This window comes from Paramormyrops kingsleyae, chromosome 7 (genome assembly GCF_048594095.1).
Source record: "Paramormyrops kingsleyae isolate MSU_618 chromosome 7, PKINGS_0.4, whole genome shotgun sequence".
In the NCBI taxonomy this organism is placed as follows: domain Eukaryota; kingdom Metazoa; phylum Chordata; class Actinopteri; order Osteoglossiformes; family Mormyridae; genus Paramormyrops; species Paramormyrops kingsleyae.
This window is the reverse complement of record NC_132803.1, coordinates 12,280,860-12,405,586: the sequence shown is the minus strand read 5'-3', so window position 1 is coordinate 12,405,586 and position 124,727 is coordinate 12,280,860. Positions and strand designations below refer to the sequence as shown.

At 46.7% G+C, this 124,727-nt stretch overlaps 5 protein-coding genes and 1 long non-coding RNA gene across 16 annotated transcripts; 2 read left to right on the top strand and 4 right to left on the bottom strand.

The window, feature by feature from the left end:
* Window positions 1-62,312: 62,312 nt before the first annotated feature.
* Window positions 62,313-79,548, bottom strand: smad2 (SMAD family member 2). 4 transcript variants are annotated; one of them, XM_023808384.2, is made up of 11 exons: window positions 79,021-79,545; window positions 76,896-77,357; window positions 67,165-67,254; window positions 66,516-66,709; window positions 66,290-66,424; window positions 65,971-66,045; window positions 65,594-65,647; window positions 65,119-65,331; window positions 64,369-64,506; window positions 64,128-64,272; window positions 62,313-64,051 (listed from the first exon to the last, which is right to left on the bottom strand). In XM_023808384.2, the coding sequence occupies exons 2-11, from the start codon at window positions 77,144-77,146 to the stop codon at window positions 63,928-63,930; spliced, it is 1,419 nt and encodes a 472-aa protein (XP_023664152.1). In that variant the 5' UTR covers window positions 77,147-77,357; window positions 79,021-79,545; the 3' UTR covers window positions 62,313-63,927. The 4 variants fall into 4 exon arrangements, with proteins under 4 accessions (XP_023664152.1, XP_072570402.1, XP_023664154.1 ...); XM_072714301.1 differs by lacking the exon at window positions 67,165-67,254 and adding an exon at window positions 77,797-77,958 and having other exon boundaries at window positions 64,128-64,506; window positions 79,021-79,548; XM_023808386.2 differs by lacking the exon at window positions 67,165-67,254 and having other exon boundaries at window positions 79,021-79,547.
* Window positions 69,427-76,889, bottom strand: LOC140592095 (uncharacterized). The gene is made up of 2 exons (XR_011992356.1): window positions 70,282-76,889; window positions 69,427-69,709 (listed from the first exon to the last, which is right to left on the bottom strand). It is a non-coding gene; the product is annotated as an uncharacterized lncRNA (long non-coding RNA).
* Window positions 79,549-82,206: 2,658 nt separating the features above from the next.
* On the top strand, window positions 82,207-88,961 carry LOC111842195 (coiled-coil domain-containing protein 17). 4 transcript variants are annotated; one of them, XM_023808569.2, is made up of 14 exons: window positions 82,207-82,442; window positions 82,815-82,932; window positions 83,925-84,092; window positions 84,350-84,479; window positions 84,583-84,736; window positions 84,855-84,983; window positions 85,148-85,296; window positions 85,373-85,600; window positions 85,687-85,823; window positions 85,992-86,077; window positions 86,217-86,432; window positions 86,521-86,743; window positions 86,959-87,069; window positions 88,216-88,961. In XM_023808569.2, the coding sequence occupies exons 2-14, from the start codon at window positions 82,831-82,833 to the stop codon at window positions 88,351-88,353; spliced, it is 1,971 nt and encodes a 656-aa protein (XP_023664337.1). In that variant the 5' UTR covers window positions 82,207-82,442; window positions 82,815-82,830; the 3' UTR covers window positions 88,354-88,961. The 4 variants fall into 4 exon arrangements, with proteins under 4 accessions (XP_023664337.1, XP_023664340.1, XP_023664339.1 ...); XM_023808572.2 differs by lacking the exon at window positions 82,815-82,932; XM_023808571.2 differs by lacking the exon at window positions 82,207-82,442 and having other exon boundaries at window positions 82,483-82,932; window positions 85,373-85,498.
* Window positions 88,962-91,295: 2,334 nt separating this feature from the next.
* LOC111842182 (uncharacterized) lies at window positions 91,296-113,479 on the top strand. Of its 5 annotated transcripts, none has more exons than XM_072714295.1 (35): window positions 91,296-91,429; window positions 91,596-91,715; window positions 92,349-92,573; window positions 92,668-92,886; window positions 93,118-93,429; window positions 93,526-93,738; window positions 93,824-94,069; window positions 94,141-94,404; window positions 94,517-94,732; window positions 95,840-96,034; window positions 96,105-96,371; window positions 96,484-96,699; window positions 103,958-104,152; window positions 104,223-104,489; window positions 104,602-104,817; window positions 104,917-105,114; window positions 105,185-105,394; window positions 105,469-105,636; window positions 105,774-105,989; window positions 106,128-106,357; window positions 106,502-106,631; window positions 106,807-106,997; window positions 107,133-107,316; window positions 107,861-108,070; window positions 108,226-108,409; window positions 108,772-108,973; window positions 109,090-109,254; window positions 109,421-109,621; window positions 109,896-110,448; window positions 110,536-110,658; window positions 110,848-110,955; window positions 111,338-111,562; window positions 112,367-112,703; window positions 113,103-113,229; window positions 113,403-113,479. In XM_072714295.1, exons 1-35 carry the CDS (start codon window positions 91,372-91,374, stop codon window positions 113,421-113,423), a joined length of 7,212 nt encoding a protein of 2,403 aa, XP_072570396.1. In that variant the 5' UTR covers window positions 91,296-91,371; the 3' UTR covers window positions 113,424-113,479. The 5 variants fall into 5 exon arrangements, with proteins under 5 accessions (XP_072570396.1, XP_072570395.1, XP_072570397.1 ...); XM_072714294.1 differs by having other exon boundaries at window positions 94,138-94,404; XM_072714296.1 differs by lacking the exons at window positions 95,840-96,034; window positions 96,105-96,371; window positions 96,484-96,699 and having other exon boundaries at window positions 94,138-94,404.
* A 6,776-nt stretch (window positions 113,480-120,255) lies between these two features.
* LOC111842110 (claudin-23-like) lies at window positions 120,256-121,775 on the bottom strand. Its single transcript, XM_023808407.2, has one exon. The coding sequence runs from the start codon at window positions 121,525-121,527 to the stop codon at window positions 120,967-120,969; it is 561 nt and encodes a 186-aa protein (XP_023664175.2). The 5' UTR covers window positions 121,528-121,775; the 3' UTR covers window positions 120,256-120,966.
* Window positions 121,776-122,008: 233 nt separating this feature from the next.
* Window positions 122,009-123,703, bottom strand: LOC140592094 (claudin-23-like). The gene has a single exon (XM_072714299.1). The coding sequence runs from the start codon at window positions 123,599-123,601 to the stop codon at window positions 122,831-122,833; it is 771 nt and encodes a 256-aa protein (XP_072570400.1). The 5' UTR covers window positions 123,602-123,703; the 3' UTR covers window positions 122,009-122,830.
* Window positions 123,704-124,727: the final 1,024 nt, after the last annotated feature.

Genomic DNA, 124,727 nt, shown 5'->3' with positions numbered 1-124,727 from the left:
CCCCTAACTTCCAGCTCCTTAATTAACAAGCTGGTGCAGGGCCAGTTGCTGTGTATCTCTATCCCTGGGCTGCACGCAGACTCTCTTCGCTCAGGTGGTGCAGCTCCTTGCCTCAGAGGAGGCATCTCCAAAGCTTTCTGAGTGGTTTCTCCATCCTCCTCTCTCACCACCAGCCGGTAAACAGCCGTTAATGCGGCTCTTAGAATAATAGGACAGGAAACTCTGGGTAAAACAAGTCCTTTCATAATTGATGAGCATTTTTAATCCATCACTTAATCACTCTTGTTTGCACGTAGAGGGGCCGGTGGAGATCTGCTCCACAGCACCCCCTCCATGACTCATTTGGTGGTTCTGACCCGGTTACGGTATTTGGCTTAAGCTTGTACATTTCCTCTTACCCATTGCTCTGAAACTTTATGGATCTAACATGAGGGCATGAGCAGACTTCCAAGGTCCAACAGAAGGGCCTCTACTGGGATTCAGAAACCCGCAATCTCCGCCATCCTCTCCCTGGATGCTGAGCTTGCCACTGACAGCCTATCACCTCCCTCCGTACACCATGGTCAGACCAAGAGGGTATGACAGCATGGCCACGTATGAGGGGTCGCTGGGAACATCACTTCATTTTCACCAGGTTCAGGCATCATTTTCGCTCACAGATAACACTTGTTCTGTTCATGTCGTAATGCTTGCCATGTTAATTACAAGACAGAATAAAATATTAAGCAAGAAAGTGAAGAAAAATGATTACAAATGGAGAACAGGTCAGAATTAATGAGGAAAGTGATTTAAACATTTATGATTAAGAAGAGCTGATCTGCAGTGGATGCAAAGCGAAAAAGGACACGGGCTGTTAGAGAGACATGAATTAATGAAATGGGATGCATTAAAGGAGGCGATTGGTGGACTGCAGGGAAGTTAAAGGGGATGTGTTAAAGCGACTGATTGGTAGACTGCAGAGAAGTTAAAGGAGATGAATTAAAGCGAGCAATTGGTGGACTGCAGAGAGGTTAAGGGGGTGCATTAGTATATAAAGAAAAAGCCATTGGCCTATTGAAACAGAAGTGCTACAGAGATACAGTAATGGAAGTATTGTTGATTCTGAAAATATATGCAGGACTGTTTTACTGTTGGACTGACTTCTGGAGAAAAATCAGGATGGTGAGGGAATAAGAGGTTGAGTTCAGTTCTGTGCTGGTCCAACTCAAGTTCTCTGCAAGGGCAGCCGAGGACTGTCTGATCAAGGAGTTTGATGATAACTGGGTTAACAGTTGAACCTCTGCAACCGAAGGCATCTGGCACACAAACAAAAACAAGAGTGGTGTGAGTGGCACAGAGGAGAGCCTTCTGCAGCCTGAGACACTCTCCTTTTACTGAAACGGCTTAATGATGTCAACACGACCTCCCACGGCCCCTCGTCACTCTCCGCTCTGTGTGCTTGACGTCATGTGAAGGATTGGTCCTCCAGGAGGGGCGAAAATGGCCTGCTGGCCCTGTTGGGGGTTCAAAGGTCAGGTCTCATGGAGCTGGCCTGGTATCAAACGGCTGGGCACCGCACAGGGCAAGCAGAAAGAGCTTTCCAAGATGAATCCCAAACCAGTAAAACCAGTTGAAAAAAAACTTAACTCCATCTGTCACCAAAGTGTAGATCACAGGGATGTGTAACAGTTGCACATGATTCTGAAGGACCTCGACCCCAACAGGCACTTTGTGTAGCGTAGCTGCAGGGGAGGGGGGGGGGGGGCTATAATGTCTCCTCAGGAAGGTCCATTACAGATACATCCTTTGTTTCTCAGACATTAATCTCCAAAATGAGCACTGAAATTCAAAGCTGCTGCTGTTAATGTCATAGAGCAGTGGAGCCCAGGGGAGGTCCCCTTTGGACAGAGATAGCGGGATCGGCCCCCCTACCCCCCCACCGCATCCCTCTCTCTGGGCCAGATAGAAATCCGGGTTTCAGTGTCACAATACGAGTCATCTGCTGCTGCCCAGACGAGCATTAATTGTGTAATCTGATGATCCGCCCCTGTAATCCCCATGAAACATACAGCAGGAATATGGGAAGTTACAGACAAAAGAGCTAAATAACAAACAGGGAAAAACAAACAAGGGTGGCACAGAGTGTTTTCGGACAGCACCCCCCGGATCTCTCCCCTACCTGTGAACTTCCTGTGATGTCATGTGTATGAGATTGTTTTCAGGTTGCATTTCATTTCATGACTCACTTGTGGCTTTAGAAATCATTTCAATTAGCATAATGGCATAATACTAAATAATATCAAAGGAGTATAACTCCATCAAATGAAAGGTTTCCTGTAGATTTCTAATGTGCCAGATGGAATGAGGGATGAAATCACTCCATCTGACTTCCCTCCTGGACCTACTAGTCTGTGGATTGTTCCAGAAATCCTGGAGCTGAGTGCTGAGGGACTCTGGACAGGCTTTTCCAAGGGCGATTCATAGAAGGCCGGAAATCACTCGAGCCGGCGATATTAATGATGCCACCAACTACGTTTAATCCTCACGGCAGTTATTTAAAAACAAGCATGTTGTTATTGGAGATCATGCTAGAATGTGCGGCCTTTAATCTGTGATTAATGTAACCTGACTGTGTTTTCCAGTGCTGCACGAGTCACAGAAAAACAACAACAGGCAGGCAAAAGCAATTGTTTACAAAACGTAATCCCTGGTGCCGAAAGCAGACAGCAACAGAACTAAAACAGGTCTCGCTTTTAAAGCAAACAAAGATGCCCTCTGATGATGCCAGCTGGGATTTGGACCCTCTGCAGGAAAAGCCGCCCTTCACGGGGAAACAGACTAACCACAAACAAACAAGTGCCCCCCCTCATCATAACTGCCCTTCGAATGAGCTGATACCTTTCCAGCAATATTCTCGCCAACAACAAAGAATAAATATGGTTCAAAGAAAAGAGAACAACTGTGCTGTGGTTGTTTTAATTACAAAATAATGTTCGAAACGAACAGTGTAGTATATTTATTTAGAGGGAAATCAGTCGGAAGTATAATATTGCTTATGTTTGTCTCCTGTCTGTGTTGTCTGCTAAATGGTGTTTGAAAACGTATATCTTTGTAAAGCAACTCTGTAAGGTGAATGAAACCATTCAGAGTTATTTCAGAGTAGATATATCAATTAACAAGCAAAGGAGCCCGAACTGTTATGATTGTGAAAGCGTGGCATGTTTCACATCTGCTGGAAATAAGCACATATTTATCGTACTAGGGGAAATTAATTGAATGCAGGCAGCGGTGATCCAGGGGCTGGCAAAATGAACCTGAGTGTGCTTTAAGGACACGCAACTACAGTACAGTGCAGGATTGTGTATTTAAATAAAGAATGCTAGTCTATCGACAGCAACATCTAATAGTCACACACTTATATTGGGTTACGCACAACGTCATCAATCACGGAATAAAACGTGACAAGAGCACTGGCAGTTCCTGCCCTCCCCACTAGGGGCAGTGTCCTGACTGGGCTCCCAATTCGCGCCAGCCTTAATCACTGGGGTGCGTTAGCATGTAGTTGTGAGATAGCAGGGTGAAACATGGTGGGAAGTGAGAAAACAAGGAGCCTGTGAGTTTGTTTTCCAGAATCTGGGGGGGATGAGGGGGGGCTACACAAGGACCCACAAGATGCCCTGCCGCCTCTGTGCTGCTATCGGACACCTGCCCTGTGTGGGGCAGCAGGTGTAGAAAGTGAGACGACAATGGAAAGGGCAGCCCCAGGCTACCGGAAATGTGATTCGGCTGGGTGTGAGGGACCGTTCTGAAGGTGTGGCCAGATAAGCTTTCAGGCAGTCAGGATAACGATATGTATGCAGGTCATGTGACTGCACAGCTCTATAGGGACATAAGTACTACAGGTCACAGCACTGCACACCTCTATACAGACACAGGTACTACAGGTCACAACACTGCATACCCCAATGTATATTCAGGTACCACAGGTCATGTGACTACAAATCTCTATAGAGACACAGGTAGTATAGGTCACATGACTGCATACCTTTATAGAGACATAAGTACTACAGGTCACTTTACTGCACACCTCTACGTATATACAGGTACCACAGGTCATGTGGCTACAAACCACTGTAGAGACAAAGCTATTGCAGGTCCCATGACTGCATACCTTTATAGAGACATAAGTACTACAGGCCATAGCACTGCATACCTCTATACAGACACAGGTGCTACAGGTCACGTGACTGCATGTCTCTATAGACACAAGTATTGCAGTGCCTCGGCTGCTGCAGAATGGAAGCATGCAGCTTTGTTTCCTCCCCAAATTGCAGGACGTGACAAACTGCAGCTGTGAAGCAGACAGATGTTTTCCCAAAACACAGCCGCTCCAAATCCCTGCTCTGCAACTTGGATTATGGGGCTGAATGGCGTCACGTGAAAAATACACGAACAGAAACACATATGTGTGGCATCGACAGGGCCCAGATGTCACAGCGCAACTGGCCGGGGAGTGAAGCTTCAGGAATACAGGAATACAGCACACGTGTTAAACACGTCACTTCACTATCATTAAATTAAGGTAGATACAGATTGTACGGCATTGATCTGGCCATTAGTGTTACTTACTGCTTCCTGGAAAACCTTAAATGCACGAACAGGGCTTATTTTACATAGTCAGACTCTGGGATTGGACAGGGCAGTGCACCTCCGACCACACAAGCTCTCCATGCAGCTAAGATTCAAACCGTAGCTTAGAACTGAAAACAGAACAGAACTTTAGTTGAATAAGAATCTTAGATAATTTAGAACATTGGATAGCTTAGAAACTGGGCCAGTTCAGAATTGATGTGGAGCCCTAGGCAAACTCCCCCCCCCCCCCCCCCCCCATTTGGAGCCTTAGGCAAGCAAGCATCCCCCCAACCCCCCTCCCCAGACCAAGAAGATGGCCCCATAAGTGGCCGTCTACGTCATCTAATGGGTTGACTGGCACTATCACAGGTGATAGACGTACCACAACCTTGGCTTGTGCAAAATCTTGGACAGTTCAGAACCTTGGATGTTTCATGCTTTTCTATCGGTTTTAGATCCCAGGACAGAAGCAGAGATATTTCAGGACCTTGGACAGGGTATTCAGGCAGCCCATGTGCAGGCTGCTCATGTGATTAATGCTCCTTTCACATTTGATGATGACCGTTCTGCTTTAACACCTGCTTGGCTTGCTGGGATCTGAATGTCTTCAGCTACAGTCACCCTGTCTTTGCATTCATGTGTAATTGAACTTATTATACTTAAAATACTGCGATATCACACTTGGCTTTGTTTACCCCTATGGCAGAAATGTATTCCGTGGAGTGGTGTGTTTGTGGCAAACTCGAGCTGAACAGCTCACCGTTGTTGAAATGTGGCGTGTTTTTGGAGACATGGAGGGTCTTCAAAGCTCCCAATGAATGGTGACGTGCTCCCCATGAGTCGCGGGGGGGGGGGGTCAGGAGTAGCCTGGGGAGCTGTGTGAGGCTCCCAGGGCCGTAGCTGAAACACGGTCATGTTAATTATTTATACACTCCTTCAGTGTGGGAGGCTGCGGACATGGCGGAGTTTCCTCCGTCCCACAGCACCTGCTGATCTCATGCTGAACAGTTTGTTTTAAATATGGCCTCCGAATCGCCCCCTGGAATCGTGTCCCTCCCTCTTGCATGTGTGCTTTTCAGCGGTTCTATGTCCGAGCACTCAGGGGAGAGGAAGCCAAAATGAGCCTGGACACTGACGGTGGGCAGCACCGGAACCTCGTGGGTGACGAGTCACTCTACACTGCTCCTCCAGCTCCAGCACAGTCCCCCACACCTCCTTTACATCCTCACAGCTCTCGGGGGAGGTGGGAAATGATTAAGGAAAACAATTTCAAATACCTTTCTAGTCATTCCCCATGGCTTTGCAGAGAAATGGGCAGGATCAGATGTGGACAGATGGATGTGCACGGTGGGGGTGGGGGGGGGGGGGTGACCTGGAGAATCACAGTGAGGCTGTGTCCGCAGAGTGAGGTTCTGGCTGTCCCCCCCCCCTTTCACAGCACACTGTGAACTACGAGGGACCGTGTCAAACACTCTCCTCCGGCAGAGACCCCCTCCCCCCCCCAACCTGTTCCCCGAAAGCCGTTGCCCTATTTTGCTCCGCCGAGCCCCAGGACCGGAACCCAACACAGTTTAAAAAGCTACCAGGCGGCGCTGAAGCCAGACCCGGCCTTTCCTCTGCTCCACGGCAATCTCAGCTCCTGCCCCCACCTTCCTGGACCCACACGTGACCCATCGCACAGAGCTGGTGGTTCTGGAGCCGCCCCGCATTCATCCCCACAGCCATATCATCACTGGGTGGGGGGGAGGGCATTCCTGCGTGTGGCCTTGTTATTCTGGTGCCTGTCAGCGAGCAGAAGCAAATGCGCTATCACTGCTCTTTTGTCTTTTGGCATTGTTAAAACTAAATGAAACAAGGTAATTAGCTTGTTACAATTAAAGTGACTCGACTGGATAAATTGTAATCACCCGAAATGAAGTTAGGCTTCCCTGCAGGATCGGCCAGCCAGCTGAGCAGTCTCATTTGCATAATTAAAATATACAAATGATAATGGATTTTGTACTCAATATCCAGCGGCTGTAAATTCGGAGAAATATGAAATTACAATAACAACGTACTCGCCTTGAGCTGCAGGGAGAAAGGGCCCTCTTGCTGTGTGTTTTCTCCTCTTTACAACAGGAGGGGTGTGTGAATCGCAAGGCCATCAGAAATTAAGAAAAAAAAATAGATGAAAAAACATTAAAAAGCAATATTAGTTAAGAATTCCACCAATGGAATCTGCTGGAGACGGATTGGGGGTCGGGGTGTGGGGGGGGGTGGACCAATTACATTTGCAAATAGGAGCTACTGGTTGTTCTGGCTTTGCCCTACCTCAAGGGAAGCCTTTTGCCTGATTACACGAAATTGGGATTGAATTAAACATCTAAAGGGTTGTCCTAAGACAAGCCGAAATGAAATTAGACTCGCCTCTTTAGCTGCAAGCGCTAGGAAGCAGGAGCCAAGAAAAAAGAAAAACAGAAGGAATTTTGCAATTAGGTGAGGGACAATGTCACGAAATTAGGCCTCAAAGGTTTTTTTTTTTTTTTTTTTTGCATTTGTCATTAAAGTTTGGTGGAGCTGTGAAGCTGAGAGCGGCTAAATTCTCCAGATGTCATGACGTTTACTGGCCACCAGCAAAGCAAGAAGCACGGAGGTGAACAGCTCAGACAGCGAGACTTTTCAGTGTACAATAGACACACAGCCAATGGGCTTCCAACAAACTCACTCTAACGGTAACTGCCAGCTAGAAGCAATAATGTCGCCCCCTGCAGGCAGGGAAGGTGAAGTGGTGCTCGGAGCTTTATCTCAGCAGTCTGCTCGCTTTCATAACCAAGAATGCTACACCTGGTAGTTTGAGGCTATGCTACAAGGGGTAACAAATACAGAATTGACACCCAGCACTGGGACGTGGTTGGGGTTTAAGTAGGACATCTCCTTCGACACAGGTGGAGGTGGAGATCTGCTGGAGCTCCGAGGTGGACTCCTGGGAATGAGAAATGACACTCCTTCGTGAAACGGAGCAATAACAGGGATTTAGCTGTAAGTAAATAATTAGCAGTAATCAAAGTTAATAGAACCCAAAGGGAGATCTTCTCACTGTATTGCAATAATCTCATTTAGGAGCCTGCAGATTTAGTGGATAATTGGGTATAAGTAAAATCTAATTCCCCAGCCCTCCTAGGTGGTGTTATTCTCTCTACTAGTAAACAGAAGCTAAATATCTCTGATGTCATGGAGACTGGCACACGGCCTCTGGAACTGCTCTCCCAGAACCCGCCTGCTATCCGTGCCTCTTTATGCCTTGATGTCAATTTTCTGGATGCAAACTCAGATTATCTGGAGCAATCGGACTAGACATCCACTGTCTGAGACATTCTGCAGTACAGGCATGATGTCCTCTGAGAAGCGGCATCACGGGACCACCACCCCAATCCAGAAGATCTGGCCCTCTCCTTCCCGCTCCTTGCAGGGCAGCCAGTGACGACCCAGTTCCATGAGGCCATTCGCCTGTTTATCTCCCTCTGCCACCATGTCAGTGGCCCCATGTCATCATGTGACAATCATTCTGTGTACACACACACTTATAGGCCATCACTTTACTACAAAAATGTCTCTTTAACCCAGAATTTTAATAAGGAAGATAAATGATTTTCACAGTGTGACACTGGCAAGGAGCCAAACCCAACTTCCTATTACCGCTCTCTCTCTCTCTCTCTCCTTTCCAGACTCTCCATTTTATTCTACCCCAAATTAAACCCTAAATGATGGCATCATTTATACTTGTACCACACACACACATGTGAACTATATCGTCTGCTGAATATTTCATTGTAAAATGTCTTCCGACAGAAAACACTCATTTATCCTTCGGAATAATTTCCTCGTGTGACCTGATAAGCTTGACGGCTTGTGCCGCGGCCCCAGAAACCAGCCCCCCCCCCCCACCCAGGAGCAGCATTGCTGGCTGGCTTAGTGAGGCGTGTGACCCGAAAATGTGTTTAATCTTAAGATATTACACAAGGTTACATGTACTTACCATCACAGAATATTAAAATAGATCATAACGATGATTTGAAAATCTTTGGAGAATGTGGTCAGACAGATGGAAGAAGACCTCTCCGGGGTGAATTTAATCGAGACGAGTTTAGTAAAGTGTAGAAAACACAGACACCCTAGGCTTGGGCCAAGCGAGGCCATTACATAAATGAGAAGTTATAAGATGCTTACATTTTATTTACAGAAAGGCCAGAGTAAGATTAAATCTTATCACGGGTACCCCCACCCAACCAAGCTTCCGGATCCCTCTATTATTTAAACGCAGGGACGATGGTGGGGAGGGGGGGCGGGGCTGCACACTCACGGAGACGCTTCGCCGTTCGGCGGGCGACGGAAGGGACGCCGACAATCTGTCATCGCTGGCTCCCTCTAACGAAGCGACTCATTTAAATAACTTACAGGTCTAATTAGACGGAAAATTAAATTGTCATCATTTAAGTGGGTGACAGGAAAGGAAGTGACAGGAGCAGGAGTAAAGTCCATCCCCCAGGGGATCGCAGGCTGTGCGGCATGGGGGGGGGGGGGTGGCCGCCAACGCGGGCTCGGTGGCGCACCTGCTCGTAAAGCGATGAAATACGCAGAGCTGCCCTCTCACAAAGCGCTTTACTGCTGGGCCCCCCAGGAGCTATAAACCGCTAGAAAAGGTATCGACAAAGTGACCCAAAGCACAGAAATTTACATCTGCTTCAAAGCCCCCCCCTCCAATGCCGTCCTGTCCATGCCGTGACACGTCGCGGCCGTAAACTTGATAGATGCACTGAAATGAGGGAAGCCACAGGTGAACTCTGACCTCCAGGGCAGCAAATGGCTCAGGCGTCTGTGCAGGAAGCCCCCCCCCCAGGGTCCACGCAGAGTATATGGACTGGGAGCACTCATGAGTCGGGGGGGGGGGGTTGAACAGCGAGAGTGCCACAGGGCATTATGGGTCACGGACCTCAATACTGTTACATCTCATATCTCTTAAATCAAATTATTTATGCTGAAATATTTCCCTATGCTGTCTTTCTCCTCATCTTGCCCATCCCTTATCTGTCTGTGATATTCTGAATACTGTTCCACACTCATTTTGTAAGGCAATATCGCTATTTAATGTGTTGTGCTGCATGATCTACACTGGCGAAGTCTCAGAATTTCCTCTCTGTGAAAATGCTCTAATTTACCTCGTCCTAATGGCTCTCATGTGGAAGACACACGTGACCGTTATTTCATATTCATATTTCATATTCCTTCCACTCATTCCTGCTTAATTTGTCTCTGGTTTAACACATGCAGAAGCGATATGGAACATAAAGAACATTTTTATCAAAGCAGTCAGATACATGATTTGCAGAGATTTCTTTTCTTCGCAAAAATGACAATGTTTGGCTCGGCTCTTGCTAGTCAGTCTTAGCACTGCAGTGGTCACTGTAAATTCCCACCTCAACCAAACTGGCCAGTCTTGCTTCAGGCCCAAACCCAGACCGCCCTCCCCCCCCAAAAATAAAAAATAGACAGATGGACTGAGGCGCAAATGAATAGCATTCTCACGCAAGGGAGAAGAGAGCACCGTGCGGAAAAAGAGGGGAAGGAGTGGAGAGGGGAAGAGATGAAGAGAGGGGGGGAAAAAGAATCAATGACGGCCCTGTAGGTTCTGCTCTGCTCTTGGCCAGACACTTTGTTTAGACAAAGTGTCCGCAACGAGCAAATTGAAAATCCATTTGTTGCGCAAACACCTTTCACTTAGAAGAGATGGCATCAAGAGTGGGGAGCGGCATGACAGGGACGCTAATGACGTTCCTCCCTCGATCCGTCTTGGGGAAAAGGTCAACGGAAGACGGCAACACCGTCTCAGGTGATCGAGAGCGAGCGAGGGGCCCTGCAGAGGGAGGTGTGGAGGGGGTGGGGGGCAGCGGCAGCGGTGATCTACTGTGACAGGCGCGGACGATGTGACATCATATGAATGCCATAATTGAGCCGTAGTGAATTGAGCGGCTGGCTTGGATGTGTCAATAAACAAGTTCAAGGTGACACAGCGGATCAATACGGCCCGACAAGAGCCATCCGACAAATTTACCGCTGTGTAATTGGGTGCAAAATGACTCAACTCAACCTTCACGCCGCAGAAAATCAAAGTGGCTGTGTTGCCGCCGGCAACAGTTTGTACATGTCACACATGCCTTAAGGTGGCACGGGCAGACATAATGGATTTCGCTCTCTCTCTCTCCGGGTGCGTGTGTCTCTGTGTGTGCGTGTGCGCGCTCGCCCTGGCTCGCAGCGTCTGCAGATGGAGGGAAAAGAGTTCCGTCTTTTTCCGGAAGATGGAGGATAAGGATGGACTCTGACTGCCTTCTCCCCGTGCGAGGGACTGTCCAGTCACATCTGCCTTTATTTCTCACTTCTCGCCATATGCATATTTAAAAACCTTAAACACGGTCGCCTCCGTATTGCCCAGGAAAGAAAATACTGCCTCTTCCAGCGTCAACTGGGAAAAAAAAAACACCAGTTAGTTTGGAATGATAGAATAACGGTTAAACATCATGCTTACATCAACATCTCATTAGCCAGGGCGGGCACTGGAGTTCCGAGTGAGAGCGCCTCCGATTAAGCTGTGGAGATGTGTGTAATTGATTTCAAGACGAGCAATCATTAACCTCAAATGTCATCACCCTCGTTGTACAGTGGCAGCCTATTGATCAGCTAATGGGAGGTTGATGTTCAAACTGAGGCATGTTTGCGACTCAGGCCACCGCCATTTATACTGTATTCTCTGGTCTCCTGGATGCCTGGCAAACAGGGGGGTTGGGAGGGATTGAGGTGGGGGAGGGCCACACCAAAGGTAAGTTTGTGTAGCATGGTTCTTCAGAATAATGGGGGGGGGGGCACTAGGAGCTATTGATTCACATCACATTACCTGCTTTAATTAACTAATCACTTCATTAGCTCAGACAGCGATTTGAGCGAATCCCATTAATGGAATTCCTCGTGAAAAGGAGCCGGAATTAGTCAAGTTGCACCTGGTTTTATCCGCTTAAGCGTTCTGGGATTCACACTGTGGTGTTTTGTTGTTTTATTTATCCAAACAAAACTGCACCTTGGCTGTTCGGAGAGCCGCAGGTTCGGGTGAATGCCCTTCATGTTAACTGCCTTCCCCGAGGCCACAGCACGCGGCCTCTATCTCACAGCGAAACACAGAACTCTTTGGTCACTAGTCTGGTCCATTAACCACTGCGCCACCTGCTGCCTTCTGTGAACACGCTCAATCATCCGACCCTCGCAGGTGTGTGGAGGACAGCCAGTGGTCCAGAGGCTCTGTTCATTCGGCCCTTATCCTCATGTGTAATGTGAAGAGACGCTGCCCCGTTCGTCGGTGGCAAGATCACAGGAGGTCCACTGGTGACGGTTCAGCGGTGTTTCCGCGGAGCACATCTGGACGGCAGAAAACATCTCCTCAGCATGGTGCCTGTGTAGGTTTGAGCCAAGCCGCGGGACACCGGCTAACTGATGTTCCTGCCCAGCCGCCCGTATCCACGGCAGGGCTCTTGACAACGACAGAGTGATGTGCACCGATGTCTCGCGAACGTGCTGTTGTCCCAACCACTCCAGCATCGTGTCTCTCTAAGGCCCCAGACCGCCCTGAGCTAAGCTGTACAATCAAAACTCCCAGGACGTGATGGGAAGTCATCACAGCTCGGAGATTACCTGGCTGCCTCCAGGTCTCAGTCTGACTGTCATGCCCAAAGTGAAACGTCTTTCGGAGTGCTTAAAGCAGCCCGCTCCTTCCCAGCTCAGGTAATCTCATCAGCCCCGGAATGAGTGCCGTAGCTGAGCCCACAAAATCTCACGAGTGCTCGTGCGATGGCTTTCACAGCAGGCTAGATCTGGGTCACCAGCGTTTCCTTCAAGCTGAGATGGACAGAGAGTGGCTCAGGCGGCCTCTATCCACACCATCCTCCATATTTCCGACGTGAGGAGATGTGACTCAATTCTTCTTTTTTTTTGTGATAGACGCCCCACCTCTCGTGTGAGTCTCGTGTCACTCCTGGTGAGAGCTGAGTCCCCCCACCCCCCCGCTGTGTAAACGGGTGGCACGGATCCTTGGAAACAGGATGCCGGAGCCGACGCTCTCAGCGTCCAAAGCCTGCCCATCCCAGCGACTTCTGCAAGCTGCACGGCGTCCTGAGGATGAAGGAAGTTCACTTCTGTCCCACCGTGCCCAGAGAGACCCGAAAATAGCAGAGACACTACGCACAAGTCAGAGCTGACACTTATAAACAGCACACAGGGGCTTTAAAACAGGGACAGCCTGTCAACAGTAACTGTGCATCTTGCTATTAAAAAAAACTGGTGCACTGTGTCATACACTTAAAATAACCCCAATTTGCTGAAGAGGACCAGGGGGCAGCTTTTAAACCTGCATAGGCGTACGGCGTCAGTGCCATTTTAAATGGCACCAGACAGACTCTACACACCTAAGGTCCAGCGTAGCAGGGAAACGCAGTGCGATGTTCTGGTTGTTGTTCGTCGGGCCAGTGGTGACAGACTGGGTGGGTGTAGGGAGGGGGGGGGGGGGTCATCTGGGGCAGGGGAGCACTGGGGGCAAACACTGGAGATGTATAACAGCTAGGAAGCACATGGGCCATCTCCTGGCCCGCAGCCAAGTGCAGCCCCGGCTCCGAGAGAAGCGCTGGGGTGTGAAATATGAAAGAGACGAGTTGTCATTCAATTTGTCCATTCTACCTCACAGGTGTACTTCAGGTAGGCGGCCCCTCGGCGGGTGAAAAATGAGCGCCGCCGATCGGGGTGACGTTGATGAACCTCACCGCCGCCGCCCTATCATTCTTTTCCGTCTGGCTTCCCCGGCTGAGCGCGGACGTCCCCTTCCCAGCCCCCTCTTACACACACCCCATGAAATTTCTTGAAGGAATGAAAGAAACCAAGGTCCAGCCTGGACCGCTTAGGGTCCAGCGGCTCTCTGGGCCGCCAGGGCCGGAGCCCAAACGTCTCGCACCCGCCGCTGTGCCAAAAATTCATTCTCTCTTCAACAGCCTGTCTGTCGACTGCCAAGATGTCTTCCTAGGCCATAAAACTACAGCAACATAAGTTACTTACACATCTCGGTCCAGCTCAAAAGACCATTATGATCCTGTCCAGGCTGGATTTACTGGGACCTTTTAAGACCCAGCCATCTAATCTCCCTCTACCGCACCAAGGCCCTGAAGGAGGCGATTAAGACACCGTGATCTCCAGAAGGATGCTTGGGTGGCATTTAACCCTCGAAGACAGCAGGACCGCAGCAGACAAGTCAGTGAAAGTCTCCGTATCGACTCACGGAAGACCACGGAGCTTCCCTGGAGAAATGGAGTCAGGGGTCAGGCAGGAGAGACACGATCTCAGAGTGCTGCTAGGTCACCTTGCGAGAGCGTCAGCCTGGCCTGCTTCCTTAAGAGGAGGAAAGGGTTTCGATCCCAGCTCTGCACACGGAGCAGCCAGCCAGCTCCCCGGCTCAGAGGGCCTCAGATGGACCTCTGTCTTCTCGCCCTGGATCACACGGGTCCTGCTCCGCCTCTGACGCGCACCATAGTCCTGCAGGTAAATAAAATGAACCTTGCAGACAAACAGAGATATTGAAGCTTTTATGAAACTGCAGAATGGCAGACGTAGCACAGGAAAACATGCGCCCCCGGTCCCCCCTGGCCAGCCTTCCCCGTTTGCAATACGGCAGGAAACATCCGCCATAATTACTGCTCACTCCTGGGCTAAGAGATCGGGTCTCCCATTAATCCCAGAGCGTTTCTCAAACAGCCAAGTGCATTACGCAAATGAAAAATACAAAAGGGTGGGGGGGGGGGGTGCAAGAGGCCTAGATATTATTTAAGTGTTCTTGTAAGCCATCTAAGATATTAATGTAGCAAAGCTACTTATGAATATTTAAGAACATAAAAGGGAGACAGACACAAGGCCACACTGACCGCAATCCTGTTGGGGGGGGCATCCTTAACGGATTTTATGCCCGGTAAAACAATCGGCATGTTTATGGCACGGGGGGAGAATGGAGGAGAATGGTCTCCCGGCTGCCTTTTAAAAGCCGGTCCTAACTGCTGCGTCTCTGTGTAAATAAGGCCAACCGCGATATCCGGCACGCGCAGCATTAACAGCCCATAGAACGGCAGCCCTGAGCAGCAAAACCACAAGGAAAAACAAGCAAAAAAAATGTATCAACCCCCCCCCCCCCCCCAGAAGAAAAAAAGAAATGTTCTTGTGCTGATTTGTGTTGACGACAGCCTCTCTGAGTCTTATTTTTACTGCTGGGTGGCACGTGAGAAATTAGCATATCTCCTATCAGGATTCATTAGAAGTCGGCAGTGTGCAGATGATTCCAGAACAAGGCCTAGGGTGTTACGTGGCCTGTTGGTGCGCGGCAAGGCGTTAACAAAGGAGCCGCGGAGACAGAATGGCATGAGTTTGAAGTTTGGATTAGATTTTATCATGATCAAATTTCCATCAGAGCAAAAATATTTGGTCATAAAATCCTACAAACAAACGGGTATCAGGGCCGCATCAGTGAAAATGATACTTACTGTCGCTCCAGTGTCGCCTCTCTGCCGTCAGGCCTCAAAATTATATCATTTATTATGGTTTTATGAGGACAGAATGGGATATATACCAAAATGCTGTTAAAACCCTAGAAATATTACAGAAACTCGGATGTTACTGTCCGCTGTTCTCTAGTGTGACTGCATGGGGCTTGGACAAAGTTCATAGCTGCTATTAAGGTTCAGGATAAGTTTAGGGTTGGGGATAGGTTAGCAGTTACTGTGGGTTTGAGGGTAGTGTTAGGGGGAATGCTAGTATAAGTAGGTTTTAGGGTTTAGGGCATCAGGGTTAGGGATAGTTAGGGATGTAATTAGAGTAAGAGATTATGGTTTGGGCTGTTAATTGGGCTTGAGTTAGCGTTATGCATGTTACTAGCGTGAGAGCTAAGGTTAAAATTAGGGTTAGGGCTGGAGTTAATAATATTGCAGCTAGGATTAGGGATGTTATTAGGGTTAGAAATAAGTTTAAGGCTTTGGTTACTGTTACAGCCCCAGCTAGAGTAGTTGTACATTTGTATTTATTTATTTATTAGATGCTTTTATCCAAAGCGGCTTATAATTGAGAAAGCACGGTCAGCCAGAGTAATTGGGGTCAAGGGCCTCATTGAGGAGCCTGACAGGGACATTACTGTGCCGACCATGGGATGAGAACTGGGGCATCCCAATCAACAAAGTCCGACTGAAAAGAGCCACACGCCGATATGGCTGGCATTAGCGTAAGAGTGACATTTAGGGTCAGGCCTGTTATTAGCCTTAAATCTAGGGCTATGGTTAGGGTTCGGATTGCTACAGGGTTCATGATAGAGTTATCATTAGTGTCGTTATGAATGTGGCCATATACTTCAGACGAAATCAATGTTGTTTTAGCAGTATGACATCATACGAGAGCAGGGTCCCCGAGGCGAACTTTTTCATTTGTTCTGATCCCACCCACTCCCTGCGATTGGCTGAAATAAACGTGACGCAGTGGGGTTGGTCCGCAGGACTAATTAGCGGTTACCAGCATGCTTTGCTTCGAACCGCACTTCAAATAGTGTAAATTATTATGGGTTTTTACGCAATTATCTTGTAAACAGTAAATCTCATAACCGTGTAAAGTTTGCAGTGGAATGTGTGTGTTTCTTTAGCATGTAACGGTAGGTTGTGTAGGTAGTTGGCCATCATCTCCTTTTTTAAAATGACTCACGCACTGAACACAATATGTTTATTGGCCCTCAGTATGTGGGTTTGCTGCATCAGAAACACTCTGTGCCCTCTGGGGTTGTGGTGTAATATAGAACAAACAAGGTGGCAGCATCGGCTTAAGTACGCAGACAGATTATTCTCACCAACACGTTTGATTTTGTCTGGATTTCATTTGAAGTATATGGCCACCTTTAGGGTTGGAGCTAAGGTTAGGGCTCAGATCAATTTAAGGGTTTGGACTTAGATTAAGCCAGGAGTAGAGGTAGGGTCACTAATATGGCTCAGACTAGGGCTGGGGTTAAGGTTGTTATTAGGTTCAGAGTTAGGGTTAGGCTTTGAGTAGCTATCTGGGCCTAGGGTAGGCGTAGGATTATGTAGTTATGGTCACAAGAAGTGACATGCTGACACAGTGGTCATCCATTACGAATAGGGATGTAACGATACACTGAACTCACGATTCGATACGATATGAGCGATTCTGAGTTCACAATACGATTTTCTCACGATTTTTTAGCAGAATGAGCTGTACACAAATTTATTCAAAAATATTCCGTTATTTATCTTTCTAAACGGTGTAAAACGAGTCCTCTTCTAAACAGTGCAACTGAAATTGAATAAAATACTGTTTTAAAAAAAATCCTAATTAAAACAAGTAAATAATCTTCGCTCAGCTCATTGTGGTGCCGGTGGACATGCGGAAGCATGTTCATTGTGCTATTTGTGTATGTTATCAGTCTTTTACAATGTTTGCATGCAGTCTTTGTCTTGTCTGTGCTTTTCTTGCCGTTTTCGTGTGTGATTACCGGAAAGGTAAAATGCTGCCACACCGGCGATATAAGATTGGGTGGTGCGTCCATCCATCCATTCTATGAATCCCAATTGGGGTCAGGGGGGGGTTTGGAGCCTATCATGGGAACAATGGGTGCAGATGGGAACCAACCCCGCAGTGGCCAACACACCACAGGGCGCAAACACTCACACAACTACAAGGCCAATGTAGACTCACCAATCAACCTATCCTGCACGTTTTTGGACCGTGGGGTCGGCGAAAACTGGGAGAGCGGGCAAACTCCACACAGAAAGGACCCGGGACCAAACCCAGGGGCCTCTTGCTGCCTATTGCTGTGAGGCAGTAGCTCTAACCAACAGAATGCCCGACAGCATGTCCTCAGTTTCAAATTCGCTCGTCATCTCGCGTTCAGTCAAAAACTGACGTCCAACGTCGACGTGAATACGCAGTGACATTGGACGTCGAACTGACGTCGTGAAATAAAATGTAATATTACACCAGTTTTTCAGTTAAAGTACTGTGAAGTACTAAAGTAGCGATTCATTTTCCACATCAGCCGGTTTAAATCGTCATGCATTTACATCGATTTGCGATTCATTGTTACATGCCTAATTACGAATCACGCCTTTCTTCCCCTGCAGCTGCCTGTCCTCCCCCTAGGTCACATCCATACTCCACCTAGGTCATATCCATACTCCATTTAAGGCACATCCATACTCCACCTAGGTCACATCCATACTCCATCTAGGGTACATCCATACTCCCCCTAGGTCATATCCATACTCCATTTAAGGCACATCCATAGTCCACCTAGGTCACATCCATACTCCATCTAGGGTACATCCATACTCCCCCTAGGTCACATCCATACTCCACCTAGGTCACATTCATACTCCATCTAGGGTACATCCATACTCCCCCTAGGTCACATCCATACTCCCCCTAGGTCATATCCATACTCCATTTAGGCCATTTAGGGTTGCTCCATTCCTGGGTGTCAGGAGCCCATGGTGAGCAGATGATCACTCTTGTCATAATCAACATATCATTATGTTAATATCATTGATATATGAAAGTTTTACCTGCTGCTGGTCACTTGTAACATTTTCTGGTCTGAAACAGTAATTAAAAATAAACAGTTAAACATTTTAAAAATAGCCACAATCATTCTGAAGCTCCAAACTAGCGAATAACTCCAATCGACAAGGCAGTTTAATTATATGATCGAAGATAGAAGCAGAAACTAAAAAGCAGAAATGTAAAAGTAAAATAAATCACCTTTTGGTGCAGTTTGCAGAGGGGTGGGTGGTGCTGAAGTGAAAAAAAGGACATTTTTAAGATCCTTGTATAGAATTTTCACTTTTCAGGCAAATATTGCCAAGCTTGGATTTGTTTTATTATTACTTACAAACTTAAATCATAAAGACTTAAGACCCCTCCCCAACAACCCCCCATGGTAATTAACCCTTTAGCAAAATTGCACCCCCCAACCCTGGGGCACCCCATCTCCCCCCCTAATGGCTTGATGAATTTTTAAGCACAGACGAGAAAGATAATGCAGCGGTAATCCATTAGTAAGGTCACCCCCTCTCTGTGGCTCCGCACAGGCAGGGCAGAAGATGCTGAGAGAGGCAGAGACACACCGGAACCGGCTATGGTACAGAAGCCACTCTGCCAGCAGGAAGGCTGACACGGCCCACAGCCAATGGGCTGCCCTCTGGGGGGATGTGGGAGGGTCCTGGGTGTCGGGTTACTTCTCAACGCCATAAAAGGATATGGGCGGTGACAATGTCAAAGGCAGGGCAGTACGTGGCAGAAGTCAGAGCATTACAGCTATTTAATGTTACTTAAGGGACCAATTCTAATTGGTAGATTCGCATGTGCCTCTAAGAATTTATGCTTTGTGTTACACAAAACCAGCACTTAATTTCAATTGCAAGAACACAACTAATGCAATCTTCACCTGAAGACGTACACATGCATTTCTAAATTCCAGGAGTGACATTTTAAATCAATTTAAGCTTAAATGAGGTACCTGAAGTACATCAAAAGTGACGGGCTTTGTTCATTTGGTATCTGCCATTCTTGAAGCATTCAGAAGTTTGAGAACCAATTTTAATTAAACTGAAATTATACGAATGGTTTAGCCACGTGATTCAACCTGTCAGAATTTAAGACGGCGCCCTAATTGAGGACAGCTCCAGACAGTGTGTAATCCAGTTAGCTGCTCGATATTATTTTGTTTCATTCTTTTTTACCATCTTAGAGGAATAATTTGCTTACTTATCTAGGCCAGCACTAATGCAAATGCCTAACCCAGTAATCTCCACATGGGGACATCAATTAAAACAGCCGTGGTCTGCTTGGTAGAGCTGGGGAGGAGCAGCTGAGCAGCGATGGGCGGGTCTTCAATGGGAGACCACTCCCACTTCTCCCATGTCAGTGGTCTGCTTGGTATAGCTGGGGAGGAGCAGCTGAGCAGCGATGGGCGGGTCTTCAATGGGAGACCACTCCCACTTCTCCCCATGTCAGTGGGCTGCTTCTGCAAACAGACATCAAAGAGGGAAAATCAACTGTGGAACTTTGGAAGAGGGCAATTCACACAAGAATCGGGCTCACTCCAAAAAACATTTAAGGATGCCTCCCTACAGACATGAATACTTTAATAGCAGTAATATCTTCCATCAATTTTCTGTAACTGCTTGTCCTTTTCAGGATTGGTGGTGGTGAGGGGGGTGGGGACCAGGCCTATCCTGGAGGCTATGGGTCCCAGGATGGGGCACCAACCCATTTGCAAGGTACACTCACACAAGTGCACCTACAGACAATTTGGTAACTCCAATCAGCCTCAGCATGTTTGTGGACCGCAGTACCTGGAGGAAACCCCACGATGACACGGGGAGAACATGCAAACTCCACACACGTGGCAGAGACTCGAACCCCTGTCCCAGAGGTGTGAGGCAACAGTGCTAACCACTGCACCACCATGCCGCCCCCTAGTGGTAACAGGAATTACAAAAAAACTTATTATTAAAACTATAAAGAGCATAAACAGCATATTTGAGAAGTTTTTCTTCATAGATTGGTCAAGATAGCAGGGGGTAATAAAAGAGAGGGGACCGGGGAGCCTTTGCGAGTCGCGACACTGGCCAGCCGGAGCTACATCCGCGCCCGCAGCTCCCACCGGGGGCTGGCTCTTCGTCTTCCCTCCGTGCATTGGACACGCTCCCCAAGCAGGGCGCTCAAAATGACGGCCGGCAGCTACGGCAGCATCTGTAAACTCTGTCTCCACATATAACCCAAAGCAGGGGCTGATGTATGTCTGTTTTGCCCCGCCTCTAGGGTGAGGGGCAGTGGGACGGGTGGGGGTGGGGGGGGGTCCGCATGCTTATTCACACAACACACCCTAAGGGTGGGTGAGATTCAGTACTGAGACAGAGCACTCGCAGACTCCATCTCACGCCTCTTAAGGAACACGTCCTCACCTGCACACCTCGGGGTCAGTCCAGATCTCAACAGCTTCTCGTACATCAACAAGGAGGATACAGCATGTAGACCAGTCAACACATGGCACAGGCCAGGGTGCTTCTTCCGGTAAAAACATGGTACTTACTGTCTTACCCTCATAAATCTGCAGTGCACTAAACAGAGGTGCTGAATGACCCGGGCTGACCTGCAGGCTGTGGGAGACCACACAGTTTCTCAGCACTCCTGGAGAAACACAAACCGCCTCAACGGGCCGGCCGATCAGACCAAAAGCTAGAACTTTACACAACAAAGTGTTTTCCTTTTAAATAAGCCACATGATTAAAATGATCTAACTTCCTCTATTACCTTATTGCAGATTCGATCTTTATAGGTTATTGCAAGCCAGAATAAAACTGCTGCGAAAATTCATATTAAACAGAGAATAGGTTTGATTTGTTGAGTGACTTTGCTAAATGATGGAAACATGAGGCTATGGCCAGTTCTTGTGTTTATGCACCATTTCTGGAGTGACTCGTTATGTGATGTGAATTAGCCAAATGCCTCTTAACCCTTTCAGGCTCAAATTAAGTTTTAGTAACAGGACAGGACAACCAAGTCCTGTGGTACTTCTGAGTAAAAAAAACTCATAAAATATGTATGTGGGGTAATAAGGTAGTTAGTTTGTAACTGTTGCAAATCAGCAACGCCTGCCTTGAGAGGGTTAAATACTCAGACAGATACTCAAAACAGAATAAACAGCTTAATGCTGCTAATTGACCATGTGCCTAATAAAGGAAGGTGCTGCACTGAGCACACGACAGGGTTATTATTTCACGTGCATTTTTAGGATAAAATATGCTTTAGGCCCCTGTCAGAATGAACTTGCCAGGATCAACGGTAGATCTTCATCCGTTTGATTTTATTCGAAACGCAAATAAATTTTGCATGTAGATTGGCAAAAAAAAATCCATGACTATATTTACGATCGTCATCTTACATATTAAAAGCTGATTAAACCTTGTTCATACTGAATAATCCATACGAATAATCCATACTGAATAATCCATACTCCCCATGACTGTACCTATAACTGTATCGACATCCCGGGGCTTCTGTATGAAATGTTCTGAATGGGAACAAGCAGGCTGTTCTTTTATTAGTATTAATAATACCCTCCAAGGCAATGAACCGCTAATTAAAATGGATATGGTTTATCAGCGTACAGACTCTGGAACGGCTGGTAGGAAAAGCAGGGCTGAGCTGTTCTACAGCCCGGAACTTATTCCAGTTACTGGGACATTTAAATGACAATGAAAGAAAAAAGAAAAAATAAGCACATGTAGTCAATTTTGTACAAATTTTCCACTATTATGTTTTTAAATATGTAAATGTGATAAATATCAAAATGTGACATTTTGTTCTTATTTGGAACCTTAGTTAACTGACAGTTATCACTTTAAAAAGGTGAAGAATATTTCTAGTCTGTCAGAGGTCCTCAACCTCATGGTCATGTCACAGGTGTCGATCTCACTTTCTGGTGCTTCACCCTGCCTGGTGAAGCCCTGCTTCACCCGGCTAATTCTCACCCTTGTCCCCAATACACCTTTTCAACAAACTCCTCTCCACTTTAAAATGTGCCGGTATGTTTTTTAACACTCCCACCTTTTCACACCCAAACCCACCGTCTTAGTTACTTGGGCAATCGGGACATAATTGGGTGGGATGCTCTGAACACGCTCCCGCCCATCAGTGGGACGTCCTGCTCCCAGCCGAGGGGACTCAAGGGATCATCCATCTCAGCACCCCAATCGATCGCCCGCAATTACAAACAAATCGAAATGTGATTTATCTCCCCGGGAATCATTTCAATATCAAGAGATGTGGGCTTACTGGAGGCCCTATCAATAACCCCGCCCCCCGCCCCCCACGTACATACACACACCCCCACCTCGTACAAGTCCATTCCCTACAGAGGCAATCACTCTAAGAAATGTCAATACAACCAGCGATGCACAAAAAAGACCAAGTGATTGAGATATTTTGATTTTTTCATTCCTCTTTTTCTTTTTTTCGCAGTTAATTAAGTCAGCAAGAAGCTGTCAAGGATCATTTTCAAAGCGCAAAACCGCGTGCTTGACATTTGATGATGTCGTGCTCCGTGCTGATTGAAATTGATTTTGGAGGCTGGTAACAGGGCTGGCTGACAGCTTGCTACCCATAAACCCAAGGACAAGGGCCCTGTCGGTACGGCAACTCATATCCCTCCGAGTGATGGCCAGCGTCATGCGAGAGGGCGGCCGGGGGCGTCTGCGGGGTCACAAAACTGGGACGCACTCACAATAAATCACCTGAAACGCAAGGCGGTGGCTCCTCCGGATGCCGTGGGTGCGAGTGAGGCCGGCGGTTTGCTGTGCGGTTAGTGCAATTACAATTTCAAGGTGGGGGGGGGGGGTATTAATTTGGAAGGGAGACAATAATGAAATGCCACTCAGATGAAGGAACGGGATGCCTAAGGCCATATCAATCGCGGAACAATAACTGGCAAGCGGGTAGAGTCTGCCAGCATAGCCCACAGTGGCCTGTCTGCGGCAGCCTCTCCCCTCCGTACCCCTGCTAGCTCTCTGTCAGATACACCCCTCCTTCCCAGCCTTAACTGGGTGGTACGTAACCCACTGATGCCCCTAGTGGAGGGGGCTGGGAAAACATCAGGCTGAGAGTAAGGCTGGGGGTGGGGGGTGGGGGAACAGGGCTGTCTTTGTTTGCCTTTTAATGGCCAATGTATCTAACACACATTTGATGGCATTTTATCTGGGACACGCGTGTTTGCTAATTTCGATCTGTGGCATCGTCCTTTTTTGTAACGTTCAAACCCTCTCTAGCTAATGTGATTCCGCTGCTTGGGGCTAAAGAAAACGATAATTTAAATAGTAAATTGGAGAACGGCTTCATTATTTTTATTTTTATTTTTAATCACTAATCATGTATGCTGTACACTATGATGCTGACTGTGACCTTGTTCCAGATAAAAATGAACATTAACCTTCCTCACTAAACTATAATCAAAATTACTGGTCAAAATCGCTATTTCTTGGGCGAAAACAAACACCCCGATTACGGATTTCTGAAGTCACTGAACTCAGGAGTGTAGATTTATCCTTACCGATATTGTGGGATTACCGTGTGTGTTTTGGGGGGGGTGGGGGCTTTGGCGCTGATGTCCCTACCAATGCTGAAACCAAACCGAAGCTCTTGCCAGAAATATTTATTGCAAAAGCCGTCATTTGACGGGAAAAAAATAAAATTTCACTAATAAATTTATTTCACTAAATTTATTCACTAATAAACTGGTCATGTTAATACATCATTTATTTAACGTTAATTATACTGTTATTCTGCCTTACAAACCAGACTGTCATTTCAATGCTTTAAGGACTTTTTAATTGCATAGAGCTCTTTACAGAAACTATTAAGTCAAGAAGGTCATTTCTATTCAGTCTGTCAGCATAACGAACTGATGACTGTGTGCTTGTTATCAGTGGAATATCTGTCGGCCACCTGAGTAGGGAAACACACCAGATTAATAAGTGCCATTAAAATGTTGATAAACAAAAACAGCAATAAGTACATGTTTATAATATATGTCTTTTAGGGAGGGGTTTGAGTGTAATGGACGGAACGTTTTGCCGTCTGTGGCATAGAGCACTATCTAAGTAAGACACAGCACCGGGCATCGATCAGACCGCTCCTCACTCGGACGGGGAGGTGGGGGGGCAACACTCTCACAACATCAGGCCTATTAACCCCCAGCCCCACGTCCTTCTCAACATCACCGCTGCAGTAATTAGGGAGTCGATCCAAAGAGCGTGTATCACTTACCCGGCGCTGTCAGTCAGCGGCACCTCTGACAGATTCGTTAGGCCTGTGCCCCGGAGCATGGCGTGCAACTGCCTCATCAACCACTTCTAAAAGGGCCTCACAAATTGGGGGGGGGGGGGGGGGTTGACTTGAGAAGCTACTCCCAGTGACAATTAGCTTTAGATCAGTGGCTGGAAAAGCCGACCGCCCCGCATGAAGGGATAGGTCAGCCATGCTGGATTGTCAAGCTGACCGCCCCGCATGAAGGGATAGGGTTAGGGTTAGGATTAGGGTTAGGGATAGGTTAGGGTTAGGGTTAGGTCAGCCATGCTGGATTGTCAAGCTGACCGGCCCCTAACTTACTTTAGTTCCACTCTCCCTGGTGAGTTTAAGATTCAACAGCGGCAGGTTTTGCCTCTAACTAGTGATAAATAACTCTCCTGACTAGGACTGGACCTGTGTACCAATCCCATCCCCCCCAAAAAAAGATGAGTGCTCTCTCTCTTCCCAACTCGAAGTCAGACAGACAGATAAACCATCAAAGCTCTCCCTTAATTAGAGCTGCGCCTGCCCATTATTTTTCTCTGAATCATCCCAATCTCTACCTCACAAACATCACAACTGAACACAGCCCTGTTACCACATCAGCCTGTGCCTGCGTCCTGGGGATGGGATCACCGTGGAAACACTGTTGTGGCCCATCTACCTGATCACGTCATCAAGAGGGCCCAGAGAAAGCAGTAACAAAAATTAATCAAATTACGCAGAGCTATACAAAATACGAATGAGGGAGGGTGAGGAAGGAATTTGGGTTGGGGTGGGTCAACAGGCTGGAAATTAAACCTGGAATCGAACATCTTGATGCTTCTGAGCCATTGGGCCGGTGCAGAAACACCCAGATAGAAAGGTGCTGGGTATCCAGAAAGCCCCTCTTGATGCGGTTATAATTATTCTCCGCCTTTTAGTTGATTAACTTGTAATTGTCCCTGTGAATGTTAACAGTCCCATTCTGATCATTACAGTTATTGCCTGCCATAATTACCGGTAATGTTCTCTTCAAGACATGGCCGTGATAATTGCCTGCAGGAAAGCCTCCGTTTTGAAGGTGCGATGGCACGGTGCAACACAAAGGGACGATAGCGAGTCGTCGGGCTGGAGGAGGGCAGATGGTAAGCAATGCTCACGCGGAGAATCAGCGGTGTCTCACAGCAAGTCCTTAACGAGTCCGTAAGAGTCTGGTGTCTATGACAGACTGACGTTAAGGGCACGGTGCGGTCACACACCTTCGGCCTGGATGTAAACGCTTACGCCCTTATAAGAGGAGAGTCAAAACTGGACGCCAGAACTCCTCAGAATCGCCGACACTCACATTTTTAGCATCAGACAGCTACTGACACTCAGATACAACACGGATGGGAAAAGAGTGCAACCAGAAATGACTAACTTTCACCGTAATGAGCTCATTTTATTGATAAATAATCCAGGAAATCACACTTACATGGCAACATATGTTAGGTAATTTTTAAAATGCAGTATAATCTGACATGTCAACTGACTAATTTCTGCACTTCCACACTTGCCAAACTCCCATATCCAAAAGAATGGATTTTTATTTTTTCCTCATCTTTTGTTATTGGATGTGTGTACACATTTCTTTCTTTAAATTGTGGGTTAATTAATTAATGAGGGGAATTACAATAATACACTATTAGTACTGAACATGTGTGCAGTTTTATTAGTACTGGTATTAATATTTCATATTATCAAATCACAGAGGGATTTTTAGGGAGAGGCCACAGAAGGCCAGGCAGCGTACAGTATTAAGGCACATTTAGCTAGAAAAGCATTTTGTAGATGATTGCCCTGACAAATCCTTGCAGTAGATTTTCCTTTTCGGGTGACAATTAATGAATATTCAAGTATTAAGGGATGGTAATACAGTGGTGGAGCGGTTTAGGGCGAGCGGATCCGCGTTCCCGGTCCGCCAGCCGAGTCAGAGCTCTTCCCTGATTACACGCACAGAGACGGCAACGTAATTCCAAAGCCGGCTTAGGGCTCACCCTCCGGCTCAAGTTACTTTGGAGGAAACTAAAAGGGGCCGTTTTAAAGTTCACCGCGATTTTCTCCTTCATCCCGGGATAATGCCACTTGGAAAAGGCCGACCAAAGATTTTATTTTCAGTCCCCTGTCCCTTTTTCCAGCCCATTAGAGATATTGCAAGGTCTGAGGCCCCAGATGCTAAATCACTTAATCAAAGGCAATGGCTTGAAAATCTTGTTTCAGTTCCTTATATTTGATTCATTCCTCCAGATAAGAAAAAGTAAAAAAAGCACATTACAGCCCCCTCCCCCCCCCCCCCCCCAACACGCCATGCATTATCAGTTAAGCAGCTGAAAAAGGCTATCACCAGCTTTATCCGGCGGGGGTGTGCGATTGCTACATCCACCGATCATGTTAGCCCCCACCGACTGCCCCCCCCCAATTCCCCCCAGCACCGTCACAGCATAAATAAATTGCCCCCCCCCCCCTTTTAACTTGAAACCTGCCCTGCGTTGCAATTTTAAACTGTCAAATGGGGGAAAAACCATAATCCCAACTTAAAAGAGGAGCTTGCGTCTGTCTGGTGGAGGGCATCGCACACTCCCATGATGCACCTCTGCAGACTGCCTACAGAACCAATGGCACGGCCACTGCGCCGCTCTGCTGGCTGTGAGACGCATCTGCAGGCATGACGATGGCGATGGTGCGTTGGCACGGTGACCCCAGCAGAAGCCGCTGGGCTGCCATGGAAACAGCTCTGACCCAGGCCTGGCACTTCTTGCCACATTGTACAGATTCTTCAAGCTCCAAAACGCTCAATGACAGAAAGAGCGTATTATTTTATTTACGTTAATTATAGTTTTGTTAAAGCCTTTTTAGTAACCTTAACACTTAGCTGTCACAGCCCTGACAAGCTGTTTGCCAGTCGGCCAAAAGACTAATGTGTTTCTTTAGGGAAATTCAGCCAATGCCTTAATAGGCTCCTACAACATTAACCCTTTCTCGGTTTTCAACAATTACATATTGATTGACGCTGGTGAAAAGACCATTATCAATATCATTAGACATAGAAGTAATTTGGCCATGAAAAGGCCGGTATTGATTGACGCCGACAGCCCGTTAATGTCGGGAGTTTAATACACAGCACGTAAAGACCCTAGCTCTGCTAAAATGTAATATATCTGTTCCACACACACACACACAGATACACACACACACAGATACACACACACACTCAGAATAAGAAGTTCATAGGCATACCAAGAAAACTCACACAGCAGGAAGCCGGGAGTTTTTTGGGAGGGGGGCGTAACCAATCGCGGGCGGGATGTGGGACACACCCAGGCGTATGTCTCTCCGCAGCTGTCGCCACGGCGATGAGGGCGTCCATCCACCACAAGTGTGAGGGAAGCCTGCATCCTTGGAACCTAATTAGCGTGACACGCCGTCGCGTTCTGTGCGGCGATGATTTGTAGTTTAGGGCTACGCGCTCAGGGGGGGGTCTCCATGCCATCTGGGTGGCCAGATCTTCCTCTGCACCCCACTGCCGTACACAGCCCCTCCTCTTCCTCCCACATGCGAGGAAGCTTGCTAAAATGAAAGTGGTACTGATCCGGAATCCATCCTTCACGTCTGATCACCCAGCAGGGGTCCTGGGCCCTCAGTCAGAGGAGGGACCCCCCCCCCCCGAGCCTGCTTGCTCCACGGCACAGGCATGGTGTTATTCACACGCCGCTGTGTCACACCCGAGATGGACGGATCAAACAGAGACACCCTGTTCAGAACTGAAAACAATTAGAATTATTTTCTATGATGAAGGTGCAGAGTCAGAACATCCATAATGAAATTTCTGGGAGAAACAAATTCCTCATAGATCCCGATTCACCATAACTTTCAAAAAAATTTTCATTTTGAGGCCGTGGTGGGGGTGGGGGTGAGGTTCACCATCGCCTGAGAAGCCTGAAATCCCTCGAGCACCTGCCATATGCAAAGGCATTAGGAAGATGGCTAAATGGGGAACAGCTGCACGTATTTGACCTGTAAATTTGGGGACATTACAGATAATCACAGCCGTAAACAGCCATAAACAGTCTAAATCCTCCCTCCTGCTCCGTGACTGCAAAAATGGTTGCTAAGGAAAGCATCTGAGGATCAGAATAATAATATTCATTATCTTAATTATGTATTAATTAAGTATTTCAGACTGATGTGGAGCCACATTTCTATATAGTATATATTCTTTAGTTTAAGGATGCAGCATTTCAATTAAATATTTCCCATTTAACTGGAGCCTGGCCTTCAACTTTCTCCTCAAGAACGTTGCTCCTCTGCCCACCATCAAGGTCTGATGGAGCTTCATGCTGTTTGCATTTATTCTCCTGTAGTAGCTCTCAGTAACCAAACCTTTCTTGTGTATCGAGAACCCGCAGCTCTAAATCTCCTCATGCTCTCAATGTCCATGTAAAAGTCCCCCCCCCCCCCACTGAGAAGGAGCTGATCAGGCCAGTGGTCAAAATGGTGAGGAGAAATACAGCTGGCAGGTTTATATTCAGGACTTCCTGCCAATTCGCCTGACATGTACAAAGGAGGCTGGTATCAAAAGGATTCAAGAGGTCAGGGGGGGGGCTTCGCTGCTAGGGACCCTGAGCGGACCCCCTTCGGGTTTTGTGAGAGCGTGGGCCGGGAGGTACGGCGCATCCCGAGAAAGCCTGCAGCTTCTGAATAATCATCTCAAACGGGGCAGCCATCGCTATGGAAAGTTGCCGAGTAAAATGCCGCCATCCCCCCCCCCACCCCGACAGGAGACCCCACCCAGGATCACAGGATTAGGGCTGTGTGAATGGACCTCCCCCACAATGCCCAGGCAGGACCCATCTGTCCCGACCCGCACCTCCACTCGACAGCACCGACTCTCTTTGTCTGCGGCTTCATCTCCAAGTGGGTCTTTATTTCACCCCCCTGTGCTCTTAATGCAGAGCAGGGTGCTGGGGGTGGGGGGGGGGCACCATAACACTCACTGGAGAGCATGCTGGCGGGAGGGGACACCATACATTACAGCCGCCGGAGAGTGCGGCGAACCTGCCCCATTTTGGACCAGGGCTTTGATTTTTTTAGGAAGGACGCGGGGGGGGGGGGGTCAGCCCCTCCAGATGAAGGGCCATGCGGGTTAGCATTAGCATATGAATGCTTTTTATCTGGAGGCCCCTGCCAATCTCTGCCTGGGTGCCAAGGCCTGTGGGGCGTCGACCTCTGACCATGATTGGGGAGGGGGGGGGGGGTTGCAGCACTCAACCCACCCCCCTATCTGATACTTCCACACTTTCACAGATGTTTGACAATATTTTTTATGATGACATTAACCCTGAAATTCAACACCACCCACAGCCACATCAAAACTGAGTTACTGTACATTTGATCTCTAAAACTGATCGATAACGGCGGCCCCCCGCACCCCTCCTGCCGAATGTCACCCTCAGCACCCCTGATTAATTTAATTACGGGCTTTAAGATCAGAGGATTGTCCGGCTATGAAAGGGATGGCTGGATGGAGATTCAGGGTTGGGGAGTTGGGGCCGTACAGTGGCACCAAAGACGCTCACGGGGAAATCACGAGGGGGGTGGGTTCAGACCCCCTCCTCACCCAACATGTCCTCCCTTCAGATCACAGCACGATATCAAAGCCTAACGAGGAATGACAATCAGCGCATTCATGGCGCAGGGAAATAAATCAGGCCAGAGTCTCCCCCCCAAATGGCTCCATTCAGCCGGGGGCGGCACACCTTTCCGGCGCGCAGATGAAGGCCGGCGGCTTCAGGCAAATGGCATTTTTGATTGCGGTGACGGCATTGTGTTTGGCCACGCTGGGGCCACGAGCCACGCGCTTCGCATACGTAAGCCGGTGCGTCTCGGCCCCAGCACACGATCGCAGGAGAGCCGGGGGGGGGGGCACAATGGGCCACAGCAGGCCTGGGGTGGGGGGCCGCGTGCATGAGAATTGGATTCATCGGGACGGCTCCCGCAAATTAATTCCCCCGCTTGGGGCAGATTGCTTTACAGCGGTGTCACGTCACCCTGAATGGCGCGTCGCGGTGATGGAAACGAGGGCTGACAGGCACCCAGAATCCCCGGTGTCGGCACTGTGCGGCACCCACCGCAGAATGATGGGGGTCACCGTAAATGTTATTATGCTGAGCCGTGGCCGCCGCATACAGGAAATCCGCCGCGTTCCCCAGTGAGTCGGCATTTGGCCCATTCTCCGACACCACCACCACGGTGAACACAGATACAAGTCCTAACAGCCCAGCCCAGTGACACAGAAATACAACTAACTGGTCCTAACTGGTTTTACTGGGGGAAGTAAAGAAAAAGCTGCCGATAATCTTATGGGGGATGCTATTGGCAGGAACTGCTGCAGTGCATTGTGGGACAGTCCACACCACCAGGGATCTCTGGAACGCCCCCACAACTTCCACTCCCTGGGTGTTTAAGTCAACATAAGAAAGTAAAGTGAAGTTTACGAGGTCTTTCTGTTCCCAGATCAGTGGTAACGCTGACAAGACTGGCTGTGCCAGGCTGCACCATAGATCACGGTGAAAAATGAAGTTGATGCTTTTTAATCCTCTCAGCGAAAGAATGATATTATTTACAACTCTTAGCATATGGGAGTTTGTCAGGAGATCATGCATTTTTCTCGCCGCTTACAACAACACAGCAGCAGAAACTTTCTTTAGTTAAAGGAAATTAGTCACCTGCTCCTTCATCTGGAAAGGTGATCATTCGCCATTTTCAGGGGTGTCATCACAAGGACGTTAAAATCCAACAGAGTCAGGTCCTGATCTCGGAAAGCGCATCGCTTCGGTTCACAGAGACTCGGGCCACATGGGTCCCGCAGCTTCCTTAAAACAGGAAAGCAGGAGACTTTATCTGGCTGCCGAATATCCCCCATCCCACAAACCCCTTCTTCATAACACGCCACAGCATCACAGCTGGGTATCGCATTGCCACCAGCCGAGATCTTCCGAGATGGGGCTGCAGGAGTCTGTAAATCGGTGTGACACGTCGTGGTCGGTGGGGTTAAAGGTTGCCGCCGACGCGTGGAGCTGCGTTAATGGATGCACCGTCTTCTTAAGGGAGCCTTTGAAATAAGTATCCATTCATCTTACCGCAAATGGTGAATTACTGCAAGCGGGCGGTTTGCCTGTAAAGCGAGCCGGCCGCGAGTACCAGCAGCCACAGTGTGCGGGCCATTAGGGGAGAGGTGGGGAGGCCCGGGGCAGGACCACCGGTGAGGAGCAGGGCCGCGAACGCAGATGACAGAGCCAGACAGAGGCAAAGCCACCAGCATGTTTGTGCGCAAAGCAGCCAAACGAGGGGGACACAGAACTCCTGGGGGAAAAACACACACAGATTCAGTAACGTGTTTTTATTCGGCATAACATCTGTGGTTTCCGATTGGATGGCACAGAGGTCGTAACCCCTCAGTAACGGTGCGGCGCTACAGTTACTTATTTTTCCCCGGCCGCGCTTGTGCTGCCCTGGTAATTGTACTCAAAAGCATATTTGAGGGACTCGAGTTGCAAAGTACCATTTCCCTCATGGTGACGGAGCTGCAAGAATGAATGAGGTAGAGATGTAATGGAAATCTCCATCTGACAAGCGTGCGATCTTCCCCGCGCTAAAATAAATTCCAATTTGTTCACCGCAAATGTTAACGCCGAGATGAAGTCTTCCCTGGCATTACCCTGGAGAGACAGATACCTTGGTATGCTAATTCCGCAGGGCTGCACAGGAAATCTGCGCTCAGACGAGCGCTTGATTCGGGAGCTTAAATCAAGAATCACTTTGGAGGCCAAGAATCGAGGCCAGTTTGCGGCCTGCCAAAGCTAAGAGCGGCACCAGCTCACCACAAGCTCCTCCTTAGGCAGACGCCACAACGTCCCCATGGAGCACGTCGATTGATTTGCTAGCTGAGAGGGACCGAAACAAACAACAGCACAAAAAGACACCGCCGAGAGGAAAACAAGCAGCCCAGCGCTGTGTCACCTTGCTGACCCTAACAGAGTCCTTGGAAGCTGGTATTTAGTAACGCAGCATCGACATGAAGAAGGAGCCGCGGCTTTGATGTGCCTGGTGTCCCTGTGGACATCTTCGGAATGCTGCTTGAAATTTTACAAAGAAAGTAAGAAATATCATATAGTTATGAAATCCACTTAACCTGAAGGCATAGAAGTGTACCTTTCAAATATTTGAAATGGACACCCATTAGCCTTGTACCGTTTACCTTGCTGCTTCCTATGTGATAGCCCACTTCCTGTGTGTGCGTGTCACTTCCTGTTTGCAAGCAATGGAAATATTGTCTGATGGTCTCAGTCTGCTGTTAGAGTGGAGGGTGGGTATGAACAGTATCCCACAAGGTCCCCAAAATACTGGCTATTATATAATGCTCTTGGTGATCCCTGTTTTTGATATTGTCACGGAGGTCCCCAACGGCCCCTTTTGCTTACAGCCAGTGAAAGCGGCTTTTTGTGACTAAAAGCTGCATCACTGAGACGTGTGTCTTGTTCACACAGACGAGGTCACCATGCTGGCCACACTCGCACTTGGTTTCTGTGTGATTTCTGGATGCTATCAGTATCATAAAGATGGACACAAAGCACGCCGATCGATGGAGTGTTTTCCACAGCGGTGCAACATATAACTTGCAGTCCATGAACTGCTGGCCCCGCAGAACCAGTGCTGATCCACAACCACTCAATAAAAACATACATCCCACAATGCCCTGCTTTCCCAAGTGGATTCGCATATCGTAAAGGTTACAGTATCAGGCTATTAAGAGACCCTGGGTATCTATGTTAACTAATAAACCCACAATTCTAAAATAAGGATAAAGAAGAATAAAATTGTGATTCATGACTTCTTCCATCCCCCTTGACGTGACCCTCATTCCCGCAAAGCCGTAGCCTGGTGCTCTCCGCAGAGGGTGTGTTATGGGTTACCCCGCATACCCCCTCTGCAACCCCCCCGCACCCCCTCTGCAACTGCCCCAGCACCCCCTCTTCCCATCCTGTCACGTCTTTCATGCCTCCCCACTGGGTGACAGGCAGCAATATGACACTTTCCCCACATATCGAGTGACCGCGAGCTCGTCGGGCTGCAGAACTGGAGACGTGTGCCATGTGACCTCGCCGGACCATGTGACCTCGGCCGGCCGGCCGACCTCAGGCCGCTTGGCGACCCGGCTCCCGGGATCACTTAAGGTACAGCCATGCTCACGTGTCACCAAAGCCGTGGCGCTGCGCTGCACTGGGTTAAGTGTTTGTCTGGCGAGCGGCACTCCGCTCCATTATCCCGGCGGTGGGTCACCCCTCCCCCCCCTCCCCTCAGTTCGTTTCTCAGCACATTGAATCAGCCTGGCTCACCACGGGGGGCTCATAGACCCCATGGGGGGTGGGTAGGAAGTGCAGAAGGTACAAAAGGGGACCACGACGTCCAGGCAATGTTTTGGCGGACCCCTTACCCGGAACCTTCATTCTGGTTCTGAACACCGAGCCCCCTCCATGTGAGCAGACAGCTCCTGTACCCTAACCCCAACCCCAACCCTCACCCCTAACCCTAACCCTAACCCTCCCCGGCGAGCAGCCCATTGGTACGGCTGATGGACACACTGAGACCACCTGTAACACCCTCTCCCAACAAACCAGCACTCCTTGATTGGAGCGCACTGCCGCCAGTATTGCTCTGACCCACTCTGGGGGGGCTGGAATAATGCCTGTCAATTCACTCACCCAGTTAAAGCAGCTCCCCCCCACCCCTCCCTTGCTGGACTAAATCAGGAAAAGAAAAAGACAGGTACTGGGCACGAGGGGGAGGGAGGGGGGGGCGGATTCCCATTCAGATGATGATTAAAATTCATAGGCTCCCAGCGACCCCCCCGAAGCGGAGGCAATTTTGGGCCAGTCATAGGCGGCTTTCTACAAAATTAATTTGACAGGTTTGCATTAAGTCAGCTGATCAATATCCACTCAGGGCTGAGCGGAGAAAAATAACTGACCGCCGTCGCACGAGATGAGAAAAAATGAATCTTGGACACTTTGTTTTGTAGCGTGCCGCTGCCCCCCCTCCCCCTGAGCTCGCACCTACATCACAAGCCCTGACCTCACGCCATTGATCGGCCACAGTTAACATGACAAAAGGCTGGAAGTTATACCAGGCTGTAGCTACTGGGGGGGCCATCAACCTCCACCCCACACTAAATGTTTGATGGAGTGACTTGGATTTCTTGGCCTATGTGCAAGGAAGGTGGGGTGGCGGGGTGGGTGGGTGGGCTTATTTGCTGTCCCCTCTTGGAAATGACAAATGAGACCAGTAGTTTTGACAGGTGTTCTGGCTCTACAGCAGGGAAGGCAGGGGTATTGCTCAGTGTTACACTGGTTGTTTGCATGGGCTGAAGTGCACTAGGACCCAGAGCAGCAGAGTGTGCCTGGGGGTCACATGGGCATCACATGGGCGTCATGTGGATGTCGCATGGGTGTCACATGCATTAATGTCAGTACAATTTCATGCTCCCCGGTCGCCCAGAGGAGGATGGGGTCCCCTTCTGAGTCTAGGTTCAACTCAAGGTTTCTTCCATCTAGAGGGAGTTTTTCCTTGCCACTGTTGCCTCAGGCTTGCTTGGTGGGGGTTAGGGTCAGTTATATGTGCTTTGTGACGATGACTTTTGTTAAAAGTACTATATAAATAAAATCGGATTGAATTGAATTATGTGGATATCACACTGGTGCCACAATGGTGTCACTTGGGCATCACATGGTGCTCTCCCCAGTGCCCCCCTTAAAGTCCCACAAAGTTCTCAGGGTCTCCCTGAAGGATGCAGCTGGAGATTCATCCTGGCCATCAGCTCTGGCCCATACATAAAGCTGGCGCCATGGTAACCAGAGGTCAGCAGAGGAATTCTGGGAGATTACCGTAACAGGCATGTGACGTCCTCTAGGCAGGCAGGGTCGGCACCTTCCCCGCCTGGAAGACATGCCTCCCCATTCCCACGTGCGACCCCACGTCTGCCCGTTCCTGTCACAAGTCTCGGACTCTACTGCTTGCAGACGTGTCACAACTTCACAAGGTCCCATTTTTCACTGAGCGAGACGCCAAAATGAGGACAGAGAAAAAATACGGCACCTTCATGGCCCAAAAGAGGTAAAAAAGTAGGGCGACGACGATGTAGAACCGGGCGTCAGGACTTTCACGCCTCGACTCTCTACCGACGAGATTTTCTAAAAGCTTCCCTTTGATTTTCCCCCTGATCCTCCACGTCTTCTGGACTGGGGTTCACAGCAAATCATCTGGACATGGGGGCCTTTTTTAGCTCCACACCCATCGCTGGCCACCCCCTGGTTTCATTCCTATTAAAGGGGGGGGGGGGGGGGTCTTAAAGAAGTGTGCATGAGAAACAAGGTCCCCGAGGCCCAGCCGAGCCTGTTCTCCAAGCAGATGTAGATTGAAACAGACATCAATAAATAATTATGGGACTAGAGACTTTTAAGTAGGAATCTACGCTGTGTGAAACACTGTTTAATCAAGTAACTTCTGACACTGCATCCATCAGGGCCAAACTGCTAACACCTGCAGAAACTTACCTGCCGCCTTCGGTTCGTCTCGGGGGTGAGAAGGGCTTGCGACTGCCTCATCCAGTCACGGGGCTCTGCCGCACCGGGGGCAAAAGTCACGAAGGACAAATAGCCTGATTCACTCCCACTTTTGGTCCTCAAGAGCAGCCAAACGTGAGTCATTGCTCAAGCTAAGCCCCTAATTACCTTCTTCAAAGTTATCTGTATGTACAACACCCTGCTTGCAATCTCAGATGTTAATTAGGCACTAATTAGGATGCATTACAAACATACAGGAGTGAAGCCCTCAAGGGGCACGAGTCTGTTGGGGGGGGGCAGACACACAAGCTGAGCACTGCCCAACCTATTTATGGTGTCAGCTACGAGGCCGTCTGCGTCCCAGCTCGCTAGTACGGACAGAGAGGAAGGGCCAGTATGGCGTGAATGCCGCCTACTTTCTCCCCCCTAAATCCTGCATGCTCCCCCCCCCCCCCCACACACACACCTCCCCCTCCGCCACTCTCAGGACAAGCGTAATACTAAATTAGAATGGGTTTGTGTTTCCTTATGAAGTGAATTCTCATTCCCGTCAGATATTCAGCAAAAGACGGACGCTGTAATGTGCCGTCTCCAATCGAGAGCTAAATACAATCAGTTACACTCCGTGACAAGCCCACTTACAGCAGTGAGGGGCATCTCTGGGGGGCCGGCGGCTGGCCCTGCCTTCACAGGCGCGTAAAACATTCTAGATCCGCAGCTTATTTTGGACCGAATTGCGGAATGTGCTCTGTGCCCAGCGGCATTGATTTTCACATCTATCTCGCGCGTGTTTCCACGCAAGTGGCCCGATTACATCGAGAGGGAGCAAACTGGATCGAATGGGGGGACCGTCCCCAGATCAGGGCCACTCCACTCCTCCGTGTAAACCGATAAACTCTCCAAATAACACGTCATTTTGCCAACAATAGAGAGTAAATAAAAGCCATCTTCAGTCTCTGTTAAATCAAAGCTTGTTCAGGATTTCAGGAGATTTGCAAATTACCTCGGGGATCCTTCCCTGTAACAAATGTTTTCACCCAGAGCTGGGGGCCGCCATATGCTCCACAGGCTTCCGCCGATTCAGTGACGATCCATCTCGACTTGGTAATCCTCCATCTATCGAGGAGGGCCGAGATGACAAATCAGGGGGGAAGGGGAAAACACGACGGTTAAGACTATCTCACCTCTGCGAGGAAGTGATTTTTAATCAGCATGAACTTGTAATAAAGGTGTTATACAAATAGACGCGGTCGGGACAAATTGCACCGCGCATCCACACAGGGCCTAATATATTTGCAATTGTTCATGGGGAATTACGGCGTGAGGAGTACAGTACAGTCCCCTGATTTGCACTGGGATGATTCATCTCAGCCACGGGCTCGACTACAGCATCAGTTAATTCACTGTCTGTCTCCTGTAACACATTCTAACCCATATAAATGGAAATGCGGGAATCTGCGGAAAAAAGGCCAGTTTCGGGGGAAGGTCTGACACGTTCCAGAAGGCGGCGCTGGGGGTAATTAGGAGAAAGTAATTCATGCTCTCATCCTCCTCATATAAATCGGTTTAACCCACATGAAAGAAAAAACTTGCTCATTGCAAAAGAAAAGGGGGGAGGGGGCTGACAATGGTTATGATTGGGAAAATGAGGCCACTGAGAAGCCTGCTGACCGGGGGACAGGTTAGGCGTGAGACCTGCGAGACACTGGGCCATCACAAAATAAACTAGAGATTTTTAACATGACAGAAACGCTAAATTAGCACATCGCAATATACAATATCCAGCCTCACACACTGGCTGAATGTGACACTGTTGTATGTTTTCTTTTGCCATACATGCAGATTTTGGTTTTCAAAGGTACGCCATGCCGATTAGATAATTACCCGGAGCGTTAGCTGTAAGCAGAGGCTGGGCTGCGACTCTTCTCGTTAACTACACTAATGAGATAGCTCTCTCACTCAGCCTCACTTAGGGCTGGATCAGCGTATCGACAGCTTTCGCATTAAAAGCAGTTTAAATGCACTGCTGTCGTGGGGCCCTGATATCCAGGGGTCTCGCCTGCCGGATAGCAACTGGGGTCACCACACCCGTCCGCCTCCGGTGACCCCTGCCCTGAACTGTCACAGCGTACGGTGACAGCCCCGGTGGAAGAAATCGATGGTCAGTGCTAGGTCACTTCCTTTGTCAAGAGAAAAAGGACACAGGATTGTAATTCGTATTAAAGCGTGAGTAATTAGCCTGTCAATCCGGACAAACTGAGGAGGACGGATGGCACTCGTCCCGCAGAATGAAAGGGGCCGGCGAAAACAGAGGAGTCACACGCTAGTCACGCTTAAAATGCAGAATTAAGCATCGATGGTGTGTGATGGCGTGGAGTCCGTTTAAATCAAACTGGTTTGACGGGAAATATCTTCTTTTGCAAGACTGGAACAGCGTCGGTCATGTGACACCAGAGGGTCGAAAATCACGTCGGGCGAATCTGTGAGGCCTTAAGGTGAAGCGGCAGCCAGACTGGGCATGCTCAGTCGGGGCCATGCAGCAGGCCAGCTCCTGCAGGTGCCTCTGTCTTCTCCCTTATAACTGAATGAACCCCCAGGGGTGACTCCCCCCGCCCCGACACACTCTCAGAGCCCCCTCCCCGTGAAGACCCAGAGTAAGTTGTTTGTGCTGTTTTGGTAAATGGGGAGTTAAGCAGATAGATCCAAGCGTAAAATCTGAAAGTGCCCCCGGGGGGAGCCTGGGGGGGGGTGCCGTTTGAAATCAACTACATATCAATTGAGCAGCATAGAGCGGATCCTATGATAAATTCTATTTCTGAGATGCCTATAAATTACATTTTTTCTATTCTCCTCTCCACCCCCTTCCTGCGCCCCCCCCGTTCCCTAGAGGCCTTTTATCCACGGCGAACCATGATTACGTTGCGTGAACGTCTGCCTGAATATTTTCTCAGCCCGGGTGACAACATTAGCATTGCACGTATATCCCACTGCCCGAATGCAGCCGCCGCCACCCAAACCCCCACCCCCCCCCAACACACACACACACTATTTGCCCCCCCAGATGCAACGTGTGCCTTGTAATTCTACAGTTCATTATCTCGTTGTTTTCTGTAAGTACAAGCTTAGATTGAATTACTGGGGGCTCTGTGATCTATTTGGAATTCTCCTACCCTGCCGCCTCCGTAATGAATGGGCAATTTACTCTATCTTCACCAAGGCTTCTTCAGCGCATCAGGCATTTAATTACTCTGAGACTGTTTGCTGCGATTTTATTACACTGCTGACATGAGCTGGTTCAGGCCCGCTGAGCAGGATGGGTTCTGGGGTGGTGGGGGTCCGTTACCGGGCCTGCCTGAGTCGCACCCGTCCCCACCGCAGTTAATCACCCCGCCCTCGTTTGCGAGTTCCAGTCCAATCGGAGCAAACGTCGCTGCGTTTCTCTCCTTATGTGGCTGTGATGCCTCGTTTTTAATAGTCTCTGCTCTTTTCTGGATCCCTTACACTGCAGCAGAATGATCCTGATTCAATTAAATCGGCCTGGATTGATGAATCTCCACCAGCTGCCCATGATGTGATATTAAAGGTCCACGACTATTATTTTAACGGCCTCGACGCCTATAGCTTTATTGCCAAGCGAAAACAATATTCTTATTTAACGGCATATTAACTTGAATGTTTTCTAACATTACAGTCTATTAGCAGGGAAGCCCCCCCCCCATGCTAATCCCGCTGGCGGAGCCGGCCCACGAGGCCTCTTATTGTAATTTGCTGCCACGTTGTCAGAAAATTGAGTGTAATGACTCCCTGTTTATCGTGTGGGAGGTGGCGGGTGACTCGGGATGGGGGGGTGATCCGTCTTGCGGCTGTCAGAGACAGCTATGTCCACAGAACGTGGCCTAAGCCGCCCTGAGTGGAAATGGACCGGTCTGCTGCTTACAGCATCTGCATGACATAAAGACATTAACCTGATGGGATATTTATGTGTGCTGCTTCTGCTCTGCACACTGCACGCATTCTTTGCTGCTTCTGCTCTGCACACTACACGCATTCTTTGCTGCTTCTGCTCTGCACACTGCATGCATTCTTTGCTGCTTCTGCTCTGCACACTGCACGCATTCTTTTCTTATTATAAAACATCCCAGCTTTTAGCCTAGTAAAACTCCAGGGCAAAGGCAGGTTACCAAACTACCAGAATGGGTTTGCATGGTGCTTCACCAGACTAGCACATCAAAGAGGGCACAGGGCTTCCCCTCATAGTGCCCTGGGTGATACCGGCTGTCGCTCTGCCCCCCCCCCCCGCCACGTTTGCAGGGCCAGACGAAGCAAACAGTGTGCCTGTCTGGCAGCCAGGAGTGTCTCATTCTCACAAACAATCAACCCCCCCCCCCCCCCAGGGGCTGTCCCTACCTGAGGCTTCCTCATCACGTGGGGGGGGGACACTCCAAGGACTACCAGAGTACCAACCATAAACGCAGACACCTGGATCATATGTGGGTATGAGTGAGGCCAGTCATCCTGGGATTCTCTGCCCGTCGCCCGCAGTGACACACACAGACCTGGCACAGGCATCGCACAGAATGAGGGACTGCCCACCCGGCCTTACCAAGATAACCCCCACCCACCCTGACATCCACCCCCAAAGCCCTGCAGCTCCTCAGCAAAAGAGATGGAAAGACAATCAAATTTCATGTGATTTTTCATCCGTTTGGCCCTGCAGTCTAATGGGAAACAGCGGGTCGGCCTGCCGACGGGGGGGTGGAGGATGGCTCCGGGCCGAGCAGCCCGACTCACCCCCAGACTCGGCCCTCGGTGTTTCCTGTACGTGTAAGACAACATCTGTACGTAATAATGAGAAAATCTGTCAGTGAACAATAATCCCGTGCCGCCAAACCGCCCTCAGCTACCTGCCCTCACGCGCTTTAACACGACGAGCTCGACGAATGAACATCACCACTGCCGGCACAGGGGTCTGCCTCAACAAACGGGCAGACGGGACGCCTGCCCAATGCCATTTTTACACAGGCACAGAGATGGACGGCCCAGAAAACTACACTCGTATTTTAAATCACACTGCAATCTCACTGTCTCGGCATCACTGTCCGGACTCTGCTCAGGACACTAACAGAACAACATGGCGCCACTTGCTTTTTTAACAGAGAGAACTTTGAAATGGACCATCCTGTTCCTCCGTGCCCTGAAAGAAGCAGCGACGTCAACACCCAGAGGGGAAACTGCGACACATTCTAAAAGCATCCTGGGAAAATGGACAGCATGGCACCCAAACGGCCAGAGTTCCTCCCTGAAGGACGGTGTTTAATAGCAGCTGCCACCCCCAACGTTCAGAGCCGTGAAAGCCATGCTGCCAATTAACCTGGACCCCCCCCCCCCTCACGAGCTCCAGCAAGGCGCCGTCGCTGTTAGGTTAATTGCTTCATGTCAGGGTGACCCAGTGTCAGTAGTGACGTGTCTCACCGTGAAAGTGATCAGCATCCCCACTCAGAAGCCTACAGGTGCTCCCCTTTACCACATGACCAACCACATCCAATCAAAGTGCTTGCTGCGTGGCCTGTATATACATAGTGCATATATTATACGCACACAGATTTTTATATATGTATATATATATAAATATATATACACACACACACACACACTCACACACACAGTATGGATAAAAGTATTGGGACACACCTCTTAATTATTGAATTCAGGTGTTTCATTCAGACTCATTGCCACAGTTGTATGCAATTAAGAACGTAGCCATGTGGTCAAGTTCAAAAGCATTTGTGAAAGAATGGGTTGATCTGAAGAGCTCAGAGAATTCAAGCGTGGTACTGCCATAGGATGCCACCTTTGTAATGAGTCAGTTTGTGAAATTTCCTCCCTGCTAGATATTCCATAGTGAACTATATGTGGTATTATTGCAAAGTGAAAGCGTTTAGGAATAATAGAAGCTCAGCCACTCAGCTAGTCTGATCACACGCTTGGGATTAAACAGCGTTTCGATCCGCCTGTTTAGTATGTGCGATTATATGTACATGTGGAATATGCCATTAATCACCATTAATCGCCATTAATAAGGTGTGTGATCAAAAAAAATGATAAACATCCCTTCTTGTAATACTATGCCCTCTTTTTTCTTACTGCCATCTGTTCATCGAGTCTTTTTGAAAACACTGACATTCAGCTTGTACTTGCTTTAATTTTAAGTGAACATGTACATCCCAAGTTTAAGTCCATTCAAGTTTAAAGTTTAAACCATTCAACAAGTATTAAAATATAGGCAATTCTCTTGAGAATTAGCAAAAAACGGTGCTTTTTGCATAGCAATTAACATTACCTTAACTTTTTAAGTGTATAAAATTGTCATTTGTTGCTCTGATTATTTTTTAAGCATTTTCCCCAAATACATTGTGCCACAAAAGTAACATAAAAATATTAAAATATTTCGGTATCACTTTACACTAAAGCTCCCCTTTGCCACTTGTTAGTAACTCGTTAATAAAAAGATAACAGTGTTATAACGTGTTTAAATTTGTCTATTAGTAATTTACAAAGTGTTACAACCTAATTAATAACCAGAATATAAACCATTTACAAATCCTTTATATGGGTAGCCTTATTGTAAAGTGGCACTAATATTTCAACTGTATTGTGTGTAACACACCATAAACAATCAATTAGTATAAGATATATTTTTGCTCATTTTTTGTTAGTTTTGTCATTTTTTCTCAGTGACTCTTGCCCTGTATTTGATTAAACATTTTTGTTTATTACAGAAATAAATGGTAACATCACAAAACAGATTAACCTCAAAATTGACAGTTTAGACAATGAAATTCAAAACTAATTCTTCAAACTAATTTTAAAAATGAGAGAAAATTATTATGTTATGGTAATGAGTTTGTGACAATGACCCATGTACTCTGCTTTGTGTTAATTCTACATTAATTCAACGTATAAATATTTATGAGTATAAGTTTTTGTATTAGGTAAGTTTAATTACGTTTAATCACAGAAAACTGTGTTTAGTAAATTTTTTGTTTCCCAGCCTTAATATATAGAGACATAACCCCAATCAGTCAAATAACCACATGATCCTTCTTCCAGCAGAAAAGCATATCATCATACTGCAGTCAAGCTTGGGGGGGGGGGGGGGGGGGCGGGGCATCACACCCTGCCCTGCACCACACAGCCCCTCCCCAGCTCCGCCCCACCCCTCCTGACTCCTCCCCAGCTCCGCCCTATCCCTCATGACTCCTCCCCAGCTCCGCCCTATCCCTCCTGACTCCTCCCCACCTCTGCCCACCCCTCATGGCTCCTCCCCACCTCTGCCCAACCCTCATGACTCCTCCCCAGCTCCGCCCTATCCCTCATGACTCCTCCCGACCTCTGCCCACCCCTCATGACTCCTCCCCAGCTCCGCCCCACCCCTCATGGCTCCTCCCCACCTCTGCCCAACCCTCATGACTCCTCCCCACCTCTGCCCACCCATCCTGACTCCTCCCCAGCTCTGCCCACCCCTCATGGCTCCTCCGCACCTCTGCCCAACCCACATGACTCCTCCTCAGCTCCGCCCTATCCCTCATGACTCCTCCCCACCTCTGCCCACCCCTCATGACTCCTCCCCACCTCTGCCCACCCATCCTGACTCCTCCCCAGCTCTGCCCACCCCTCATGGCTCCTCCCCACCTCTGCCCAACCCTCATGACTCCTCCTCAGCTCCGCCCTATCCCTCATGACTCCTCCCCACCTCTGCCCTATCCCTCATGACTCCTCCCCACCTCTGCCCACCCATCCTGACTCCTCCCCAGCTCCGCCCCACCCCGCCCCACAGACCCTAAGGTATGGCCAGTTCCCTTTCGGCTCTCTGCTCTGGCCTGACCCACTTAACAGACCTCTGCTCGCTCACTGAAACCCTTTGTCATTTGGCGCAGCAGCTAATGGTAAATTTATGGAAGCACGAGGCGGTACTCGGATAACAGAGGCACTGTAATTACACTCCAGACATGCAGCCCTCTTTGCGTCTCTCCTTCCCGTCCTCTGTCCAGCTCCGCGTTGCCTCAGCTTGAGGGGTAAAGGCTGACCTGGGGACCCTGGGAAAGGAGGGAGGGAGCCCCCCGTCGCCCTGAGAGCGGAAAGAGAGAGGGGCAGTGCTGCGTGTAACTCGAACGCGGAGCTGGCCTCACTTTGAGATGAATAAATAAATAAAGAGATTGGGGGGGCAGAGTGTCTATCAGGTTACAGGGCAGCTCGAAGGAGGTGCGTCAGCAGGTTGGCTCAGCCCTCACTGAGCCTGACGGGTCAGAGTCCTGCCTCCCAGTCATGCCTACGCAGGCACACGCAGATGTGACTACAGGTCCAAAGGCCTGCGCAGGTGTATGCGTATGTGACTACAGGCCCGGAGGCCTGCGCAGGTGTATGCAGACATGACTACAGGCCCAAAGGCCTGAGCAGGTGTATGCAGACATGACTACAGGCCCAAAGGCCTGCGCAGGTGTATGCAGACATGACTATAGGCCCAAAGGCCTGCGCAGGTGTATGCAGACATGACTACAGGCCCAAAGGCCAGCGCAGGTGTATGCAGACATGACTATAGGCCCAAAGGCCTGCGCAGGTGTATGCAGACATGACTACAGGCCCAAAGGCCAGCGCAGGTGTATGCAGACATGACTACAGGCCCAAAGGCCTGCGCAGGTGTATGCAGACATGACTACAGGCCCAAAGGCCAGCGCAGGTGTATGCAGACATGACTATAGGCCCAAAGGCCTGCGCAGGTGTATGCAGACATGACTACAGGCCCAAAGGCCAGCGCAGGTGTATGCAGACATGACTACAGGCCCAAAGGCCTGCGCAGGTGTATGCAGACATGACTACAGGCCCAAAGGCCAGCGCAGGTGTATGCAGACATGACTACAGGCCCAAAGGCCTGCGCAGGTGTATGCAGACATGACTATAGCCCAAAGGCCTGCGCAGGTGTATGCAGACATGACTACACGCCAAGAGGCAGGCACTGGTGTATGCAGACATGACTATGCCCAGAGGCCTGTGCAGGTGTATGCAAACACAACAGGCCCTGAGCACGCACAGGCACACACAAACAGGACTACAGGCCCAGAGGCCTGCACAGGCACACACAAACAGGACTACAGGCCCAGAGGCCTGCACAGGCACACACAAACAGGACTACAGGCCCAGAGGCCTGCACAGGCACACACAAACAGGACTACAGGCCCAGAGGCCTGCACAGGCACACACAAACAGGACTACAGGCACAGAGGCCTGCACAGGCACACACAAACAGGACTACAGGCCCAGAGGCCTGCACAGGCACACACAAACAGGACTACAGGCCCAGAGGCCTGCACAGGCACACACAAACAGGACTACAGGCCCAGAGGCCTGCACAGGCACACACAAACAGGACTACAGGCCCAGAGGCCTGCACAGGCACACACAAACAGGACTACAGGCCCAGAGGCCTGCACAGGCACACACAAACAGGACTACAGGCCGCTTCACTGCTGAATGATGGTGCACATTAACATATGACAAACAGGAAACCAGTGTGTGAGACAGGAAAGGCAGCATTTATCCTTAGGGCAGGTCGCTGTGAGGACCAGCTATCCAACAGGGTCGAAAGCCAGGTCCTTCCTCCATCCTCACAGAAAATGGAATGACGGCGACGGCAAAATCAATATCATTCGTCTCTCCCCCCCCCCATCTGTAGACGCACTCCCCCCTCATTGGGCCAAGAGTCACGGCCGTCCACATTTTCACGGATTCAAGGGGCAGAAATGGCTTTTTTTTGGCCCTGCCGTGCCTGTGAGGATATTCATGAAGAATGGCACGTCCTTGACTCGGCAGGCGGGCCTTCCCTCTAAAACCGCCAGCACGTATAATTACTATCTTCACACAATAAAGTCGAGATCAGGCCCCAGTGCCTACCAGAGGGCTGCCATTAAAACACCTCGCCTTGTTTCTGTTGTAGGACATTATCATCGCCTTTAAACATTTCCAAAGGGAGATAAAATAACGTATTTCATTTAGAGACAGAATCACTGCTGATAAACGCTGAGGGAATTTAATTTTATCGCGGGCGCTGACTGGGAATAAGGTCCCATCCTGTCTGGCGTCTTCCTCCACAGTCTTCAGATTTCAGGCCCTCAAACTTACCAGGCTTTGGTGCATTAACAAACTCTGGCCTTTCAAGAGAAGCGTGAACAAGTGAGACCTCGCGATTGAAACCCACGTAGACTGTAGAAAAACAGTTGGATAAATGCCTGAACCAGCCCCCCACCGCCCGGCGCCCCATCACAGAAGGCAGAAAAACAATTACTAAGACACCAGTCCTTGGACACAGCTAATAAAATAAAAAAAAACAGTAATGTCAAAAAGTGAGGAAAAAGTTGAATTAAAATTAAATAAAGACGGAAAAAAAACAGATCCTTAACCTGAATATACAGTTTTGTTAAATGATTTAAATAGATCAAAATCCCCAGTGAAATATGCAAAAATATAACAGAATAGTTAAGGCTAATGGGTGGGTTTAATTCACTTTTTCATTAAAAGACGTGGCCTATTGCTAAGTCCCAGTTTACAGCGGCAGACGGCCGCTCAAGGCCAGTTTGACAGAAGTGGGGGCTTTTCTGTTCGGCACCGGCCTGGTCTGTCCTGCCTCGATGCCGGCTACTGAAACAAGGAAAGCTGCAGTGACAATGACGGGGTGGTGGCGAGGACTCAGACCGACAACAGAGGCGGCGAGGACTCAGACCGACAACAGAGGCGGCTGGCAGCAAATTCACTCGATCCAACATGGCACTCATGTTTCACAAGGTGGGGAATTATGTCAGGAAGAGAGAGAAGACCCCCCCCTCCCCATCCCAGATATAAATTCCTTAACGGATCGTATGGAAGCCTGAAATACATCCGTGTGAATGTGAACCCACCGTCCCTGTCACAGGCAGGAAGTGGCCCTGTCCGCAGAGAGCATCCACTCCAGTCACAAACAGAAGTTCATTAGAGCCACTAAATGGGTTGAGGGAAGCAGGGCAGGTGACTCTCTGGCTTACAGATCACACAAGCTGACGGAGTGTCTGTAAACATGCAGAGCCGCCCTGCCCTGTTATTAAACATATGTAAACTGGGCTATTACCAGCTGCGGGTGGGGGCGGCTGGTCACAAGCAGAGTAATTAATTTCTACACGATTCGCTGCCTGCATGGCTCACCCATCTCACTCAGCCAATCAGAGACCAAGCCCATCACACACCCCTGACAAAGTAACACGAGACAATTGGTGGGGGGTGGGGGGGGGGCTGTACCAGCTCCCTGCCTGACAGACAAGGAGAATTGGCTCTATAAATTGGGACCAGTAAAGAGCAATGTCTCTTTCATTAAAAAGCGGTGAATCTCTATTGCTTTTCATTAGGTCCTGCCTAGCCAGACAAGATGTTTAATCTACGGAGCGCGGCCCGCTAGCCAGGCCTGGACAGCCTGGGACGACAGCAGCGTCCCACGCAAAAAGAGAATCTTATTTATTAAGGAGAGGTGACAGGTGCTGAATAACTTGTTTTGGCTTTGTTCCTCTGCCCAGAGAATCACCTCGTTTGGTTATGAAGGGGGCCAATTTGGGCAAAAGCCATTTTCATAAAGCGGACCTGACAGGGTGTTTTGGGGCGCTGGCGAGCTGTCCTTTGAAATTAGCCCCACCAAGCAATGGGGTGGGGGGGGGGGGTTCCCTACACATTAGCCAAGCTAAAACATAATGTCTCTACAGCGAACAAGAAAAAAAAAAACATTCAAAATCCTGTGCTGGGAAAAATGCACTCAGCCCCACTTTCTCATCAGGGTTTCAATTAAAATCTGATTCCGCGTGGAGCTGAGACTCACGGTTACCAGGAAGTGTCGTTAGTGGCGGAGTCGTAAAAAAATGAGGCGACGCGTGCTGCTCAGAAGAGGCGTAAACTGATCCAACGATGAACAGTAGGGCAGGCGTGCCAGTTCGTGTGGTGGAATGGGCAGGCAGCTACAAACATCACATAGGAGCATGCGTGTGCGTGTGCGTGTGTGTGTGAGAAGTTTGCATTTACAGGATGGTGAGAAATAAAACGATATGAGCGGGGGGGCTGGGTGGGACAGAAAAACACGTGAGAAACAATTTTGCAGCGCAAATCCCATCTTGCATGGTCTTCAGCTAGTTAGAGAAATTGACTGTATTCCCCAGACTGGGGCCACTACAAAGTCTCCATCCATTTTCCAGCGCGATCAATATTTATGAACCTCGGGGGAGTTTGCGGTATAAAACACATAAACAGAGACGTTCCACGGCGTCCAGCGCTGCTCTGGGCCGCTACGCAGCTGGCCGTCCCTAACTGGCCGGCGGCAAACACGGGGCGTAGCCGGCAAGGCCCGTCTCGGCTTACATAACCCAAATGGCTCACTGCAGACTTTAAATCCAGCGGCGAGTAAACAGCAGCAGACTGATAAAAAGGGGAAGCCGGCTGCCTGGCCGAGCATCTCCGCGCCAGCCGGCGCTAATGGCCCATGATGTCAGATTGCCCCACCCACTCGCAGGGCCCTTAGGACCCCTGCGAACGCCTATGAAAACTCCCAGCCTCCCTCCCCGCAGCAGTGATTATAACACCATTAGGTAAAAAAGCGAAGCCAGTGACTACATTGGAACGAAGCCCTCGGTGCCAGATTCACCTTCTCAAGCAATTATTATGCGTTTCTAAGCCTCGTCGCTCATTTGTTTGTTCGCCATTTTATGCAGGCCCAGATGTGCAGTCGGGAGTGTTTAAACATTAAGCGAACAGAAATAACGGTGGACCAACATCTGTTTGACACGCACGGTCTGCAAAGGACCCAGAAGAAGAAACCCATTTACTGCCTGCGCACATTTCACAAATCAACTTCAGGACGTGAGGCCGTAATTACATATTCATAAATCGTAAAGACGTTTCAGCTTCAACGGGGGCTCAGGCTGCTTCCATTCTGTGGCCTCGGAAAAAAAAACAAAAAAAACATTTTTTACAGAGATTTTAACATAAGCGAATTACCAGTGGAAAAGCGAAGGTGGGGCATTTAGCAGAGTCAGTGGTAGGTCAACCAATTTCAGAGGGAAAACAGACAGGAGGAAATCTGCAGTAAAGTTTGCATATTTTAGCTTCGCAGGCCTGGCAGCGGAGTCCCACGCATGACAGGTCCCACAGCCGAGGACGACACAGTCTCCGGCGTTAGCCACCAGCGGCTAATTAATCTCCGAATGAAACTTTCCATACTCAATGCTTTAAAAAGTGTTGTGGATCTTTTTCCCCCTTCCTTAGTTTTTTGGTTTTTAGAGTGCACCTATCAACCATGCAGGTGTGAGCGTGGCGTGTAATTAACATGTCATAATCAAAATGACTAAGTCTGACACATTGTAATCACTGCATGGAGATTAGCCGGTAGCCATGGGCTATCTGTGCGGCCTGTCTTAATATCATTTGCATAATGAAAGCCAGCCGATCGTAATAGCTTTTCTTTCCCTTATTATCATAATTTCACCCTGGGCAGCGAGCACTGTGCCGACATCTCCCCATTACCTTCGAGAAACTCCCAGACAAAGTCATGCTCGGCCCGGTCCTCCGCTCAGCCGTTACTCTCACGACTCCCGCCATGGAACAGACGAGTCGTTCGCGGCAAGATGGGGGGAGGGATGTCACCTTGTCTCTATTCAAATGTTAATGGCCTCGCTCTCATTTGCTATCAATATATGCACAACATGGTGATAATTCTAAATGTTTATGTCTGAAGGCATCATTATAGTATAGTCCTAAGGCTGCTGGAAACACAAGTAAATCCCTGGTAGAGCAGAATCGGTGGACTCTCAAACAAAAAGATCATTCTGATTTCCTCTCACAAACAAGCTGCTTTACCATGTAAACCCTATTTGTCCTTATTATGTGGCAGTGCAATAACCGCTATCTCCCAGAATGCACCTCTGCGCCAATGTGGGCTGTTTCCCAGCAGCACAGTCCACTCTCCCCACCCTGCGTCCATCACAACTTAAAGGCTGAAGGTATTACCTTTGTCAGAAGTCTTTTGCTAATCTGTGCCCTCAGACACTGCATGTCTGTCAACCATTTTACAACTCAGAGATCATACCACAATCAGACACATACACACAAAAACAACATATAAAGAGAACCACAAATACACACATCTCACTTGCTTCTGAAAATAAAAACCTTTCATTCCCTTAAAAAAACCTTTTAACAGACACAAATATCCAAGGATTATTGACAAGCGTTTAAGATGTTGGTTATAAAGAGTTTTAATGAGTCTCTCCATTTAAGCAGCAAAGTGCTTCTGGATGGAAATTACATGTAAAGATCATAAAAGCTTAATACAACATTGTAATTATCTTCCCATTTAATTTCAGGGAGAGGTTCAAGAGTGTTGATACTTGGTTATATATAGTCAGCACAATGTCCTGTCTTTCAGATAATCAGTCTCCGCAGATCAAAAGGGGGGGGGGGTGTCTTTCTGTACAAAGTAACAGACATAAAAAGAAAAATTGAAAAAACACTTTAAGAATTCATTTCACGCAGCTTTGAGCAAGAGAATATAGATCACATACGCTGGTCAAATGAGAGAAAAATAATCAGTAACAATCTTCACTTAATGCTCCATCTCAGTACCTGTACTCGTCTGCTATACAATGAAAGCAGAAACTGCTCCCAAACACACAAACGAAGCAGACAGATGCCCACTGACCAGGAGACAGTGGATCCTTAATCAAAGGGAGTTTCTTCTTGCAGTGCGGGGACAGCTCCCGTCTGGGCCCAAGGTCCTCTTCAGTCTCCATCCTTGGGCTCGGATGGCTCTCAGTCCACAATAGCAATTTAATGTCAACCTTGCGAGGAGGTGGGGGCGCACGTACCCTAGGCGGGACGGGAGGTCCTGATACTTCCTTTCTTCGGCCCGAAAACAACCCCACGCATGTGGTCACAATAAAATTCCCGTATGGGTGCAACTCGACCCAGACAGGAATGGACTGAGCTGCCAACCTTGACAGGGATCAGAGTCCAAGCCAAGAGCCAGTGACCCATCGGGACAGAATGGTGACGGGATTGTCACCACGGCGAAGAGCATGGCAGAGAATAGCCATCATTCTAAAGTTGACAAAGAGCCTCATCTGTGTAAGTCAACAGACAAATAGCTTTCTCTGAAAGGCATCATTTCAGGATGAGCTGTAAAAATCTCTAGGTTAAAGGCCTCTGCTGCTTACCAGCACATTTATAAATGTGAGATTTGAAGGGGTGATGTTCGCAGAAATGTGACAGCGCTAAGATTTGAACCACAGACACAAGTGGTCTGCAAGACTCCCGTCAATGAAATGAGGAAGATCCGAACGTCGGCAGCACTGAACACAAGGCTGCTTGTCATTCGCTCTTCTCTCGACGAGGCCTTTCCCTTAAAAATAAAAATTATTAATAAATGGGACAGTCTCCTCGACATGTCCGCTCCTTTCCTGTTCTCAAATTCTGCAGCCCGTTCGAGATTTGAGAGCAGGACCTGCACCATCGTCTTACCCAGGGTCCGTAATGCCAGTCCGAACCAGGATCTTAAACATTTGCAGAGCCGAGCATCGGCTGTATACAAAAAGAAAGGCTATAGGTTATATTTACTACTTTTAGTCTCTGTTTTATTCTTTACGCAGAAACACGCTTTGTTAAGCTTCCTGAGACATATGGGTCTAGCAGCAGCTTTACCCCACCCTGGAAGATAAAGGCGTTCCTGTTTAAACCCCCCCCCCCCCCCATTGGTTGCCCTCCGGGGGTTCCGCGTGGGCCCCCGCATTGTGTGGCCTCCCGATGCTATCCCAAAGAAAGACCTTTAAAGGCGGAACCCTCAAGTGCAGACCAGACAAATGTTTAGTTAAGGAATAATACAGGAGACGTAAAGAGGAAGGCTACAGCAGACAGAGGGCAAAAGGAGAGCGAGGGACGAATTCAAAATCTAATTAAAAATTAAATAGGTTGCTTTCACAGAGTCCCACCTCACACCTGGGCCTGTCTTAAGAAGGGAACCTGAAGGGGAGCAAGTCAGGGCGGGGTCCGGCCCAGTTAAGCGGCAGGGAGACGGGCCTTCGGTGACAGCTTGGGCCTGGAAGCATGAGAACTTTGGAGATGCAAAAGATCTCTTTGTTGGTGGGTTGGGTGATGGCAAACGTCAGGTAGCACCGAAGAATAGAGACAAAAACAAAAAAAGACGAGAAATGTCCGCTTCTCTTCAAGTCCCTCAAGTCCCAAGTCCATGTGCGTACAGTGAGCTAAAAAGCTAGACGCCCCGTACACGTGTGTGTGGAAATCCGCATGAGAATTCTAAGGGTTCGGCATCTCGATGGGCGGAAAAGCGTTCGGCTGGCCTGCTTGGAGGCCTGACGGAAGCTGGGAACACAGACCAAGGACACAGACGGGAAGTTGAGAACCCAAAGAGCCGCACCCGGCCTTCTGCCGAAAAGAGGAGGGAACGGCATCTACGGCCGTTACACCGGGATCAGGATCCGGCGGGGGGGGGGGGGGGGGGGGCAGAGAGTCCTGCAGCTAATGTAACTCACCACAAGCTCCCCGTTTCCCACATCTATAAAACCTTAACACTGAGCAACCCCCCCCCCCCCCCACAAACAGGGAGGGTGGGTATCGACAGAGACATGCATTTGCTAAAACGATGATGAATATTTCATGGGGACATGGATTCAGTGCTCCTGACGGATGTAAATAAGTGAAGAGCCATGATATTTACCCCACTATAAAACTTTGATGAGTGCCTAGGCTATTTAAAAAGGCTAAACATGACATGGTGTTTACACTGGGGTCAGACAGTGAGGTCGGCCTGGGGAGATGCTTCAGCCCTAAAAGGGGGATAACATTACACGGGCAAAAAACCCCTGAAGGATGTCCCTGCAGATGCAAACTAACCCTGGGGCTCCCTTTTCAGTCCTCGTGCCCACGGGGCCCAAACCTCAGCGACGTGGAGCCTGAGGGCAGGAACCGGCAGGCATGGCGGGCTCTCTGCCACACAGTGGGCGTGACCCGCACTCAGCGCCGCACCTCTGGTCCGGATGGTGACGGCCACAGCCGTTGTTAACTGTGCTTTAAAAAATGCATCGCGGCACACTCATTAGGCGAGTTATTCCCACAGAGAGAGCCGAGCCGGGCCTGTTTACACACTCCCAGCATCTCCATCTGCGGACGGCGTGGCGTCCTGAAGTGCTCCGTCATGCTGGATGATTTGAGCCACACCCCTGGCTCTCTCTGCCCGGGCCATGCAGGAGATCCAGCACTGGCTTCGCTCTGGCCGGGCAAAGCGATTCCTCAGCCCCGCACTCCCAGTCCACGGCCACGGCCCATCTGATGGGACAGGTGCTCTCATGTGGAGGACCACTAAGGTGGGAGCTATGGGCGGAGCTGACAGGAGGGTCCCGGATGGGACAGACTCCTGGGGAGACATATACGGAGAGGGGCATAACTGGTGATGCACCAAACACCCCAGGAAAACACAGGAAGCGGTGTGACTGCTCCAGCAGAAGGCATTGGCAGGGATACAGTAGCATTACATCTTGATCAACAGATGACTGATAGTATCACTGCTGCCCATCTTTCACGAGCCCTTGTTTGATGACAGAGCAAGCCTCACCTCGCACATCTATTAGCCGACGTCACCCCCTCCCCTTGGCCCCCCTGAGGCAGGTGCATCAATAACGCTCGCGTCCGCCTGGGAGGACGACACCGCCAGAGGGCCCAGGCCACGCGCCTCACACCATTACAGGCCGCCCATCCTTCATCACCGACCCCCACCCCTGCCAACAGCAGGATGTGGTGTCCAGGCCGGTGCCCACAGCCCCCCCAAATTAACCCATTATAACCTGGCTTTTAAAGAACATCACCGTGTTTCAGACCTACTCTATGCTGGAGAGCTGGCTGACCCCATCCCCCCCCCTTCTGACTAAAACAAAGTAACTTGCATACAGCTGACCACAGCCAAACACACCCCACATGGGGCGGCACATGTAAACAGGCTTGTGGTACATTTAAGATGTGTGGGGGGGGGGGGGATCCACGGAGGATCCTCACTCCCCCCACTGCCACACCGTCCAAATTAAGGCTACCTTCCTGTTGCTTGAGGCCTGCCATCCTGGGGCTGCTGTCTCCTTTCACCTGGACACTTTCTGAGCCTTACTGGAACACATGACAGTCCCTCAGTCTCCCTGCACGGGCCAGTCAGGGAGCCCCTAACAGTGACCACACCCTGGCAATCAGTGCCTTCTGTTTTCACCAATGACATCATACTGCAGTTTTTTCAATCTTATATAATCACTAGTTTGGTACAGCATAGTAAATACTGTTCATAATTACCTAATTTTTGTACTACTAGCATTACTGGCTTTGGATTTTTACTGAATTCCTTTTGTTTGGGGAAACATACAAACATTTACAACTGGAGGGGAAAAAGGCAAGGCGGATGCAAAGGCAACGTTGGCTTTAGCGGCGTGTAGTTCGCGTTGTTTAATAAGCAATATACACAAAGGAGACATTTTCATCAAAGCAAAGAAAACAGTGTCCGGGCTGATGGAGGCCGCGGGCTGGGCGCTCGCGGCGTAATGGGAGGACCCTCCAGCACCTGAGGCCTCCGGCTCGGCCACCTCTCCATCCACCGCGTCTTTTCTTTCATCTCTCATTTATCCCTCCCGTGCGCGACCTTTCCAATTTATTCGCACAAAAAAATAAAAATAAATAAATAACCCCCGTCCGCCTCCCCGCCCCCCCGACAAAAAATTAAACAAACAAACAGAAAAACATCAGAGAGTGACGCTTAATAGACCGCCGCCCGGCCACCCTTTCTCATTTCCCCCAAGGGGATGGTCGCCGTTCCGCTTCTCCGTGTTTTTTTTTCCCCAGCGACTGCTGCTCCATCAAAATGTTCACTTGAAGATGTGAGACTCCGCTTTCATCCGCACTTATTAATTAGATTAACTCACCTGCCCGCAGTCAGCGCTGCTTACATCGCGGTAAAGCGCCGCACAACAAACAAGGCGTTTCCTTTATATTAATGAAAAAAAGAGAAATACGCACGAATAGCAAAGGATCGACGTTTTGCACGAACAAGCTTGTACGCCGAAGGAGTAGTTAATCAGACGAGTTTCACTGATAACATGGGGGCGATATACGGGACAGACCCACCCGGAACCGCGTGCGGGGCAGTATCTGTGCACCCGGCAGGTCGTTACTACCTTCAAAACACGCAGAAATCCTGATTGCGGCCTTCAACAAATGTTAACCCCGAAAAAGACAATTTTCAATTTGAAAGCAATTTAAACTACGTGAAATTCGCCACAGCCACTACGGCCCAGTAACTGGCGTTTCCAAAGCGCCCCGTTATCTGCACGCCATCGCCGATATAGTGAACTGTACATTACAAAATGCGCAGAAAAGCCACAGGTCCACTTAAACTATTCTGTTGCTTTAGACATGTCTAGTTTTTGGTACAGGGAGGAGGTGACTCTGTATATTTAAGAATCAGTAACTCCCCCTGCCCTTAATTGAGCTTCTTAGTTATTAATTTTACTGTTAAATACTCGAAGAAACGTTGCTCGCTTTGAAAACGGCGCTCATTAATCTCCTCCTCCTTTATTCCAACTAGGTGAGACTCGTTCCAGTGACTAATTATTACCTTCGTATGCAAATGTCGTTAGTCCTGCTTAAAGTGTACTTTCTTATTTAATTAATTAAAACAATAATCTATGAACTTTAAATTAGTCTGGTGTAAAATAATCTCTTTTTTGTCGTTTAATAATTAGCAGCCAGTAAAGCTGCTGTATTAATTGCGTTTAGTCTCCAGCCTCGGGAGACGAGAAAGGGGGGGGGGGGACTAACCAAAGCCACAGTCGCTTCCTGAAATAGAGAATTCCCTTGAATTGTAGTCAGGGAAAAAAAAGGAGAATACACTTTTTTCAGCGTGCAGTCAGTAAATTACCCCAGGGAATCAGACGGAACCCTTAATTAGCCTCGCGCTGTGGTAAAATTGATTGAAATGCAGCACATCAATTATTAAACGTAACAGTTTTTCTCCCCCCCATCCTCCTCCCTCCACCTCTTTAGGTAGAAGGGTGTGTGGAACCGCTTGGGTGTTACCTTGATAATGAAAGCTGTGTGACAAGGTGGTGCACAGAAGCACGCCTCCTATAAGGAACCCGGCTTACAGGACCTTAATACTAGGGGTATAGTACCAGTAGGCGTCCCGTATCGTTGGAGGGTTTCTTGAACGATACACGAAAATGATAAAAGACAACAGATAGCATCCTTATTAATGATGTGTAAACGGTACGTTGTGATTGTCAAGAGTTTTCTAAACACCACGGATATTTCGATGTGGTTTAAATTCGTTCTTAATCGATTATTACGAAATAAAATGTTCAAAGTTGTGATGACATTAGCTAATTTTGTCAAGGTCACGATAGGAAGGGGCGCGCCAAACCCTCCTCTTCGGTCATTTTAACTCAAGTGCCTTTATTTCCTTTGCGTGGCTGTCTGGTTTGTTTGTTTGCTTGCTTTCTTAAGCCTCAAGTGTAAATTAGCTCTGCAGCACTGTTCCAATGAACTAGTACAGGCAAAGTGAATGGGTTTGAATGAGCGAAGAGATGCGAGGTTCATCCGCCAATCCGCGCTGCTGAAAATTGGATCACTCTGTAGGCACCAAGCTGCCTCTAATAAAAGCCTGCCTAATTCACTAAGAAAAGGACTCATTAGGAAAACGGTAATAATCTGTTTAATTGCTTTAATTACCATGCGAATGAAGAGCCCAGTACAATCACAGCTCAGAACACAGATGTTGAGTGTTCTGCAATTTGCCCTTTTCTGCTGCCACCTTGTGGTCACCGCTTGCACTGCAAATTGCACCCGGCATCCGACACAGCAGTCTTGAACAGAGGGTACATTTTTTTTTGCCTGTTGTGGTCCTGTCGCGCCTGTTAATTTAATCATATTTTTGCAATCGGGGCTACCCTGTACCTTTCCTCCTGATTCAAACCTAATGCGTCCATTTCCAAGATTATTTTCCTCATCGAAACCAAAACACCTTGTTCTGTGAGAGACTGGACCTCCTGAAGGTCGAGTTCTGAACATGTGACATTCCGTGGCTGACGCTGCCTGGTCACAGCGGCTGTGTGCAGCGAGCGGAAAACTCATTTGGGACTAATTAATTTTTTTTCTTCTCTGGGCACCCCTGATCCAGTTACCTGGCTTCCCCTGTTCCGAAATGGCAGCAAAAGGCCGCCATAAGACATCCAACACTTCACACTGGACAAGTCGAGGGACGGGACACAAAGGAGTCCAGGGGAGCCTTTGTGATGCCCTACGGGTCAAGTGTAGGTTATGACAATGTATTAATAACGTATTAATAGCATATTAATTAGCAGCAATGACTTATACATGATGTTCTCTCCCTATGCCCAATAACAGAACAAAAGTCTTTTCTTTTGGAGGTTAAAGTGATGGACTCCAAGCTCAAAGGGCACTAAGATCAAGAATGATCCCCCCAAGGCCTCTTGCCAAGACATCCCCTATTCATCAAACCCCTCCCTGAATGTTTACCCATTACTCAATACATTATTGCTTCAAATAAGTAACTCAGTCTAGAAACGCCAACAGCCAACGATCACAATCCAGCAGAAGTGAACTGGAACTCGGAACATGACTTTAATTAACTGGGGATTCGGTATGTACACCAACCATATCGGACCTCAAACACTTTGACTGACGCAGCCAAATCACCTCCTTATATGTTCAGAGTTCCCTCGTTATCTTTTTAAACATCTCCCGTGTCAGTTTCCCACTGCGTGCCATTTAACTTTTTGACACCGGTTGACGCTCGGTATAACGTTACATTACCGCGACACGTGTATCCGCGTCCACTGTGCGTGACGGGGGGGTACTTTGACGGTCTGCTGGAAACCTGACGGGGCAGCACAAGAACAATATCAGCAGCGAGAGCCTTAACCGTAGTGACAGCGTGTGGCAACAACGACAGCAAGGACAGCCGTCGCATTTCCCCAGCGGTGCTGACAAGCAAACAGCCGTGGAGCTGATGCAGACGCCCCGAACCACAGTGTGCAGCTGTTAGTGCACTGGGTTTCTTGAGGGTGTCAATAGGACCACAGTCTACATCCACGCTGTGGCTCTAAAGCACAGGTGTCAGACTCCAGTCCTGGGGGGCCGGAGCCCTGCACATTTTTGGGTTTCCCCTTGTTTAACACACCTGATTCAACTTATTTTGCTAATTACCACATAGCTGTTGAGCTGAATCATTTGTGATGGAACGGGGAAAGAACTAAGCTACACAGGGCTCCGGCCTCCAGGACTGCAGTTTGACACCCCTGCTCTAAAGACTTCCTCCTGTGAGAGCACTACCCCCTCTACATGGGGAAAGGAACACAGATCTAAAAATAACTGTTTCACTCATTTTGAAATCAAAGCCAATTGGATAAGCTGAACTTTGAACATTCAAAAGCAGACACTGTGACCAGTGGATTCCCAAGCCCAGTCCGCGAGAACCAGTTAGCCATATAAACCTTGTGCTCATCTTCGCTAGTCAAACATATTTCATCAGTAATCCCAGTTGAAATATCGGATGAACACAGGTGGGGGTTCAGAAACCCAACCAATAGGTTCTCCTGCGTAGACGTTGCCGAGGTTCTCGGGCCTGAACTGGAGGGGGGGCCTGCTTGGGAGACCCTTTGCCCTTTCTGCACAGTGTACCAAGGAGGCACAGAATTCCTTTCTACGCGCCTGTTTACATGCATGATGCACTACGTAGCTACGTGCCTGGTCAAGAGCAAGCAAATTCCGGGGCGGGGGGAATTTGTTTGGTCTTTATATGGCTAACTGGTTCTCGCGGACTGGGCTTGGGAATCCACTGGTCACAGTGTCTGCTTTTGAATGTTCAAAGTTCAGCTGTTTTTCATTACCTGGCTATGTACCTGGACACAGAATCTTTCAGAGACCTACTGTTGAGCGGCGGTCAGTCAAAAGTTGCCCTCACATCTCCTGACCCTTGTCAGCGCGACTCCTTATCCTTATATATCGACCGGCCTTCATTTCAGATCATTGAAAGCGCACAGCTGATGCGGACTTATTTAAAGGCACTTGTCACATCTTAGTAACACCCTCGAAAACCTCTGCTTATATTCCGTAAAGTGCTGGAAAGTTAAGTACGGGCGGTAGTTCATTGGCGATGTAGCAAACTCACCTGCCGACAGCAGAATCAGGCCCGAGGAGAGGGGGGTGCAGCCGGTGCATCGCTCCGGGGCCCATGGAGCTCAAGGGGGCCCATGAAGCTCAAGGGGGGCCATGAAGCTCAAGGGGGCCCATGGAGCTCAAGGGGGGCCATGATGCCCAACTCATCCCATAATTTTTATTATACAGTGATCCCCAGCAATACTGCGGTTCAGCTATTGCGCCCCCGCTGTATCGCGGATTTTTCTGTGGAACATATGCAATGTTCTATCACGGAAAATTGCGGTTTTATAGTGATTGTTTCTTATGGGTTTTTACGTTGAAATAAGTATTTTCCTATGCTAAACTATTAATAAAAATGTATTACTGTAATTATAACATATATGTACCTGTACTGTATATAAATAAAAATGGAGTAAGGATTCAATAAGTACATCCTACCTGTACCTGTACTGTATATAAATAAAAATGGAGTAAGGATTCAATAAGTACATCCTACCTGTACCTGTACTGTATATAAATAAAAATGGAGTAAGGATTCAATAAGTACATCCTACCTGTACCTGTACTGTATATAAATAAAAATGGAGTAAGGATTCAATAAGTACATCCTACCTGTACCTGTACTGTATATAAATAAAAATGGAGTAAAGATTCAATAAGTACATCCTACCTGTATCTGTACTGTATATAAATAAAAATGGAGTAAAGATTCAATAAGTACATCCTACCTGTACCTGTACTGTATATAAATAAAAATGGAGTAAGGATTCAATAAGTACATCCTACCTGTACCTGTACTGTATATAAATAAAAATGGAGTAAGGATTCAATAAGTACATCCTACCTGTACCTGTACTGTATATAAATAAAAATGGAGTAAGGATTCAATAAGTACATCCTACCTGTACCTGTACTGTATATAAATAAAAATGGAGTAAAGATTCAATAAGTACATCCTACCTGTACTGTATATAAATAAAAATGGAGTAAGGATTCAATAAGTACATCCTACCTGTACCTGTACTGTATATAAATAAAAATGGAGTAAGGATTCAATAAGTACATCCTACCTGTACCTGTACTGTATATAAATAAAAATGGAGTAAGGATTCAATAAGTACATCCTACCTGTACCTGTACTGTATATAAATAAAAATGGAGTAAAGATTCAATAAGTACATCCTACCTGTACTGTATATAAATAAAAATGGAGTAAGGATTCAATAAGTACATCCTACCTGTACCTGTACTGTATATAAATAAAAATGGAGTAAGGATTCAATAAGTACATCCTACCTGTACCTGTACTGTATATAAATAAAAATGGAGTAAGGATTAAGGCTTAAACTCTCTCTCTATATATATATATAGTTTATTTATATGGTCTTTCTATATTGTGGATTTTCACCTTTCGCTGATGGGTCTGGAACGTAACTTCCGCAATATGCAGGGGATCACTGTAATTTGAACATTTATTTAATTCATTTAATTTTTATTGTCTTTTTTAAAATTTTGCAGGTCTGTTTAGTTTAAAAATTAAAAAGGCACGTGGGTCACAGGGTACTTGGCAGTGGTCAATGCACAAAAACTGGTGAAAGTGACTATCAACGAGTGTTCTTGTGCGCCCGTTCATTCCACGTGTGTAAAATTTTGTATAAGGGCCCACACACCTTCTTCGTACCGGGGGCCGGACTTTCTCTCAGCGGCCCCGAGCAGAATAAAAGCATAAAGGAAGGTAACTCTTCGATAAACGTGCTCCCATTATGAGGGGAATGGGTGACAAGGTGTCCACAGCCACACAGGCGGAGTTAACACCTGGAACAGAAGTCCACGTGAAAACATTAAAGATGTTTCTGCAAAACTCATCTTATACTCACACGGAGAACACAGAGTACAACCACTGCCGAGACCACATTCGGTCCTTGGTTGTGGGGGCATTTTTCTTTTAATGTATTGCATTTCAAATAAACGGGATATTTTGTAACAGAAGGCCTTTGTGTCATATCAGAAATATGAGTGGTGCATTAGGGTTGCCAAGTGTCCAGGATTTTCCGGGACCATCCCGGATTTTGGTCGCCTGTCCTCGGAAGAAAAAACTAAAAGTTCCGGCACATAGTGTCCGTATCAATTTCCCTATGAAACAGACCTAAACAAACCTTTGGAATTCTGTTGCTATGCTCAATATTTTAGGTCAATGACAAAAAATTAAATTAAAAATACACCAGCACAACTGAATAGGAACCGTTGCTAATATGTCAACCTCATAATGAATGACCGTTTGCAGTGAAGGGATTTCATTAAACGGCTCATTTTTAGGCCAATGTCCCCCTCTGGCGGCCGACCGGGAGAACTGCTGCTTGCTGTGTATCTAGGAGCCAACGCAGCAAATCCTTTACCCGTCACACCTCACATGTAAGCACAAAAATAATAAATTTTAAAAATCCGTTAGCCACGTTCTTTTCATCACATATTTAGTCCGTCCCCGGTGAACTGAGCACAGGTCTAGAGGTGCTGCGGAGATACCATAGTGAAAGGAGACAGGGGTCTTGCACCTCACGGGGGCTATAAACAGCACAGGAAGGTACTTAACCTGAATATCGTGAGTAAAAATAACACCCGGTTTTAAAAATGGGTGAGCGAGTCTCAGCTACAGTTGCCACTCAGGAGAAGCATCTGTCAAGGTACTATGCAAACGTGATCAAACTGGGCCAAGCTGTCCCATCTAGAACCTTCCCTGGGGCACAGAACGGAGGGCACTGCTTCCAGGCTGGGACCAGGGTCAACTCACAGTTCAGCATGTTTCACCCACATACAAACAGCCAAACAAAGCAAGAGTGATGAGAATTAGAACCTTTATTAGTGTACTTATGAAGTCTGCATATGCAACACACCTGAAAAGCTTATTATCCGAAGGTCACATGTTCTACCAGTCCCTCCCCAGCCGGTAAAACAGGCCTCTAACAGTTAAATGCTTTGCCAAAAAGATAAAAAATTAAAATTATATACACATATATGCATGTGTCTGGTCCACTTTCAGTTCTATCAGCTACCCTTGTCGCACCCTAACCCTCCAAGACGAGCATTCTGCCTTGACGGCCAGATCTCCGTCTGTAATACTGGCCAGGTCAGTTTTCTTCTCTGCTTGGGTAAGCAAACTCACTAGTTGCACTTGGGAAGTACAATCACATGTGTATTTAAGAGGAAAGAGACGGGAGAAGCTGACAAGTACAGGGACGAGAGAGAAATCGCCACTGTGACGACGAGGACAGCACAGGGGCCTGGAAGATGGGGCGCTCCCATCCCACAAGGGACCCTCAGTGCGGGGTTCTCCTCTCCGCAGTGAGACGCACACACCAGGTGTGGTGCCAAATGTCCTCAAACCAATAACATAAGTGCCCCGGCACAATCAGAGCGACAGAACCTCAGCGAGAACAAAGGAAAACGAACGGCTTGGGTCAGAGGCATTCTGAGCAGACTGGCTCAGTCAGCACGGCACAGCCTCGCAAACAGGAAGACGCCTCCTTGAGGACTACAAACGCCACTGCGAGCAAACACACACTCCCAGCCACTTTGGCTGAACCTCTGATAACCCCACTGCTCTTTATCCATTGGTTAGGGGGTCTTTTCTCAAGCTTCGTTCCTTAATAAATAGGACGCGGCCTAAAAAAATATTAAATTCTAATAAAAAGGAAGTGAGCTATAGAGATTTTAAATATTTATATATAAAAATACATGAGAATACAAAAAGTAGCTGAAAGGAAAAACAGAAAGGAAGGAAAACGGAAGCTAAGGGGTGACCCTTCGGAAGGCTCCCCGACAGCCATGGGAGGGTCAGGTGACAGCGCCACACACAGGGAGGGGTCTGCGCAGCCTCATATTCCGTCTGATTAAGGGAGTGAACCTGCATGCCAATAACTGCATGCCTCCAGTTTAAAAGGTAACGTTTTACGTCTTACGTGGACAACTGGAAAAACTGTGGATAATTTGAGGTTCCACTCTGAAAAATGGAGATTACCAAATCAAAACATGGGCTCTGGTTCTTCCCGTCAGAAAGAGGTCAGGAGTTCAGCTACTACAAGGTCACCCACACAAAGCAGGAAGGAACTGGACCCTAAGGAGGCCCGGACGCCTGGCGCCGTGCCAAGCCGGTCCTGCCAACCAGCCACGGTTCTACATCGATACATGTTTCAGTTCTACCACTAAAACACTTAATATACAAGCTTTAGGGGAGAGTAACGAAAACAAGGTGCATAAAGCTGACAACACAGTGAGTGCTGTTCTCCTTTTTATACCAGAGAGTGTGTGTGAGAGGGATAGAGAGAGGGAGGGAGGGAGAGAGAGATGGGGCTGTAGCGAGTCTGTTCTTTCAAGTTGCCGTTTTCAGGCTGGCCTCCTTCGTGGGGGCTGCCGTCCCTGGCGGAGTGGGCTGGGCTGGGCTGGGCTGGGGGGGTTATGACATACTGGAACAGCGGACAGAAGGGGACCCCATCTGAGTAAGGACCTTGTCCAGCCACTGCAAAGGTCCATTGAGGTGCAGCTCGATCCAGCAGGGGGTGCTGGTCACTGTCTGTCGCCTGGGGACAAGCATCTGGTTAGATTCTCAGGCGAGCTGCAGCCCACATAATGGCTGCGGTCGCCTGCCCAACACACCTGTACTCGGCCCCCCAGCCTTTGACGAAGCTCATGCGAATGGTGCACATCCTGGTGAGCTGGTAAACTGCCTCAAAGCCCTGGTTCACCGACTGGGCCAGGAGGGCGGCAAACTCCTGGTTGTTGAATATCTTCAAGTTGCATCCTGAATAGAGTGGGGGGGGGGAGGGAATAAATCGCTGTCTGTCAGTCAGACGGTATCCGAGAGGTCTGTATTTCCAGCTCGCAGACCTGCACTCACCTGGGGGGATCTTGCACACAGTTGCTGGATGCCAGCCGTACCTCTGGTTGCAATTTGGACTCTGGACAAAGATGGCGCTGTCACTCAGGCACTCGGCAAACACCTCTCCGCCGATGTAGTAGAGTCTGACTCCCCTGCCTGTCAGGAGCACCGGTATCACTTTCACCCCCAAAAAGGAGTTTATTCCATGGTCATGGTAAAACTCATCCACTGTGGAATCAGCACTGGACTCCTCCCCCCTTTCTGCCCTAGCCAATCAATCGATAACATTCATCTCCAGCTGAATTATGTGCTTAATGTGAATCTCATGCCCATCGTGACCAACAGGCAACATACTCCCTCCACCAGCAGGTTAGTCTGGGAGCCCTGACACAGCCACATAAGATTCTGTCACAGCAGTGACCGATTAGTAATTCCCACGTTAGCATAACCAGCTGTCAGGAGAATGCTCTGTCTTAAACCATCAGAGCCACAGGACACCAAGTGTAAAATCTGTAAAGGAGATTTCAGAGCATTCTAGACTGAGTGTTGTGGAGACATGCATCTAGCTGGGCAGAGTCACCAGCAAGCCAGGCCTGCTCTTTGAAAGTGACTCACGGACCATGTCTGCAGCACCACTGTGGGGGCTGAGTACTAATGTGACAAGAGGGGAGGAGATGCAAAGACTCCTGTTCCTCTGAATAAAGGGCACCAAGCACGAGGGACAGAGATCCCAGATCGGGCCAGAACCCAGACTGCGGGGGGCCGCACCTATGTGTCTGCGTGTCATCTCCACCGTGGCGTTGCGGTTGACGTTGGACAGCAGGCCCAGGCAGAAGCGCTCCGAGTTGGAGGGGTCCGTGAAGCCGTCCACCGTCAGCGACGGCTGCGAGGCGTGGAAGGTCTCGCCCACGCGCTGGTTCAGCTCGTAGTAGGCGATGGAGCACCAGAACGCTGGCTCCGAGTACGTCACCGGCTGGAGGTCTGCAGTGGGGGGGGCAGGGACAGGCCAAAGAGTCCAAATGCACCTCTTGTCCTGCTCTGGCCTGCTTTTTAAAGCTAATTACAGGATAATCACACAAAACACAACCCATAATACTGCCCCACCACGTGCAGGGGCCCCACTAGCCTGCGCCATCCTCAGCAGCCTGAGCCCTTTCATCCATCCCAGAGGAACACAGAGTTATGGGCACACCCCACAAGCCGGGAAGAGTCAATCCCCACGGGGAACGGGGGGCGCCCTTACCCATGCCGTGATTGACAGGCGAAAGCGTGCTCGGTGACAGCTCGGCCGGGGAACCTGGGGAGGAAACGCCGGAGTTATTTTTACATCTGAATCCAGAAACAAGCTCGACATGAGGAGGAAGGCGAGCAGTTAAACAGCAAGGGACTCCGAGTGAGAGCACCGCCAAGCAGCCCCACAGGACGGGCCGGCAGGCCTGCAGATTCACTGTAAGGGGTCTACAGGCTTACAGAAGATCTGCAGAACATCACTAACTTCACTCCCCGCTGACGATATGCAGCCCACGGCCAGAAACCGTATTTGATACCGCGCCTCTAAGCGCGCTGGAAAGGCCAGACGGACACCAGCGGGCATTTATGCCATGGTTCTGATCGGCGTACCCGTCTCCATGCTTTGGTTCATCTGCTGGTCACTGGTCTCCCCATCCTCGCTGATGTATCCAGGGGGTGGTGTCTCTGTTGGGAAGAGCATCTCTAAATAATCCCACCCATACTTCATGCACCGTTACTACCAGAAAAGACATCCGATGACAGCTGCACAACTCGCAAAGCACCCAACCCTAACCCTCCCGCCAAGGTCCTGAAGCACACTTTTGCAGCAAAGTGAAGGGGGACCTTAATTTGCGGAGAGAATGTCTACAAGTTAACCTTTGTGGGGGGGAGGGGGGGTGGCTGGGCATAGGCGTTGTGAGAGGGGCACCTGGTATGTAGTTGTTGGGAGGCTCTATCCCAGCAGGGAAGTTCGTGTTCTCCGGTATAGAGTGGGTGTAGTCGTCCAGTGGAGGCAGTTCCGTCAGGATCTCCGTGTGCCTCGGCACCAGGACCGGCGGGAGCACTGGAGGGAGGACAGTGTCAAAACCCCAGTGAAGACATATGCCACACAATCTGAATTCTCATCCAAGTCGAGGTGCGTCGTGCCCCCATACCTGGTGTCTCCACCCGCTGGTAGTGGTAGGGATTGACGCAGACCTCGTCCTTCTTGAGGTTGAAGGCGTACTGACAGGCCTCGACGGCCCGCAGCTCGTGGTGGCTGTGCAGGTCCGGCCAGCGCCACAGGCGGCAGTAGATGACATGGGGCAGGCCTTTACGGTGGGACACCTGCAGCCGGCCGTCCAGAGACCTGGCCCAGGGACGGGTAAGGACACCCATGGCATGGAGGAGGAGGCCAGGGAAAAGACAGGGTGAAGGGAAGAGGGGGGGGCTGAACAAGTAGTTTTCAAAAGGACCCATTTACAGCTACCCAGTGCAAATATGTATCCATCCTCCAAAAAGCAATGTGCTTTGTGAACATTAACACTAAACACACAATTAAACAATTAGCTGATGGACTAAAATTAACCTAGATCCCACTCTCAAGGATAATCTTCCCAGACCCCAAATGTGTCATTATCACAAAATCAACAGCACCACAGCTGTGACAGATGAAATCTAACAAGCAAAAATCGCCAATTCCGTTCACCAAACTAGGAGTGCAGGTGAGCAGTCACAGTGGACCCCGTCACGGACGTCACGGAACCAGCTTACAGTCTACAGAGCCTCGAGTGACAGCATCAGAACGGGACAGAGGATAGTCACCTGGTCTGGTCAGTGTAGCAGAAAAGGCCTGATGCATCCCACTGCTCTATTGTATTTGGTGCACTCAGTCCCCATATTTCAGAGCAATTGCTGTGCACAGGAAACCAGGGAGGACAGAACAGAAAAAATGGTAATAAACATGAGGCATGGTTCATTCAGAAATACCAAGATGAGTTAACATGGGGTGGGGGGAGGTGGGGGGCATCTTTTATTGGAGGCGGCAACTGGGATGAGAGCCTGGATTTCATAATGCTGCCGTCCTCAAATAAGAAATACCAGCTGGATGGAACAACCAAGACAGTGAAATGTGACCAAGGTAGATGACAATGCCTGCAATACAAATCTGAGCTGTGATGGTGTAGATCCAGGAGTGTACTGGACTCCCAAACTGGAGGCTTCTTTGTACAAATAGGACTCATTAAAAGCTATATGGAGAGACACTAAAAGGCATTCTGAACAGTTTTCACACATTTCCCTGAATAACAATGAAACGAGATTCAATTTGCTAGAAAACTAAAGGAATCAGGACAGTGTTAGGGACCTTCTCATACCTGGCTTGCTCTGATTCAGAATCAGTTCTGTTCATTTAGTTTTGGCAGCAGTGTGATCCTGGCATTCAAGCAGGGCCATATGAAGGACTTAAAACAATAGAAGAAATTAGGCCTGTAAACAGTGGGTGAGAATTCTTGGTACTGCCAATCAACAGCAGCCAATAGAGTTAATATCAGAACCAATCAGATCTGTCACAGTAAATGTCCAAGCTTCATTTGGGCCACCCCTTTACAGAACATTAAAGGCCATGACCTGTGCCATTTCATTTTGGGGAGGGGGGGTCCTCAATCCCACATGTTTGACAGCTACATACTTCAGATCTATAAGGCTGATTCTACAGTAACAGAAAAACAATTTAGTAAAATCTAAATCTCAAAATCACTCAAGACAAATCAGAGCCACCACTTTACAATAATCAACAATGCAGGTCAACAAAACCCAATAGATCTGGGGCCCCCGTAACCAACCCAGTACAAAAGCCAAACATTTACTGTAAAGTCACAGACAATACACAAGTTCTCAATTCCCCTGCTATTTTAACCAGATTAGCATGAAACCTGACCAAACTTGATTGGCCATTGGACTCCGTTCCAATAGCCAATCAAGCAGCAGAGTGCTACTGGCTGCCCATGCAGCTTCAGCTAACTCATAGTTAGAGAAGGATCACATGAACCTGAGGATCATGGCCTTTTAATTGTCATCATGTATCAAAAGTCTTTATTTTGAAAAGAGCAAACTTAAAACAAACCATGTATGAAAAGGCCTTAAGTTATAAACATCAAAACATGTTGGCAGACACACAACGGGAGACATTCCGGACAAATAAACATGAAATGAGTGTGAATCATGGGTACATTAAAAAATGGCATGAAAAGGTCACACTTGGTATCAGGAACTGGGTCCTGCTCCTTCTCTGAAAGGGGACTGAACCATGACACATTCAGGTGGGGCCATGATGTCCTGGGCTTTCAGGGGTCAGGTTACCAAACACCACATACTGCTCCGCACATGCTACAATACCCAAACCTTAGATAACCCGTTTGTCATTTAGCTGCTCAGAGATGGGAAATACACTACAATGTCTAACCCCCCCCCCCCCAACCAATTTCCAATAACACCTCAAGCTCTTGAATTCCCCATCATTGTGAAACCCTTGTTTAAAAAGGTAAAATATTTGATTTAATAAAGGTAAATTTCTTTCAGCAAAATTAACTTCTTTATTACTGCAGCGTGGTTATAACATGGGATCTTTCTGGTCAGTGAGGAGATAAAATTTCCAATCAAAAAGGATACAAATAGGTTCACATATTAAAGCTGAAGCTCAAACAGAAAAAAACATTTAACATGGTACTGAAAATGCACACAACATGGAAGATAACTCAATAAAGTCCTAAGAACCGGAGATGATTTTCATGACTAAGTCACCCAATTATAGTAATACTCATTCTGCTTAATTTTAAACAATTGAAACCTGAGCTGGGATAAAATCAAAACACGCACCAACTGTCGACACAGAAGCATGCAAGCAACTTGATACTAACTGAGAAGAACCCCATAAACTGCAGGGCAGTAAGCTGTGTCAGTCAAGCCAGTGGTAGGTCAACACCAAAAGGAGCGGATTTTTAACTTACAAGTGCTGCCAAGCTAAAGAGCAACTCCGTTATAGCAGGGAGGGAGAGGTCTAATGGAGAACTCAATGACTGCAGCATATAGCATCAAGCTCCTTTTATTACATCTGCAGTAAAACCACATGTACACCTACTTTCTGGATTTCACCCATTTACATCTAAAGTGGCGTTACCATGGCCACAGACTGCTTCAGTGAACACCGGTTCACATGTTGGTCTGGAACACGATCCACTCCATGCTCTGAAGGACTCAAATAGCCAATCAGAAGGTTACGACACCCAGGTCATCAGCCAGAAACTTGACACCATCTCTCCAGGTATGGGTGTGATATGTCCATGCCGTCAAGGGCCACGTTCATCCTCCCCTAAAACAGGTCAAATATCTCACAATTCTTGCACATATGCAAGATAGACTTTAAACTTTCCCAAAAACATTGCAAAGATTGAAACAGGTAAAACTACATGACCATCAACTAATGTTGAAACCTTTGGAAGTTTTTAAAGGACTAAGGCTGCTACCAAAGACTTTGGGCAATAGCACCAAAAGCACTGAGGGCTGGTACATGTTGCAACCCAGGAAGAGGCTGCAGAACTGCCACTATCAGCAGATACAGAGTATGAGTGATCAAGTTGAAAGAGGAAGGACTTATGGAAACAATGCAGCCTGGGCTGCATTTAGAAGCTTCCTGCACAATCAATCCAATTACAGATTCAGGAAACAAGACTGACACAGAGGCGTGAGGGGGTGGGTGGCTGGGGGGATTCCTGCTGGACAACCCTGTCAAGCAAGGCAAACTCCAATAGACATGCAGATAAGGGAAGGAAAAGTAAGACACATACTGATTTGGCAAGAAAAGACAAAGAAAATAGCCTAAGAACCCTGAAAGTTTACCATGCACGCATGCAATCACATGCGCACACACATGTGCATCTGTACCTCATAGACCAGCAGTTTAAGACCCATAGAGTAACATTTGGATCTTCACACTGAGTGCTACCTAAGAGATAAAGGGAGAAGTAACAGATTCCTAACAGCAAGTGTAAGAAACATACCTGCGACAGCATGCTTTCCCACACTCGATAAAAAAAAATGTGACAGACTCAATGTTTTTCATTACATGCCCCTTTTGGCATCTTCAGCCAAGAGAGGTGCCTTATCGTTGATGCCTTATCTACCAGCTTATCTACATGTACAGTCCAGCAAAGTTCTCATTGATAATTGGCTTAGGAATTATTTCAGTGGAATGCAAATACACTACAGCAGCTGGACATGGAATGAAATTTATAGCATTGACTCATTCTGCTTAATTTGATGATTAGCAAAGCTAATTCACATTAAATCAGCCCTTTACTTGATTAGTCCTTCCATTTGCATGAGCTTTTGATTACATATATATATTAAAAACTTAAGGCAAAAGCACAGACAGAAATAAAACAAATTCCACTGATTACTTGTAACAATTTATTTAATCATAATGGAAAGATTAGCATGACTTCATTTAATCCGCTTGTTTTAACCTAACAAATTTAATAACGCAGGCTCCACTGCTGTCACAGCAAGACAGCCTCCCGATACAATAACTAGTCATTTGGGGAAGCCAGCTGACCGCAAACCTACTAAAAACACACAGTAGAAGTGAAAGCGGGAGCTTCAGATGGTGACATGGCCCACAGGAAGGGGAAGTGTGCCACATGCCTACTGGTCACCCGCTGATAGAGGGCAGATCCACTGAGCAGCTTCCCGGTGGCTGATTCTGCTTATTCAGCAGGTATGCTTATTGTTTGTCTCCAAACTGAGAAATGCTTCAGAGAACAATGATTCCACATTAAATAAATAATAATAGAAAAACTTGTATTTCCAACCTTCACCTTTCTGGATCTTGAGTTGGAGGGGGTTCTCACCTCTGCAGTTAAATGGAAATCACCGAGCACTGAGTGGGGGGGCTGCTCAAAGGCCCAGCCGAGACCACACAGGCCCGGCTCCTGGGTAGAGCTCTGGTCAGTTCTGCCCACTGCTTGGTACCATGGTATCCACTTCCTGGCTTAACTCCCCTACCCCCCTTTGAAATGTTCCACAAGAAGAGCTGCGTCTGGGCAGAGCTTTCAGCCACTACATTACGTGCAGCATGGAAAGCTACTGACCTTTTCCAAGAAGTGGTCCCTCTCCGAGACTCGATATAAGAGGAGCAAGAGATTATACTGTGTCCTGTGCAGCTTGTGCCATGGACCAAATATGTGCCATGAAAACTATCAAGAACAGCAAGAGTTGACAAATCATTTAATTAATCAGGAACACTTCAGTTTGAACTTAATAGAACGATAAAGTCTGTCACTCAAAGCAGAGAGGCTGAGCCAACAAGACATATTCCCCGAGCAATGGAAGTAAAAATTAACACGGCACTTTATTAAACATGATATTACAAGGAATAAAATCAAAGTACTGCAGTCAACACACTTAAGTCTACTGCAGAAGCATTAGCTGCCTGGCAATCAAAACTCCACTTAAGCGCTAATCTAATGCATAAAAACCCTTAATATGCAGAAGACACTGTAAACAATAGACACACAAACTGAAAACTGAGCTTAGCTCAGTAACGTGGCCTGTGTTCCTTCAACACAGCAAACAGCTCTTAACAGTGATCAGATCAGTGTTAAGATCAGGTTTAATACAAAATAATTATAAGGTCTATCATTCAAGGGCCTACTGATATTATTAAACAATTACGATGCCCAAGGTCAGTGTAATGGCCCTAAGGCCAATGCAAGGGAAGAGGAGAGCCTGAACGTAAGCCTCATAAAAACAATCTAAGTAAAAGCTAATTGCTGACAAGCACTACTAGCGTGTCGCTTTCAGCTTAGTTGCTGCTTCGCTTCAAGCCAGAAACCTCACTATTTTAAACTGGCAAATATCACACTGACAGCATAACACCAGCAACTATTGATCTTTACTTCATACTCCAATGTACTGAAGGAAAAAATGATTGATTCTGACTAAACAGTGAACCAAACCCAAACTACTAAGGTACAGTTAAGGCACCTTGAACATTCAACACAATCCAAAAGACATCTAAAACAGATCACCACAAAAGAAACATTAATGGATAAAATTAGACTTTCTACAATTCTACCTTCTACAGGACTAAGGCTGGGAGCAGCAGAGAGTAGTTTTAACTGGCATCAAATTCAGAACAAAAGATCAAAGTCCTGTGCTCAGACAACAGTGTACAAGCAGAAGACTAAAATAGACCTTCCATACAAACATGCCCCGTTTGACTGCCTTCCAGCCATTGCATAGGTGGTAACTGAACGGTTACAGCCTTTGTTGTCCAGTATCAGTGTCAAGCCTCTGGTGGCAGAAAAATCTGAAGGGGGCAATAAAGTTTTCTGTGATTAACCATTTAACACAGACACTGTTCATGCCCTGCAGTCAGGAAGAACTATTTACATGTATAATAGAGCACCGCCCAAGTCACTATGTGAAGACAGTGGGGAATGTGAATCCAGGCCTGCAAAGAGATTTTTTAGAGAGGGGAATATTATACTGTAGTACCACCCAAGCCTAGTAACAACTTCAAAACCGTTCATAAAAGTTTACCCATCTCACTACACTGCTTGCACTCATGTTTCTTGCAATATATCTGCCCTCTGCTGGTCTGATGGAATATCATTACTGTACGTGCAAAGCACGACCGTGGAGAAATGTCATTACACAACAGTCTGCATGTAAGGCTGAACATGGACTGTAACGGCACGCAGATAAATGAAATATGAGTTAGGCTTTAGGGACACTCTAAATATGCAAGTCTGAGGAAGAGCAGGACTCCACTGAGTAATGACTGTAGTATGGTACATCCTGTCAGGATGCACAGGTCAGACTTGGATCTAGGGCCGGGTAATTAATCAAAAATTAATCACATTAATCACACCGACATTCAGAACCTCTAATCAACATAACCAAGCCCTTGTTCTTTAATACCTAAAAAGATGTGAATACTTTTCACAGCGTGTGTTTATGTACTGTCCCCTTAAAAACATACTACCACGAGTGTTGTCACGTGACTCCGCCCCATCCAGTCTATGACATGGTAGCAACACGGAGGCGAACTCAAACACGAAGCCGACTGAGCAACTCCAGCAGCTTGTACCAAAGAAAAATCCCATGTCCCTCATTTGGACACATTGTGACTTTAGTGAAGACGACGCCAAACCAAAAAAAAAAGAGGTCAAATGTAACACTGTGGAAAAACTGTTTCTGCTACCAAAGGTAATACAACCAATTGGTTTCAACACTAGCAATATTTAAAATATAGTGGAAACCACTTACAGTGATCACGGTTATAGTGGATCAAAAAGCTTGGGATAGAATCATTCCTGCACAAATACTGTTTAAATAATTCACTTATAGCAATCAAATAGTCCACGTACAGTGTTCATTTTGGGTCGTTGTATACATGACATATGGAAGAAATTAAAATTACGGTAATTATTCCCCCCCCCCACTTGCCTACTTTGCCTTGCGGTAATCCATCTGCTTCCGGCTAGCCAACTGCTGTGTTCATAGAAAACATGACGGGAAAAAGAAAGTCGTTTTCTCTCAATTACAAATATAGACTCATCAAAGCTTATGATAAACTGCCAATACTGAGCCAGCGAGATGCAGCAGCAGAACTACAATAAGCTATACACAGTACAGTACTGTATTATAGCATAGTTGAATTACACACAGTTAAGTAGGTAACTTGTACAGTACTGTAATTTGAAAAACATATGAAACAGCCATTCTGTATTTTGAAGGTGTCAAAAAAAATAAAATAGCGACGCTCTCAATTTTATTACCCAACATGCAAAAAATAAATATACAATTATCAATTAGATGGTAATCTGCCTGAGGCATAAAGAGGAAAACAAACAGTTATAACATAAACGATATTATGGTGATCAATTTCACCCAGACAGACTTGATAACAGTTTCCACTGTAATTTATTTTGTTTGCAAGAAATGCAAACTATTTATTTTCTACTTTTTTTTAAGAGAACTTGCTTTTTACATTAAAACTAAAATACGACATTTTTCATAAGACGTTTTCATTTCAAGTGATTGTTTGAAATTTTCAATATCCATAACTTGTTCGTCTGTGTGTGTTTCATTCAATTATTTTAAAATCGTAAAAATCGTAAAGATATACATATCAGAGAAAAATATCCCAGCTTTAATAGTTGAGCATATTTACAGTATAAACCTTGTCAGTGAAATATGAGGGCAAAAAAAAATCAAAATAACAATTGTGCATTAATCATAATCCAGGTAAAATGTTTACTTAAACGTGATATTGATTTGAGGTCATATCGCTCAGCTCAACTCTGATCAGATAACTGGTTTTTGGAAATGGAATGGATGAATGATTATTTTCAATCATGGCACACTTTAAGGAGCTAAGACACTTTCGTCACGTCAGGTGTGATTTGAAGATATTCAACATGCCACCTCATGCCAAAACATCTCTTTAAGGGTATACACAACACCTAGGACATCGCTGCAGACGAGACAGGCACTGACCACATTGCATTCCTACTGTAATCATATGTCTATCTCGGGGGCTGAAGTATGGCAGACCCGTGGTACAAGATTCAGAGATAACTCCAAAAACTAATCTATGTTCCATTCCACTCTCATTTCACAAGTACTGCTAACAAAAAACGAAAGTCAGAAGACTGCATTTAGCACTCCTCTTGCCGGGTAAACACACCAAAGTCAAAAAGAAAACAGCCCTCAGACAATTTCGGCAAAGACAACATGCACATCAGCCCACACGGTAGCCTGGTTGCAGGAGCAGAACGGTCTGCTCAGCAGAAGTTAACATTCGATGGACTGCAATCATTCTGAGGTGGCACCTTAATTCACAGTGATGTAGAGGGTGACATGACAGGGAAATTCAAAGCCTACATAGACAAAAAAACCCATCAACATACCAAATCAACCTGGTCACCAAACGACATCCAGCGCCAGGTAAATGCTGAAACTGTTGCCAGACAGCTAGCTAAGCCTCGAAAGCAACCTTCCTCTCAAACCAAACCAGGCTCAGGAAATGCAAGCTTAGTCTCTCTCCCCAATAAGTCTATTAAAAACAACGAATTTCAGATCAGTACACAACAAACAAGGCAACACGCAAATAGTCACATGACTCAAGTTAGCACTCAAGTGCATCCCAAGCTTCCAGATTTAACATTTATCCATTTATTCAATTTGATATTGTTACTGAAGCCATTCAGCTGAAACAAGCCTCCTGCCTGTCGGGAGTTTAAACTTTCTGGGCACAAATCCTGTCCCTCAAGCATCGTGCTGCCAACTCAGAGCCAACAAGGACCAAATACCACAAATATGCTGCCCTCCTGAGTGCTTCTTCATCCAGCAATAAAAAAGAAAAAATCTTCAGAGGTGATGCTTCAAAATCATTACCGTCTCATTATAGTACCTCTGCATCTGCACCATCCAGAGAGCCGAGATAAGACAGGAAAACCCCTGAATGCAAAGGGGTTAAACATGCTATATCGGTACAGTTTTCAAAAGGGCACACTGAAGCCTGCCAATGGGGAAGGGAACTGTAAAAGTGAGATCTGGCAGTGGGTCTGTTCAGCAAACTGCAGTTTCACTGCTGGTGCCTTTTCCCATATTCATTTTTAAACTATAGTGGACGCCAAGCCACAAGCCGCTGCATTTAAGCCCCCCTCCAAAACAAAAACCATAACCCTGCTTATCCTCTGTGCTATACCCTCGGCAGCACGGTTCTAATAAAAAAAAAAAACTGCTGGGAAGAGGTTTCTTATGATGGCCAGAGTTTTCTCCTGTCCTCTGCCGGTCAGGAGAGTCGAAACGGAGCAGTGTTCATAAAGTCACCCTGCAGCGTTGCCCACTGGTGGGAATGTGTCGGTGGGGGGGCTATCAGTCAACAATCAAGGGGAAAAATGGGAAAACCAGTGATACTCATTCAAGGACACAGACCAGTCAGAAATAACCATTTCCAAAATCAAAATGCACACCGCCACCCTGAAACAGACTAATAAAACAGACGACCAGCCAAGAAGTGAATAACACAAGAACACACAGCCAATGAACACACTCCAGTATTAACAAAGAAGTCTATGATAATACAAGACAGGCAGCCCAAATGCCCTACACTGGATTGCTCAATATCAAGCCTTTCATATGCACAAGGCATGCAGAGGGAAAACGACACTGACGCCGCATGACAAATCCGGACTCTGGATAACAGTCCTGAAACACAGCCATCTTCTCCACACACCGATTCCTTCACATAGAGATCGCCTTACATGCTCGAGCAGTAAGCAGGAAGTGAAACCTAATGCCAACGTTTATCTAATTAACGAATGGGTAGAAGTCAGACTGATGGATTCATCGAGACTGAAATGGACTGGTTTCATCAACTCAGCCTCACTGCTGGTCCATCTTAATTTGCCTGAAAGAGATTAGGAGGAGAAAACAAACCGGTGCACAAACAGGATGAGGCCCAGGTGAGAGCAGGCATGGCCTACCTGGGGATGGTGACACACTTGGTGTTGCTGTTCTGCGTGGTGATGGCCTTCTCCAGCTCGTCCAGCTGGCCCGTCTTCTTCAGCTTCTTCACCAGGCTCTTCACCGCCTTCTCACACCACTTCTCCTCCTGGCCATTCTGCTCGCCCCCCCCGCTGCCGCCACCAGCTCCCCCGCCCAAGCCACCTGCCGACTTCTTCCACCCCAGAAGCCGCTTCACCGCAGGTGGGGTGAAAGGCAGGATGGAGGACATGTCCAGGAGTCAGGTGTGCACGCCCTCCTTCCCCGGGTATAGACAAGGCACTGGCACACTCAGAGGGGAGCCAGTCGGACTGGAGTGGACCCACTCCTCAATGTCCAGTCCAGCAAATTCTTGCCGTTTGCACAATAGTAACTATAGGAACAGAGGCAGGCCAGAAAAAGGATGGGAGGTGTCACTGGGGGTACCTGGGAAAGCAAGAAGGCTGACAGGAAAAGAAAAAAAAACTTTCAGAGATTACAACTTTGTTCCTGTCCTCCCCCGTAATCTCACAAAAGCCCTGCCCTTCCTTAAAGCCAACCCTTTAATGATAGCATTGTATTGTTACTTGAGTCTCAACAGGCCCAGCAGTTTATCAGAGAACAGAACAGAAAAAAATGCAGCCAGATCGCATCTGGAAACAAGAACTGGTCTGCAGATTAAACTGGTGAACATATTGCCTGTATTGTAAACTAAATTTCAAGAACTAGCATTAATTACCTCATGCCAGATCAGCAGAATCTCTCTATATTTCAAAAGCATGAACATTACGTGTAGACAGTGCTGGAAACTAGCGTTTCTTTGCACATAAAGAATTAACATTTGAATCAATAATCAAAACGAGGCTCATAACAAAGATGTACCTGAGAATCTACTACAATTACCTTAAAGGAATATTTAATGGTCATTCACATTATCGTAAGGAGTTACGGGAGTGACGGGGATTAGGTACAGGGACACTTTTACAGCAGATCTAGTATGTCGCGTTACGAGCAGCAGACCGTAAAGCCTCTCGTTGGCCTGACGCCGGGTTCTGAAGAGGCGACCTGAGCGAAGTCAAATGGCAAAGTCAGGCAGTGAGGCATGTTCAGGCAGTGATCAAAGAGGTTGCTGCTATTAAAAGTTAATCCAAACTGCCGCCAGACACAGACGGACCCACGGATGCTACCAGCACAGTCAAATGGTCAGAGGCTTCGCGTGTGCAGATCTTCAATAGCCGGCATTTCCATCAGCGTATTTTAAATCAATCGAAGTAGCAGCGCATCAACGAGCATTCGCTCAAAGCAGCCTGGCTGCTAAACCGTGTACATTACGGAAAATCCGATTTCCCATAACTTGAAAAATTGATTCAGGACTATCGTTGCGGGCGGCTCACGTTCGCAGCCGATTCTGAGCATCGTTCTTGCCACAGTATCGCAGAAGCGTTCAAAGTTTACAGCGAAATCATAAAATACGCCAAGGACTAGGGGCCGTCTGCAGGTAAATTGTCCGTCATTAACAAAAAATGAGAGGTTCGACAATGCATAGGACGCGTAGTGCTGAAAACAGAGACCCAACCGAGGGTCAGATGCAACTATCGGAGCTGACATCAGTTTAATGGCCACCCATTAAATTCGATCCGCAGTAAAGGTATTCGAGCAATACCCATGCAGTTTAAACGGACCTCTCATCAATTACCGAGGTAACCGGATCGGATGACTATCCAGCGAGTATCTCCTGATAACCTGCCCCCGCCTCCATCCATCCTGCCCTGATACCGAGCATACGCCTATAGGGAAACTTCAATTCATTTGCCAGTCATGTCAGTAAAACGTGAAACCGACTCAAAAAAATAGCAAAAGAGCGAGAGAAAAAAAAAAGGTTCAATCGCCAGTCCTTGAAGTAGATGAAGGGAACGGAAACGTGTGGACGGGGCTGCCGTCCTGACACACAAGCCTCTGTCCGTTTAGTCCAGATCAGCCAGATACTACGGATCCAGCCATTCTTACCCAAAGCAGGCCAACTCGATCCCAAAGAGCACCAAACACACACAAACACGGGCCATAAAGTCGCTAACAGAGGAACTGGAGGCGAGTGCAAAAAAAATTAAAAAAAATCAAAACACTCACCTCGCAAGGAAACGGCTCAGTTCGGGTCGTGATTCAGGTCTCTCAGACTAACACGAAACAAACCGGGGACATAAACACACTACCACCCACAAGGCAGCCTCCGGGAACTGGAGGGGGGCGCGACGCGTTTAACAGAGCCGGCCGCTAGTTAGGCCACTCCGCCAGCTGCCCCCCGTTTCGAGAAGCGCACGATAACTGAAAACCAGCGAATAGCGTACGGCTGGTCAGTTACCAGCGCTGAGGAGCGGCCGGCCAGTCCACTGTCCAGCTCTACAACATGTCTGAAAACCCGTCTCGTTTTTCACCACCCGGCAAATATTCGCTCCAAATACACGTTGTGTGAATAATATGGGTGCGTATCCTCAAGAAAAACTAAACCCCCCCCCCTTTCTCTTTTCAATAGTTTTTTTGTGGAAAAATACTTTCTTTCCCCAACCTCCCGATACACTCGAAAATATTCGTCCCCCTCATACAGCAGTAAACCTAACCTAGCTGCTAATGACGCGAACCTTTCCTGCGCTCGGTCCCGCCTTCCGCCTTGCTATTGGTTGAGCTGTACGGACTTTCTTGCCATGCATTGGCTTGACGCGTCGTCAATCATTTTGCTTTGCGCGCAGGCCGGACGTAGGTGGCGTCTATCGGCGCGGCTAATTGGCTGTTGTGTCACTGTGACTGGGAGGTACCAATGGTTGTGTCCGGTTTGCGGACGCCGCTGTCTGTCGGATGATGTCATATCGCTCCTGAGGGAGATGGGGGAGAAATACCGGCGTTCTCAAAACAATGTAATGGGATGAGAGTGTTCTTCCGCCACGTAGCAAAAGGAAATAGTGCTAAAATTCAGGCTTAAAGGTTTTTCAAAAAGAAAAGCTATAAAATAGTGGGATGAATATCAATATAATCCCCCTCACCTGTAAGATGACACTTCTCTGAGCAGTTTCAGGTGAAATTAAAATTATTTTAATTTATAATCCACTAGGTTTTGTATAGTAAATTGTGCATGTTCCGTTCTCCTTGACGATACAAAGGTAATTTCAGGCTTATTTACCTACCAGGCACAAACTTGAAAGTAATAAGTGTAACTCTTCAATGTATGTAACCTGCAAAACTCCAAAACCTGGAATGACATTTTGATAAAGTGTAAATGCTCATATGAAATAAACTATGAATCTAATCCCACAACTCCCAATTACCCTCAAATTGTTTGAAACAGTACATTTACATCTGATCAGTTTCAGTACATAAACATTGATACACAGATGTTGTGGACAACCGGACTGACAACAATCCAGGCCTGGAGGGGCCTCAGATCATTAGTGGCCATGAGTCACATGGCCCTCATATACAATGTGAGTTAAATACCAGAGACCTCTGCATCTATAGCAAGAGCTGACCATCAGGGCCCCTGGGCCTCCTGACATATACAGTGCAAATGAACCATCAGGGCCCTGGGCCCCTCAGCATAAACAGCACAAAGTAACCATCAGGGGCCTCCAGATACATGTGCAGTGCAAGTTGACCACCAGCAGGCCACCCAGCCCCTCGGCATATACAGTGAGTGTTGACCATGAGAAGATTGCAGGTTCAAATCCCCGACCAGCAAGACACCACTGAGGTACCCTGAGCAAGGTACCGCCCCCAAGCACTGCTCCCCGGGCGCTGAATTAGCTGCCCCCTGCTATGTCACGAAAGTCACATATGGGTTAAATGCAGAGGACACATTTTATTGTTGTGCACTGTGTGCTGTGGTGTGTCAACAATGACAAATAATCACAAATAAAACAAATAAATAAAAGAGCTGACCACCAGCAGGCCACCCAGCCCCTCGGCATATAAAGTGAGTGTTGACCATGAGGATACACTGCATCTATAGCAAGAGCTGACCACCAGCAGGCCACCCAGCCCCTCGGCATATACAGTGATTGTTGACCATGAGGATACACTGCATCTATAGCAAGAGCTGACCACCAGCAGGCCACCCAGCCCCTCGGCATATACAGTGAGTGTTGACCATGAGGATACACTGCATCTATAGCAAGAGCTGACCACCAGCAGGCCACCCAGCCCCTCGGCATATACAGTGAGTGTTGACCATGAGGATACACTGCATCTATAGCAAGAGCTGACCACCAGCAGGCCACCCAGCCCCTCGGCATATACAGTGAGTGTTGACCATGAGGATACACTGCATCTATAGCAAGAGCTGACCACCAGCAGGCCACCCAGCCCCTCGGCATATACAGTGAGTGTTGACCATGAGGATACACTGCATCTATAGCAAGAGCTGACCACCAGCAGGCCACCCAGCCCCTCGGCATATACAGTGAGTGTTGACAATGAGGATACACTGCATCTATAGCAAGAGCTGACCACCAGCAGGCCACCCAGCCCCTCGGCATATACAGTGAGTGTTGACAATGAGGATACACTGCATCTATAGCAAGAGCTGACCACCAGCAGGCCACCCAGCCCCTCGGCATATACAGTGAGTGTTGACAATGAGGATACACTGCATCTATAGCAAGAGCTGACCACCAGGGCCCCTGGGCCTCCTGACATACTGTACAATGCAAATTAACCATCAGGGCCCTGGCATATAGAGTGCAAGCTGACTATCCCCCACCTCCAGGTGCCCCCCAGGACCATGACTAGGCAATGCATAACCAAACCCCCCCCTCCCCCCCCACCACCCCAAGTAATTTTTGGGCAACTGTTCATCATAATGGTAATTAAAAATATTACCCATGGAATGCAAGGTCAATCTAAATTGCTGGTGTTCCTGTTCCTGCTTTGTTGAAAAATGTTGCTTCTATACTATTTACATTTGTAACTGGACATTCATCAGAAGGTTAACATAGGTGTACCTACTGTATGCCTAGTCAATTCCTTGACAGCCATATGTTTGTAATATGCTACTTGCCTCACTTGTATGTTGCTTTGGACAAAAATGTCTAACAGGGCCGAAGTGGTATTTTTTAAGAGTTAAAAATAAAATTTGAAGCTAAATATTCACCTGAATAAAAAATAGAATTAGAATTTAGTGACCAGTGGTCATTGTTGACACACCACAGCAGACAGTGCACAACAACGAAATGTATCCTCTGCATTTAACCCATATGTGACATCGTGACATAGCAGGGGGCAGCTAATTCAGCGCCCGGGGAACAGTGCTTGGGGGCGGTACTTCGCCCAGGGTACTTCAGTGGTTCCTTGCTGGTCGGGGATTCGAGGCCAACTAACGTTTCACACAACTAATTACTTTAAAAAAAATAAACAGCTTATGAAGGGGATGATATCAATAATGTGATTGACAACACGCGGTCCCGGACGTCAATTTTTCAAATTCTGGCTTCGGCCCTGTCTGCTAAATAAAATAAATGTAAATACATATACATTTTTTGTTCCCATTCAGCTTAAAATTTACGGTAAGTATACTCATCTACTAAAATAACTTGTATACAGTAAGTTGACTAACACCGCGGACGGTAAGCGTCTCCCCTGTGCCTAACCTGCAGTTACCGGAGTGCAGATATGCTTTCGTTTCCAACCACACTCTCCGGAGCTTTGTGTAGACGGTTGTCAAGCGCGCTCTGAAAGCGCACGTTAAGTCACCAGAGAAAACAACCATCGATTCTTGCTCGTAAAGAAACGTCTGGCACGCGAGCAGAAGGGGTTCCCTTCTTAAATCATCTTCGTGGTGATTAAAGCAATACCATAAATTTATCAAGAATGCACTGGCTCTGAGCAGAAGCTTTATTACGCCACGACGCTTAATTTCACGTTATGGATTTATCCAGATGCGTCAAATGCAATATGAAATTCTCCTCTTTGCCTTTACTGGAAAAACACATCGAGAAGTTCTGCATTGGAGAAAGCACTAGGAAAGTCGATCAGACCGAAAACTCTGCAGACATGGTATAGTAAACCGCAATCCCTCAAAGTATTGAATATAAATATGCTATGTCAATTAAACATTACTTAGGACAAATTGGAATTATAGTGCATTATAATGAGTTATTTTTACAGATGGTTTTGATAATCTATGGAATGTAACGTTGGCAGATCAGAGCTATTTTAACAATTTCATCACTTTGTCTCAGCGAAGGCGATTATTTTTACTCGACTAGGCCTATATTAATTTGCAGTGAAAGAAATGTCACTACACGTGAAAAATTGTTAGTCTGTACAATTTGTTTTTAAAGCCCAATGTGAAATTTAAAAAGGAACGATGCATTTTAATTGGATTTCAGAATCCAAGTTTGGCTTACCTTGCAAAACAGCAGTTTTAAGTGTGTTTAACATATTTTACAAACACAAACACTTTACAGACACATTATTTCTTGTCATTTTATTAGCGCATTCAGATTGGAAAATAGATTTTATCTGTTAATTGCGTTAATTATAACAGTAAATCTAGAGACAATAAATACAAAAGAGAAATAAGAACAGGTCAAAGGGTGTGTTTCAAGGCTAATATATAGAAAAGCTGGAGTTGTAGAGCTGAGAATAAAAATCTTTTAGAGGGATCTGGTTTAGTTGATTGACATTCAGCATATGTAATTCTTGTGTCTTAGGAAAAGATGAATATTGGCTTGCATGAGGCATGTGTGTTATCTGAGACTGCCAGCAAGACAACTGGGCAAAAGTAGCCCAAGTTGGGAGACAGTTGAGCTGTGATGGGTTTTGTAGTGCTGTCTCAGGATAATAAGTAACTGTATCTGTCATAAAAACTAATGACATGATTATAAGTGGTCACCCCTCTGACAGTCCATCATCGCTACAAACACACTGAATATAGAACACTTTGTTTTGCTTACTATTTTTGTGGCTATTTATGTGAGTTGATCTGAGCATCCCTGCCTCCCAGCGGAATTCACACTCGCAACAGCAAGCTGCGTTTTCTCCAGGTGCAGAGACTGAGGGACTACAGGAGGAGGCGCCAGGAGAGGAAGGAGCAGCAGGAGCGAGAAAAGCTATTCGACCTTGGGGATCTTCAAGTAAAGCTCCAGGCCCAGGCCACGGACCTAGCTGATACCATGAAACCCAACAGTGAACCCACAGACACGGGCATGCTAGTGTGTGAATATTACATTGCATATTTTAACGGACTAGAATGATTAAATAAGTTAAGTTTAAGTAACATCAAGGGATCGTCAGGAAGGACTTCAATTTGCAGTCTTTGGGTCATAAGCCCGGTTCTTGTATTGCAGTGCAATTTTTAGAATAGTTTCATACCTCAGGAATGTCAAAAAAAATGTCTGTTGTATCGTGTTGTTCTCAGCAGCAGTGAGGTTTAAGGTGTCGGTTCTCCTCTATTTTGCGTTTTCTGTAGAGGGACTCCAGATCCAAAGCTCTGCAGACACGGGAGAGGGAAGCACGAGCGAGGGAACTTGCTGAGCTTCACGGGAAACGAGCAGTGGACTTGGAAAATGAGAACAGGCAGCTGGAAGCACGGAGAAGAGGTAAGCAAGAGAGAGCTTTGATAGATGACGGTCACATTCATAGGTGAAATCCAAGTTCTGCTCTTTCACAGATCACACTGCTTGTGTTTGGTTGCTGCTACAGACATTGACCTGAGGATGCAGGAGCTGGCAGCCCAGACCAGGAGCACATCTCACGTGGAGAGGATGCTGTCCGAACTGCAGGTACAGGAGCAGAGAAACACAATCCTACTAGAGGCACTCATGGAGCAGCTGCAGCAGGTCCAGATGGGATCAGTGTGAGTTGGGTCCGGAAACTGATTTGTACATTGTCTTGCGGTTAAATGAATCTTTCATAAGAATCTTTCGTCGTACTGATGGGCCCCGAGGGTGATTTCTGAGCCACTTCACACACAGGAGAGACAAACCACAGAGCAGACAGAGCGAGTCTCACCTCTTTTCCGCCAAGACAAAAGAGAAAGACTCAGTCCGCTTTCACAGCTACAAGGTTGCCCACGGTGATGGAACGCTGTCTTCGGAAATCAGGTGTGTCGGCCATTTCAAAGCACATTTCTTTTGTCCGGATGAGAAGTTCCACTTCCGGGAATTTATACTCACGTGTGCAGTTAAAGTGTTTTGTTTCTGCCTTTTTTGTAAACTTAGAGTACTAAATGTGACCTGTCTGAGATTCCTTCCCCCTTGCTTTGCAGTGCCCTGCAGCTGTCATACTTGCAGAGTGGGGGAAGTGACCATCTCATCTTAGTCCAGCTGCAGGATTTGCTAAAGGAGGCCTTGGAAGTGGAATGGCATCAGGAGATGCAGACTCACGCTCGCCCCTATTACATGGACAGAAGTAAACGTGAGTGACTCTCTAGGGGCCCCCTAATGTGGTCTATTCTCTGGACCCCAGATCATGTTTCTGGTTCAATATACAGGGGCGCGGCACACAGCCAAGCTTCAACTGAACAGAGACCTCATCGCCACGGAGCTGCAGAACCAACGCCTGGAGGAGGAGATCAAGAGATCTCAGCGGAAGAGGTGGAGGGATTCCAGGCTCATCAGTATGACCGGCTGCAATGAAACCTGCCTCTGGGTTCTGGCAACCTCATGTGGCCCATATAGTCCCCATGAAGTGATGCACATGACCTTGGATTGCACTGAAGGTGACCACTGTTGCATGGAAGGCAGCAGTGCTGCAGGTGATGTCACTGTTATCTGTCTCTTCCTGTTTCCTCTTCTACCAACTCAGGTCAGCCCACCGAGCAGAAGATGAAGGCAATGCAGACTGACATCGACTTGCTGAAGCAGGAGATTGAGATCAACCATATGAGGAGGAGAATGAGAGCATATGCGAGACCTCTGCACCATTCACCACTCCCCCCGCTGGTACAAATCCCTGGAAAGGGCCGAGATGCAGACTTGGCTGTTGGTTTATCATCATTATCATGGTCCTGGGAAAACATTTAAAATGAAAAAAAATTAAAATTAAAACTATTGCAAGCATATTGTTACTATGAGAGATGTCTAGTTAAACCATGAGTTTATTTTTTTCAGGATGATGTCAGATCAGGTTCTCCAGCCCTTGGGAGGAACTTTATGGACGTTTCCGACGGCTTGGAGTCTGTCCCATATGATCCAATGTAAGCTTACCAGCCACGCGTGGCTGCTGTTTTATTCATGAACAGCAGGGAGCATGATGATCAACAACAAAAGAGGAGTTCTGCTGGGGCACTTAGCTTGGATTACTCTAGAAAGGTCTCCGTGTTGAATCCCATACAGAGCAGGCTTCGTGGTGTTCTACGACTTCCTGCTGGGGCTCTGCCCCTCGTTCCGAGTGTGCCGCTTAGTAGCAAAGCTGAACGACAGAGATCAAGAGTTTGGCGCCTCCTCACCACTGCCCGTTGTCTACTGTGAGCCGGCCAGCCTATCTCCTCATGCCCCCCAACACAGCAGAGGAAACCTGGCCACCCTTGCTGCCAAGCAGGCCTTACCCAGGTGAGTAGGGGCTGAATCTGGGTTGCTTTTAACTAAACTATAACCCTGTCTGTACTTCTTACCCACCGATCTTCTCCCCTCCGCATAGAGTCTTTCCATCCCTGGGGGTCTCTCTCATACTCGAGCTACAGGCCTCCGAAGGATGTGACCTGTATGGACAGCAGGTCACGGGGCTGCTTTCCAGGGGTTGGGTCAAGGTGGATGTGTTTGACGCTCAGAACCATTTGATTAGCGGGAAGTGGAAAGTGCCAGTCCGCGTCCTCCCTATTAGACCGTCTGTGACCACAGTGGAGTTGAATGCTGTCCCACAGGTAACTCCATGCCATTCTTAATTGCCCCTTTTAGAGTTTCACAATCTACAACCATTCACAGTCACAGATGATTTGACATGGATCTGACAGGCATCCGACGAAGTTGATTGGCCCATTTGACACCCTGGAAATGACAAAGGTTGCATCAGTGAATTTGGGCTTGGTACTGCTCAGAAATGAGTGTTTGAATTGTTGTGACTTGTCTTTCCTTGTAGCTGGACAATACTGAGCTCTACTTGAGGATAGTGAATAGCCGGGATACAGAGGTGCAGAATTCTGCCCCCATCAGCCACAGCAATTGGAGGCTATACAAATATCCTTTGCCGGTGGGTGGAGCCAACTGTTACCCTGACCTCACTGCATCGCCTTTCTGTTTCAGGACAGTTCTCAGGCTAAGCAAGTGAAAATAATGATAAACACCTAGCAGAATGAAATCAGCCCACACTGGATGGGCCTAAGATCCACTGCCAGTTACTGCCTGGTGATGTGGCTTCCGGGGAAACACCTCCTGTTGTCACAGTAACGGGTGGTATAGCACTTTGAAGGGATGTAAAAACAGCTTTGATGTTCTTAACCCTGATCACTGACTTGCATTTGGTGGTTTTTGTCCCAGCTGAGTTTCTAGTTAATTAGTTTGCTTCCACTGGTGATTAAATGAATTGGCAATTAAATCTGAGGTGTAGTGGGGAGCTTTGTAGTGTGTTAAATCAGCTTTTAAATTTGGGGAGAAATACCTGCAAGCCAGTAGTGAAATAATATGGAAGCTATTTTGTCCTCGTAAAATCTGTTCCCTTTAATATTTTTTTTGAAATATAAAACTTAATTAGATTGATTTTTTATTCAAACAAATTAATCATTTGGTTGCATAGACCAGATTAATCAAATCAGCTGACTAAAACCAACTGATTGATTAACCCCCTCAACCCTGACCAGAATATGTACTTAGATGGATGGATGGTTGAGTAGCCTAGGCAGTCAATAATAAGAAACGAAGTGCATTCATTTTACAGGACAGAGAAACACATTTGCTTGCCATGATTTATTTATAGCTCTCAGAAATTCAGTTTTGCAGGACTGGAAAAAATAAAAATCCTGATAGTTTATTGTGGTTTTAGCAGAATTGGGTAATTCAGGTACAGAGAATAAAAGTCCAGACCAAGATTTTGTTTCAACCAACCAGTTGATCATAAAGTGTGACAGTCACAGAGTACTCAATTGGTTGGTTGAAACAAAATCCCGGTCTGGAATTTTACTCTCTGCACCCGAATTACCCAACTCTGGGTTTTAGTTATGAAATGAATGTAATGAAGACTGAGATTAATTAATTCAAACTATAATCTAGCATACACAGGTGGTATCCAGGACCAGGACTGATAACCACTGTTTTAATGCAAACATGGAGAACATTCTGAGCTCCTCTGGACACCACATTAGCATTCCAGATGTTGGTATTTCCTTTCCTCCTAATACAGGTGACTGGAGGAACTTGGCGTGCTGCTCGGGATTCGCTCCGCTCTTCCCAGTTCTCATGTGGCCAGCCCAGGTTCCCAGCATGCACCCAGACGCTAAACCCCCTTACTCCACCTGGGCCGGCTGAGGAGCTGGAGTGACCAGTGCTGGGCCAGCAGAAAAAACCTGCAGAGAAGATATAAGGTTTCCTGCTAAATCAGCCTCTGATCTTCTCGATGAAATCCCAATATGCAATTAACAAGCATGAAGGAGATGCTGTTATTATGACCCACTTACAGTGTCGATGAGCACAAGAACTGTACATTTTCATATATTCCCACTTGTTAATTAAATGCTGGAATTGAATTAATTAAAGTGCAAAATAGTTACATGATTAAATTCTAAATGCTTTCAGTTAAAAGGGGCTGCATCTGTTGCAACTATTAGTGCACCGGCAGCCTGTGTAAGCTGTTCTCTGTGTAAACTGAAACGTATGTATGTACACTTATTGTGAATGTGGCTATTTAAAATATTAAGTGATTGGTCACTCAGCAGCCTCTTATGAGGTTTTGTGATTGGACAAGCACAGAAATGACACAGACCAAGAAATGGCAACTGATGGCTGCCAACAGTGCATTTTCTATTATATCTTTCAACTTAAAAATATAAAAGGAGGCGTAGTCTGGTTTTGTTACTGACGTGATTTGGAACCTTCTAGAATGCATGTGATAATGAAATGAAAAGGTATTGTACCAGAGAAATAAAATTACTATATTACCCACAATGCTTTAGTAACTCTTAACACAGGTGACCAGCTTACAAGAGAAAAGGCACCTTCTTTACTACACATTCCAAACAAACAGGAAGGTTTTATAATTCACCAGCTGGACATCTGAAAACACCTCAACTCTGTGACTAAAAGTCTGAATCCAACCCCAGTTCTATGTGTGTGATGCCTGGATGCTCTCTGTATCTTCTTGAGTTTTTGATCCAGGTATTCTGGTCTCTCCCAGTCCAACAACTTATCGGGATGTATGGGTGATGCTGAATTGCTCCTGATGTGTGATACCTAAGTCTCTAACCAAGGACGAATATCCTATCTAGATTGTAATCTGCTAGGCCTATATTGTCACGTCCGGGAAGAACAGAGCAGGCTGAACCCAGATGCAGGAGACCCAGAGGTTTATTGGGACACCAAACAATAGACAAGTCCAAAGGGGCATGAAACGAGCGATGGTAGAGAAGGCAGGCAGAGGGTCGTGAGCCGGGGAGATCAATCCTACGGGGAGGCACAGGACTGGAAGACGGGCACACCAGGGAACAGAGATGAAGCAGGACAGGGATCAGGAAGACGAGGTGGGCAGGCAGGACGGGCAGGGCAGATGACGTGGCACAGAAGACAAGAGAGGTAGAATGCTTAGTAGGGCGCATGAGGGCAACAATACTTCGCAACAGTGGTTAGTCAGAGTGCTGTTAAATAGACGCTCGTAACGAGGCTTAGTCACGTGGCCCCGCCCACCGAGGCGTGACATATATATCGTGTCCTAAGGTCATGGAAAAGCCAGTAGGATTTGTAGGATATACAAACAGATATTTGGATTGAGGAATCAATGAACAGTATATTTTGTTTAGAAACACTTTTAGGTTTTTTAATTATTATTTATTTATGTATTTGTGATTTGTTGTGTTAAGTGACCTTGGGTGTTTTGAAAGGCGCTGAAAATAAAATGTATTATTTTTATTATTTATTAATCATAAGATGCAATGATGGACAACAATATCTTAAAAATAGTATATTGTCTAAAGTCCAAGTTTTCACGATTTTAATAAACCTGTTTATTAGGTACGTACATCGGCCTATTTAACGACATACACGAATCAGAAATGAATTGAATGCAGTGCTTCCTTTTAATGACGCAGTGCGACACGAGCTCCATATACAGCACTTACAATGAATTTAACTTAATTGTGTCACCCTTCTAGGCTGTATTTGTACCAAAACATGGAGGAATGGTTAACGAGCGTTAGAAAACGCAGATCATTTCCATCGTTCTGCAAGTTCCTCTGAATACGATTTAGTATTTAACCTGAATTATCAGAAAAAATAAATAACACGTAGCCTACATGAATTCAGCAGGAATAACATTATACTGAGATCTTTCGAAGATCTGGATATACTGAAGATCTTTCAAAGTCTACAGACAACTGGAACGAAGCTGCGTATAAATAATCTCCGACTGATTTAAACAAAATTGATTTTCACTAGGTTTTGTGCTGTGAAGAAAACTCCACTCTAAAAGACTGGAATAATGGCAAATAGAAATGGATACTATGAAGCTGGTGATGTTTATTTTAGTTTGAAGCAAGTGAGATAATCATCGTTATCATCCTGGTTTCTATGTGGGTAGCATCGTTGCCTGCCTGGGCGTTCAAATCAAATGCGGAGGTCGTCCCCTATAAAATCTTATCGATATAAAACGTTAGGCGAACGGGCTTCTATGAATTTCCTATGATGCCCCTCTGTGACAGCACGTTGCAGAAACGGAGCTGACAGGTGGCTCACAAAATTCATAAATGCAATCAACATAAGGAAAACATTAAACGTTATATGTTAAAAAGAAATGCCAAAAGTTAAATATGAAAAGAACAATATACAGCCATATAAAATAGATTAGATATTCGTGAATGAGTCCAGGATGGTGGGCTTATGGGGATTTGATCTACTTGGACCCAGGGGCGTTGCTAGAGATTTTGGGCCCCATGAAAGCATATCATATTAGGCCCCCCAGTCCAAACCAATCTAGTTATTTTCCTAATTTTTTAGGGCCCCTGTCACTCAGGGGCCCTTGGAATCGTCCTAGCTTTCCTCCCCCTTACGGCGCCCCTGCTTGGACCCCACAAGGACGTGGAGGCTCTGGGAACGTGGCCAAATGCCCATGCTTAACCCGTCCAGTTGCAGAGGGTTGTGTGTTTCATTCCCCAGGCTACAGAATCCGGATGAAGGGTTTTGCTGCCACGCATACGGGCATTCCCGGTCACGCCTTTTAAATTGAATTATCACATGGTACAATTATTTGCCCTGCCATTAGGAGGCTTGTCCTAATTGATTTATTTGTTTATAAAATAGATTTTCAGACAGCCGTAAAGCTATTTGACTCAGACTAAGTAGATGGGCGATCATGGATTTATTACGGTTGCTGTGTATGATTGCATTATGGACTTCGAGAGATTTATTAGGTATTTTGAAGAAGATATTAAGACGTTAACAAACACGTTTCATTTAAACCACCGGGCAAACACTAGTGAAAAGTAATTTTCAGCAGAATTTTGTGGCGAACACCAACGAACCGTATTCTAGGCGTTTTTCTTGCCGTACTTACAGTGTTTTTCTCCAACGGGACAGGTTTGAGTCAGAATTGTCGAAGAGATCAGTGGCAGTGTGATGATGGAACATGCATACCAGCATCCTGGCGCTGCGACGGCATAGGAGACTGTCTAGACGGCTCTGACCAGATAGACTGCGGTATGTTCGATAACATATTACGCGGATATCAGATTGCTTACAGAATTTTTGCTGTATTAAGTATGGTCAAGGAATATAGTGTTTATTTCCTGCTAAAAAAAAAAACCGCTCGATTCCCATGCTGGTTAGTGCTGGTTTGGTGCTGGAGGACCAGCATAGCTACATTATGCTAGCCATGTTGGTAACAGCTATGCAGGTCTGTGCTATTTTTTTTCCCAACACGGTTTATTTAGATGAAGGCTTTTCAAAATCTGAACCTCGATTCCAAATCCAGGCCTTGTTTTCAGTTCTCCCAGGTAGTTAGTTTAATAATTATTGATTCTGATTGGTCAGAGGCTTCACACCTGGCTCACAGGTAAAGAAAGGCTGGAAAATCAGCAGTGCTTGGACCTCAAGGACCGTGATTTAAATAGCTGTGGTTTAGATCAAACTGTCCATGTTAAAATAATGCGCTCAAACCAAGTAACATGTCATGTTATATACTTTTGGACAATGCTTTGTTTTTTTGTAGCTGTAACATTCTGTATGTTTTCTAAAGGTGTGCATAAATAACGATGCACCTAAAATAATACTTAGTCTATCCTAAGTAAGGCTACTGTATGGCTGCAAAAACCTGTTCTCATTCCTTCCCAGCATGCCCGGCGTTTCTGTGTTGGGATGGCTCCAAGTGTGTTAACCATTCCCTAGTCTGTGATGGCCAGCCAGATTGTGATGACCGCTCGGATGAGGGGGAGTGTCTCACAGGCCCAGGGTGTCTCTCCAGTGAATGGCGGTGTAGGAATAAAGCGTGTATCTCCCAAGCCTCTATGTGTGATGGGAAAAATGACTGCATGGATAGCTCTGATGAAGAAAACTGTGGTAAGTGTTCGAAACTGGGAGATTTGTTAAACCTGTGTTCGTGTTCCACTTAGCTATTGCCTGCTTGATGCAAAATCATGCAACACTTGCGCAGATTTTAAAATGGCTTATGCCACACCTACAAGTGTATATATGCTGGAGTTGAAGGAGGGCAACCTTGTGAAGACGTTGGTCTTGACTTCGAATGAGGGCATCCAGTCGTTTGACATCGACTGGAAGTGGAACTGGATCTTCTGGGCCAATGGTACGGGATATTTGAAGGCAAAGAGTCTCCTCCAGGAAGGGTTGATACACATCCCTGTCCTGAGCCCTGGTGAGTTATGTGATCAGTGTGTTTATTGCAAAAATACTTTCCCAGAATACTCAGCGAAGGTTCAGGTAAAGGGTCTAAATGGGTTTCCGGTTGCCTCTTGTCTTGTTTACCAAGATTGTTTTCAAAAATTGTGTTATGTTGGGTAAACCCTTAACATTTGTCTAGTGCAGTCTTTGTGCACCTTGCTTTGTTCAAATATTTTCACCTGTGCTCACCTCTTCCCTTTTTCAGCCTGTTTGGTAAAAGTTGACTCAAGATCTGGGAGCATATACTGGCTGTCCTGTAGTAGGTTGGACCTGGTTATGACTACAGTCAGCCAAACTGTCAGTGGCTGGGTCTCTAAGCAGTTATATAAGGCTGGGAGTGAGGTCCTTGACGTGTGCATTGACTGGCAAAGGGGGAAGCTGTACTGGTTGGAGGATGGAAAAGTCTTCGGTGTGGGCATGTCTGGTGGGAATGCCAAGGCTGTAATGAACGTTCAAGGAGATGTCACCAGCATGGTACTGGATAGGAAATCCAGTAGCTTCTTCTGGAATTCGAATGGTTAGTTCCACATACAGCAAATAGTAGAGAATCTGCTTTGCCAGATGCTGAGCTTGAGCAGCTGTCTGTTTGACAACCGAATTGTGTTCTGTTCAGGCTTGAAGGTGGTGAGCCTCTTAAAGAAGAGACAGTACACTGCTGCTGGGGGGTGGAATTTAACTGGCACAGTCATGGCTGCCCAGGAGCCTTTTTTGGTTTCATTGCTTGATAATGTCATGGTTCTATGGGATCGCAGAACTGGCAGACGTGTGAGAACGGTCTCAGTGGGGAAGGTCCTTGGAGTTGCTGTGTTTGGTCCTGTGGCTCAAGGTAAATATGGTGCCGTTATCTGGTGTCAACATAGCTGTTAATGTGGTGGCAAATAACTTCATGAACTTCATAAATGTCTTTGCAGATAAAAACACCCCTCCTGCATATGCCTTGGTCTCGAGCCAGACCCCCTTCATATCCTCCGTACATCAAAATGAAAGTGTCACCTATAGAGATGTTTCTCCCACCCAGACACTGAGCTGCAAAAGTCCGTCAGTTTTGTGTCAAGGGACACGTTTGTGCCTAAACTCAAATCAGCTCTGTGATGGGCAGTTGGACTGTCCAGATGGGTCAGATGAGGAATTCTGCCTCAAGGCTTGTAAAGACCAAGGTAATACATTTCTGCATAAGCACAATAGATTGGTTTGAGCAAGAGTTTCAGGACTCTGTCTCCATCAGCAGACTTCTTGTGCAAGGACAGGCGGAAGTGCGTGTCCAGGATGCTGGTGTGCGATGGCCATGTTCACTGTTATGATGGCTCTGATGAGGTGGGCTGTCCCACGGCAGAGGTGGGTGTCCCACGAGTGACCCCGCTGAAGTGCCGGTTCGGCTCACAGCTGTGCCAGGATGGCAGCACGTGTGTCCTGTACATCCACTTGTGTGATGGACAGCTGGACTGCAAGGATGGGTCTGATGAGGATGGGTGTCCTGTACAGTGCCACACGGGTGCGTAACTCATGCTGTCATGACAGTGCATTGCTAATAAGTCATTTAGCCAAAATCTCATGGGGCCATTGAGCTTAACCATGTTTTATGGTGTGTTGTCATACTCATACAGGGCAGTTTCAGTGTGCCCATGGGAAGAAGTGTATTGATATGGAACAGGTGTGTGATGGAGTGGCACAGTGCCAGGACAGATCAGATGAATTGGAATGCTGGAAGCCGTCAAAGAGCTGTGCCCATCGCTGTGACAACAAGACCCGCTGTGTCCCTGAATCTTTCCGCTGTGATGGGGAGAAGGACTGTCTGGATGGTACTGATGAGCTGGGCTGTGGTGAGTCCAGGCTTGCATGGTACAAGCAGAATATAATCACTTTGTAAATTTGCTGGAAATTGGGTGATGATTTGAACTGCGTAGAGTATGGTGTAGGTCTTAGAGTAGTACGATATGGGGGGGGGGGGGGGGGGTAAATGCTGAGGCACTGCTATGGGTGGCTGCCCTTCACGGTCAAGCTTGCCGTGAGAATTTCTCCATGGGGATCAATAGTGTAATCCATTATTTTTTTAAAAATAGAGTTGAAAATTTACCCAGAATAGGTTTTTTGGCTGTATTTTACCTACCAATAGTCTGCCAGATAACTTGCTGGTGTTGGTGCAAGTTGTGCCAGCAGATACGAAGCAGTGCAGACAAATCATTCAATTTTATTTGTATAGTGCATTTTTACAATATTAACATGCTTCGACACAATGTATATTGTCCCCACCCAAAGTCCCCAGTGAGCCAGCTATAGGTGACAGTGGCAAAGAAACTCCCTACTAGGAAGAAACCTTGAGAGGAACCAGACTCAAAGGGGGAGCCCAACCTGCTGAGCTGGCAGAGGAAGTCAAATTAAAGTCCTGATTTTATTATTTTTTTTTATACACCCAGACTTAAATCGCAGTGTATATGCACGACAGTGGCAGCGGGGAAGGCAGGAGAGACGTCGCAAATCACTTTTGCTCAGTATTATCTATTGAAGCCAAAATATTTCCCTTCAGTGGCAGACTTTATGCTCAGTTCTTGTTTTGCTTTTCTCCTGACTCATTTCTGACAAACACGGTGCACTGTGAGTCAAACTGCAAGCATGAAAATGAATGGCTGAGTGCATGCAGAGCTCATGCCGAAGCAGCAGGGGTAAACGTCAAACTAATTTCTGGAACATGTCAGATATTGGAAAAGAACGATCATTAAAATAGCAAAGCTTGCTGACTTAATTTTCTTTTCACATCCATGACTGAAAAAATGTTTGGTTTTACCTTGTGGTCTCATCCCAGCTATCGCAGTCTTTGCAATCTGACAATTGTATGTGCGTAACCTGGATCGTCGATCGTACGTTGCAATCCTAATAGGTCTTGTAGCAAAATTGGTACATGGTCAGATTTGATTTTACTGTACCTACAGGCTTGAATACACATCCTACTTGGGTCCCTGTTCCAACCCTTGCCACTACTGAGAAGGTCCCCAGCTGTAAAAGTCCATCTGTATTTTGTCAAGGGACCTTCCTGTGCCTGACCCCAAATCAGTTCTGTGACGGGAACCTGGACTGTCCAGATGGGTCGGATGAGGAATTCTGCCTCAAGGCTTGTAAAGACCAAGGTAAAGAATTTCTGCTTGAGCACAATAGTTCATCATGAAGTTCCTGCTCAAAGCAGTCTGTCTCCATCAGCGGACTTCCTGTGCAAGGACAGGCGGAAGTGTGTGTCCATGGCGCTGGTGTGCGATGGCCATATTCACTGTTATGATGGCTCTGATGAGGTGAGCTGTCCCACGGCAGAGGTGGGTGTCCCACGAGTGACCCCGCAGAAGTGCTGGTTCGGCTCCCAGCTGTGCCAGGATGGCAGCGCGTGTGTCCTGTACATCCACTTGTGTGATGGACAGCTGGACTGCAAGGATGGGTCTGATGAGGATGGGTGTCCTGTACAGTGCCACACGGGTGCGTAACTCATGCTGTCATGACAGTGGATTGCTAATAAGTCATTTAGCCAAAACCGCATGGGGCCATTGAGCTTAACCATGTTTTATGGTGTGTTGTCATACTCATACAGGGCAGTTTCAGTGTGCCCATGGGAAGAAGTGTATTGATATGGAACAGGTGTGTGATGGAGTGGCACAGTGCCAGGACAGATCAGATGAATTGGAATGCTGGAAGCCGTCAAAGAGCTGTGCCCATCGCTGTGACAACAAGACCCGCTGTGTCCCTGAATCATTTCGGTGTGATGGGGAGAAGGACTGTCTGGATGGCACTGATGAGCTGGGCTGTGGTGAGTCCAGGCTTGCATGGTTCATGGCTGCAGAATATAATCACTTTGTATATTTGCTGGAAATCGGGTGATGAATTGAGTTGTGTAGAGCATGGGTGCCCAACCTTTGACTCAAGATCTACTTTTCAATGGCCAGTGTGCTGAGATCTTCCAGTTCAAAGTAGCTCTGCTGCAGCCACCCACAGGAAGGCTGCATGCACCATGAAGGGGATGGGGAGCTCCATCCCCGGATGAGTCGAAACCGTCAGAGCTAATAGGGTCCGGCCTGTTGGGGATCAGGGCTGATGTGATGCTGAGGCTTCGCCTGCTGTATGGCGGCGCTCTGGACCCAGTTTTAGGCGGCCCATTGGGGTTGGCACATGGAATGTCTTGTCTCTCCGGCAAGATGATCATCTTCCTCTGCTCTCGGGGGAGCTTCATAAACTCCACGTTTTGGTGGCAGCTCTCTGAGGTAAGTAGACCCGGGAGTGGCCAGATTTGGGAGGTTATACTGACTTTTTGGTTTGGTTGTTCTGATGGCTGCCATACTCGGGGAGTAGGTGTTGCTGTAGCGGATCAGCTCCTTTCAATGGTGTCCATATCCTTTCAATGAGCATATCCTGACTTGGGCTAAAGCACTCCCTGGATGTCTTGTCTGTCTCAGTGTATGCTCTGACTACGGTGAGTGATGTCTTTGTTGAGGGAGACATTTTACTTGCAACTTCACTCGGTGATTGAAAGGTGCCCATGAGGTGACACTCTGGTCATGGATGACTTCAATGCAACCACTGGCACTGACAGGGCTGGCTATGAGGATTGTGTTGGTCCCCATGGGTCTGGAGACCGGGGTGAAAGTGGCTCCATGTTCTTTGATTTTTCAAAAGGTCAGGGGCTGTGTATCGTTCAATCCTGGTTCCAACGCCCTGAGCCGCATCATTGGACTTGGTACTCGAATACTGGTGGTGCGGTGAAGGAGATCAATCTCATCCTCGTGGGTAGACACTGGAGTCTCCTGCAGAACTACAGTGTCTACAGAAGTGCTCAGTTTGTGAATTCTGACCAGACTTGTTGCTACTCTGAAGATTCATCTTAGATCTTGTAGGCTACTGCCTACTAGGAAAAATGAGGCTGGACTTAGCCAGACTCCAAGATCAAGCTGTTTCTGATGAGTTTGCACGCAGTTTGTGTGAGGAACTTGGAATCTTTGGTGCGTCTGCTGACTCTGATGTGGGAGACCTTCCGTGATAAGACCCTGAAGGTTGCCAAAGGTTGTGTTGGTGTTGCCAGTGTTCCTAGGAGGCGTTTCATCTTGCAGGTCACCCTGGATATTACCGAGAGGAATCGCAGTGCATGACTTGGTGGCAACTCCAGTCTGTCCTGGGAACTGAAGGAAGGCTGAGGGCTCTGAGGGCAGATAAGGAGGTGTTAGACGAATCTGTGAGCAGGTGACACTGTCCAATGTCCTGCTGACAAAGGAATCGAAGCATTACGCACATTTGAATCTCTTCCTCGGAGACTTTCAGTAAGGGTGGGTGATTGGATGGTCCTTACAGATGACACTACAGTTATGACCTGCTGGACTGGCTACTTTGAGCAGTTGTTTAAAGCTGACCCTCCAGCTAGGATATTGGACATCTCTGGGTCCACAGTTCTCGAAGATGATCCTCTGATCAGCTGTGAACCACCCAGTCTCACTGAGATTGCATGGGTGATGAATCAGCTGGGGGCAGGGAAGGCTGCAGGGATCTGTAGTATCTGGGTTGAACTTCTCCAGGCTGGTGGTAAGGATGTTTTCCTGGCTTTGTGAGCAATGTCTTCTTCCATTTGGGAGTCAGGCATTATCCCAGCTGACTGGAAAGCAGGACTTTGTAGTCCCTATCTGGAAAGGGAAGGGTGCTCACCTGGATTGTGGCAACTACAGGGGGTTAACAGGATCAGTGATCACTTGCTTGCCTGCCAGCTTCTGGTACAGTCTAGTTTTCCATCTGGTCTACCATCTACCGCATCCTGGTACTGAGGGTTCTCATCCAGCACAAGCGTGGATATCGGCAGAGGTTCTTTGCAGCCTTTGCTGATTTTCGTAAAGTGTTCGACTTGGTTGATTGAGTTGCCCTGTGGGACATTCTGAGACTACACGGGATTCCAGCCTGTACACTGGTACTGTGAGTGCTGTGCAGGGTGGAGGGAGAACCTCTGCGTTCTTCCCAGTTGATTCTGGGGTTCGCCAGGGGTGTGTTCTTGTTCCTACCCTGTTCAATGCTTGTATGGACTGGGTATTGGCCAGGGTCGTGGGGTCCAGCAGCTATGGGGTGTCCGTTGGTGAATAAAGATTTTCTGATTAGGTCAGTTGCTCCGGAGCTTTGCTCGGTCGCCGGTCGGGGCCGGGAGGACATTTTCCACTTTTTTTCCCGCTCCGGCAGTAGCCTGCTTTGAGAGGGTTTTTGTGGTTTTTTGGCCTCCCTAGAGCAACTTCGCTTTAGTTTAGCTAAACGTGGTTCAGCAGGAAGTTAATCTCGGGTAAGTAATTGTAAATTTGGTTATTTTAAAAGTTAAATTTAAAGGTTGTTATCGCTGACGCTGCCGGATAATTTTATAATAAAGTACCGATTTAACGCAAGTGTTAATTTAGTGTTTTAGTGTACTCGGCACTTTGTTTTAACTATACGTTAATTAGATCAGCTAAAAGTTTAAATATTCTCTATTAATATACTGGGCTGGGAGTAAAGGACGGGGACATAGTGAGTTAGGTAATTATGGGGCCAGCTCAGTGTTGTGTTTGCAAGATGTTTGCCCTTCTGGATGCTTGCGTCCAGTCGGACTTCGTCTGCGAGCGATGTGGGTTAGTTGACTCACTCATGGTCCAGGTTCGTGACCTAGAGGAGCGACTGGCTCTCATCCAGCATAGCAATGAGTTAAAGGAGAGAGTTAATACGCCTTCTAGGGAGACTGTGTGTACGTCACAAGCGGGGAGGGGGGAGAATGATGAACAGGTAGGTCGAGAGAGCTGGGTGAACGTAGGTCGTAGACGTAGAAAAGGGCGTACACAGTTCACAGAGGCGGCATCACCTGAAGTAACGGTTTCTAACCGCTTTCAGGTGCTTCCAGCTTTAGAGCCGGAAGAGACTGGGGAGGCAGGTGGGCCCTTGGGCACCAAGGAGCCACCTAACCCCAGTAGGAGGGAGGTTGTGGTAGTAGGGGATTCAATTATAAGAGGTGTAGATAGTTATGTGTGCACCCGTGATAGAGGGTCCCGTACGGTGTCTTGCCTGCCTGGTGCCCAGGTAGGGGACCTTCCAGATCGAGTGGACAGGCTTTTGGCCCCAGCCGGGGTGGATCCAGTGGTCGTGGTGCATGTTGGCACCAATGACATAGGAAAGGGCAGAAGGGCTGTTCTGCAAGATAAATTTATAGAAGTCGCGGATAAGCTTAGAAGCAGAACATCCACGGTGGTATTCTCTGGAATACTTCCCGTGCCACGTGCAAGTCAGGCAAAATTAGCTGAGATAAGGGGATTAAATGCGTGGCTAAAATGGTGGTGTAGGAAAGAGGGGTTCAGGTTTATGGGGCACTGGAAGACCTTCTGGAACAGGTGGGACCTGTTCAAGCCGGACGGGTTGCATCTGAACCATAGGGGAACCAGTGTATTGGGGAGGCGTATGTGCAGAATAGTTGAGGAATGTTTAAACTAGGGACTGGGGGGGCAGGGAGGTCAGTTAAGAATTTATGTGGGGAGAGACGGAAAGCCCAAATAAATATTAAAAGTAGACACTGTAAAAGGCCTACCATTAGTGGTCTGTATTTGAATGCTAGGAGTATTAGAAATAAAATTAATGACTTAGAGGCTTTAATTTCTTCAGACAATTACGACATTATAGGAATAACTGAAACATGGATGAGTGACAATGATGGTGATGAATATAATATGGATGGTTATACGTTGTTCCGTAGAGACCGGATAGGCAAGAAGGGAGGTGGTGTTGCAGTATACGTAAAAGAAAACTTGCAGGCAAGGGAACTCACTGATAAAAATAAAAATTCAGAAGCTGTATGGATCAAACTTGATGCTAAAGATTCAAATGGCCTAATTGTCGGGGTTTGTTATAGGGCACCTAATGTAGCTGTAGAGGAAAGCAGTATATTATATGATGATATCAGGATTATGAGTAATAAAAATGATGTGGTGGTTATGGGTGATTTTAATTTACCTGGGATACAGTGGGACACAGTCTCTGGCTCTTCTGTAAATGAACTTGAGATGGTGGAATTAGTACAGGATTGTTTTTTTACTCAGTTTGTTAATACTCCTACCAGGGGAGAAGCCCTTCTTGATCTCGTTTTTTGTAATAACCAGGATAGGATTGGAAAATTAGAGGTTTTAGACCCATTGTACGGTAGTGATCATAACATGGTTAAATTTGAGGTTAATTTTAGTGTCCGAAGAGCAAAGTCTAAATTAAAAGTATACAATGTTAGGAAGGCTAACTTTAATGGTATGAGACGGAAATTAGAAACTGTAAACTGGACAGAGTTAAATAGCAAAACAGTTGAAGAGGCATGGGAATTTTTAAAAAGCACATTGTTGCAAGTGCAAGAGGACTTCATACCTGTTTCCAGCAAAACTAAATCTAGGAAACGACAACCAAGGTGGTTTACTAAGGAAATTAAGAATAAAGTCAGGAGGAAAAGGGCTCTGTTCCACAACTGGAAAATAACTAATGATTTCAAAATCAAGCGGGAGTATCTAAGTCTACAGGCAGAGTTAAAAAATGACATTAGGCTATCAAAGAGGGATGTAGAAAGAAAAATTGCATTGGAGGCTAAGCATGACAGTAAAGGTTTCTTCCAATATTTTAACTCTAAGAGAGCACTAAAAGCTGAAATCACTAATTTGCAGGATAGTAAGGGCCTTATAATTGATAATGAAATTGATATGGTAAACGAGTTTAATGATTATTTTTCAAGGGTGTTCACAATAGAGAACACAAGTAACTTACCACCAATTAATACGAATACAGCATCGTCTTTAACCAATATATGTATAACTGAGGTTGATGTGACACTAAGCCTAGCTAAACTCAAAATAAATAAATCGCAGGGGCCTGATGGCATCTTACCTTTAGTCTTGAAAGAGATGAGGGATAACCTTTGACTTTAATATTCCAGAAATCGTTATCTGTGGGTGTGGTACCATCAGATTGGAAGCATGCTAATATAACACCCATATTCAAAAAAGGGGATAGAAGTAATCCAGCAAACTATAGGCCAATCAGTTTAACTAGCATTACTGGAAAAATAATGGAAGCTATAATTCAAGTGAAAATGGTAGATTACCTAGATGCAAATAACATTATAAAGGATAGCCAACATGGATTTAGGAGAGGTAGATCCTGCTTAACGAATCTGCTTGAGTTCTTTGAGGAAGCTACAAGTGAAATTGATCACAAAAAGGCCTACGATGTGATTTACTTAGATTTCCAGAAAGCCTTTGATGTTGTCCCCCACAAACGGCTCTTGTTAAAGCTTAAAGCTGCAGGAATTTTAGGAACTGTGGCAGCTTGGATCAAAAACTGGCTAACTGATAGGAAGCAGAGAGTAGTTATTAGAGGCACTATGTCACAGTGGGCCTCCGTTTATAGTGGGGTACCGCAGGGTTCAATTTTAGGACCACTATTGTTCCTAATTTACATTAATGATATTGACACGAATACATATAGTAAACTGGTTAAATTTGCAGACGACACTAAGGTGGGCGGGGTAGCAGATACTAATCTAGCAGCAGAGAGGCTTCAACGGGATCTGGATTTAATTAGCGAATGGGCTGATACTTGGCAGATGAAATTTAACACAGATAAATGTAAGGTAATCCATGCAGGGAACAGAAATATACAGTACAGATATTTTATGGGTTCCACTGAAATAAAGGTAGCTGATTACGAGAAAGATCTCGGTATGTATGTTGATGCTTCCATGTCCCACTCTCGCCAATGTGGGGAAGCAATAAAAAAGGCGAACAGAATGTTGGGTTATATCTCTAGATGTGTGGAGTTTAAGTCAAGGGAGGTGATGTTACACTTATATAATTCCTTGGTAAGACCCCACCTAGAATACTGTGTGCAGGTTTGGTCACCATACCTCAAGAAGGACATTGCTGCCTTAGAAAAGGTGCAACGAAGAGCTACAAGAATGATTCCAGGTCTTAGAGGAATGTCTTACGAGGAGAGGTTAGCGGAACTGAATCTGTTCAGCCTTGAGCAAAGGAGACTAAGGGGGGATATGATTCAGGTCTATAAGATTCTAACGGGTCTGGATGCTGTTCAGCCAAATGACTATTTCAATATTAGTCTAAATACTAGAACTCGTGGCCATAAGTGGAAATTAGCGGGAGAACATTTTAAAACAAATTTGAGGAAGCACTTCTTTACACAGCGTGTAGTCAGAGTATGGAATAGTCTTCCTGCTATTGTAGTGGAAGCTAAAACCATGGGTTCCTTTAAATCAGAGCTAGATAAGATTTTAACAACTCTGAGATATTAGCTAAGTTCTCCCCAAACGAGCTTGATGGGCCGAATGGCCTCCTCTCGTTTGTAAATTTCTTATGTTCTTATGTTCTTATGTTCTTATGATCTTGACTTTGCAGAGTCAATGGAGGTTCTGGTCAGGGCTCTTTGGAGACTGAGGAGTCTGAGTGTCTGGGATTGCGAGTGTCCTGGATAAAGACCAAGATCCAGGCATTTAATGGCTTTTTAAGCACAGCCATCAGTAGTCTCTGTCCGTGGGGAGAATGTTGATCTTGTTCAGATTAACTAACTCAGCAGCGACATCCACGTCTCATCAGATGGATTGGAAGAGCATAGGAGGATCATGAGGTCATTGGAAAGGGGTGTGTGGCACTCCCAATATCTTTGCAAGAGGACCAAGGTCCAAATCTTCAGTGTCCTGGTGCTCCCTGTCTTGTAGGGCTGTGAGACATGGATGCTATATAATGAACTGAGAAGATTGCATTCTTTTGGTACTGTGTCTTTGGAGAACCCTTGGGTACTGTTGGTTTGACTTTGTGTTGAATGAGCGATTTGCTAGAGCAGTCCCGAATGAGGCGCATTACCTGCATTGTGAGAGAGCATCTGACTGAGCTGTGTTTCTGCGTGGAAGATCGCCAGCCAGGATTCCTAGGAGTTTTGCTGTGTTGTGGGTGCAGCAATGTGCTGAATCGGCATATGCTTCCTGACCTGACTGTAAAAATGTTTTGGTGTAACTTATTGATATTTAACTGTATCTACAGGCTTGAATACACATCCTACTTGGGTCCCTGTGTCAACCCTTGCCACTACTGAGAAGGTCCCCAGCTGTAAAAGTCCATCCGTATTTTGTCAAGGGACCTCTTTGTGTGTGACCCCAAATCAGCTCTGTGACGGGAACCTGGACTGTCCAGATGGGTCGGACGAGGAATTCTGCCTCAAGGCTTGTAAAGACCAAGGTAACGAATTTCTGCTTGAGCACAATAGGTCGTCATGAAGCTCCTGCTCAAAGCAGTCTGTCTCCATCAGCGGACTTCCTGTGCAAGGACAGGCGGAAGTGTGTGTCCATGGCGCTGGTGTGCGATGGCCATGTTCACTGTTATGATGGCTCTGATGAGGTGGGCTGTCCCACGGCAGAGGTGGGTGTCCCACGAGTGACCCCGCTGAAGTGCCGGTTCGGCTCCAAGCTGTGCCAGGATGGCAGCACGTGTGTCCTGTACATCCACTTGTGTGATGGACAGCTGGACTGCAAGGATGGGTCTGATGAGGATGGGTGTCCTGTACAGTGCCACACGGGTGCGTAACTCATGCTGTCATGACAGTGCATTGCTAATAAGTCATTTAGCCAAAACCGCATGGGGCCATTGAGCTTAACTATGTTTTATGGTGTGTTGTCATACTCATACAGGGCAGTTTCAGTGTGCCCATGGGAAGAAGTGTATTGATATGGGGCAAGTGTGTGATGGAGTGGCACAGTGCCAGGACAGATCAGATGAATTGGAATGCTGGAAGCCGTCAAAGAGCTGTGTCTATCGCTGTGACAACCAGACCCGCTGTGTCCCTGAATCTTTCCGCTGTGATGGGGAGAAAGACTGTCTGGATGGTACTGATGAGCTGGGCTGTGGTGAGGCCTGTTTTATATTGGTCAAATTGCTAGTGATTTAGACCTTATTGCTAGTCCTTTAACACTTGTACCAGAATTAACGCCAAATCTGTTTTGCAGAATCTATGGACTCTGTTACTCTTCTGGCTCAATATTCTGATTCTGTCACCACGGCAGTGCCAACAAGTTGTACAAGTCCTTCCGTTTTGTGTCAGGAGACATCCTTGTGCCTGTCCCCTAAGCAGATATGTGATGGGAAATTGGACTGTCCCGATGGTTCAGATGAGAAGGTTTGCATTGAGCAGTGTCCTGACACAGGTAGGCTCTGCTTGTTACTGTACTTGAATATTCGTCATACAGGTTTCTGAATATTCATTCATTCCCACAGAGTTCTCCTGCCAGGATGGACAGACTTGCATATTAAAAACCCTAGTGTGTGATGGACATGCTGACTGCCCCGATGGTTCTGATGAAAATCGTTGTCTTGGACGTCCTCCATGTATTCAGTACTGTGACAGAGGGACCCGATGTCTGACTAGTCGGCAATATTGTGATGGCGTTGCAGACTGCCAGGATGGGTCGGACGAGATGAACTGCTGTGAGTGAAGTTGCCTCCACTACAAAGAACGTAGAGGTCCTTGCAGGTTTAACTAATGGATGATTCTTCTCTAGCAATTAAAGCAGACTCTGTCCCAGAGAAAAAGACCCGGCAGTGCCGTGTGGGCTTCAGATCGTGCCGGGATGGCAGCGCGTGTGTCTTGAACAGCCACCTGTGTGATGGACAGCTGGACTGTGAGGATGGATCAGATGAGGATGGGTGTCCTGTACAGTGCCGTACAGGTGGGGTTCTCTGTTTGCTTTGGGTGGTATGACTTCCTAACCTGCATCAGGACAATTCTTGTTGCAATTGTTTCAACAGGATATTGCCCATCTAAATTACATTGACTATAGGCTTTAGAGTTTCTTCTTCTCAACAGGGCAGTTTCAGTGTGCCCATGGGAAGAAGTGTATTGATATGGGCCAGGTTTGTGATGGGGTGGCACAGTGCCAGGACCGATCAGATGAATCGGACTGTTGGAAGCCATCAAAGAGCTGTGCCCATCGTTGTGACAACAAGACCCGCTGTGTCCCTGAATCTTTCCGCTGTGATGGGGAGAAGGACTGTCTGGATGGTACTGATGAACTGGGCTGTGGTGAGTGCCCCTTCTCTATGGCAGACAGTCCAGGTTTTTGTTCCTACCTGGACCGTCTGGGGGGTCCCCAAAAACCAGGTTGGAACCTGGTTTATGGAACCGCATAGAAATTGCACATCTGGCTCTTTTTGGTCACAGGTGTGGAGGATTGCAGCCATAGGACATTCCGTTGCCGCAGTGGCCAATGTGTTTCAGAAGGCATGCGCTGTGATGGCTATGCAGACTGCCGTGACCACTCTGATGAAGAGGGGTGTCCCAAACCCCCACTCTGCTCCTCAAACCAGCGCTGTCCAAATAGCCATGAGTGTCTCCCGAAGGAGTGGATCTGTGATGGTGATGAAGACTGTGAAGATGGAGCAGATGAGGCAGTAAGTGCTGTTGATATTGCTATTCTTGGATCCTGCTGTGATTCATTGCAAGATCATTTCTGAAATGGTTTTGTTAGTTCAGGTCAATTTTTAGGTTTGACTTGCATATGATCTAATTGACTGCCACATTTATGCACTATTCAGAACTGCAAAGCTTATCCAGTGAAATGTGGGGCATTCCAGTGGATGTGTGCTTCAAAGACCCAGTGTATTCCCATGTCCTGGAGGTGTGATGGGGTGAAGGACTGCAGTGATGGTAGTGATGAAGCTGAATGTGAGTTTGGCATTGTGGAAATGTGCCACTTCTGTTTTCCCCATCGCTTAATGTAAAGTTGCTTCACCATTTTTAGTGTCCCCCCCCCCCCCCCCCCCCCACTGGGTAGCTATAGGATTTTGACTGCAATACTGCACACATACACTGCCATTTTGTAACTTTAGTGTTTGTCCAGGTGGGCAGAAGTGTTACCCTTACCAGTTCGCATGTGGGACTGGAGAGTGCCTGGATCTGGCCCTCGTGTGCAATGGAGTTAACAATTGTCTGGATGGCTCTGATGAAGGAAAGACTTGCCTCACTGACACGTGTTCTGGCCCTTCCCGGCCCCCATGCACAGACATCTGTTACAGCACGCCCCAAGGCACGGTGGGTAATCTTGATGGGAGGATATTACCCAATTAGGAGTTTTATGCTAAACTGTCAGTCTGAGTTTGCCTGTCCAAGTGGTGTCTCAATAGGAGCACAGCTAATCTCCCTGCCCGTCTGCTTTTCTCATACCAGCGCTGTGGTTGCAAGCCAGGTTTCCAGCTTCAGTCTGATGGTCTGTCCTGTACAGACGTCAATGAATGCCAGCAGAACTCTCCGATCTGCGGTCACACCTGTCTTAACACGCGGGGCTCCTACCTGTGTCTCTGCTACCCAGGATACTCCCTGGAGCCTGATCGCCACCGTTGCAAGGCCAAAGGTGCTGGCTGCCTGCTGCTTAAGTGTATAAAGTTTGTCCTCAATCCAGTCCGCGGGGACCCGCTGATGGTCCGCGTTTTTTGGAGCCAAGATGGAGCAAAAATGTGGACCAGCTATGGGTCTCTGAGGACTGGGTTGGATAAACTTCTCTATAGGCTAAAATGATTTTTGTTGGAATCAGGGCAACCTGCAGCGTCCATTATCTTAAATGTTTGTGTAGGTTTTTTTTTTTAGCTGGCTTGCTTTATTTCAAGTGCTTTACAGCTTGTAATTCAAGTATCTGACATTTCTACATCTTAAATGCTTCAAAAATGATTGCTTGGAACCTGCTGGACTTGTTTTTACAGCCAGGCTTCTTGCTACCCTCGTGGTTTAAGATGTCATCCACACACATAAAATTTCTTTTTAAAAATCTTGTCATGCCTCTAGTGCAGATCAGCAGGTATGCTGTATAAAGGACAGTGCAGTGATGTTAACTTGGTGTCCGAATTGCATTTAGAAAATGCCCTCATGAACCTGTACAACACTTGCCTCTGCTTGACCAGATGAGCCAGTCTTGTTGGTGTCATGCCGATCTGAACTCCTTCTCATTGGACTCCGGAGTGGTAACGTAGAAGTCCTCCTGTCTTCCAAGACCCCAATTTTCTCAGTGGATTATGACTGGAAGGAAGACAAGGTATTCTGGGTCGGCCTCGAGGAGGAGAGCATCAGGTGGATGTCTCTGGATCAACAGATTAAGGGCTTCTTTATCAAAGGTTTGTGGCATAAGCTTGGAGCAACACAGAAATACCTCTGGGATTAAATTTAGGCATCTTTCGAAATCATGTAACCATGTGTGACCTGACTGATCTCCCTTCCAATGTTTGACATGATTTGAGTTCCAATAATGCATACAAAATTTTCTTTACAGGGGTCAAGCCAGAATGTATTGCTGTTGACTGGATAGGGAGGAACCTTTACTGGATTGATGGAGTAGCAAGTCAGATCTTGGCAGTTCAGCTTGATGGAAATGCCAAGAAACGTCAAGACTGTGCTGTGGTGCTAGATGAGGATTTACAGCAGCCTCAGTCACTGGCACTGCATCCAACAATGGGGTAAGAATCAAACGCTGCCTGTTTTTCAGGTGCAGTTAATCCTGTTCCACCTACCTCTGATTTTACTGAAATAGATCCTACTACCATTCTTAAAATGCTGGTTGAACAATGATTTTGGTAAGTGTTGGGGAGGTTGAGTTTGGGAGTCTCTTAGCTAAATTGACTCATAGATATGATGACCCTTAGCCCCCAAAGTGCTCCAAGGGTGCCATATATATGACTGACCCTCAATCTAGGTTCTTGCCTGTATATGCATCTCAAAATTAGATCAAGATGGGGTGAACAAAACCACAAAAAATCCAATGTACTTGTACAAACTGCAAATAAAGCATTTTAATTTCCTTTTTTGTCACTTGTGGCAGTTTGATGTTTTGGTCAGAGTTTGGTGCTGCACCACAGATAGAACGTTCTGGAATGGATGGATCTGAGAGGAAGGTTGTGGTCAGTAGTGGTGTTAGTTGGCCTGGCAGCTTGGCTGTGGACATGCTTGAGAAACGGATCTACTGGACCGATGAGAAGCTGAAGTGCATTGGGTCTGCTACATTGGATGGTGAGAATATCAAGGTATGGGGCAACAGTTCTGGGGTCACAGTGGACTACCTCACGATTGAACTAAACACATAGGAAGTAGGAGTTTTGTTTGATTAATCTATAATGGATTTTTTTCCCAAAACCTTAAGATCTTGCAGCTGACTGAGACTCCCAGCCCACTCTCAGTGGGAGTCTTTAATGAGTTGATGATCTGGTCAGATGCTAAAAGACAGACTGTCCAAATGGCCCACAAGCTCACAGGAAAGAACCGCAAGGTTGTGTTGAAGCAATCCCACCAGCCCTTTGAACTCAAGGTGAGCTCTGGTTCATGATGAATTCCTCAAAGCCAGTCTGTCACATTGCAGAAGAGATTTTGTTATGGCTGTGTGTGTGTGTGTGTGTGTGTGTGGAACTCTACATTTTGGTATTCGGGTGCTTGGCCTGGATACCTGGACACTACCTCAGCCATGTGCTCTACAGGTGATGCATGCCTTGCAGCAGGTGAGTGTGCCCACTCCCTGTTCCAAGCTGCACTGCTCCCACCTCTGCCTGCTGGGCTCGGGGCCTAAGGGTGTGTGTCGCTGTCCTGTGGGACTCCTGCTGGCTGCAGATGGTGCTACATGCACAGCACCTGAGGACTCTGCCTTCCTCATGCTGTTGTCTCCCAAAACAGTCACCCAGGTACCTATATAAATGACAGGGGGCGCTTGCTTGCCAATTTGTAATATCATTCATGCATCCAGGTATGAGGAGCTTAAAGTACATTATGTTGCTGTTCAAATCAAAGCTTTGCCATGTACTCTACAATGAAACTTAACAGTGAATAACTGAAAGGGATCAGGGCTATCAAATCATAGATTCCTGTATTACTCATCAGGTTTTAGTGTGTATTTCAATCACTTGAACCCACCTGTTGTCTTGGTGGCATTCCAAAGTTACTTACCCCTCCCATCAGATCCCACTGCAAGGCATGCAGAGGCCTCCGGGGCGAATGGCGTGGCCAGAGCACACTGCACTGTCACTGCCAGATGCCAGTGATGCAGCGCTGCTGGACCTGGTGCTCGCGGACCGGACCCTTTATTTGGCAGATGCAGGTCATGCAACAGTTGACGTATTCAAAATGGATAAGGAGAGGCTCCTGCCACGGAGCCCCGCAGTCCGTCTGCCAGCAGGGGACAGTGTGACCTCACTGGCAGTGGACTGGATCACCCTCAGCCTGTATTGGAGCAGCAGCCAGCAGCCTCGTATTCATGTGACCTCTGCCCAAAACCGCCACACCATCACACTGCTTGCTGACAACCTGGAAGCACCCAGTGCCATCACACTGCACCCCCCAGCTGGCTGGCTCTGTTTCGCCGACCTGGGCCTACCTGGAAGCAGGAGGCAACCCCAAATAGAATGTGCCTTTATGGATGGCCGGAACAGGACCCTCACCTGGGGCAAAGCAGTGACGCCAACCTCCCTTACATTCTCCCCCCAGGGCTCCGAGCTCTACTGGGCTGATGTTGGTGAGTACTCTGGGAAGGGGCTGTTTAGGATCCTGAATTTTTAATTTCTAAAACCATTATGCTTATTGCGCTCTAATTTCTTTTCAGGCTTGGGAGTTATCAGCTCCATTCAGATAAATGGCACAAGATACAAGGAACACAAAACTGGTGGTGGCCTCATCATGTCCTTTGCTTGCAGTGACAACATGCTCTTCTGGGTCACCGTCAATGGTTCTGTCAAATTTTAACTATGGTGCCATGAGCCCTAATTGTCAGTAGAGGGTGCTGTTAGCTCATGAACAGCAGCAGTGGTTTAGTTAAATTTAGTTCTGCTGCATTTCAGATTTAAGTTACGGGTGATCTGGATGCATGTGTAAATCTTACTAGTTTGCTAAATTTTTATTTTGATCTTACTTGCAGACACGGCGGAAGTTTGGTACAGCGATGGTATCCAGCCGAAACTGTTATGGTTTGAAGTGGAGACTGACGTCATTGCACTGAAAGTCTACAGCAGGTCTAGCCAGAAAGGTGAGTCGACGGCCCTCTGTAGCCATGCCCTGATACTAAAAGAGCCACTTTGTGCTCCTGAGCTGTGGTACGTTTGGCAGTCTGCCAAAAGGTTGGCTGTAAAGGGAAATAGGCTTTATGAATTGTCGATTCATTGTAGGTCTTTTCATGGGTCTCTTAAGTTTGTGGGATCAGTTTTTGGTTCTTTTCTGCTTCAACTTTCCTGAATACTGAGATTAGTGGGGAGTTGGGGGCGGGGGGGGGGGGGGGGACTCTCCAATTTAACAAAAGCTTCTGGAAGAAGGTACTGTAGAATGTGTATTAGTGCAGTAGTAACTGACAATGCCCATGTCCAGCTACGTCGGGCCACACTTTACACTAAGTCATTTGACACTGATCTTAGGAAACAACTACTGCACCTTTGGGAATGGGGGCTGCCGGCAGCTGTGTCTGCCCTTCCCTAGGGGGCGCACTTGCCGGTGCACCCAGGACCATGCTGTGGACTGTGAGCCCGGCCCACGCTGCCCACCTGGAACTCAGCCCTGCAGGGATGGTTACAAGTGCCTTCCTAGAGTCAAGTTTTGTGATGGGATTCTGGATTGCATGGACCATTCTGATGAGGAGAGCTGTGAGTTCTGCTTCGTGTGTGTGTGTGTGTGCACGTTTTTGCTTCTTACCTCGTGGGGTCACTTTTGGTTTCCCACAACCCTAACCAAACTTATCTTATCATAGTCAGGATCAGTTCAACCCATAGAAATGAAGAGTCCCAATAAAGGTGTGTGGGTTCCCAGGGGAAATCTTCTATGCAGTGATGTCTCAAGCTGATATAAAATCTAGATCAAAACTTGATCTGTTCACTTTCCCACATCCGCCTAATTTACATCAGTTGCTCAGAACATAAGAATCCGTCAGGCTGCAGTAACCCTGAGACACTTTGCTTGAAACTATGAACTATCATGAAGTCAGCTGTGTGGAAATGCTTTTAATTGGGAAGCTGAAAGCAGCCCGACAGCTACCTGTAATGCTTGTAAGTCCATTCTTTTGAGACGAGGTAACACAACAAATCTAATTAGGCACTTGCAGAAACGAGGAGGAATACTGTGAAGCTATGGCTTACCCCGATGAGTGCTGTTATGGATGTTGCGTTGTGGGAACCAAATGTGATTTTAAAACATATTTTGACATTGCAGGAACCTCCTTTTCAGTCCCCCACAAGGGTAAACGATTTTACAAAAATCTAACCTCAATCAGAAATACCAAAAGTCTTGTATTTGGTTTAGTTACTTATGGTTAAGGTTAGGGTGGTCTTAAATATTCAAAACCACCTCAAACTCCTTTTTGACCAACTGGGTTGCTGCTGTGCAGTAAATACCAGTTGCCACTGTGCGCACACTGGCATTTCACTGACACAAGGGACTGATTTGTTACACAGGTTCCAGGGACGATGCCTCCAGTTCATTTAAACGCCTAGACACCGAGTCCTGGGTTACAGAGCATCCCCCAGGCCTCTTCACAAGCCCTGCTCAACCCACACGAGAGAATGATGCTCTCCGAGAGCTGGACTCGCAGTCGTGCGATGCAGAGCTGTGCCACGGTCACGGCCACTGCGTCTATCTCACTGGGGAGACCAGGTGCTACTGCATCTCTGGTTATGGTGGTCCATTCTGCGAGAACAAGCTTGGTGGATCCGCTGCGGTCCTGGTCACCCTGGGTGTTGTCGCCGTCTTAGTCGGCGTTTTCGGAGTCGCATTATTCATCTACAAGAAAAGGTACCTTGGGATTTCTAGGCCAGTTTTACCGTAATTTTGGGGTGAAGGGTCTGGTCTATGTGGCTTATTTTTATAACACTGCTATTTTTAGAGGTGCAATGATTGATAAAACATTAGTGTTAGTTGGTAAGAATTCAGATTAACCGTTCCCGGTACTAATGTAGATGGAGTCCTGAGGTCAAGGTTTCCTTAACATTCTGATCACTTTACCCCACCCAAAGAGTTGTTTACCTGCCTTAATTGTATTTCAAGGCTGAAACTTGCCTGGGCAGTACTTCAGGTGCATCTTGCTTCATCTTATTGTGAAAGTCTTCACATCCCTAGATATTCAGATATTCATATTTACTTCCTGTTTGCATGCTGCATGTCATGATCATGTGACCTGATTGTTTCCCACAGGTCAGCTTGGTTTATAAGGATCCTAAGAGTGGGCAAATCCAGTGAGAAGGAGAACCTCATGTCAAGCATAGAGGCACGTTTGGCCTACTCTCAGTGCTTCTCCAATGATCTGTATGATCCAGACGAGGTAGGCCCCAAATGTCCAAGGTGCTCAAACTTGGCGGCTTTTTCCTTCCAAGGGGCCGGTGTGGTTAAGGAATTTGTACAGCCTAGTTAATGTCAGTTGATTGTGACCACCACCCTCCATTTTATGCAGTCACTCATGTAGTTGTGAGAAACTGACTATAATTTCTCTTTCAGGATTTGGCCATTTCAGACTAAAGGACTGTCACCTGGTTTGCTCACATGATTTGGGAAATAAAGCCTGTTGTCACTAAGCTCTTGTGGTGGAGTTTGTTCCATTAACAGACCCCAGACATATTGGGGTATCCTGCAGGGGTTGTGAACAATAGGGTAAAATCAGGCTAAAGGCTCATAGCATAGTTTACTCACCTTTTTATGATTGTTTACTCACTTATGCATTTAAAAAATTCTCCCCTCTCCCGCTTCACTCGATGACAGTCAGTGCTAACAAGCAGGCTAATCAATGACAGTCCTGCAGCGTGCATGGGGAGCAGTGGGCATCAGACTGTTTGCAATTGCTAACATCCCAAAAAACTGCAAATGAAGGTTGAAAATGGTAAACGGTGTGTTTATTTTTCATTTAAGCTCACAGTTCTGGAGTACTGTAGCCAGCAGAATGTTTAGCTGGCTAATAGACAACATTAAATAGGCAGCTGATATGAATCTGTGTAAAGGCATTTCCATTTCTGCAAGCTGGACATAAACATATCCATTTCCACATGATTTGGTGTCAGTGGTACCACAGACCTGCGTAGATGTTAGGTGGCTTATACACCCTTTAACTGCATAAGGGTGTGTCCACAGGTATGTATAGTTTACCCACTGCATTGCATTTTTTTAAGTGCTGTCAAACTATATACAAATTTTTAATCAGATTAATCACAGGGTTGTTGTGGATTAATTTAGATTAATCACGATTAAATATCATTCATTTTTAATCTATATTAATCACAATTCATTTTGCATGAGCAAACACTCAAGAAAAAAGGGAATATATATGCACTTAACATGTTTATTGAACATCTTGAACACGAGTCGGATGCATTACATCTGCCACAGAAGTGCAATACCATGGACCCATATCAAAAAGCAAGATTTTTTGCTTAGCCGGACAACTTGTCATATTTAAGGTACCTCAGTTTAAATGGTCTTTATCTTTGTTCACTTACAATTAGCCCGAACTACCATAAATCCAACAAATAATCTGACTAATCATGAAATCCAATTCTAACCCGGATAATTGCCATTGTTAGCAATATCAGTTGATAACACATTACGCGCGGTGCTTTACGTATAAAACTCCGTAGCAACACGTCCACAGATAAGTTGGATGGTAGTGTGTGCAACCGATTTAATGAGCCACAAATGAGAAGTAGTGCTTAAACAGTATAAAACTACAAGTTTCCCTTCTGCCAACTCAGATTCTGAACTCGGGATCCTCTGTGCTGCTCCGAGAAACGGGAGCGTGCATGTCGTCACTTCTGGCTTCAAAACTCCGTAATACGAGTTCCCAGGGCAAATGGAATGCACCAAAACTGCCCGAAATGGGTTGACAGAGACATTTCAGGGATTTTGTCATTCTGCGCTGCAGATGGGTTAATTGCATTAAAAATTTTAATCAAATTAATCATGATGATGGATTAATCTGCGTTAACCCATTAATTTTGACAGCCCTAATTTTTTTTTATTGCATTTCACAAAGGATTTATCGGGGGGTGGGGCTGTTGTGCAGCTAAAGTGCACATATTTGGACTCGTTTACAGTTAGGCAACTACTGGCCTGCTGTCCGTTGTTTAATTCTGACTCCAGATGGAACGGCTACTCTTAAGATTTTGTTTTGTATGAAGAGTAATTAAGTCCATTGCCTTCCACTGCCGTGAGCATCTCACATTCCCTTAACTTTCTTTTGACATGCCTTTTTTTGGAAATGTGCCCTGTGTTTTGAAAACGGAAGTGGCACGTTAAACTGGTTTTTCTGCTTTTACGCAAGTGCATTTTTATGGTGGTGGTGGTGGTGGGGCTTGTAGATGTGGGTGAATGCACAGGTGAGGGGCTGCTTGTCATTATGACCTAATTAGGCTTCCTGTAGCTCCAGGGTGACTGTGCCGCATGAAACACTTTCCTCTGTTTCCTGAGGTGGTGAAAATGCTGAGAAGAATGTAGATCAGGGCTTCTGGCGTTTCCCTGCTGGCTTAGCTGACACAAAACAAAACTGAAGCGTAATGGGTGACACAATGGCCTGTGGGTAGTTAGGGACTGGACCCGATGGCCTTGTTGATTACATTGCAGTAGCAAAAAGAGTGACAATACAGAACTTCTCACCATCGATTTCATAGCGACTGGAAGTCAGTTGGGCCCTAGGACTGGTCTTCAGTTTGCTGGTGGTGTCTTAAATCCCCCTGATTCCCAAAGTCCAAATTTTGTCAACCATGCAAAGTCTAGGTGTGTGGGGGAGGTTCCCCTCACTGGATTTTACCTGGAGGGGGTCAATTGCATGGCTCTGTTTATACTGTTTTGGTCCAAATGTGGACTGCAGTCTCCCATTTCAGTATGCCATGCGTAACCATGTCAGCAGGATCTAAATTTCCCTTGCTGAGTGGAGAGCATAAACCTGGGTAGTTCCCCTCTTCTCTGTCCTCCCTGTTGTACAATTTATGGAAAGAAGAATCTGTACCAGACTCTTCTGCTGCATCTTATCTGTATTCCAGTTACTAGTGTACAATGTCCATCATGGAACATCTTGGGTTTTGTCTATCCTTGATTAAGTGCATTTTAGTTTAATTTTTCAGGCTCACTTGCAGGTGTTAATTGGATATTTATAACGTTACATTTGTTTAATAGCATCTCTTTTTGCTCTCCTTTAAGATCTGCATGTGTACACATAGGTGTGAGTGAAGTTTGGGGATAGATCACAAGATCAGCCATTTCTCCAACACCCCTGTAGAATCTTTCATGGAGTTAAGAGCCTAAAACAGGGTTATTCAAATCACGGTCCTCGAGGTCCGAGCCCTGCTGGTTTTCCAACCTTCCTTTACTTGTGAGCTGGGTGTGAAGCCTCTGACCAATCAGAATCAGTAATTCTATTAAACTAACTACCTGGGAGAACTGAAAACAAGGCATGGATTTGGAATCGAGGTCCAGATTTGAAGAGCCCTGGCCTAAAAGATGTGACTCTTCTGCCGACGATGGGATTCAACCAGTAACCTTCTGATCTCATGCATGGAGGCTTGACCTGCTACAGTAAGTCACATGGCAACCCCAACACCTGCAGAACACAGGCACAGATCTATAACTGGGAATTGACATAACCAATACGCACATACGCTTTCCCTGTATAAGGGCATGCATGTGGCAATTTGTCATAATAGCTCAAATACATACTTTTGTGCATTTGCACTGTTATGACAAGAATTTACTGTGCATTTTAACCTTCATATGGCAAATGGGTATAATAAAATGCACGGTAATATCTTGTCATAACAGTGCAAATGCACAAAAGTATGCACTGGCATTACAAGAAATTGCCGTGCGTATCACTTTCTCTAGCAAAAGCGTACTTGCATATCAGTTAGGTCAATCCCTCTCTATAACCTTGTGAGCTGTAGATTTCCCCCCGGTGTCCCTATCTATTCACCCGACTTGTCTCGAGACCCAATTTCAGCTGTAGATTTTGCTTCTGTGATTGACACACTGGTGCAAGTTGAAACAAGCTGGGGCAGTTACTGGCTTTGAGCACATTTTAAGGGTGTAGTCTTCAGTTTCCTGACAATCGATCTGCTGCTGCTGTAGGCTGAAACCCTTCCTCTGACTTTCTCAAACTTTTTACCTCGATGAAAGTCGCAAACCGGGCTGCATTCAACTCTCTCTACTAGCCTACAGCCATATCTGTCCAGTGATACATTTGTTTAGTCTTGTTTTCTTGCAGAAGTAAGCATCCCAACATGCTGTAGGAAGCGAGTCATTCTCTGAATCTAATTGTCTAGCCCAGACTCGCTGGCGTTTTGTGGTGCACAGCTGACCTCAAGCACTCGTATCAAGGTGAGTAGTGATTATTCCTGATTTGAAGTGAGGTTGAGCCGGCTGCTTTTTGAGCATGAACCTTGTCTTCTCGTTTTGTCCTCTTTGGAAATGTCGCCTTCATGTTCCTCATTCTGCTCAGTTTGTTTTACCCCTCTGAAGGGTTTATCTCATGCTGCAAATCTCTGCAATCCAAGGCTAGCTAGCAGGTTTTTTTTTCTCTTCAAGCACTGAAGCAGCAATTGAGCGAAAGTTAGTGTTTTTACATTCAAATCTCGCATGGTAAGGTAATGCTTTTTGTTCATTTTTTTTTTTGTTTTGCTGAGGTTTCTTTATACATTTTTTTCTGGATGAACTTGATTTACGAGTTGGGGACTTCTCAAATTACAGAATGTGAGACTGAAATCAACCTGAAAGGAATTTGTACACAGTTTAGTTTACAAAATGGTGGTCCCATGTACACTTATCCAGTTAAATATTAAGATCATCTCTCTTTTTTGTGCTTTATATGTTTGTATGCATTGTGAGCTTTTGGTAGAGTTTTTCAGACGGCATACAACCCACACAGATCTGATAACCTTCCTCTTTGTTATAACTTATGCATGCTATTAGGGTGTGTGCACTTTTTACTTCTCTTCACAATAGCCTGCATGTCTGGGTGGGGTTTATAAAAGCACCTGCGATGGAGCCTAAGATTCCTATTTATTAATATAAGCAAGATCTATTTGTTATTCAATCAGGGTTCATCCCAAAACCACTCAAGCCTGAACCTCAAGACGCTACATCTGAAAGCCACTGACTCCCCTCTCGCTGAAAAGATAGCATGGCCAACAATACAGGAGCCTTGGTCCCATGCGATAACAAACAGTGCAATGGACACGGCCATTGTTTTCTACTGAATAATGTCATCAGCTGTGAGTGTCGGCTGGGCTATGATGGGAACTTCTGCCAGGACCGTGTCAGCAAGCCCATCGGTGTGGCCCTCACCCTGGGCTTTCTTGGCTGCATTATTGGCATTGTTGCCCTTGCCTTCCTCTTTGCCTTCATCAAGAGAAGGACAAAAGCACATAAAAGGTACCCCATCTGTTTCAAACCCCCTCCTCTTTCTTTAAGGGTAAGCAGGGATGCATCAGGGCCAAATGCGAACCTTAATGTCTAATGATCTACAGCTCCAAGCATTATAGGTTTTGCAACTACAGAAGTCCAGATCTCTCTGCTACTCCATCAATTTCTAGACCATTTAAAGCTAATGTGTTAGTTGGGTGCATTAGACCATTTATACCTTTCCAGTGAATAGTCCTAAAACTGACAGCCAACCCCTAGAATATTGCTCTTTATCTCAGATTAATGTATAAATGAACTGGTGCTGCTGACTGTTAGCTGTATGGTGCTTTCTGCTGTGTCGTGATCAGTGCTTCTCTAGATGGCCTGTTTAAATTCTTAGAATGGGTTGTTTCTGCATTGATTTAGCCATTTCGTAGCAGCCTTTCTGTCAGCGTCTCGTATAACATCCTTCTGTGCTTTTTGCAGAAAAACAGTGACTACTCAGAAAGAGGTCATGATGAGTGAAAGTATAGGTCCTCTCTAGCAGAAAAGTCTGGAGCAGGTAGGTCTTTGGTCTTTGCTGAGCCGCAAGTGAAGGACGTCTTGCACCTTGTTGACTACCTCAAAACTGTGAATGCAATTTCAAATACGATGTAAAATTCCAATATTAAATAAATCCCATTCCATAAATGCATGCAGCTGATTCTAAGGGGAAATGTTTCTTTTTTATGTCTGCCTGGTCCTATTCAAATCTGAGATTTCTGGAGGAGACCGGACCCATCCACCAACAAGGGACATCCTCCTGCTTTCGATGGCTAACGTCATACCCTCTGTATAAACACGAACATCAGTACAACATGCTAAAATTGTCTGACATTATCCTGAGTCACATGTTTCTCATGCTTTGGGCAGGTTTTGTGGGACCTCAGTTATTATAGACTTCCATGTTTTGCATCCGCATTTTTCACCTGTCTGAGCTAAGGTGACGTGTCATCAACAGGACCAGCAGGTTCTGCAGCAGTGCTGAAATTCCGCTTCCTTGAACACCCTAGGAAGTGCCTTCTGAAGGCAAACAATTGTCTGTCTCTACAGGGGCTGGTTTTGGTTTTTACTTCACGCAGGTTTCGGTTGGTGTAGCTCCAGTCCTGCAATAAAGCGGCTGATGTGTAAAGAATTACCACGGTGACCTGACTTTGGTTGACATCTTATAATCCTGCAGTGTTACTCCTTTAATGCTCATTAATGCAGCAATTTTGTACACATAATTCGATGTAACTGGCACCCTCATTTCAAATTTTATTGCAATATTTTGAGGTTTTCACATTTATAAATGGATGTTTGTCTACCCATTGTATTTTAATGAATTTATAGGTGTCAGCTTTCATCACGTAACTTCACAGGACTCTCAACAACACAAAGAAGTCTGGAGATCCAACTCTTAGTGTGTGCTGCTGTCAAGCTCGTCCACTGCACCTCAGATTATTATTATTATGCTCTGTTTCATGCAGGGTAATAGTATAGTTCATGGGAATTTTCTTCTCCACAGTTACGATGGTGTATGTGTGTGGGAGGGTAGGAATAAACATGTTTTGCTAAGTGTGCTGTCGTGTACGTGATATTCTGCCCTCCTGCCTAGTGTCTGATTAAGATGTTTGCTGTCCTGAAGGCTATCAGAACTCTGACCTTACTACAGTCCCACAAACCAGATTTGTCCTGTCATGTCTGCCTGTGCTCTCTCTTCACCATTTCTACATTTTGTGAAATTCCTTTTGAGGTGTTTTTAAAAAAAAGAATTTCTCTTGGACAAAATCCTGTCAACTTTTTTTTTTTTATTGAGGGGGATCCGTTGTGCTGTTTTTTTTTGTAAGGCTAGACAGATATTGTTGGGATAAATAAATTACTTGCTTAAGTGGAGTGATAATAGTAATCAATTACCTAATTACTGCACCTTACTCAGTTTTAAACAGATGGACAATTGAGTACCTGAATTAAGCATAATTGGAACAGATTTCTTTTAAAAAAATTAAAACTACTTTTTATATGGACAAAAATGAATCAAAGTGATGTTTGAAATTTTATTGACAAAATTCCTAGTAATGCATTTATCAAATACTTCTTTGTATTGTAAATCGACCTACAATCAACAACTCAGTCCTTCAGTAATACCGTAAAAAAACAACCTCAGAAATTAGGGGGGCAGCATTAAATTCACCACACATGGCCCCACCCAGAACGGAGACCATGTGGTCAAGGTATTTAAATATTTTACGATACATACAGAGTATGTTGTATGCTTTAACATGAAAGTCAATTAAAAAAACTCCCTTTCGATTAGGCCTATATTACTTTGTACTAATTTAATTCCACTTTCATAACATTACCCTAAAGTGCTTGAATAGTGCATACAACAGTTTTCAAGCGGCTTAATTGTACCACCTAACTACTTGGAGTATAATTCACTGTATAAACATTCGCATCACAAATGTTTGACTATACGTCATAGTCCGGTTCCGCCAGAAGGATGGGCTGTCGGGACGGACATCTTCGTGTTGGTATTCAAGTGTCACGGGTGAATGTCCAAGTCTGGATTTCCGTGTTCAACTTCTCGATGGCTACGATTAGTGTATCCTTGCATTGTGACTCCAGTCCTGTGCGTCGGGTTACACTCCACAGACGTGATCTATCCAGCGTTTCTCCTCGTCCTACAGAAGTTGTAGAAGAAGGCCATTAAACAGGCTCCTCCGATCAACTGAAAACTGCTGCCAATGAATCCCAGCACAATGCAGTAATCTGCATGCAGTTCCGTGCCGCTGCTTTCCATTACTTTCAGCTGACTTGTGTACCAGGCAAGCGGGACGAGCGAAAAAACACCGCCGCAGAACACGGCCACGCCGCCCAGACCCGCGAGCAGGAAGTCTGGCGTGCGGCGCCAGCAGCGAAATCCCAGCACAGTCAGTATCTGAGCAATGCCGGTGAGAACGACCGAGGTTATCATGAGACCTCTGGCCGCTATCACAACTTCCTCGGCGAAGTACTGCGCGTCCTTCTGCTGGCAAGTGAGGCCACCCCCAGGGACCTCAGTACAAATGTCCCAAAGGCCCTGGTGAATAATCGTCTCTAGAGGTACTCCCAGGATCGACCCTACAGCCCTCCAGGCGGGCGCGCCGGTGGCGATCAGGTTGAAGAGCCAGCCCAAAAAGCTGGCCACCACTCCGAGCGCCAGGATACACACGTCTGGCATCGCGATCACAGTACAACGTTCACGAAATTCGCTTCGAAATACTGGGGTTAAGTAATAGGATTCGGTAACAAAAACGGACGAAAACAGCGCAGCTGTCTAGAGGAGATAGATGGGTAACTGACGCCCGCCCCATGGTACAGACAGCTCGGAGTGAAAATGTATAGGGTGTCATGTTTCTTTTATGTTTTTTTCCTTTGACATTCTTGCAGTCAAAGCATCGTACTGGCATGACGTAATTACACACCCCGTTTAATTAGTAAAAAAAACAATATGAATAGCACGCAGCTGACATTTCAGATAATAAGTATACTTGTTAAATCTTTACATGAAAGTAAGTGAAAATGTAGACGAAAACGCTTTTTAACCCGTAAACATTCAAGCAAATGTAGGGGAGAAAAGGTTAAAATGATAAAAAGGGTTAAGGTTTTTCGTTCTAATGAGAATTGCGGAAGGTTATTGATTGAGGAAGCTCAGATCGATATTCAGGATAAAGATCAATTTATTACAGTTCTTAGGAAACCATACAAGAAATACATGTCAATCGCAGACTGAATTACCAATAACTACCAATACACAGGTTTTAAGAAAAATATGTACAAAAAGTTCTTACAATAAATATTTCAATATAGTGCTGCATAGCGAATGAACTGTATGTTATCAAGTGTTAGGCCTGTATTTAGCTAATCTCTCAAACACACATTCAAACGTCTTCTAAGATTCACATATAGCCTACGTCAAGGAAAAACTAACAGCAGCTGTTTAGTGACTATTTGTATAAACTCATAAAATGTGCATTGTGCTGTACAAAACCGATTTAAAAAAAATTGCGTTGTACCAGCCCTTAAACTATCACTGTCGTGCAAAATTCGCAAATAAACAGGGGTGGCCGGAACAGTGTTATTATATATATATAAACCTTTAACGTTTTAAAGCATCAAAACGTACATAATGCACATGGCTCGCGTGGCTTAATATTTTCTGGCATTAATGACCCCGCACCTGAACTTATACAAATATTACAACAATTTGAAAAATATACTTACACCGTAACCTTATACTCACTATATCAGATTGCCATAACTAATAGTACAGTATAACAAACATTTTGATCAATTTCTTTTGCATGTATAAACGGATATAACGTACGTTTTCCACAAGGAATCTGTTTAGAGTGGCCCTTGAACGCCTATGGTACGAGCGTAACACAAAGACGGAGGAAACACATTGTCAGTCTTAATCGCCCCTGAATAAATACTTCCATTATTAAAATTAATTTCAAGCATATTCGTCACCCTGTCGGTTTTCACAAATCAGCGTCGCACATTCTGCTACTGTACGTGGTGTTGATCCTCCCCGGAGTCTTTGCCCGAGGAAAGTCCCGCTCGTACAGAGTGTCTCTGGAGTACGGGACGCTGCTGGCTTCGCTCCTGGTCCTGCTGATGCTGGGCACCTCGATCCTCCGGGGCATGGCCGCTGTGCTGTGGAAGTAAGTGGTTTTGTTGTTCGAACGTCTCTCTCCCCGGTTCCACCCGCCGCAGCAAGAGCACATTCCGATTATCAGGGCTGCTCCGCCGAGAACTTCCATGATGCCGCCGATGAAACCCAGAACAATGCAATATCCCGGTGCAATGCTAGAGGTCACTGATGGGATGGTTGTTATGATGTTCGTGTACCACGAAATGGGAATCAGAGTCATGACACCAGAGAGAAATATAAAAATACCCCCAATTCCTGCGATTATCCAGTTTGGCCGATCTCTCCAGCATCTAACTCCGAATGTGGCCACTGCAATGCCCAGCAGTGTGACCAGCAGAGATGCGATCATCAAGCCCTTGGCGACTGGGATTATCTGTTGGCTGAAGTAAGTTGTGTCTGGCTGGCTACACGTTACCGTGGTGGTAATTGTGGAAGCTCGGCATATATCCCAGATTCCCTGCTGTAGTATCATATCAGTCGCTTGATTCGGAATATTACTGAGTACTCTCCAGTTCGGAGCTGCAGTGCTGATCAGATCCAGCAGCAAGCCGCAGGGAGCAAACACCATCCCAAATATATGTAGACCCGGCGTACGCATGGTGTCCAGCAGCAGTGTCAGGCAAATTAACAACAGGTGCAGGCAGATTCCGACGTAGATGCCAACACATCCTCTCCTCAAAGCTTATGAACTTCTAGGGGGAGGTGCCGTGTGTCGTGGGTAGGCATCATGTGTCGTTTGGAATTTATGCAAGGAGAGTCAGGTTACAAGTCAACTATGTCACACTTTTTATTTAACTTGGGACACCAAACTAGCGAAAATTGTGTGTTTAAGATTAAACCTGACCAAAACAGTCCGCGAAAGTGACATTCATAAAAGTATTTCTAGATGAAATGTTACTATGACTGCCGATAACGTGAGTAAAGCAGTAACATAAGTTAGCGAGAACTTAAAAAATAAAGGTAAAAATATTTAAGTCAAAATTTAAAGGAACCGTTTAAGGAACGTTTCTAAACCTCTCCATTGGCCTGAGTTGCTTGGCATGTTAGGACAGAATGCTAAACCCGTAGTAGCACCGTACAGCAGTGTTAAGCGTAGTGCATATCCTGATCTGCCTGTTATGCAAATATGTGCAGAGGAACCGAAAGTAGTGCATTGTAATCTGATCTGAATAAAAGTATCAACTGGGCAATAAGTGAGTAAGCATCCTTTTTCAAATAAAAGAAGAGCACATTCAGAAACCTATTTCAAGAACTTTCTAGTTACTCGACCCACATTCTCTCCATGAAGTTATTCCGGCCCCAGTGGTGACATAAAGCCATCTAATCGTTTTCAGTGAGTGGGCAATGATCGTGCTCCATTGACTTGAAGCTGAACCTGAAAAAATCTGGTCCTAAAACAGTAGGCGGCATCCAAAGAGGAAAAATGAAGCCTATCATCAATTTTTGGTATACATTACTTTCAAATTCAGTACCAATATTTAGCTTACCCCTATTCCAAACATATGGACTATTGAGTAAGTGAACTAAGCACAATCTGAATAGTGTTTTATATTTTTATAACTTTATACTTTTTATATGCACGAGAATGAATCTCATGGAAGTGATGTTTGAACTTTTTATTGACAGAAAATTCCTGGTACTGCATTGATCAAATGTGTCTTTGTATTCCTGGGTACAACAGCTCAATCCTTCAGTAATACTGGCGGTGCAAACTGTCAATCGTG

Bases quoted from the DNA above. Each gene is read 5' to 3' on its own strand.
- smad2 (XM_072714301.1), bottom strand. From the start codon at position 77,146: ATGTCCTCCATCCTGCCTTTCACCCCACCTGCGGTGAAGCGGCTTCTG. The intron at 66,046-66,289 runs GTGCCCCTCTCA...TCTTCCCAACAG, and splicing joins TCCCAACAACTACATACCAG to AGACACCACCCCCTGGATAC. The intron at 65,332-65,593 runs GTAAGGGCGCCC...CCCCCACTGCAG, and splicing joins GCCTGTCAATCACGGCATGG to ACCTCCAGCCGGTGACGTAC.
- LOC111842195 (XM_023808568.2), top strand. From the start codon at position 82,801: ATGGATTTATCCAGATGCGTCAAATGCAATATGAAATTCTCCTCTTTG. The intron at 84,093-84,349 runs GTGTGTGAATAT...CGTTTTCTGTAG, and splicing joins CCACAGACACGGGCATGCTA to AGGGACTCCAGATCCAAAGC. The intron at 84,737-84,854 runs GTGAGTTGGGTC...CTTCACACACAG, and splicing joins CAGGTCCAGATGGGATCAGT to GAGAGACAAACCACAGAGCA.
- LOC111842182 (XM_072714294.1), top strand. From the start codon at position 91,372: ATGGATTTATTACGGTTGCTGTGTATGATTGCATTATGGACTTCGAGA. The intron at 106,998-107,132 runs GTGGGTAATCTT...TTCTCATACCAG, and splicing joins ACAGCACGCCCCAAGGCACG to CGCTGTGGTTGCAAGCCAGG. The intron at 109,622-109,895 runs GTACCTATATAA...CCCTCCCATCAG, and splicing joins CTCCCAAAACAGTCACCCAG to ATCCCACTGCAAGGCATGCA.
- LOC111842110 (XM_023808407.2), bottom strand. From the start codon at position 121,527: ATGCCAGACGTGTGTATCCTGGCGCTCGGAGTGGTGGCCAGCTTTTTG.
- LOC140592094 (XM_072714299.1), bottom strand. From the start codon at position 123,601: ATGCGTACGCCGGGTCTACATATATTTGGGATGGTGTTTGCTCCCTGC.